The following is a 144,179-nucleotide window of genomic DNA, read 5'->3' as shown; positions in this document are numbered from 1 at the left end:
CAGCAGTTAAAAAAGACAAAGAGGGACATTATATAATGATAAAAGGCCTTGTCCAACAGAAAAATATCACAATCCTAAACATATATGCACCTGACACTGGAGCTCCCAAATTTATGAAATAATTACTAATAGACCTAAGAAATGAGATAAACAGCAACACACTAATAGTGGAGGACTTCAAAAATCCACTGGCAGCAATAGACAGGTTATCAAGACAGAAAGGCAACAAAGAAACAGTGGATTTAAACTATACCTTGGAACAAATACAGATATATACAGAACATTCCATCCAATAACCACAGAATATATATTCTATTCAACAGTGCATGGAACTTTCTCCAAGATAGACCACATGATAGGCCACAAAATGAGCCTCAATAAATTTTTAAAAATTGAAATTATATCAAGCAATCTCTTGGACCACAGTGGAATAAAATTGGAAATCAACTCCAAAAGGAACCTTCAAAACCATGCAAATACATAAAAATTAAATAACCTGCTACTGAATGATTATTGGGTCAAAAATGAAATCAAAATAAAAATTAAAAAATTCTCCAAACTTAACAATAGTGACACAACCTATCAAAACCTCTGAGATAAAGCAAAGGCAGTGCTAAGAGGAAAGGTCATAGCCCTAAACACCTATATCAAAAAGTCTGAAAGAGCACAAACAGACAATCTAAGGTCACACCTCAAGGACTAGAGAAACAAGAACAAACCAAACCCAAACCCAGCAGAAGAAAGGAAATAATTAAGATCAGAATAGAACTAAATGAAATTGAAACAAAATAAAACAATACAAAAGATAAATAAAAGAAAAAGCTGGTTCTTTGAAAAGATAAATAAAACTGATAGATCATAAGCAAAATTAACAAAGAAAAGAAGAGAGAAAATCCAAGTAACCTTAATACGAAATGAAATGGGAGATATTACAACTGACACCATAGAAATACAAAAGATCATTCAAGGCTGCTATGAACACCTTTATGCACATAAACTAGAAAACCTAGAAGAGATGGATAAATTCTTGGAAAGATACAACCCTCCTAGCTTAAATCAGGAAGAATTAGAAACCTTGAAGAGACCAAGGTTTGAAATGGTAATTTAAAAATTACCAACAACAAAAAATGTCTAGGACCAGAAGTATGCACACCAGAATTCTACCAAACATTCAAAGAATAATTGGTACCAATGCTATTGACACTATTCCACAAGATAGAGAAAGAGGGAACCCTCCGTATCATTCTATGAAGTCAGTATCAACCTAATGCCAAAACTAGGAAAGGACATAACCAAAAAAGAAAACTATAAACCAACATCCCTGATGAATATAGATGCTAAAATTTTTAACAAAATTCTAGCTAACCGTATCTAACAACATATCAAATGTATAATCCACCACGATCAAGTGGGTTTCATACCAGGGAAGCAGGGATGGTTTAACTTGAGTAAGTCAATAAATGTGATACACCACAGAAACAGAATGTTTTTAAAATTACATGATCATTTTAATAGTTGCAGAGAAAGCATTTGACAAAATCCAGCATTGCTTTATGATTAAAACTCTCAGCAAAATCGACATACAAGGGATATACTTCAATGTAATAAAAGCCATCTATGACAAACCCACAGAAAAGATGATAATGATGGGGAAAGATTGAAAGCATTTCCTCTGAGAACTGGAACAAGACAAGGATGCCCACTCTCACCACTCCTCTTCAACATAGTACTGGAAGTCCTAGCCAGAGCAATCAGACAAAAGAAAGAAAAAAATGGCATCCAAATCAGTAAAGAGGAAGTCAAACTGTTCCTGTTTGCTGAAGATATGATTGATTACCTAGAAAACCCTAAAGAATTCTCCAGAAAGCTCCTAGAACTGATCAAAGAATTCAGCAGTTTCCCAATACAAAATTAATGTACACAAATCAGTAGCTCTTCTATACACCAACAGTGACCAAGCAGAGAATCACATCAAGAACTCAACCCCTTTTACAATAGCTGTAAAACAAATAAAATACTTAGGAATATACCCAACTAAGGAGTTGAAAGTTCTCTGCAAGGAAAACTACAAAACACTGCTGAAAGAAATCACAAACAGACTGGGCACAGTGGTTCACGCCTGTAATCTCAACACTTTGGGAGGCCGAGGTGAGTGGATCACCTGTGGTCAGGAGTTCAAGACCAGCCTAACCAAAATTATGAAACCCCTTCTTTACTAAAAATACAAAAAATTAGCCAGGAGTGGTGGCAGGTGCCTGTAATCCCAGCTACTTGGGAGGCCGAGGCAGGAGAATCCCTTGAGCCTGGGAGGCGGATGTTGCAGTGAGCTGAGGTCAGGCCACTGCACTCCAGCCTGGGCAACAAGAGTGAAACTCCATCTCAAAAAAAAAAAAAAAAAAAAGAAAAAAGAAATCTCAAACAAATGGAAACACATCCCATGTGCATGAATGGATAGAATCAATATCATGAAAATGACCACGCTGCCAAAAGCAGTCTACAAATTCAATGCAATTCCCCTCAATATACCACCATCATTCTTCAAACAATTCTAAAATTCATATGGAAACAAAATAGAGCCAAAGCAAGACTAAGCAAAAAGAACAAATCTGAAGGCATTACATTACCTGATTTTAAACTATACTATAGGGCTATAGACACCAAAACAGTATGGTACTGGCATAAAAATAGGCACATAGCCCAACAAAACAGAACAGAGAACTCAGAAATAAACCCAAATACAGCCAGCTGGTCTTTGACAAAGCAAACAAAAATATAAAGTGGGGAAAGGACACCCTTTTCAACAAATGGTGCTGGGATAATTGGCTAGCCACATGTAAGATAATGAAACTGAGTCCTCTTCTCTAACTTTATACTCTTTCAACTCAAGATGGATTTAGGACTTAAATCTAAGACCTGAAACTATAAAAATTCTAGAAGATAACATTGGAAAAAACCTTATAAACATTGGCTTAGGCAAGGATTTTATGACCAAGAACCCAAAAGCAAATGCAATAAAAACAAAGATAAATAACTAGGACTTTATTAAACTAAAGTGCTTTTGTGTGGCAAAAGGAGCAGTCAGCAGAGTACACAGACAACCCACAGAGTGGGAGTCTTCACAATCTATACATCTGACAAAGTACTAATATCCAGAATCTACAATGAACTCAAACAAATCAGCAAGAAAAAACAAACAAATAATACCATCAAAAATGGGTTAAGGACATAAATAGAAAATTCTCAAAAGAAGATATACAAATAGCCAACAAACATATGAAAAAATGCTCAAAATCACTAATAATCAGGGAAATGCAAATCAAAACCACAATGTGATACTACCTTACTCTTGCAAGAATGGCCATAATAAAAAAATAAAAAAAAATAGATGTTGGCATGAATGCGGTGAACAGGGAACACTTCTACACTGCTGGTGGGAATGTAAACTAGTACAACCACCATGAAATATAATGTGGAGATTCCTTAAAGAACTAAAAGTAGAACTACCACTCAATCCAGCAATCCCACTACTGGGTATCTTCCCAGAGGAAAAAATGTCATTATATGAAAAGATACTTGTACATACATGTTTATAGCAGCACAATTTGCAATTGCAAAAACGTGGAACCAACCCAAATGCTCATCAATCAGCGAGTGAATAAAGAAACTGTGATATATATATATATATATATCACAGTATTCCATGTATATATATATATATATATATATATATATATATATATATATACATGGAATACTGTGATTTATATGTAATGGAATACTATATATATAATGGAATACTAATACTATATATATAATGGAATACTACTATATATATATAATGGAATACTATATATATATATATCTATATATATAATGGAATACTACATATATATATATGTATATGAGATGGAATACTACTCAGCCATAAAAAAGAATGAATTAATGGCATTTACAGCAACCTGGATGAGACTGGAGACTATTATTCTAAGTGAAGTAACTCAGGAATGGAAAACCAAACATCATATGTTCTCACTCATATGTGGGATCTAAGCTATGAGGATGCAAAAGCATAAAAATGACACAATGGATTTTGACGACTTTGGGGGAAAGGGTGGGAAGGGGGTGAGGGATAAAAGACTACAAATAGGGTACAGTATATACTGTTCGTGTGATGAGTGCACCAGAATCTCACAAATCACCACGAAAGATCTTACTTATGTAACCAAACACCATCTGTTCCTCAATAACCTATGGAAATTAAAAAAAAAAATGTAACTTCTTTGAGAAATCGCCAAACTGCTTTCCACAGTGGCTAAGCTAATTTACATTCCCACAAATAGTGCATAAGCATTCTTTTCTCTCCACAGCGTCACAAAGGCAAAATTTAAATGGTTAAACCATTTCACAATAATTCCTGTGAGAAAAGGTTATAACCTATAATTTACCTTAGAGGAGATAAGCATGCATTTGTTCTAACAAATGTTCATTAATATTCAAATTAAACTTGGGCTCGCCTGCCAATCTTTCAATGAAGTACAAATGTATTTTTAATTTTATGAGTTCTCTTTTGTAATTGACTTAACAAATTAAACTTTTCACATCCACAAGGAATAAAAGAGAGAGAGGGTGAAGTAGAAAGAAGTATTTTTCTTGAATTTTCATCAACATTGAATATAAGCCAAGATTTTCATTGACATTGACCATGAGCCAACCCTTCATGTTAATTCTGGACATCAGTCTGTTGTTGAATGTTAACCATTACATACATAGATATCATGTGGTTAATGATGCTCCAGTGGGTTCTGGTTGGTTTTATAGGTAAATCAGACCAAAAACTTTGTTAATAGCAAACTAGATGGCCTTCAGAGTTTCCTTCTAGCCAAATATTGGTGATACTTTCCCACTGTGGAATTTGGATTATATTAGATCATACTTAAAGTTAATTCTATATATGAAGTTTGTAGTTTATTAATCTGATACAAGATGTCTCTTTCCATGTCCTTCAAAGGAAGTATAGATATGTTAGTTTGATATACACCCACTGGCCTAGAGACTTAGTTGTTCTGTCAGCCTTCTATGAAGTATTTTTCTACCCCTTTGATTGTTAGTAAGGAATCTGCATTTGTATTATCTTGGTTTGCAAAGATTCTTATACTCTAAAGTTTAGAAGACTATTAGTCTGTATTTCCAAAATGTTACCGTGATACCTGTATGGACTATTGACTGATGGAAAGATTAAAAGGAGTTAAATTTTAAGTTTGGAATAATCAGAGTAATGGGATAATTCTTATGAAGAAAATTAAAAATGTTAACTCATAGAGGTCAATATATTATTAGATGTGTCTTCAAAATTCTACAGACATCTTTCTGTCTTGCTTCATTTTGACAATATGTAAATGTTGCTGGGAATATGCAACCTTAGCCTTGAAATAACAAACCTAAGACAAAAGTACTGCAAGCAACAGCAGCTATTAACATAGGTGCCAGTTCAGTCTTTCGAAGAGTTTTTATTCTTTCTTTTCTGTAAATTATTAATTATAGCTATTCTATAACATTCTTGGCTAGATATAAAATGATTATAATATATAGTCCCATGAAGGTCAAAAGAAAAATGTATTAATTATCATTGTGCTTAGTTGTATCTCTTATAACATTCCTCTTTATTGGTTTCCTTAAATACTGAGCATGATGTCCTTATTAAAGTGTTCTCTATGATTTGTTAGATTCTCCAGTTTGTATTGAGTTTGACAAGTGGAAATTATGTAGTAGACATGAATAGAAAAAGATGTATTTATTGATTCCGCGTATTTTCTGGCATATAGATGCCCCATCTATGCTCATGTCCCATAATTGTTCTCTTTCCAAGTTTATTCTTATCTTTTAGGTCAGAGCAGTTAGACAGCATGTATAAATTGTGTGTCAGAATAAAAAAGATAGCTGCCAAGGAAAGCCGAACATATCATCAGTTCAGTATATATTGTGTTTTCTTTTGTTTTTATACTTTTAAAATGATAACAGGCTAACTTGCTGTGGCACGATCATGATAGGTGCACCCTAGTTGCTGGCTGTTGGTTGCAGGTTACTTCTGTCTGTATCCTTAAGGTGGTTCCAGCGATGTCATTGAGAACTAATATAGGAAAAATACCAGTTATTCTAAGGCTCTAAGTAGCCTAATAGAACTTACACCTCCCCTGGGATTCTCCTAGAATAAATTGGAAGAAATCTCTCAGCTCCACCTTGCTAAAGCGCCATGGATCTTCCATAGAGGTTCTTTATGCAAAAGATTAGACTGGCCAGAGGGAACAAAACCATTTCACGTATGATTTCTGTTATAATTAGGAGCTCCCAGTTCCATCTTTACTGGCCTCTTGCAACTTAAGATTGTAGGGTTTTTGTTTTAAGTCCTTAGAAGACAGAATATCTTTTTTTTTTATTATACTTTAAGTTTTAGGGTACATGTGCACAATGTGCAGGTTAGTTACATATGTATACATGTGCCATGTTGGTGTGCTTCACCCAATAACTCGTTATTTAACATTAGGTATATCTCCTAATGCTATCCCTCCCCGCTCCCCCCACCCCACAACAGGCCCCGGTGTGTGATGTTCCCCTTCCTGTGTCCATGTGTTCTCATTGTTCAATTCCCACCTATGAGTGAAGAAGACAGAATATCTAATCATAAACAATTTTCTTGCAGGATGCTATCTAGGTATACCTCAGACAGGAACTCTTAAGTTATTGGCTTGACTCCTCAGACTTGATTAAACAACTTAGAACCAATAGATAATAATTAATGGCTGGTGTTTATTGAGTACTTACAATGTGCTGGATACTGTACTAAGTGCCTTACATGGATGATCTTATTTAATTTTCAGAAAGTATTTCTATTAGATAGGCTCTAATATTATTCTCATTTCACAAATGAGGGAGTTGAGTTACGGCAAGTTTAACTGTTTTGTACAAGGTCACATAGTTAATATATGATAGACTCAAAATTCAAACCCAGGTAGTAAAGTCATTGACTACAGAGCTTTGCCTCGCATTTGAGTCGGCCCTCCTTCCCACTTTTGATTTTTTTGTTAACTTTTAATTTTGATATAATTGAAATAGAACATTTATGAGAATTCTACAAAGGACTCCCATATAGCCTTTACCTAAATTCTCCAATTTTAACATTTATTTATCATTTTTTTCTCTCTCTCTCCATCCTCCGCTGACACATACAAACACTTCTTTATGAACTTTTTGAGAGTGAGTTGTAGACATGGTGCCTGTTTACCCCTAAATAGGTTAACGCGTGTTTTCTAATAACAATGACATATTCTTACATAACCACTGTACAATATCAAAATCAGGAAACTTAGCATTGACTTAATACTATGTCTTAATTCCTATTTCTAATCCCTATTTTCTAATTCCTAATCCACATTCAAATTTCAGCAATTTCAGCAATTGTCTCACTAATATTATAGCCACAACCACACCCTCTCCCCTGTTCTCAATCTAGGGTTCAAGTCAGGATCATACACAACATTTTGTTGTTATGTCTCTTAATTCTCTTTTAATATGGAAGAGTTCCTCAGCCTGTGTTTGTCTTCCATGACTGCAATATTTTTGAGGAGTACAGGCCAGTATGTTTTGTAGAGTGTTCCTCACTTTGAGTTTAGTGTGGTGTCATGGGTAGAATCAGACTGTATGTTTTTGACAGTAATATAAAGACATGATGCTGTGTTCTTGCTGCATAATATCAGAGGCACCCGATGTCAGTTTGTCTTATTACTGGTGATGTTAACTTTGATCATTTGTTTAAGGTGATGTATTCATAAGATATACTTATGGAATAAGATATATTCCAAGTTTATCCACTCTTACTATTTTTTCTTTGTAATTAATAATAGTAGGGAGATACTTTTGAGTCCATATAAATTACTCAAAATTTTACCCATTAATTTTAGTATGTATTGAGGACTCTTAACTGAATCATGTATTACTGTGATGGTTGTACAACAGTAATTTTCTAGTTACATCATTCTTCTGTGTTTTTATTTTGCGTTCTATTACAAGGAAGAGCTTTTCATTCTTCCCTGTTTATTTATTTATATCAGCATGGAATCATTGATTCTTATTTAACTCAAAGGGTTATAATTCATTACTAGACTGTACCCATTGATAGATATATCCTCATTATTTTGAGCATTTACTTTTGTCATAATAGGATGTTTCAGGCTCAATTTGTACTTTGCCTGCCCAGCCCTGGAATCAGGCATTATTCCCAAGAGGTTGGTTTTCCCATTTGCTCTTCAGTTTTATCTGACCCAGTGTATACTTGAAACACCAAGCTTTTAGAATGTCTTAATGTAGATACTCAGAAGCTAAAACATAGGGACAATTCCAACTTGTCACTAATTCTTCTAAACCTCCCATTTAAATGCACTGGGTCTTTTTCTTTTTCCACTTTGATGTTGAGCTCCTAAAATATTTATGTTTAGTGAAAACCTTTCTGACAAAGGATAATTAAATTTGGTTTTGTTTTTTACAACAAAGTTTTTTGGCCATTGCAACACTCAGGTAGCTAATGACAATAAAATGTGTGTCTCATTGCAGGTCATTACCAGTCACATCTGGGGCTTCAGCTTTCAAATGTGCTCATCAATATTTCCATATTCCAGCGGAGGAGATGCTGTAACATTCTGAGATAATATGGTGGAGGATGGGTAAAAAAAAAATTTACCATGCTTGTTGCTATTATTTCTCATACCATTGTTAAATATTCTCAATAGGAATCACATCAAATATGATCTGAGAAAGACCAGATGTATGAACAGGTACATAATCAAGTATCATTTCCTCTAACACTCCTATTTAGATGGAAATATTTAAAAATGATCATGCACTTGTTGAAGACAAAAATGAAAGTCTCCTTGACAGTGTCTTACCTATTTGAAAGATGAATCCAAAAACTTAGTTTCATCTATGAACCCAGAAGATGGAGACGATGGGTAAGCAGTCTTGTCGGCAATGTGTTGGTAATTTAATAGGGGTTACAGCTATGTTAAAATGTGAGGGCATGTCTTATTTTTAACTAAACAAATAATGCTTTCCTTCAATTACAAAAATAAATTTATTGGTACTCTGCCAGTATATTATGCATTTGAGTTTTTTTCTTAGTGGTGGCAATGCTACTGCTCTCTATATTCTTGTTCAGTTCCCTTTATGACCACCAAAACACACTTGCAAAATAACTAGTCTGACCTGTTATTTTGTGGCTAAAGAATAGAACGATGACAACCAGCCCATTAAAAATATATTCAGTAGTATGATGATTGAAGAAATAAGATATTGAAACAAAGCTTACTTAATATAAAATATATGTATAAAATTAACACTTTTGCAATAAACAATGACTAGTTAAAATTCTAGTGAAAATTCCTTTCCCCCAAACAACAAAAGTTTAAATTAGCAAATACTATAAATGTAATAAGAAATATAGAGTAACTATTTGGGGAAAAACGTTGGTCTGCAAATTTGAGATTTTCTATAATTGTTAAAGGAAATAGGAGAATAAACATGTATATCATTTTCAAGTGTATTTTATGGATGGCAGATATTTGGGTATCTTCTGAGGAGAGTTACCTGTTTAGACGTCTATGTCTCAGTGATGCCTATTTGGGTAGAAGGAAGGGCCAAGTGAAGAATCATTAAGTCTGGTCAGGGAGGTGGAAGTTTTAGAAGAGGAAATCTGAGAAGGAAATGGCTGGAGAAGACTTCCAGTGGAAGATCATTTAGGAGGCAGAATATTCTGAAATATATTTTGAGGGTATAAAGAGGAAACCTGAAGAGCTAGAATCTTTTGGGAGAGTTAATGTGTTTGAGGGAATGGTAATTACAGATGTAAGCAGGGATATCCTAAAGCCTGGGTACTATAAAGAGAACTAAGCCATTAAATCAATTGTATCTGGGAGCTGAGGTGTTTAAGAAGCAAGACAATGGGAAGGACATATTATTGGAGAAGGAGGTATGAATGGTAAACTTCTGTTCATGAATTAAATGTTTACAGGTATTGGCTGCTAAAGCCAACAGCATAAACGCCATCTACCTGGGTGTTGGCCCAGAAGAGTGGCATACATGTGTTGTCTTCATCACATCCATCAACTGAACAGAGGTGCAGAATGCTAGCAATAGGCACATCTGAAAAACAGTGCACCAGAAAAGCTTTCCTAAAGACACCAGAAAGAAGTTTGAGGATCTCAGACTTCATGACATCTAGAATGTTGTAATAAGTGTTATTTGTTTTTTAATTTTATTTTTATTGATACATCATAGAGGTATATATTTTTGGAGTACCTGTGGTAATTTAATAAACTCATATAACTTGTAAAGATCAAATCAGTGTAATTGGGATATCCATTATTTTAAATAGTTTTCTTTATGCTAAGAACATTTGAATTATTCTCTTCTATGTATTTTTTATTGTCATTCTTAGACAGAATTTTTTTTTTTTTTTTGAGACAGGGTCTCATTCTGTCACCCAGGCTGAAGTGCAGTGGCATGATCATAGCTCACTCTAGACTCAAACTCCTGGGCTCAAGTGATCCTCCCACCTCTGCTTCTCAAGTAGCTGGGAGTACAGGCGTGACCAACCCACCTCAGCCTCTTCCAGGTATTTTGAGATACACAAGGCCAGGTACAGTGGCTCACAATTGTAAGTACTCCCAGAGCTTTGGGAGGCTGAGGTGAGTGAATAACCTGAGCCCAGGAATTTGAGACCAGCCCAGGAAACATAGGTGAACCCCCAACTCTACAAAACATTTTTTCTTTAATTAGCCAGACACGGAGTACCTGTGGTCCCAGATACTCAGGATGCTGACGTAGGAGGATCGCTTAAACCTGGGAGGTTGAGGATACAGTGAGCCATGATTGTACCATTGCACTCCAGCCTGAGCTACAGAGCAAGACCCTGTATCTGGAAAATATAAAAGAAATACACAATAGATTATTGTAAACTACAGTAATAAATGATAATTAAACAACTACACATTAAATCTTAGAATCTAAATTAACAATTCAACTGTTAGAGAAGCTGTCCAGTTACATGTGTTTGACAGTTTTCTAAAATATAAATTCAAAAAGAATGTGGAAAAATGTGGTTATCTAAATTAATTATCCTATTGAAAACGAAAATTTATTTATTTATTTATTTTATTATACTTTAAGTTTTAGGGTACATGTGCACATTGTGCAGGTTAGTTACATATGTATACATGTGCCATGCTGGTGCGCTGCACCCACTAACTCGTCATCTAGCATTAGGTATATCTCCCAATGCTATCCCTCCCCCCTCCCCCCACCCCACCACAGTCCCCAGAGTGTGATATTCCCCTTCCTGTGTCCATGTGATCTCATTGTTCAATTCCCACCTATGAGTGAGAATATGCGGTGTTTGGTTTTTTGTTCTTGCGATAGTTTACTGAGAATGATGGTTTCCAATTTCATCCATGTCCCTACAAAGGACATGAACTCATCATTTTTTATGGCTGCATAGTATTCCATGGTGTATATGTGCCACATTTTCTTAATCCAGTCTATCGTTGTTGGACATTTGGGTTGGTTCCAAATCTTTGCTATTGTGAATAATGCCGCAATAAACATACGTGTGCATGTGTCTTTATAGCAGCATGATTTATAGTCGTTTGGGTATATACCCAGTAATGGGATGGCTGGGTCAAATGGTATTTCTAGTTCTAGATCCCTGAGGAATCGCCACACTGACTTCCACAATGGTTGAACTAGTTTACAGTCCCACCAACAGTGTAAAAGTGTTCCTATTTCTCCACATCCTCTCCAGCACCTGTTGTTTCCTGACTTTTTAATGATTGCCATTCTAACTGGTGTGAGATGATATCTCATAGTGGTTTTGATTTGCATTTCTCTGATGGCCAGTGATGATGAGCATTTTTTCATGTGTTTTTTGGCTGCATAAATGTCTTCTTTTGAGAAGTGTCTGTTCATGTCCTTCGCCCACTTTTTGATGGGGTTGTTTGAAAAACGAAAATTTAATCCTATGATAAAATTAACCTCTGCTGTATCTGTATGCTATTTCAGTGGAAATTTTAAGCTACAGTTTAGCTTTTTTATTCTTCTTTTTTACAGAGCCCTCACACAATTTAAGTTCGTCAAAAATATGAGAAACAATCTGGGAATTATTTGAGTTCTCTTAAGACTTCCTCCTTTACCTGAAAAGCAAATCATTGTCCAATTCTACTTCTTTCCCAGTCGAAACTGAGGTGTCTGTTTAATCCCTGCACCACAGAATGGAAACATGGCCTGTGAGCTGTAAATCCTGACCCTTGAGGTACTATTACATTGCTGTGTTATTTGCTACATGCTATACAATCTCTCTAAATGATACATATATATTGATAAAAAGTCATGTATGTATATTTACATATATACACACATTATATATAGCTAAAATTTATATGTGTATATATAAACAACTTTATAGAGATAATAATTTATAGGCCGGGCAGGGTGGCTCACACCTGTAATCCCAGCACTTTGGGAGGCCAAGGCGGGCAGATCATTTGAGGTCAGGAGTTTGAGACTGGCCTGGCCAACACAGTGAAACCCCGTCTCTACTAAAAATACAAAAATTAGCCAAGTGTGGTGGCACATACCTGTAATTCCTGCTACTACAGAGTTTGAGGCAGGAAAATAGTTTGAACCCGGGAGGTGGAGGTTGCAGTGAGCCAAGAAGACACAACTGCACTCCAGCCTGGGCGACAGAGTAAAACTCTACATCCAAAAAAAAAAAAAAAAAAAAGGAGAGAAAGATAATTTATATATCATAAAATTTGTCCGATTTTAAGGGTAGAATTCAATTTGTAGTGGATTTACTGAATTGTGTCACCATCACCATAATCCCATCTTAGAAGATTTTCATCAATCTAATAAGACCCCTCAGGGCCATTTACTAATCTACTTGCTGTCTCTATAGATTTTACTCTTCTGGCCATTTCATATGAATGGAATAATACAAGTGGTCTTTTGTGTCTGGCGTATTTCACATAGCATAGTGTTTTCATCTATGCTGTGGCATAGATCATTACTTCAACTCTTTGTATTGCTGAATAATATTTCATTATATAGATATACTACATTTCACTTAACACATTAATCAGTTAATGGACACTTCTGTTATTTTCCAATTCTTTGCTATTATAAATGATGCTGCTATGAACATTCACAGGAAAATCTTTATGTGGAAATGTGTTTGCAATTATTTTGCATAGATACCAAAAATGGAATTGCTGGAAGTAATTGGAATTGAGTGGAAAACATTATGCTTAACTTTTTAAGAAATAGCTAAACTATTTTCCAAAGTGGATATACCATTTCACATTTATTTATTTCAGCAACGTATAGGGGTTCCTATTTTTTTCACATCCTCACCAACACTTGTCTGTCTCTTTTGTAATAGCTATTCCAGGTGTGATGTCTTTTTTTTTCATTAAATTGAAGTGATAGAATTGTTGTCCTGTGAGAATGTTTGGATGTTGTATTATATAATATTCAAATAAAATGAAAGGAGAATTTGTGGGCACACTATTCGTTAGTTGACCTAAACACTGCAAATCATCTGTTGATATTATGTAACTAATAGATATGCTACAGCCCATATAATTTGAGCTCTTGCAACATGTAGGATTAATATTTTCCTGTGTTGATTATTTCTCAGGAAATACCCCAAAATATCAATTCAGGATGTACCTATGAGTGAAGATTCACTGGCCATTGGTTTGGATTTAGTGGTACCAGATTTCCAAGAACTAATGATCCAGGAATTATTTGGAGAGGCAACTATAAATATTTCTTTGGAGTTGGTGTTTTCTCCTTTCCATGTCAATGCTCCAATCTTGATTGAAGACAAACCAGATACTCAATGTAATGTTATAATGAACAGGTACAAAATCTCTTTCTTCTTTAAACTAGGGGGTTCTCCACATGTTTTTAAAGAGAATGCTTACTTTGTAATTTTTTTCATAATCTGGAAATCACTTTGGATAGAGTGGAAGAAAGGCAGGAATATATCAACAGAAGCTTGCAGAGACTTTGAAGGGTACCTCTGCACACTCTTTCACTTTCCTTTCTGATAAACCAAGAAACACTATTTACGATGGTGATTGGGATTTGGAAATCCAAGTATATAGCTAGTGAACCTCAAATCTAGCTGAGAAGTAGCATAATTCTATCATACATCCCTGATTGTACATTTGAATATTGATTCAATGTTTACTTTGAAACCTTAACCAATCAGACATTTTTTAGGAGAAAACTAAATTATGATCAATATCTTATACCGGGTCTTAGGTCTGATGTATGATTTGTGTTTCTGAAGAAATCTGTATATTTTCAGGCATATTCTTCTGAGGTTAGAAAATTACTTGTGGCCAGGTGCAGTAGCTCATGCCTGTTATCCCAGCAGTTTGGGAGGCCAAGGCAGGAGGATTGCTTGAGTTCAGGAGTTTGAGACCAGCCTGAGCATAACAAAATGCTGTCTCTACTAAAAACACAAAAATTAGCTGGTCATGGTGGTGTGCATGTGTAGTCCCAGCTACCCAGGAGGCTGAGGTGGGAGGATTGCTTGAGCCCAGGGAGGTAAAGGCTGCAGTGAGCTGTGATTGTGCCACTGCACTCCAGCCTGGATGACAGAGTGAGACCCTATTGGGAAGGGAAGGGAAGGGGAGGGGAGGGGAGGGGAGAGAAGGAGAGAAGGGAAGGAGGGAAGGGAAGGAGGGGAGGGAAGGAGGGAAGGGAAGGAGGGAGGGGAAGGAGGGAAGGGAAGGAGGGAAGGGAAGGGAAGAATGGAAGGGAAGGAGGGGAGGGAAGGGAAGAAGGGAAAAGAAGGGGAGGGAAGGGAAGAAGGGAAGGGAAGAAGGGAAGGGAAGAAGGGAAGGGAAGGGAAGAAGGGAAGGGAAGGGAAGAAGGGAAGGGAAGGGAAGGGAAGAAGGGAAGGGAAGGGAAGAAGGGAAGGAAAGGGAAGAAGGGAAGGAAAGAAGGGAAGGGAAGGAAGGGAAAAAGGGAAGGGAAGAGAAAAAGGGAAGGGAAGGGTTCTTCTTAGTCCAAAGTATAATATAATATTATAGTGAGGGGAACAAAACATAATTAAGGAAACATTTTCCCTGTACTTGCACTCCCACGTATTATCATTGGTTCTCATATACCACAGATGCACTCTTTGACAATATATTTGGTATTTGTTCTTTTGCGATCTTCTAAAAATGAAAGCCAGGCATTGGTAGTGTAAAATCCCCCCCTCCCCATCTTATATCTGAAATTAACTCTGTAAGTAGGGTGAAACCTCTTGCTTGGCACAAAACTATAGGAAGAAAAAAAAAGTCTTCATTTCCCGAAACTAGGAGGTTGTGGGTGCTTCAGCAGAAATACTACTAAATTGGAGCCACAAAGTCACTATTGTCAGCAAATCTCTACCCATGAAAACCTTGAGTACCATGTGGAGGAAGGGAGTCTGCCTGAATTTCACCTTCATCAGCAGTGCTTACATTTGTCTGTTTACATGCTTTATCATTTTATATTTGTGTTATTCCCTGCTACTGACCCTCATTTATTGCCCAACCCCAGTGAGAAAAGCTTCCTGAGAAACACACCCAAAACTCTTTCCCTCTCCCAACATGGTGGCCTCAGCAAAAAAGAAGAAGAAGGAGAAGACTCTCCCTAACATACTTTCTGGCTGAGGATGGGAGGATTGGTGGAGGAAGCACCTATGTTTCCAAACCAGTACCCTGGGCTGATGAAACAGATGACCTGGAAGGAGATGTTTCAACAACTTGGCACAGTAATGATGATGAAGTGTATAGGGTGCCTCCAATTGACCGTTCCATCCTTCCCACTGCTCCACGGGCTGCTCGGGAACCCAATATCGACCGTCTTCCCAAATCACCACCCTACACTGCTTTTCTAGGGAACCTATCCTATGATATGACAGAAGAGTCAATTAAGGAACTCTTTCGAGGATTAAATATCAGTGCAGTGCGTTTGTCACGTAAACCCAGCAATCCAGAGAGGTTGAAAGGTTTTGATTATGCTGAAATTGAGGACCTAGATTTCCTGCTCAGTTCCATGAGTCTCAATGAAGAGTCTCTAGGTAACAGGAAAATTCAAGTGGACGTTGCTGATCAAGCACAGGGGAAAGACAGGGAGGATCGTTCTTTTGGCCATGATAGAAATCGGGATTCTGACAAAACAGATACAGACTGGAGGGCTCGTCCTGCCACAGACAGCTTTGATGACTAAGAAGTGATGATAGCTTTGGAGACAAGTATCGAGATAGTTATGATTCAGACCGGTATCACGATGGGTATCAGGATGGGTATTGGGATGGCCCACACTGGGATATGGATTGATGTGGCAGCCGGGATCGCTATGATGACCAAGGCAGCAGAGACTATGATAGACGCTATGATTCCCGGATAGGCAGTGGCAGAAGGGCATTTGGCAGTGGGTGCCACAGGGATGATGACTATAGAGGAGGCGGGACTGGCTATGAAGACCAATAAGACAGACAGGATGATCGGTCATGGAGCTCCAGAGATGATTACTCTCGGGATGATTATATGGGTGATGATAGAGGTCCCTCCCAAAGACCCAAACTGAATCTAAAGCCTCGGAGTGCTCCTAAGGAGATGATTCCACTGCTAGTACCTCCCAGTCCAGTAGAGATGCTTCTGTCTTTGGAGGGGCAAAGCCCGTTGACACAGCTGCTAGAGAAAGAGAAGTAGAAGAACAGCTACAGAAGGAACACGAGAAGTTGCAGCTTCAGCTGGATGAGCCAAAACTAGAACGACGGCCTCGGGAGAGACACCCAAGCTGACAAAGTGAAGAAACTCAGGAACGGGAACAGTTGAGGACAGGAAGTGAGTCATTGCAGACTGGGACCTCCGCCACATCCGGCAGAAATGCACGAAGGAGAGTGAGTGAGAAGTCACTAGAAAATGAAACACTCAATAAGGAGGAAGACTGTCACTCTCCAACTTCTAAACCTCCCAAACCTGATCAGTCCCTAAAGGTAATGCCAGCCCCTCCACCAAAGGAGAATGGTTGGGTGAAGTGAAGTTCTAACCCTCCTGCTCAATCTCAGAGCTCAGACACAGAGCAGCAATCCCCTACAATTGGTGGGGTAAAGTAGCTCCAGCTCAACCATCTGAGTAAGGACTAGCAAGGAAAGACGAAAATGAAGGAGATGGGATGAATATCCCAAAAGGCCAAACTGGGAACTCTAGCCATGGTCCAGGAGAGGGAGGGAACAAAGACCACTGGAAGGAGTCAGATAGGAAAGATGACAAAAAGGATAAAGACTCCAGATCTGCACCTGAGCCAAAGAAACCTGAGGAAAATCCAGCTTCCAAGTTCAGTTCTGCAAGGAAGTATGCTGCTCTCTCCATTGATGGTGAAGATGAAAATGAGGGAGAAGATTAAGCCACAGAGACCTCAACATCCTGTGCTTTCTCCTAGTTTCTCTCCACCCTGGAACATTCGAGAGCAAATCAAACCTCTATCCAGACAAGACAAAATAAAACTCACCATCTCCTGGAGACCTTTCTTACCTAATTTTTTTTAAAGGAAATTCTTATTCATGCTGCTGCAGCCTTTAAAGTACTGAAGTAACTGGAGAATCACCAATATAGCCAGAGAGAAAGAGACTAGAGATTTTTAGTGGAAAAGTTGTGGTGCATTATGTCACCATGCAGTTGCCAGTGTGATTAGTGCCTAGGGGCCTCAATTTAGCAGAAATGGTAAAGACAGTGATATAACATTTGGAGTCTGATTGGGCAGTAGAGGAGGGAGGTATAAGGGAAAGTGTGAGATTTCTACTGTTTCGTTTCTATCCTATTGTGGCATATATGAATTCTCAAACATTATCTGAATAAATTTTCCACTCTTGGAAAGGTAGATTTAGCCTCAAGTTGTTTTAGTCTCCAGCAGGCTGCCAGCAGCTCCTCCTATTTAATCCTGACTTTGGAGGCCAGCCTAGGGGGAATTCCCTCATTTTTTTTTTTTTTTTTTTTTTTTTTTTTACCACCCAGGAGTTGGGAGTGAGTCTATAGGCCATAACGAATAGGACTGCATTCGACCAAAATAAATGGGAAAATCGTGGTTTGAAAAGAAGCTTTTGGGAGGTGATGAGTCATTTTGCACCAGGTAATAGGGAAAAATTGTGTGACCTCCAGCAAACACATGAATGGTTATTTCCTGGAGCCAGAAGCACTTGGGAGTCATAGTAATTCCCAATGTTTTGTGTGTCCTGGTTTTCCCTTTCTAAACACTCTGCTTTTTGAAAGTTCAAATATATCTACGTTCTGTTGAAACCTTGAAACTTTAAAAATTTAGGCTCTTGTCATCATCTTAAGTTCTTCATGCGACTCTTAACCTCCCAAAAAGCAGTCTCTAAGTCACAGAGATGATCTCTTGGGCATTCTCTCTCTCAGCCATGGAGAGCTGTGAAAGGAAGAATCTCTGCTTTTCTCAAGCAAATCAGTTTCTTGCCTTTTGGTTCTCACACCCTGCCTGCTCCTGATGCTTTGACCCCTTTTATAGATCAGAGTGCTCTAGAATAATGGATGGTCTTGGGTGGTGAATAAAGGTGGATAAATAGGGACAGGGACAGTTAAATTGGGAGCCTTTCTTACAACCTTGATGGGGTTTTTTCCCCCAAGTTTTCTTCTCCACTGAAATGCCACACCAATGCTTGTTGGATTTATGAGGTGGTCAGACTAATGTGTTGTTCTTTCTTTTTCTTTTTCTTTTTTTTTTTTTAAGCTTCCCTTGAGAGAATAAATGGTAATGGAGAGAACTATTTAACAAGTTCCTGGTTTCTCTTGCAACACAGTAGCTAAACTTGCCTGCTTTTATGTGAATTTTTGTAGGGATCAGCTTGGTAGACAGTATCACCAGAGAAAAGACATCTTGATCTTTGTTTACAAGCCCTTCTCCCATCAGTCCTAGATTAGGCCCTGTTCAGCCATGCAGGGGTGTTGGTTTATGCATGCTTCAGCAGTGGGCATAATGAATATAATTTAGCCAGCACACAAAGGTGTCTACCAAGTGAATTTAAATAATTGGTGTGGATTGGCTAGTAGCTAAGAAGTGGGCTTTTAAAGATATACTGAAGATTGGAAGGTTTTTAAAAGAAAAAAAACATTGATTTTAGGTAATGAAAAGCTAGAATTTGCCATCTTCATGTCTACTCTCCTTCCAAATAGTTGTATCCAAAACTTTTTCCCTCTCCTCTACCTTGCCTCCCTGTTAAAAAAGAAATGGGAATTAATTAATGGCCTGCTCCTGAATACATGCAAAATTTGTAGAAAAATATCTTCTATGAAAATAATTTGTAATCTGTAGACTTATTACCTGGGAGATGCCTTGAGATGTAAAATCCCATCTTTTGTGTTGTGGGTTTTTTGTTTTCTCCAAATAAATATGATCTTTCAAGTTCAAAAGAGAGAGAGAGAAACAAACAAACAAACAAACAAACAAACACACCCAAAAGGGGGCCATGTGAGCTTCCTTAGCCTAATGTCAAACTTAAGTGTGGACCAGCCCCTCGAACCTGTGCCAAAATGTACTACTTTAAGCAGCAAAATAATCGTCACTCTTCAGGGCACTGAGTTGCCTCAGAAGGCAACTAGTTTGGGATGATTATTAGTTGGCCATCAAAGCTGAGTTCAAGTTCTACTAGACTGAGAAAGCTACAGGGAAGACCAAAGGCTCCTGACCTATTAGAATTTACTGGCATTTTGAGCTCTTTAAATCAGGTTAAATAATAGTTGATAATAATACCATAAATGGTCCTCACAGCACCTCCTTTTAATAATGAATGGCACTATAAAATGAAGTCAAGATCTATATCATGGGGTAAGGTAAAAATATGCAAATTTTTTACACTCTGACAATTGATGTAGGTCCCACTCCCCAAGTCTTGTGGCTCTCATCTACTGATGAGATTCAGACTGAGTGCTGTTCACTAGGAGGAATACAGTCATTTCAAAGCCTAGGTTGCATATATACAGAATCTCATAGATAGAAGGACCCTAGAGGTCATTTGGACTAGCCAGTTACGTTGTTGCAATATCTCACATTTCATTTCTGATTAGGGACAGTGAAGTGATTTATCATCTTTACCTGGCACCACATAGGCAAAAAGGCATCTTGTGGGCTGAAAGTTTTCCCAGGTTGAAGAGTGCTTCCTATTCAGGATTCCTAGGGAACAGAGTAATCTGGTTTTGCCTTTATCCTTCTTTTCTGGACCTCTTCAATTTGAAAACTCTGGTATTTTACTCGACTGTGGTCCACTCTGGCTAAACTATAACAAGTTAATTACATACTGAAATCTTCTGAATAGCAGTAAGCTTTATAGTCTGGAAGTGAAATATCTATAACTGGAAAATACTATATGGTTTGTGTTTTCTTGGTCAAGGACCTGCCATAATCTAAGAAATGTATTGTCTGTGGTATTTTTTCAAAGATTGTCTCCTGGCTGCTAGATTACCATTTTTTCAATTCACCTTCATCCTGCTGGCAGCAGTGCTTGTTGATTTCCCACCCCTTTGCTTTTCATTTACAGGATGAGATGCACAGGCTCTGTATTGGAAGCTAATCTGGCAGAGCTAGTCATTGCTGTCTAGGAAGAAAGTGAATTATGATTCTTACCATGTCAGTGAGGTAAGCTTATTTCTGAGACTTTACTGTACTTGTGTGTATTACTCCAAAAGAAGAATGGTATATGACCACTGACACTGAGGATATTATTCATCCTGGAATTCAAGAATACTTGAATTCTTACCTCAGCTTTTCTACTGATTTCGTGTATATGGTGTCTCTGTCTTGGCTTTCTGAACTAAAATGGAAGAAGTTATTATATCCCTCTTTCCCATAGTAATATCACAATTTATTTGTTATGTGGCGTTTTCCTTTGCTCCACTTAAAATTTGCCAAAATGAAATGAGCCATTGTGTAGAATTGTAATGCTTTTGCTAATAGTTCTTCATGTATCCAAAGTTCCTCTTCTTGTTGTATTATCCCTCAATATTGTGTACAAAGCCTTTTCTCCCTAAGTAACCTAAGGCTTAGAATTTAAGTTGTGGTATTTAGAGGATTTTGTTTATAATTCTTTCTCTTTTTTTTTCTTTTTAGCCAGTCAGTTCTGAACTTCCAAGTTTGATGACAAAGGAAGCTGAAACTTTACTCAATATGAATGTCATGACAGAAATAGATGTGTAAGATCCATTTTTCTACTTTTCTTTATTGCTTTTTTATATATCACCTAGTTGTAAGGCCCTGTATTGTACCTGTACAATGAAGATTGAGGTAATGGCAGGTTATTCGTCGGATAACTTTTCAGTTAAGTGAATGAAGTCAGATGACTTATGGTATGCCATCCATATCTTCTTATTGCTTTACTCATGCTTTTTCTCCTCTGCCTTAAGATTGACCAATTAAAGTCGTCTCAATTAGTAAAAATTTTTTTCAATATTTAATTGTTTTGCTATGCATACAAGATATGTCAGAGACCTGTTTGGTGAAGTAGAAATTCTTTGTTCACACATTTGCAAATGGCTACTGATGAAGTAGTTAAAATATTCTTCTCTTAAGTAAACTGTTGTTTTTTTTGGCAGTTGCTTTCTTTATAAACTATACAAAGATGAATCTTATTCTATCTCTGACTATAAGATCACAAACTGGAATATATGTCTGATTCACTGGGCTTTTACTTTAGTTACTGTGTTGAATAAGAGAACTTTCTTAAAACATGTGGCCAAGGAGACTGTAGAGAGTACTTAAGGAAATATTTTAAGGGACTTGTCAGTCAAAAAAAATATGAATGGATTAATCATTAGCATTACCACATTATTCATCTGCTTGATTTTCTCTAATATTACTTTATATCCTAGGGTATCTTTATATACCATAATTTTTACCATCTTTTCATACCATAATTTTATGGCTATGGGTTACATTTAAATGAAAATATTTGATAAATGGAGAATCTTTACATTTTAGACTGTGACATGGATAAGTGTCTAAACATTAAATGTACTACTGTCTAAATATTGGATAGGTAACCAAATTTTAGCCATATGAAGAAATCATGCATTCTGACTGGACTGAGTCAGATAGTAAATAGCCATAATTATGACTGGAAATTGTAAGAGTATCAAAAAGAATAGGGCATCTGCTTTGTAAAACTGTCTTTATTAAGCTCTTCCTCCACCTCCTGAAATAGAAAGGCACTCTAATTCATAGCAGATAATTGTCTTTAATACTGTTCTTACAAATCTCTTTCTTAGCTTAGTGAGGTATTATTATTGGTGTTGCTATTTTAAGACAAAGAATAAAACCCTTCTACTTCCCCACAACTGTTTTCTCCGGTTATAAAAGATCTCCAGATGGAATCTTTTTTTTTTTTTTGTCATTGACCAATAAGTAATGGGACTAGACCCTGATAGGCATTGATTCTTGTTAAATTGTTTAGCCAAGATGACTTGAAAGAAGTGTTCTTTTCTTTCTGCCAGACAGACTAGGCATGTTTGATGAGTCACATCATTCAGATTCAAACACTTGTGTTTAAATCCAATATTTACTACATTTGCTTCAGTCTTGGAAGAAAATATTGGTCAATATTAGTTCAAGCTAAATGACAACTGGATCCATATTGTAAAGTTGGCTCTCGCTGTACTATTAATTGATTTTCTGCCTCTTGTCTAAAGATCAGTTAGCAAAGACAGCTACAGCCTGTACAAAATTTTAAAAAGTATAAACATCCTTTTCTCAATTTTGTTAATCTTTCAAGATATACGTTTTTTTTTTTACCTAAAGTGTTTAACTTAATCTCTAAGAATGATTGGCTGAAAAAGACATCAGTGTTTTCTCTTCCTATCTAGAGTCTAAGTTTAAAGAAAAATGAAGGAGAGAAAACTCCACTTGAAGCCAAAGGAAAAAGAGGTACAAAAGCATACTTGTGGAGGAATCAGAAGACTTATGTCTTAGTCCCAACTGCATGGTTTACTATCCAGATGACCCTGGGCAAGTCACTAAACTATCTGAACCCAAATCTACTCTTGTGTAAACCAATGATAATACTAACTGCTTTTCTTGCTTTGTGAGCTTTTGTGAATATTAAGTAAAGTAGAATATGAAAAGGCCTGAAAACTACTATATAAACTTAAAAGATAACATATTATCATGTCTCTGATTTTAAGACAAAAATTAGAAAAATAAAATAATCAAACAGATGTACTGTAAAATGATGTTGGGTTTTTCACATGACATCCAAAGAAGTTCTGTCTCAGAAAATAGTTCCTTTGTTATTTACTAAGCCTAGTCCTCCACAGTCAGCTTTAGATTTTTATAAGAAGTGCATCCTGCAAAGATCTATATTCTAAGATGTTAATGCTATTCCTAAATCCAAAACAAGATTTTGACATAACTATATCACAGATCTTTATTCTTCTCCTATAGAAGCATCAAAAGAGTTGAAATAGTAGATATATTAAGGAAGGCTGATAGTAGCATCTAAGACCAGAGGCAAGAGTGCATTATTCATAGTTAAAATGTCCTTCCAGATAGGGAGAGATTTTGTAAGGGATACAAGGTAGCTAGATAGGAGGAATAAGTTCTAGTGTTCTATACCACTGTAGGATGACTACAGTTAACAATAACACATTGTTTAGTTTCAAATAGCTAGAAGGAGGATCTTGAACTTTCCCAACACAAATAAATGATAAATGTTTGAGATGATAGATATGCTAATTACCCTGATCTGATCACAATACATTATATGTATCAAAACATCACTATGTACCCCACAAATATGTACAATTATTATTTTTCAAAAAATGTATTAGCCTCTGACATACTTGGGGAAAAAAGAAAGTAAAATAAGGTTTTAAAAAGACATTCCTCCATAATGCTGTGATGTATTTAACAGTGTAAGACTTGTGAATTATACTTTGTCTTATTCCCTGTCCTTCCACATCATGTATAACACAACACTGCCTCCACAGACAAGCAGATGGTACAAAACATGAAAACTCTCCTGCCTTCCCTGTTAGATGAGGTGCTAATAAGAAACTCTGGATAAAAACTTTGAAACTCTAATGACCTTCTTTTGGATGATCTGAAGAACCCATAAGATGTCTCATCAGATTTAGGTGACCATGATTATACAGGCCTAAATATTTCTTGCCAAACATTTAGGCCTGTATAATCATGGTCACCTAACATTTTCTTTTTTTTTTTTTATTATACTTTAAGTTTTAGGGTACATGTGCACATTGTGCAGGTTAGTTACATATGTATACATGTGCCATGCTGGTGTGCTGCACCCACTAACTCATCATCTAGCATTAGGTATATCTCCCAATGCTATCCCTCCCCCCTCCCCCCACCCCACCACAGTCCCCAGAGTGTGATATTCCCCTTCCTGTGTCCATGTGATCTCATTGTTCAATTCCCACCCATGAGTGAGAATATGCGGTGTTTGGTTTTTTGTTCTTGTGATAGTTTACTGAGAGTGATGGTTTCCAATTTCATCCATGTCCCTACAAAGGACATGAACTCATCATTTTTTATGGCTGCATAGTATTCCATGGTGTATATGTGCCACATTTTCTTAATCCAGTCTATCATTGTTGGACATTTGGGTTGGTTCCAAGTCTTTGCTATTGTGAATAATGCCGCAATAAACATACGTGTGCATGTGTCTTTATAGCAGCATGATTTATAGTCATTTGGGTATATACCCAGTAATGGGATGGCTGGGTCAAATGGTATTTCTAGTTCTAGATCCCTGAGGAATCGCCACACTGACTTCCACAATGGTTGAACTAGTTTACAGTCCCACCAACAGTGTAAAAGTGTTCCTATTTCTCCACATCCTCTCCAGCACCTGTTGTTTCCTGACTTTTTAATGATTGCCATTCTAACTGGTGTGAGATGATATCTCATAGTGGTTTTGATTTGCATTTCTCTGATGGCCAGTGATGATGAGCATTTTTTCATGTATTTTTTGGCTGCATAAATGTCTTCTTTTGAGAAGTGTCTGTTCATGTCCTTCGCCCACTTTTTGATGGGGTTGTTTGTTTTTTTCTTGTAAATTTGTTTGAGTTCATTGTAGATTCTGGATATTAGCTCTTTGTCAGATGAGTGGGTTGCGAAAATTTTCTCCCACTTTGTAGGTTGCCTGTTCACTCTGATGGTAGTTTCTTTTGCTGTGCAGAAGCTCTTGAGTTTAATTAGATCCCATTTGTCAATTTTGGCTTTTGTTGCCATTGCTTTTGGTGTTTTGGACATGAAGTCCTTGCCCACGCCTATGTCCTGAATGGTAATGCCTAGGTTTTCTTCTAGGGTTTTTATGGTTTTAGGTCTAACGTTTAAATCTTTAATCCATCTTGAATTGATTTTTGTATAAGGTGTAAGGAAGGGATCCATTTTCAGCTTTCTACATCTGGCTAGCCAGTTTTCCCAGCACCATTTATTAAATAGGGAATCCTTTCCCCATTGCTTGTTTTTGTCAGGTTTGTCAAAGATCAGATAGTTGTAGGTATGCGGCGTTATTTCTGAGGGCTCTGTGCTGTTCCATTGATCTATATCTCTGTTTTGGTACCAGTACCATGCTGTTTTGGTTACTGTAGCCTTGTAGTGTAGTTTGAAGTCAGGTAGTGTGATGACTCCAGCTTTGTTCTTTTGGCTTAGGATTGACTTGGCGATGCGGGCTCTTTTTTGGTTCCATATGAACTTTAAAGTAGTTTTTTCCAATTCTGTGAAGAAAGTCATTGGTAGCTTTGCCCAAGGTAATTTACAGATTCAATAACATTTTCAACACTAGGTGTTGCAAATCCTATTGAAAGCTTCAAGCCCCAATTAGCCACAGAAACCAGCTATTCCCTTTGCTCTTTCTCAACCCTCTTGCCAACTTTATTGAGGAGTCTACTAAAATTGACCCATCTGTTTGAATTTATTTTTAGATCCTCCTCCCAATCCAGCTTCCTTCTGGAAAATACACAGGACTCAACTATCTTTGAGTGTCTAATGTATTTCCCTCCATTTCTTAACCTCTGTACTTTAAAAATTGTAGTTAAAATTGTTACCTCCTGGTACCACAACAAGTTTTCATGGCTGGGATGAAATTCAGACCATATATAGAAGGTTAGGAATACCTCAAAGTTGGAGGGGATTTAAAAAACGTTTTAAATCAACATTCTTCCAATACCTTATTTGAGTCTAGAACCAAAATTTCTGTTAAATACCATATGTTATAGCAGTTTTCTAAATAATTGGCAAATCCATGTAGCTTGATTTTGCTTCTAGCAAATGAGCTATATCATTCCAAGGTTTCTTGGGACAGTTAGATCTGTTTTTGGAAAGCAGTAGTGGCTCACACTTGCAATCCAAGCTACTTAAGAGGCTGAAGCAGGAGGATCACTTGAGTCCAGGAGCTCAAGAGGAACCTGGGCAACATAAGAAGACGCCTACCTCAAAAAAAACAAAAAGCAAAAAAGAAAGAAAGAAAAGAAAGGAAAGAAAGAAAGAAAGAAAGAGAAGGAAAGAAAGAATGAAGGAAGGAAGGAAAGAAAGTTTTTTGTTAATAGTCACGTGTCACTTAACAACAGGGATACATTCTGAGAAATCCATTGTTAAGCTATTTTGTCATTGTTTGAACATCATAGAATACACTTATTTAGTATAGGGAATACTTGCAAATGTGCAAGATTTTAAGTTTTGAAAATGAATACAAGGTATAGATCATCATGGCAGATGGGAGGAAGGACTAGATTGCAGTTCAGACTCTGACGGACAGAGCAGTGTGCAAAGGCTCGCATTGTGAATTTTAGCTCCAGATTGACTGAAAGAATAAAACAGCAATCCCAAAGGAGCCACAGATCTGCTGAAGGAAGCAGACTGTTCCTGCAGGACCTGGGAGACACCCCAAATATTGTGAGTCCCCCAAAGGCAGAAGTGGGAAAGGGGGAACCTCCTCTCCCAAACACACACCCCTGGAGAAATGGAATGTCTGTTTTCGAAAGAAGTTTCTGACCTTACCTGGAGCTGAGTCAATTTAGAGATCCAAGCAAAATACAGGGGTAGAGGAAGCAGCACAAAGGCTCTGGGAGCTTGCTGGGTCCCCAAGCAGGCCATTCCTGCCTGGGACCACAGGGATCCATCGGGAGGGTGGCCAGAGGAGCGGGACCAGATGGTGAGGAAAACACCACAAGGAGAAGGAAATCTCCAGCTGAACTTCATAACAATTTGGATAGGGCGAGAAACCTCCTGGCCAGAACTCAGGGAAGGGTGTGAATCCGGTGTGCAGACTCCACAGGTGGAGGAAGAACCAAGCCCTTTTCTTTTGTAGCTGGGAGGTGGGTAGCCTGGGGCAAGTGCCTGGCTCACCCACCGCCTGGAAACAGACTTGGGGTTGCTAGAGGGGGCACGGTGGGAGTGAGACCAGCCCTTTGGTTTGCATGGGAGCTGGGTGAGGACTGTGACTATGAGCTTTCCCCCACTTCTGTGTCAACTTGCATGAGTCAGCAGAAGCAGCCATAATCCTCCTATGTACACAACTCCATTGACCTGGGAGCCTCATCCCCATCGCCCACAGGGCCACAGTAAGACCAGCCCAAGGAGAGTCTGAGCTCAGAAGTGCCTAACCCTGCCCCCATCTAATCGTCTTTCCCTACACACCCTGGTAGCTAAAGACAAAGGGCATATAATCTTCGGAATTCTAGGCTCCCCCCTCGAGGCTGGTTCCCTTGCTGATGCTCTCTGGAAAGTGCCACCTCCCGGCTGAAGGACAACCAGCACAATAATAGAGCATTAAACCACCAAACCTAAGAACGTTCATGGAGTCCATTGCACCCCCCTGCCACCTCCACCAGAGCAGGCACTGGTATCCATGGCTGAGAGACCCATAGATGGTTCACATCACAGGACTCTATGCAGACAACCCCCAGTACCAGCCCAGAGCCAGGTAGACTTGCTGGGTTGAAAGACCCAGAAGACAGACAACAATCACTGTAGTTTGGCTCACAGAAAGCCACATCCATAGGAAAAGGGGGAGAGTACTACATCAAAAACACACTCCATGGAACAAAAGAATCTGAACAACAGCCTTAAGCCCTAGACCTTCCCTCTGACAAAGCCTACCCAAATGAGAAGGAACCAGAAAACCAACTCTGGTAATATGACAAAACAAGACTCTTCAACACCCCCCAAAAAATCACACTAGTTTACCAGCAATGGATCCAAACCAAGAAGAAATCCCTGATTTACCAGAAAAAAAAAATTCGGGAGGTTAGTTATTAGGCTAATCAGAGAGGCAGCAGAGAAAGGCAAAGCCCAATGCAAGGAAATACAAAAAAAATAGCACAAGAATTAAAGGGAGAAATGTTCAAGGAAATAGACAGCTTAAAGAAAAACAAAAAATTCAGAAAACATTGAACACACTAACAGAAATGCAAAATGGTCTGGAAAGTCTCAGCAATAGAATTGTACAACTAGAAGAAAGGAATTCAGAGTTCGAAGACAAGGTCTTCAAATTAACACAATCCAACAAAGACAAAGAAAAAAGAATAAGAAAATATGAACAAAGCCTCCAAAAAGTCTGGGATTTTGCTAAACAATCAAAACTAAGAATGCTCAGTGTTCCTGAGGAAGAAGAGAATTCTAAAAGCTTGGAAAACATATTTGGGAGAATAATTGAGGAAAGATTCCCTGGCCTTGCTAGAGACCTAGACATCCAAAAACAAGAAGCACAAAGAACACCTGGAAAATTCATTGCAAAAATATCATCACCTAGGCACATTGTCATCAGGTTAGCTAAAGTTAAGACAAAGAAGGAAAGAATCTTAAGAGCTGTGAGACAGAAGCACCAGGTAACTTGTGAAGGAAAACCTATCAGATTAACAGCAGATTTCTACAAGCTAGAAGGGATTGGGACCCTGTCTTCAGCCTCCTCAAACAAAACAATTATCAGCCAAGAATTTTGTACACAGTGAAACTAAGCATCATATATGAAGGAAAGATACAGCCTTTTTCAGACAAACAAATGCTGAGAGAATTTGCCACTACCAAGCCACCACTACAAGAGCTGCTAAAAGGAGCTCTAAATCTTCAAACCAATCTTGGAAACACATCAAAACAGAACCTCTTTAAAGCATAAATCACATAAGACCTATTAAGCAAAAATACAAGTTAAAAAGCAAAAACAATGAACAAAAAACCAAAGTACACAGGCAACAAATAGCATGATGAATGCAATGGTACCTTGCATCTCAATACTAACATTGAATGTAAATGGCCTAAATGATCCACTTAAAAAAATACAGAACTGCTGAATGGATAAGAACTCACCAGCCAACTATTTGCTGGCTTCTAGAGACACACCTAACACATAAGGACTCACATAAACTTAAAATAAAGGGGTGGAAAAAGGCATTTCATGAAAATGGGCACCAAAAGTGAGCAGGGGTAGCTATTCTTATATCAGACAAAACAAACTTTTAAGTAACAGCAGTTAAGAGAGACAAAGAGAGACATTGTATAATGATAAAAGGCCTTGACCAAAAGAAAAAATACCACAATCCTAAACATCTATGCACCTAACACTGGAGCTCCCAAATTTATGAAACAATTACTAATAGACCTAAGAAATGAGATAGATAGCAACACCATAATGGTGGGGGACTTTAATACTGCACTGACAGCACTAAACAGGTCATCAAGACAGAAAGTCAACAAAGAAACAATGGATTTAAACTATACCTTGGAACAAATAGAATTAACAGATATATACAGAACATTTCATTCAACAACCACAGATTACACATTCTATTCAACAGTGCATGGAACTTTCTCCAAGATAGACCATATGATAGGCCATAAAACAAGGCTTAATAAATTTAAGAAAATTCAAATTATATCAAGCAGTCTCTCAGATCACAGTGGAATAAAACTGCAAATCAACTCCAAAAGGAACCTTCAAAACTATGGAAATTAAATAATCTGATCCTGAATGAGCATTGGTTCAAAGACGAAATGAAGATGAAAATTAAAAAATTCTTCAAGCTGAATGACAATAATGACACAACCTATCAAAATTTCTGGGATACATCAAAGTTGGTGCTAAGAGGAAAGTTTATCGCCCTAAATGCCTGTATCAAAAAGACCAAAAGAGCACAAACTGACATTCTAAGGTCACACCTCAAGGAACTAGAGAAACAAGAACAAACCAAACCCAAACCCAGCAGAAGAAAGGAAATAAGCAAGTTCAGAGCTGAACTAAAGGAAATTGAAACAAAAAAAAATACAAAAGATAAATGAAACAAAAAAGCTGGTTCTTTGAAAAGATAAATAAAATTGATAGACCATTAGCAAGATTAACCAAGAAAAGTAGAGAGAAAATCCAAATAACCTCATTAAGAAACGAAACAGGAGATATTACAGCTGACAATACAAAAGATTGTTCAAGGCTACTATGAACACCTTTATGCACATAAACTAGAAAACTCAGAACAGGTGGATAAATTCCTGTAAAAATACAACCATACTACCTTAAATCAGGAAGAATTAGATACCCTGAACAGACCAATAACAAGCAAAGAGATTGAAATGGTAATTTAAAAATTACCAACAAACAGAAATCCAGGACCAGACAGACTCACAGCAGAATTCTACCAGACATTCAAATAATTGGTACCAAATCTTTTGACACTATTTCACAAGATAGAGAAAGAAGGAACTCTCCTTAATTCGTTCTATGAAGCCAGCATCACCCTAATACCAAAACCAGGAAGGGACATAACCAAAAAAGAAAACTACAGACCGATATTCTTGATGAACATAGATGCTAAAATCCTTAACAAAATACTAGCTGACCGAATCCAGCAACATATCCAAAAGATAATCCACCATGATCAATGTATACTGCTCAGGTGATGGGTGCACCAAAATCTCACAAATCACCACTAAAGAACTTACTCATGTAACCAAATACCACCTGTACCCCAATAACTTATGGAAAAAAAACTTTAAAAGATAAGAATTAAAATTAAATAACATAAAATGAATACAAAACTTCAAGCTGTTTTCAAAGAGATCAGTTTGTACTGCTTCCCCACTCTTTTACTTCCACCTGCTAAACTCCCCTTACATGTTTACTCATTTTATTCTCCTTTTATTTCACGAAGTTCTACATGTGCTTCCATAGCCTCTCCAATAAACTTCAAAGGAAAGGAAGGATTTTGTCATTGCTTTCAGTCAGTATATCTTATAAAAAACACATTCACTTAAATATAATGTTTACACAATGTTTAAAATTCTCAAGAAAGTCCAGGCTTCAATTTACCCAGGACTGAGCTTTTGATATGCAGGAATGAACCTAGCATACTTCAAAAATTGAAAGAACTATGTTGTCACTACAGTGTTGCTTCAACATGTTACATAAAGTTAACAAAGAACTTAGCATGCATTTCATAGGGTCCTCTTCTTTTGGATAGACTGGACCCTGTGAAAAAAAAGGAATACAGCTTCTAGATCACATGTTCATGTAGGTATAGAGACTGTAAAACAGACATATGTATGAACTTGTGTTTTAATTATTTTTTGCACTTCAGAAAAAATCTCCTAGACTGAGTGCCCTGTGGTTTTATGGTAAAAACATCACAGAGTCATATGTATCACAAAGTAGCATGAGCAAAAGTGATCTGGATTTATAGGTAGTTCTATGATAACCAGAGAAGTAGACATTAAACTTAGCCTTTAAAGGCTGTGGAGAGTTTTAAAGACATAACAGAGAAAGCACTAAAGGTGAGAATAGCATAGCTGGAGCAGGAGCTACAAATAGGATCAAAGAGGTGGATGAATTAGGCCAACTAAGGTGGTATCTCTAAGTCCATAGTTCAGGAGGACTTGATATAGCAAATGAGTTACATCATTCCAGGGTTTCTTGGGACAGTTAGTTAGATCTGTATCAGTAGAAAGCAGTCAAGAAGATCTGAGGAGTAAAATGATATCAAACTGCCATGCTATATAAATAATCAGACTGTAGTTTGGATAGCTTTAAGAATCAAACATTTATAAGTCTACCAAATGTTCTGTGTTTTCCTAGGGCCCACAGCCCATACTAAAAAGGTAATGAAATAATCAGCATAATTTGCTACTAGCCTCAAACCAAATGACTGAGGAGTCTTAATGTTTACCAAGTGAATATTAAACCTTGGCTTTTCCTTGTTTGGGAAATATTTTTTTCCAAATCCTATCACTACATTGCTTTAGACAGCCTATAGAAGAAAAAGCAATCACGGTGCTGAATGGTATGACCACCACAAAGTAATCTGGGTAAATCGTCCTGGTGCCAGATCACTAAGTAAGTTTCAATAATGTAGGCCTTGCTTCTCTTCTCCCCTGAAGAGCCATGGTCCCTTCTCCTAAGCCAAGCAAGTACCAACGTCTTTCATGGACGTTCTTATCTGGGCATATGTCTGAGAAAAGGTAAAATAATCCATTGGACAAAAACTCAGTTATGCAGTGGGCTGTAACTTCCCCCAAATTAGAAACACTATGTACATTCTGAAAAGTATAAATAAAATATATTATTAACCAACTTTCTTAGTGAAGACTAGGAAGCTACTAACAGCTGCCCCTATAATTCAGAATTATGAAAGAATTCATCTCATAAAATGGAAAGCTTTCAAACAAATGCTTTAGCTCATTTTACTTTGCCTGTGCTCATGGCACTGCCCTTCAGAAATGAGTACTGGTAGATGTGATTTTAGAACAATGGAGGAAGATCTCCATGCCTTTTCCAAGACACAAGCTCTTTAGGCAAAAATTAGTCTTTGCTGACTGCTTGACTGTTGAGCTATTGTCCAAGACAGAGTACAATGAAGAAAGTAGTAAAACTCAAGAACTCAAAATGTAACAAACCACCATTTGCTTTTCTATTGCTCTGAGTTCTTTCATTTAACAAATATTTGTTGAGTGCCTACTCTGCACCAAGAACTGGAAATATAGTGGTGAACATAACAGGGTCCCATACCTCATGAATTTTAGTCTCTAAAAGGAGTCAACACAAATATATAATTGTTTTAAGTGCAAAGAGAAAAGGTGAAAAAGGAGATTTACTTATTCATTGTCAGTTCTTAACCAGACTGTAAGTTCAAAGAGCAAGTATTTTGTCGTGTTCCCTTTTCTACTTTTGTATCATCAGTGCCTAGAACATAGTAGTCAGTCCCTCAATATATGTTTATTGAATGAAAAAATGGATAAATGATCAATCAACTATCTGTTGAGTAGAGGGAAACATTTCATAGTGGTTGGATAAAACTACCAATTTTTTTTTTTTTTTTTTTTTTTTGAGACCGAGTCTTGCTCTGTCACCCAGGCTAGAGTGCAGTGGCGTGATCTCGGCTTGCTGCAGCCTCTGCCTCCCAGGAGTCTCCTGCCTCAGCCTCCTGGGTAGCTGGGATTACAGGCACATGCCACCATGCATGGCTAATTTTTGTATTCTTAGTAGAGACAGGGTTTCACCATGTTTGCCAGGCTGGTCTCAAACTCCTGATCCCAGGTGATCTGCCCACTTCGGCCTCCCAAAGTGCTGGGATTACAGGCGTGAGCCACCATGCCCAGCCAACTACAAAATCTTGAGACAAAGAAATGCCTCTCCATCAATGAAATTTCTAAGACAGATGCTCATTTTGGATTATTCCACTTAGAACCAAGAAATATGCCTAAGGCAAGTGCCTGAAATAAAGCAAGAGTCTATTGTACTTCTTCTAGAGAGCCTGAACCTATCCTTTTGGAGAGCCTGAACCTATTTTATTTTGGAAGCCATGTGCAGGCTAGACAAAACAGTCTACCTTTGTTTGTATAACTGAAATTCTATTAACAATTTCATATTTTTTCCAGTCTTCCAATACTAATTTCTTTCTTTAAATATATATACATATTTGTTCCACACTGCTGTGCTGACCTGCAAAAGTGACAACTCAATCGGAATATTGCCAGACATTTCCCATTCTAATGTTTTTTTATCTTAGCCTAATAAATATATTTATTGCTTGTTTTATGAGATGTATAGATTCCAACAAAGTTGCCTATAACATTAAATTTATTAAAATAAAACTTTAGGTAACATTGGTTCCCATTAAAAAAATAAATAACAGAAGGAATTCATAGGGTAGGAAACTTATCAAAGAATCAAGTAATATGATGGTTTCCCTTTGAATACTGGATAGTATTACGTCCAAATAATAGGGCCTGCTGGGGTGGGAGGGTATTTTGTATCTGTTATCTAATTTCAGGCTCTCTCCTTACCCTTTATCCCATTTAGGCACTGTTTCAAATCATAAGAATTCTTCCTATGCCTGGCGAGTCCCTGACCCTACATTTGATCACACACTCATCAAGGATAGTATTTAAGTTTGATTTCCCAGAATAATATTACGTATGCCCATACCAACAAGTGGAAAGGAAGAAGAAATGGTAATTTCTGCAAATGTTGCTAGTTATATCTCTCATCACAGTAACTCAAATGGCATCTAGGTGGTTCTTAACCTTGGCTGCACATTGAAATCAGATGGCGGGCTTGATATGGTTTGGCTCTGTGTCCCCACCCAAATCTCACCTCGAATTGTAATAATCCCCAAGCGTTGTGGGAGGTAATTGAATCATGGGGGCAGGTCTGTACTGTCCTCCTGATAGTGAATAAGTCTCATGAGGTCTGATGGTTTTATAAAAGGGAATTCCCCTGCATATGCCCTCTTGCCTGCTGCTGTGTAAGACGTGCCTTTGCTTCTCCTTTGCCTTCCACCATGATTGTGAGGCCTCCCCAGCCATGTGGAACTGTGAGTTAATTAAACCCGTTTCCTTTATAAAGTACCCAGTCTCAGGTAGGTCTTTGTTAGCAGCATGAGAACAGACTAATACAGAGCTCTAAGAATACTGATGTCCGGGACCTACTCCTAAAGACTTTGATTTAATTTGTCTGAGGTAATATCTGGATATTTGAACTTTTAAAAGTTTTCCAGGTGACTCTAAAGTGTAGCCAAGATGGCCCAGAGGACTGTGCGGGGACGGGGTAGGTGAGGAGGAGGCGGTGATTGGATAAGAAGGGAGGGGAAGAGGCCATGGCTGCCCGGTGAGGTGGTGAGGCAGAAAGGAGGCCAAACCCCCAGCTGGGCCTCGGGCCCCAGGGAGAGGTGAGAATGGACCAAAGGACATAGGGTTCTTGAGCAGCCACCCCCAGAGAATGCTTCCCTGAGAGGCTACCTGACCACCCCTCTCCTTCTCCCCACTCCCCATCCCTCCTTCACCCCCCACCCCCGCCCGCCTGCTGTGCTATCAACAGTCAGAGCGCCCTCTCCACAAGAGTTTACAAAAGAAAATGGAGGAAATGTCTTTGTCTGGCCTGAATAACAGCAAACTAGAGGCCATAGCTCGGGAGATATAAGCGGACCTAGTCTAGAATTCTTGTTCGGGATTCTGCTTTGAGGTACACCAGGCTGTCATGTGTGGCTACCTCTTTCTGGATGACACAGACCCTAATAGCATGAAGGATATTGGTTTTCAACCAGTGGAAGAGCAAAGAGTGTGTTTGCCCCAACTGCAACTGTAGCATTCCTGCCTCCCGTTTTGCTCCCCATCTGGATAGGTGCCTGGGAATGGGTGGGAATAGCGGCCGAATCGCCATCCACTGGATTGCCAATAGCAACAATATGGGCAAGTCTGAGAGTGACCAAGAGGATAATGATGACATCAATGACAATGACTGGTCCTATGGCTCAGAGAATAAAGCCAAGAAGAGAAAATCAGGCAAGAACCCCGATTCCCCTCGAAGATCTGAGTCTTTGAAACACAAAAATGGGGAACTTTGTGATTTGATTTTTTGTAAGTATAACAACTCAACTGGGATCAGCTACGAAACCTGGGGCCAGAGGAGCTTCATATCCTGCTAAGCATGCAATGTAGGATGATTTCTGAAGATACCAAGAAGATGTGCACAAAGTCCCTGCACTGCCCACAGCACACAGTTGAGCAGAAGTGAACCTTGCAGATGTATTTCTTCAGGGCCTCAGCTGTCCATCCAGAGGTGGAGAGCTCCCAGGATAATGACAGCTTTGACATGACTGACAGCCAGGCCCTGATCAGCCAGCTTCAGTGGGTCTGCTCCTCTGATCTCTCACCCTGTGATTCAGGCTCCCCCAAGACGAGCGAAAATCAGGGATGGGGTCTAGGTACCAACAGCTCTGAGACACAGAAAACCAAGAAAAAGAAATCCCATCTGAGCCTGGTAGGGACTTCCTCCGACCTGGGCTCCAACAGGAAGAAGCCAAAGCTACCGATACCCCCGACGGCCAGCATCTATGATGACATCAACTGACTTCAGTGCAAGAGATAGCCTTTGGCTGAGCAGAGCCCTCTCTCCTGATCCCCACCCAGGTGCCATAGCCTGGCAAATGGATGGCTGCTGGGGGTTGGGGCTTGGGAAACTCGGTGGGCCAGGCAGGCAGAGGATCTGATTATGTGCCCCTGGGGGATGTCAAGGTCCTCTACAATGGAGCACAACTCCTCGGCATGCAGGACTCAGACCTGGACATATGATGCTTTGGACATAAGTGTGGTGGGGAGGCGGTTTTTCTATTTATTCTGTGAGTTACTGAATGTCCAGCTAGGCCAGGGGCCTGAACTGGGCACTGTGCCAGGGCACTGCCTATCTCCCACCATAGGAACTGGACTAAGCCCTGCTGAGGAGCAATGTAGTGGCCCGGGAGGCTGTGGGTTGGAAGCTGAGCCTGGAGGGGGCCTGCCCTCGTTGCCCTCAGCAATGTGAATGGATCCAGTACTTGGAGCTGAGGGGCAAGGATGGGCATGCCCTGTCTGTGAGAAGAGTCCTATCAAATGTCCCCAGTCCCAGGGGTGGGCAGGCACAGAGTACTCTCTGCTGAGGTGAGCATCCGGAATTGCCACCACCTTACCCTCCCTTCACAGGGACAGCCCTTTCCCCTTAGTCCCCATGGGCTTCCTTGGCAGCAGGAGCTGTCCTTTTGTTGTTGGGTGTCAAGAAAGGGCCTCCAGCCTCTACAGCTTCAAGGAATGGGAAACAGAGGATATGAAGAGGGAGCTGTGTCAGAATTATTCCCCATGACTCTCCTCCCTGACCCAGGGCTGGTGAGGAGTGCTGCCCCAAGGTGAGAGGGAACTGTGTTGCTTTATTTGCAATGTTTTCTTACCTCATTCCCTGCCCCAGGAAGGGGCCCAGCCTCACTCTCCTGGGGTGGCCCTGTGTTCCTCCTACCCACCCTGCCCCACTGCCCTACCAGGGCAGCCCAAGTCCCCAACTGCTGCTTGCCAACCCGCTTCACCTTGACTGGCTTGTCTTCCTATCTCAGTGCTCCTGCCTCGAAAGCCCCCCATTTCTCTTCCTTAGTGCTTTTAAGTTGTTTATTCTGTACTTGTGGTTTGAGACTCTGAGGGAAATCTTAATCTCGTGCCTCTTCCCCCTTTGCTAGGAGTTATGTGGGAAGAGAGGGTGGCCTCTGTGTTCTGGGTTGTCAGTGGAGGGGAAGGGGTATCATTGCCCTTCTGTGGGACTGTCAAATGCCAGTGTGCCCACCTGCCTTGTCTACATCCTGAAGAGATATTCCATCCCCCCTCTATGCGGGCACCACTACTCCCAGGAGCCAAGCTGGAGGACCACAACCTGGGCTGAGAGCAGAGCTGACTGACATGGGTAGAGGTGATCCTGAGCCAAGTTCTCTGGCACTTGCTGGACATGTCCCCTGCCCTCTTCCCAAGAGGAGTCATCCTACATTTGGGTAGTTAGTACCCAGGATTGGTTGGACTGATCAGGTTAGGGATCCTAGAGGGTTAAGGGAACAACAGAGATGGGGCTACAGCGCCCTGTTTGGAACCCCACTGTCCCCCTAGGGTGATTCTGATGGTGTCTGATGCCTGGTTACAAATCAGTTTTTTACCCACAAATTGTGATTATTTTTTAAAAAACAGATTTTAGCGGAAGTTAGAATAAATCCTGGGGCCTGGGCTCCTCTGTTCTTGGCCCCATAGCCTTCTACCTCCGAGGGAGGCCAGAGATAGAGGAGAATCTCACCAGCCCTCCAGCCTCCTTCCAGATGCAGTCTTGGGAGTAGGCTGAAGGTGAAGGGAGGAAGGCTATGGGTTACTCTCCCTTCTGAAAGGCAGCTGCAACTCAGGCCATAATACACCCTTTTCTCTCCTCTTTCCTCTTTTTCCCCCTTCTGGTTAGAGGAGGGAGAAGTGGGAAGTAGTTTGGGAACTGGTTTGTCCACATAAACTTCCCCATTGTTTCTTGGCCCACCCTCAGGGCAGAGTCCCCTGCCTAGGCTGGGTAAGAAATGGGCTTGCTCCAGCAGGGACCCTGAGGGAACAAACCCTTTTCCTTCGGAAAAAAGAATTCCCCCTTACCATGTAGTTGAACAGTGGCTAGGAGCTTCCCACTCCCCTCCCTCTTACAGCAGGCTGTGTAGACTTCAATTCCTATCCTTCCCATCCCAGCTAGGTGTCATCTGCCCTTTGTCTGTATCCTATCATGTGTCTGAGTGTGTGTGTGGGGGGGGGCGGGGGAGGGGTTGGGGGTATGATTATGTGCTAATTTCCATGGCCAGTGGCTTTTCCTTCCAGGCATCACTCCCACCCCCCCACCCCCACATACTCAGGGGCCACCGGCCTGGCATTACCACATGCTGGGGTGATTGAGGGAGGGGAGTGGAGCTTACGCTGTCCTGTCATCTTGAGACTTTTATTTTTGCATATGTAATTCATTCTGTACAGGTAGCTAACTCTGTAAATGCTATGTATTCCCTCTGCCCCCATGGCTGCTTTTGTAAATAAACTGCATCTCCTGTTGGTAAAAAATAAAATAAAATAAAATAAAATAAAATAAAATAAAATAAAATAAAATAAAATAAAATAAAAAATAAAGTGTAGCCAAGACTGAGAGACACTGTTTTACACCTTTGATTAATTTGACACCATCAGAATTGATAATGGTGACTGCTTGGATCCATAAATTTGAGAACCTACCCTGAAGTAGTAGGAACCAAACCAACCCTTAAAGCTCCATCAACCAGCAGCAGCATGGACATGTGCCCAACATAGCATGAGAAGTACACATTTCTTCCAAGTACCAGAAAGATATAAAGTGTTTATCAGGCCTTTGGAAAAATGAAGTGCTCTTGAAAATGTCACATATATATATGTAACATATATGTTTTACATATCAGTGATATATAACTCTCACTTCAAGAGATTATAGCAAAGGAAGACAGCCAGATGAAAATACTATTAACTGAATTTTTCCTTGGAATAGCTTCCAAAATGGAGATGAGCAGCAGCTGCATTTGAGTTAAGTGATTCATGTATATTGAAAAGGTAGCATCTACTGTTTGACACTTTGCACCTCCTCACATGGCTCAGCATCAGTACAGTTCCATTAAGCCAGTTTGCCCCAGGTATCTCGGCCTTTAGATCTGCATGCCTGTTTAGATCTGCTGGCACAACCTCAGTAGTGCCAGCCAGGAACAGTCTTACAAAGTCTTACAAAGAATCATATTAATTAAATTTAATATTTAATGTCAACACTCTTCATCTAGGTGACAGTGACCAAGTCAATGAACGATGTGCAAATGGTGGTGACCTCTGCAACTCTGGCACTTTGGTGACTCCTTGTAAGTCTGTCTTGTTTATTTCCACATGTCTTCTCTGTTCCACAGTTACACACATTGCTACACCACCCTAGTTGCTCCATGGGAGTGAAGGGCTGATTTCACTATTAGGTTATTCAGGACATTTTTCCACCTAAGTCAGCACACCCTCAGTGAGTGCTTGAATTTCCCAACTCCGCAGTCATGGGGTTGACTATAACAGCTTACTAGAATAGTTAGTACTTAGGAAGAAAACCTAGTAAGTACTCTCAAAAAGTGTTCTGGGCCATGAGACCACGATCTGTAAAATAAGGCTAATGGAACTGGGATTATATACTACAGAGAAGAAGGACTTGGGGAGGGAGTACTTGGGGAAGGGGATATCTTTGCAGTCTGTAATATTGGAAGCTATGCCAAACAACACCTTATTTGGCACCTGCTAAGACTATAATGGGCTTAGTTGCCATGGATAGATGACCTACACTGGGAGGCTTTTTTTTTTTTTTTGAGTTGGAGTCTTGCTCTGTTGCCCAGGCTGGAGTGCAGTGGCACGATCTCGGCTCACTGCAACCTCTGCCTCCCAGGTTCAGCCTCCAGAGTAGCTAGGACTACAGGCACATGCAAACATGCCCGGCTAATTTTTTTTTTTTTTTTTTTTTGTATTTTAGTAGAGATGAGGTTTCATCATGTTGCCCAGGCTGGTCTTGAACTCCTGAGCTCAGGCAATCAGCCTGCCTAGGCCTTCCAAATTTCTAGGATTACAGGTGTGAGCCACCACGCCCAGCGGGATTTTTCTGATTCCAAAATTGAAGGTGATCTCTCTCCTTTCTACCCCTGGACTATTTAGTATATATTACAGGGCACTTACTATGTGTGGCCTAAAATTCTAGTTAGTTGTCATGTGTCTGTGTTTTACTCTGGATTTTGGGTTTCCTGAAAGCAGTAATGTTTTGTACTCATTTTTGTATTTCCAGTGCCAGCTCAGGGTCAGGCACAGAGTAGGCATGTGGGAACTAAATGAATAACATGAACAAAAGAATACATTCCCTAGCAGTGAGCAGTTTTATAAATTGGACAGTGCTTTCAAGAAAACTTGTAGAGTCTTATTCCTTGGAATATATGACCTCTAAATTTTACATGGCAGATTTGACTCCTATTTGAGTACTACAAAGGAAGAAAATTAACTACAAGATCTTAGAATGTTTATACATTCACCCATTCAATAAATATTTGTTGAGCTCCCAAGGTTTCAAGCCTATTTCTAGGCACTTGCAACATACCAGTAAATGAAATACACAAAATCTCTACCTCATAAAGCTTATATTCTAGCAGATAGTAAAAATTAGAAGTAAATTATATTTATGTTTCCTACTTTTATCTGCCCGTCTACTGCATAAGTCCAGGTTTAAGTCCCCAGATAATAAAGCCAGATCATGAGGAGGAGTTGATGAAGCATTTTGAGGACTGAGAAAAGATAATCAAAATAGAGTGTTTGGGACACATTTAAACATAAATTTGAGATAGGTAGGCCCAAGAGAAGACATTTGTAGTAGTCCAGCTGTGAGCTACACAGACCCTCAATGAGAAATTTGACTATGAAGATGAAGAGGAGAATAGCACAATTAGGCACCTGAAAGATGGGGCAAAAGAGAAGGGAAGAGTATCTAGTACCTCCAAGATTAGCTACAAGGTAACAGAAAGTATAAGCATAGGAGCAGAAGTAAATTTAGAACATTTATATTGATTGTGTCCACAGGGTATGTTTATTTGTGTCCATTTCAACATTCCTGCTCCAGCTGGGTTTTGTCAGCTTTTGCCACTTCTGCTTTGCTCCCAAACCAGTAAGATATAAGAATTTAGTTTGCTCAAGGGTTCTCAACTTCTGTGGTCAGTGAAAGTCCATGACCTAGCAGGACACACAGCTACTCTTGGCTCACCCCGGAAATATCCCAGGACAGAACATAGGGGGTTCCACTTCCACTTTCCAGTCCCTAAAGCAAAGAAACAGTCTGGGTGTGTGAAAGGCAATGGCTGTGCAAGAGACTAAGGGATGTACCAGAAAAAGTTCACTCTCCACTTGAATTAATCTGGACAGTGTTGTGCAATATGAAAGAGCACAAATTTGGAGTCACACAGAACCTGGTAAGATTCATGGTTCCACGATGTGTGACTTTGGGGAAGTTAGTTAACTTCAGAGACTCTGCTTTATCTATAGAGTAATAATAACTGACAGATTTGGGATAATGCATGTAAAAATGCTTCAGTTTCCAGTAAATTTTAAGAATAGAGATCTAAGGCTTTCCCTATCTGGGGAGCTCCTTTGTAGGTTACCAGATATTCTGTTCCTCATGGGGAGGTTTAATACAGTTTCTGCTCATCTTACTTGCTACTCTGACAAAGTCACCAAACCATTATTTGAACGTGGATTGTCAATCTTCTTACCTTCTCTTCTGATTTTAGAAACAATGTGTAAAAATTATTAAAAATTGTAGTATAAAGCAAAATAACTGATATTTATTGCTTACATTTTAAATAACTGATATTTATTAGTTACATTAGTTATCTTCAAGGTAACTTTATGAAATACATACAAATTTTAGCCCCATTACATATGAGAAAATGGAAACCAACTTATATAAGGCCTCATGCCTTAGTAATTAGAAAATCTAGGATTAAAACTCAGTTTTCCTTTTTTGTTGAAACTGAAAGTCCCCCATAAACCTACCCCACAGAAAACAATTTGTTGTCTGCCCTTCACAGAATTTTTCTATGCATATATTAACCTATATTTTTCAACAAAAATGGACTCATACATTCTTGTTTAAATTTTACTTTCTTCATCTATAATATGTTGTAGGCATCTTTCTGTATGTGTACATATAAAACTACCCCCATTCTTTTTAATAGCTTTGTAGTATTCTTCAGTATATTGATGAACTAACATTTATTTAAGCGATCTTTTATTGATAGGCATTTAAGTTGCTTCTAAGTTTTCCATATTACCATCGATGATGCAATAAACATCTTGTATTTCATCATACACTAGTGTAAATGTTTCTGTTGAATAACATCCTAAAACTTTAATTGCTCAGTAAAATTTTTTTATCTTAATAGGTATTATCAAATTACTTTCTAGAGTGGTGGCAACAGTCTAAACTCCAACCATCCCTGTATGAAAGTGTCTTTTTCCCTACACCTTCAACAAAAATGGGCAGCATCAATTGTTTTTATACTTTGGCTATTATAAGTGAGGTTTAGCATATTTCTATGTGTTCACTAGCCAAACATATTACTTCTGGTGCAAATTGTCTCCTGAGTGTTCATTCTTTCATTAGTTGACTTAAATTATTCTTACTTATTTGTAGATGCTATAATGTATAATGGATATTTTATGGTATTTTCAAATGCATTCGTTTTGTCTGATTATTAAAATTGTACATTTTAATTGTAGAAAATCAGAAAATGGAACAAAGTAAAAAGTACAAAAGAAAAATTATTTTAGGTCTACCAATTAAAATATATATCTGATGCATACTTGAAGAAAATTATAAAAATAAATTATTAAAGAAAATATATGATTATTAGAAAAATTTGAAAATACAAAAAATTATAAGAAAAAAATTAAACATTATCTGCAAGCTCGTCATACTTTTAACCTAGTTTGGATTATGGCTTATGTACAATTTCATATTCTGCTTTATTACTTAACAGTTTATTACTTAAAAGTTTATTACTTAAACTTTTTCCCAAGCCATTAAAACTTTTTCCAAAACTGTAATGAATTTTTCAACAGCTTCATTGAGATATAATTTATAGAACATAAACTTTACCCACTTAAAGTGTACAGTTCAGTGGTTTTTAGTATATTCACAGAGCTGTGTAACCTTTGCCATAATCAATTTTAGAATATTTTCACAACTCCAGAAAGAAATCTTATACCCATTAGCAGTCACTTCCCATTTTTTCACTGGCCCTAAGCAGAAATTTATCCTAACCCCATGCAGCAATAAACCTACTTTATGACTCTAGATTAATTTGCCTATTTTTTGGAGAACTTTTAATGCTGGCTTATTTGTTTCCACCTACTAATATGGGCATGGATGCCTTGAAATCCTCCAGATAGTATGTGCTTAGGGAAAGCAAACATAAGATTAGTACAGCAGAAATGTTATTACATTTTTTGTATTACATGCATTTGGGTATAGCATAGGTCAAATCCTGTCCTGAAGAAAACAGCTGCCTCACATCTGGGGTCTGCAGTCTAGCAAACTAGTCAAGGCTAGAGATGCTAAAAATGAAGTTATTCAACTGTACAAAAGTCGTCCTGCTTCACCCTGAACTTCCATTTGGAACAACCTCCTTATTTGCTCTTAATTCTTCCTATAAAAGACCTACACTGATGGTGTGCATAGTCCCAGGTACTCAGGAGGCTGAGGGAGGAGGATTGCTGAGCCTAGGAGTTTGAGGCTGGAGTGAGCGGTGGTCATGACACTGCACTCCAGCCTGGGAAAAAGAGGGAGGTTCTGTCTCAAAAAAAAAAAAATGGAAAAGGAAAAAGACCTACCCAATCCTCAAAGTATACTGGAAATGCCATGACCTACCCCCTCAAAGCCTTTCCTGACTCTGAGGGGAATTTGGATCTTTGTTTCCTTGTAGTTTTATATTAGTTTAACCTCCTAGGATAGTACCTTCTACATTCAATTTGGTTATACCTAACAGACGGAACCTGACACATATGAGTCCCTTGGCTGGGCCTAGAGTTACAGAGATAAAACTCATAGTACAAGAGTCAGTATTGGATAGTGGTAGCCAGAACATGGACTCTATCCTTAAACCGTATAGGTTCAATTCCCAGCTCCATTTCAAATTAAATTTGGAGCCCAGGCCTTGAGCCTTACACGCTTTGTAAAATGTGAATAAATTAGTACCTTTCTCATAAAGCTACTATGAAGGAATGAAGGAGAAAATTTTTGTAAGGTCCCTAACACAAGCCTGACATACACAGTAAGTACTCGAGTCTTTTGATGAAATTAATTGGATTTAAATTGAAAGTCCATTTAAGAGGAACCAGGAAAAAGGCTTGCAGGCTTAGCCTACCAGGGATCTTCCTAGGCTGTTGTTTGTTGAACTCTCCAAGTCAGTAGGTAGAGTGGGTGGAAGTAGGAAAATGACAAAATTTTTTCAGTTTATGTATCACATCCACCCACTCACAGCCACAACTGTCTCACTTCCTCTTTTTCTGTCACCTTAAAAACCAGAGCTCAAAAAACACTGCTTCTTATTGTTCAATCAAAAATAAGGGCGGTGGCATATAGTTTATTTTTTGTTTGTTTTCCATTCTGCATGCATGCATGTAACCAATGGATCCCAGCTTGATTTTCAAGTACACTCTTGGTTGTTTTAGTTGACTGATTAATACTATTAGCTTTTCACTTCAGAGAGAGCAACTAGGGCTCAGTAAGGACAAAGCAGCTCCACTCTGTCCAGTCTAGAAATGGCCTCTCCCAAATGCATTTTTGAGGGTAATTTCTTAGAACCTGCATAATTAGAGGATGTAGCAGCACGAGTGGCAGTGTGATGTAAATAAAGGTAGTCTGGGTTCTAGTCCTACCTCTGCCACTGATCTTCACTGTGTATCATTAAACACATTCTATTCCATCACTAAGCTTCATGTTTTTCCCCTGTGAAGTCAAGGCGAAGGAGGAGGACTCATTGTGGTCTCAAAGGGTCCTGTAGGCTCTGACTTTCTGTGATTTTAAGTATGGATCTAGAATTGGTGGTGAAGGAGAGAGTTGAGTGCCACATAGAACTCTCAGCTCTCCATCCTTAGATACCTGCTTCTTTCTGCACTTTCCTATACTGAGGGATATGACAATCTCCCATGGCTTCACCATCACATGTCTTTGAATGATTGTCAAAGTTCTCCCTCTAGGCATGATCTCCCCTGAACTCCAGTCCTACCTTCTTCACCCTATGAGGACATCTCACTGCAGGAGTCCCATCATCTCTGTTTCCACATGGCTAATCCCAAACTGTCTTCTGCTAAAAATAACCCCTCCCCTTGAACACTTTCTGAGCTCTGTTTATGGCCTTATTGTTGCCCAGGACAGCCATATCTACAACATGAGTAGTATTTATGCTTTCCACTTAGCCATGATTCACTCTGCCACATAACCAAAACCTAGTCACTCTTCTTTCCACAGTCTCTGGCATCCACCCCTTATACTCTGATTTCACTGTCACTGTCCTGCATTTACTCATTTGTTGCAAATCCAGACTGGTACCCCTGCTTCTACTCTTGCTCATCTATATTCTACAATAGAGAAGTAAGGGCAATCCTTTTAAAACACAAATAAGATTGTCTCATCCTCCTGTTCAGATCCCTCCAATTGTTCCTTATCTCAGAATAAAAGTTAAAATCATTTAAATGCCCTACAAGAACCTGCATAATATACTCTCCCTCACCCTTTTCCGTTCCCATCTTATCTTCTCCCAATTTTCTCCTTCACTCCCTCTGCTCCAAACCCACCTCTTTGAACATTCTAGGCATGTTCTTGCCTCAAAGTCTTTGCGCTTGCAGTCCTCCATGCCTGGAATTATCTTTCCTCAGATATCTGCTAAGCCTACTCTCATATTTCATTCAGGTTTGTTCAAATATTATTTCCTCTGAGAATACATGCTATCTCGTTACTCTCTGTATTAGTGTTACATCACTGTCATAACAAATTAGAACAACTTTACTGGCTTAAAGCAACATAAATTAACCATCATACAGTCCTGGAGGTCAGAAGTCTGCCATGAATCATATTGAGCTACAATGAAGATGTCAGAGGACTGCATTCCTTTCTCTAGGGTCTAGGGCAGAATCCATTTATTTGTTCTCTCAAGCTTCTAGAGGCCACCCCTTTTCCTTGACACATGTTTTCCCTTCCTCCATCTTCAAAGTTAGCAGTGTTACACCTATTTGTGCCTTTCTCCCATAGTCACATTTCCCCCTACCTAACTGACTCCTCTGCCTCCCTTTTCCACTTTTAAGGACTCTTGTGATTGCAGTGGACCCACCTGGGTAATCCAAAATAATCTCCCTATGTTAAGGTCAATTGATTTGCAACCTTAACTCCATCTGCAAATTTAATTCTCCTTTGCCATGTAACCTAACTTATTCACAGGTTCTGGGGATTAGTATACGGACATCTTTGGGGGTTTAGTACTCTGCCTATCACACTCTTACACTGTCTATCCCATAGCTCTGCTTTATTTTACTTCATGGTACTCATCAACATTTGACATATTATATACAATATACATATTTGTTAGCTAGATAGACATAATCAAGAAAATCAAATCTTTCTATGAAGCTTGTTAAAATATTTCCCCTTCCCCAAGACAATCATTTTCAACTTTGTTAGCTGTTTTTTTTTTTTTTTTTTGGCCAGTGTTTGACTTCATATCTCTGAATAACATGCTCATATTGCTATTGTTATTCTTAAAAATCTAGCTCTAATTCACTCCCTCACCTCTATTCACCCAAGTCCTGCACATACATATATGAGTATTTCCTGTCTTCATATTCCACAACTTATTATTAATAAATAAATTATTTATAGACAATGTTGGTGGTGAGAGCAAGATTCAGTGTTTATGTTACTGGTATATCATGGCTGAGCCATATAATATATAATTATATAATGATTGATTTTCCTTTTGATATTTGCTTGGTTGTTTTTTAAACTTTTTTCTTTCTATTAAAATTTAAGTTTCATGTCTGTTTCTTTATTACTATATCCCCCAGGACCTAGAACAGTGTCAGAAACATCAAAAGTGCATTATATGCATTTATTCAATACCTATTATATGCCTGGTCTTACGTCTAGGGTCTTGTAAATATCTTCATCATGGCTTCTTTCAAACTACCAACACAATGTCACTAAACACAGAGTTAGGAATAAATTCACACAATCAGCTCTTAGAATTTAAGTTGTCTCTAGTACACCATTGGTTGAAATCCAGTCACCTAAATTTCTGTCTATTCCCTTCCTCTTCCCTGCTACAGAACTCCTAGGGATCCCCAGAACATAGGTTGAAAATCCATGGGTGAATATGACACCTTTAGAGTATAGATGGGAACACTGAGGCCTAGAGAGGTGAATGAACCCGGGTCTCCTAATGCCCATTCCCATGCTCTTTCCACTGCATTATACAACCAATAGTCTAATTAGTCTCTCAGTTTTCTGCTTCCAATTTCCCCATCCTATTCCATTGATATTCTGCAAACAGATTTGGTCCTAAGAAGCTGCTTTCAACCGCAGCAGGCCCCCGTTTCACCATAGAAGTTTCTACGGCTCCCATAGAAGTCTTTAAGATCAAGTCTAGGCATTTTGGCCTTATTTTCAATACCCTCCACAATCTGGCTTAGCTTTTTCTTCTCCTGCCTTTCTAAATATACACCAAGCTAAAGTCCAACTGACTCTCCCTGTTCATCAGAATCATTCTTGCCTTTGATTGCCTCTGGACTTTGGCTCTTTCTCTACCACTTACCTGGAATTTTTCCCCATCCTCTTTGCCTATCCAATGCTAACCAAATCTCACATCCCAGCCCACACTCCAGCTCCTCTAGAAAGCTTTCCTAAACCACTGAAGTCCATAGGGATTGCTACCACTTCTCAACTCCCATTGTACAAAACAGTTTCTGCCATTCCTTTGTCCCTTAATATGTAAGGCCTGTTATTGTTAGTTTTCTTCTAAACCCTCATGTTTATCTTTCTATGTATTTTTAGGTTGATGTTTATATGTGTATTTCTCTGTATATGTATGTTATATCTGTGTTTTTATTTAAGTGTTCATATGTTTATATGCATGTATTATCTACCTATGTCCTGCTTAAGTGTATGAATCTGTGTTTCATTGCTTGTTTTCTCATGTCTATGTGCAGGTCTATGTGTATTTGTGTGTTTGCATGCATATTTTGTGTGTCTGTGCTTACATGTCTCTGTGTGTATATTTTGTGTGTTGTACATCAATGTGCTCACGTTTGTGCTTAAGGCCATATTATATACATATGTATAGCTATACACAAATGTGTGACCATATGTATCTGTGCATTTATGTTTATTTGTAGTACTTATAGGGGTGTGTGTGTGTGTGTGTGTGTGTGTGTGTGTGTGTGTCCTTGAGCAGGGCCTGTGTGGATTTACTCTTTGTACCACTGCTTCCCTCCAACTCAGTAAGCCCAAGGTGCACATACACACAGGAGGGTCTCAGATAATGTTTACACATTGATAAATTTCTCCAACCTGACCTTTCAACCTTTGTCTAGAAAGGTGGGCTATGGGGGTAGAAATAGACACAGAGCCACAGTGACCTCTGAATATTGGGCCTCAAAGGGTGTGAGTCATTTTCTCTGCTGCTCACCCACATTCTGTGAACTCCTACCACATGCACAGTATCATCTCATGAAGCACTGAGCTTGAAAATAAGAAAAACGTGGACCCCTTGAATTAAAGTAACTATCCATCTCTCTCCTCTTCAACCACTTCATCTTTTCTGGCTCATGCCCTGGTGCATGGAGTATCAAAGGTACAATTTTTTGAAACACCAACTTGGATGGTAAATTACACTTCTGTCATTTATCAGTTGTGTGACCATGGGCAGGTTCCACGGTACCTCCAGACCTCAGTTCTCTCAATAAGGAAAGGTTATTCATAATGTCTTCCTTGTGAGGTAAGGCCTAGGGATAATGTGCACAGCACAGAGCAGGAGTTCTACAAATGGTAGTTTTAGTATCACTTTACCTGGGAAGCCTTCCCACGCTACTATTTCCTTCACTAAATACTGCCCAAACCACAAGTTTTACAGCTCAGTTAATAATTCACCTTGTATTAGTGGTTCATATGTGTTTGTCTTTCCTTTACACTAAAATCTCACTTATACAGGGACCATACCTAACATTTCTTTTCTCTCCCTCACAACATCCAGAAAAGACCTGGAACTATTGTAGAAGTGGTCATTAAAGGTGTGAATGAAGCAGAATAGTGTGTTACTTAACAGTATCATTTCTGGAGGCATATAGCTAGGAGTTTGAATCTTGTCTAGGCACCCTCTATAAAAGTAAGTGATTTCACCATTCTGGGTTTTAGACACATTTGTAAAATGGGGATATATTGAATTCATTCATTCAACAAATATGTGGGCTCTACAATGAAAAAGAAAAGTAGTGTAAGGGAGTATAGAGTGGTAGGGAGAGATACAAGAGTATGTGCAATAATACCCACCTGAGGGGTTGTAAGAACCAAGGGAAATAACCCATGCAAGGTGCTTAATTCAGTGACTGGAAGAGTAAAAGATTTTAAATAGCAACTATCATTATATAGTTGTTATTGTATGTATAGTATAGTTTGATTTTTATAAATCTGAAAAGATACAAGCATCAAGTATAATTATGTTCATGTTACAATTAGGGAAGCTGAGGTTCAGAGAGATTTGACTTGTTCAAGATCTCAGAATGAAGTAGACACAGAGCCAGGCTTATCTCCAGGTTTCTGACTTCTCATCCAATTCTTTTACTAATCAAGAGGGCTACTGAGCCTACTGCAAGACTGGAAGTCTTTCCCAGCCTTGAAGTAATGTTGTGCATACTCCCCAGGACATTTATTTATCTTCAGATCCAGGAGGTCCTAATAAAATGCAAGAGGTAGCACAAAACACACAATCACCTGGCCAGGCAGAAATTTACATCTGTCCAGTGGGCTTTTTAGCGGGGAAGGGGAGGGGTGTGTGTGTGTGTATGTGTGTGCGTGTGTGTGTGTGTGTGTGTGTGTGTGTCTGTGCGGTGGTGGTGGTGTAGTGGTGATAGGGTGTTGGTTGAAAAATATCAAAGGAGGGTTCTGTGAAGTTCAGGGTTTCCTGAGTGAGGACCCGGTGGGAAAAAATGGCTGAAATTTCCAGTGAGATGGAATGAGTGCAGTACTCAAAAAACAAGGAACAACCAGCCAAGGGGGATTGGGCCCTAGAGGCAGAGGTGATTGATAGAATTCCATGTAATAATGTGTCCTGAAATGCTGGAATGTCTCCTTAGCCCGTGCACAGCTCCAAATCATCTGCATGCAGCCACCCCTTGGCAAGTATGTTTCTTTATATTCCCACTCCCCATCTCTGCACAAACTCCTCCCTCCCCTGACCAAGTCCTTTCCTATCCCTCCAATCAAAGAGTAAACTAAGCTTAGCTGTTACTTACAGTGCAGTATGAATTTTTGGGATGTATTTGTGCTTTTGAAAGTGCTTATTGTTTCAAAGCTTAGTAGACAAAGCGCAGTGCCAAACCTAGTTAGACTGCTGATGAAATTACAGTCACTCTGGGGCCTGTGAAGAGGAGCAATTTCTGGAGCAGTTGAGCTTTGCTAGGAGGCATAATATTACTCTCTTGTAGGTCAAGGGCCTGTACCAATTGGAAGTCAATGAAAAATTCAACCTAATACAGCATACCACTAATGGGCTGCTGCACTGGAGGCTAGGCTTAAATTTCCCTTAAAAGAAGTAAAAAATAAATTCCTTATGAAAAAGCATGGAGAACATTAATGAAAATGAATTCTCCCTTACCATCAGAGAGGTGGAGCCATTGTAGAAAGTGATTCAAAGAGCTTCCCCAATATGAGATATGAGGCATATTCACCCATAACAGCCTTATCCATTGGCTTGTCAATTATTCAAGCTTTGATGTGTAGAAAGCCCTTTAATACACTAAACTCTTGTACTCTTAAGCCCAAAAGCACCCCGGGCCCAACACCCTGTCCAGTTGCATAGGCTGCACAGGCAAGGGTTAACAGTACAACTAATGAAAATTGGGTAGGTCAGCAAAGTTGATCTCTTCTCCCTGGGCTCACCACAAAGGAAAACACCGCCATACTGGAGTGGGAAGACTCATCCCAAAGGTCGCCCCCACAACCTCTGAATCTTGTGGAGGAGACTCAAAATAAATACAGCCTAGGAGATCAAAGACCAGAAAGCCCCATTGGCTCCAAGGAAAGTCAAGTCAATACCCTAGCAGGGGGAAGAATTGCTTCACTCATCCTGGAACCTCCAACCCCAAGGAGGTGGGGGAAGGGGGGCACCCCACATGACCTGTACTGAAATAGGGAAGGAAGGGGAATGTGTGATGGGACTAGGAGTTTGAGTGAGAGATATAGGGAAGGAAGGGAAGTAAGCAGTCACAGACGCTGGCGGCCACCAGAAGTTTGAGCCTCTTTGGTAGCAGGAGGCTGGAAGAAAGGACAGAAGTAGCTCTGGCTGTGATGGGGATCTTACTGGGCCTGCTACTCCTGGGGCACCTAACAGTGGACACTTATGGTAAGGCAGAAAGGGGGGCCTGGCTGCCATTGCTGGCTTAGGCAAAAGGCTAGAGGGTTGGTGTTTAATGTCTACTATGGAAAGCCTATTCCTACTGGGCAGGTGAGTCTTCTCAGCCAAACTCTGCAGGCTCTCTCAGCCTTGAGCAAAACGGATGGATGTAGTTGAAGGCTGCTGAAGAAGCCAGAAGGCAAGTTTGGGCAGAAATTGAAAAAGGATTTTTCTCTTGGAAAACATCTGCATTATTTTCTAGGGCTTGTATCTCAGGGGCATCAAGAAGGTTCCCAATGACATCCGAATCTTTCCTCCATCTGCTGTCTCTCATCTAAAATTCTACAATTGGACTTAACCACTCTGCTTCCAAGCTTTGGTCTCTGTTAAAATATACAGCCCCCGAAGAAGGAGTGTTTTCTAAGAGTTGGATAGGACTATAGAAGTAACCTATACCACCCTTCATTGTCATGAATAAGTGCTCAGAAACATCCAGTAGTGATTGAGATTTCACTGTTCACTACCTCCCCAGACCATCTAGTCCATCCAGGAGCAGCTCCAACTGTTAGAAAGTTCTTATTTGTGTTGAACTAAATCCAGTTCCCTCTGACTTCCATCCAAAAACCCCAGCTTTGCTTCTTGGGGCTACACAGAACATAGATGCTTCCTTGCCCTGTGATAGCCCTTCAAAGCCCTGAGGACAAGTACTATGTCTCCTTGACTCTTCTCTCCTCCAAGCTGAACAGCCCCAGCTTTTTCAACTGGTCTTCATAGGACTTGGTTTCTTACCCATTCCTGGGATAACTCACTTCCCTATAGACATGGCTCAATTTGTCTGGGCTATTTATGGGCTGGATACAAATCCCAAAGGAGGATGGACTATTCCATAGTGGCATTATTTCCTTGGAGCTTGGGAAGCTCTATCCTCATCTACACTCCTGAGAAGTGAGATGGATTTTCAGGAAACTCAACCTGGGTAACAGCTAAGTGAGATCCAATATAGGGTAAAGGGGGATTTTGCTGCTTCCCTATCATCCCTAGAGAAAAAGGCTGGATAGGTGTTAGCTTGGTGTCACTTGTTAGGTCAGAAAGAATCCAGCTTTCCGTAGCTGACTCTGATTAGGTTACCCTATCCTGGGGCTCTGTGACCCATCACACTCTGGAACCTCAGAGTTAGAAAAGACTCTGAATTAAGTCAACCAAGAGAAAAAATAATTTGCCCCCAAGCCAAAGAGCATTAGTGGCAGAGTTAATGCTCCTGAAAAAACATTTTTCTTTCTATAACTACCACATTTCCATTCTCTAGCAGGTTTTATAATGTATCTCTCTACCTTCTCCAAGTCTGTTGGTTTGAGCTAGGGCTTAAGCCTGGGGCTTGAGGGAGCATTTTAGAAATGTTAAATTTAAATCCTTTGTTTGTGTGTGTGTATGTGTGTGTGCATTCATGTGTGTGTGTGTGTGTGTGTGTGTGAGAGAGAGAGAGAGCACTCATGTGTCTTGTTCCTTCCCCAGCCTATGAGCTTTTCCAGACCTGGAAGCAGGCCTTCCATTTGTACACAGGATCTTATACTATAGACCTCAGGCTCAGGTTATGCTGAGCTGCAAATAATACCTTCCCTCTCCCTGGACCTCATTGTTCCTAGCCCATCTGTACAGTGAGGAGGTTGACTTGACTGGTCTTAAAGGGGTTTCTCAGCTGGACAACTCTGTGGGACTGCAGCTTCACTGCTAAAAACCCTGTAGCGGCCAGAGTAAGCTGCTAGCCTCTTCCTGTGGGGCTAAGAGATATGTCAAGATAATCAAAATTTAAAAAATTTCTAATATTCACATTTTATATACATTTTAAACATTTCAGAAACATTTTATAAACATCTATTATATAAGTTAATCCTCCATCCAGGAGGCATTCCAGGAAAGGGAGAGAAGCCAGTCATGTGGGGGAATGGGATAGAGATATGGAAAATGTCAACCTCTTTGTGATGATGGGAGGAAGGGGATTCAGAAAGAGACCTAGAATGGGTCTTATAAAGGAGCACACACCTAGTAAATTCAACCTTTCTTTTCTTCAGTGCCATTACACAGGCATCAGACATTTGCTTTTATAAGGCTGGGTCTCAGGACCACATTAAGCTCAATACTGTATATATACTTATCAGCAATAAGTATATATACTTATCAGCAATAAGTATATATACGTATCAGTAATAAGTTTATATACTTAGTAATAAGTATATATACTTATCAGTAATAAGTATAATATAATATAATGTTATATATTATATATAAGTAATTATCAGTAATAATTATATAATTATTATATATTATATATAAGTAATTATCAGTAAAGTGGAAGTAATAATAAAGGAAGTAATATAATATAATAAGTATATAAATATATAATATAATATAATATATTATGAATATATTATATTATATTATTATTATATAATATATATTATATATTGTATTATATAATTATTATATATATTATATTATTATATAATTATATTATATATTATATTATTATATGATATATATTATATATTAATATTATTACATAATATATATTATATATTATATTATATTATTATATAATATATATTATATATTATATTATATTATTATATAATATATATTATATATTATATTATTATATAATATATATTATATATTATATTATATTATTATATAATATATATTATATATTATATTATATTATTATATAATATATATTATATATTATATTATATTATTATATATTATATATTATATATTATATTATATTATTATATAATATATATTATATATTATATTATATTATTATATAATATTTTATATTATATTATATTATTATATAATATATATTATATGATATATTATATTATTATATAATATATATTATATGATATATTATATTACATTATATATTATATTATATGATATATTATATGATATATTATATTATATGATATATTATATTATATATTATATAATATAATATAATATATCATATAATATATCATATAATATAATATATCATATAATATATTATATAATAAAATATATAATATAATATATAATATAATATATTATTATATATATAATATATTATATAACATATTATATATATAATAATATATAATATTATATAATATATTATATTATATATAATATAATATAATATATATTATATTATATTATATATTATTAATATATTATAATTATATAATATATATATTATATAATTATAATATATTAATAATATATCGTATTATATATATTATATTATATTATATATTATATTATTAAAATATTATCTATATTATAAATATATTATATTATATTTTTATTATATTATAATATTACTTCCTTTATTATTACTTCCACTTTACTGATAGTGACTCAAAGTTCAGATAGGTTTAGTAATTTACCCAAGGTCACACAGAGAGATATGTGGTAAGGCAGACCTTGCGCTTAGATCAGTGTTATTCCTACTACATCATACAGTCCTTCATTACCCTCCTGCTCTCATTAGGGGCTCCTACTTGATTCTAGGGGAACTACAAGGAAAGGTAGAAGGTACAAGTCAGTGGTATTGTGGTTTACTTCACTTTGGAGATCAGAAAACATGAGGAATAGTACAATGTCATTTTTCTTGTGATGTCCTGTACCTATAATCCAGTCTCTTTATGCAACTAATGAAGCAGGAGGAGGAAGAGGAGATAAGAATAAGAAAAAGAAGAAGGAAGAAAAAAGGAACGGAAGCATAATGGAACAATGAGTGGAAGAAATAAAGGAGGAAGAAGGGAGAGGAAAAAAAAAGTAAAAGGGGAAAAAACATGCCATTTTGGGAAGTCTAGTTACCAACTCTGTCCTATTCATTCTGGGATGGAGGAGTTAAGCCTGACCTACTTCCAGAAGTGATTTTCAAAACTGAGAAATTGAGACTATCTAGCAATTTTCTTGATAGGCCAGACTGAGCTTTGTGAGAATTTCCAGCAAATTCCCAGGGAGGAAAAACACAACCCAGGCCTTTCAGCTCCCCTAAGGTCAGAAGGAAGACCTGCATATGCATAGACAAAGGCATTTTCAACTCACAGCAGAATGCTGCTTTGTTGCCCAAGAGGGGAATGTGAGAATGCTTTTCAGAGAAGAGGAGGGACATTGGGAAAGTCCAGAGGAAGATTAATGGGAAATAGCCTATTAAACCAAGAGGCTCAGATAGTTTTCATGGGGTTTAAGCATGGTATGTTTGTGCTTGCATGTGGCCAAAAATATGTATGGGCATGTGAGTCCATGATAATGAAAAGCTGTATCTGCAATCACATGGAGGTGTGAACTATCTATGGCACAGTGAAACCCACTACCTGGTGAAAATTCACCACCAGCTGGAACCTATAATTACATAACTTCTATTTCTATTATAGCCTATTAACACTTGACCACCTAAGATTAGAAGGGACCTTAAAGAGCAAGGCTAAGACCCAAACAAAGCCTAGAACTTCCCCCAGACAGTTTAATCCATCCATAGACAGCTCTGATTAATCACAAAGTTCGTTCTAAGGCAAACCATCTGTTCTGCGATGTGAAAAGCAGACAAGAATAACATAAAAAGAAATAGAATTAGGAAAATAGAGCAAACCAAAATCTGCCCCTCTTGTATTCCCATTCGTAGGTCTGAGTTCTGCTCTCTGCCAAATTCGAAGCATTCCAGAGAGTATGTAGTGGATCTAGCAACATGGACTTATGTTATTTATTCTTTTCTACTCAAGGGCTTTTTCTTGACTAAAATATGCTATTGATGTTCTAAGGGTCCCTGGTGAGGGCACAGGCTAGAGGCTTGATTTTATATCTCTATTAACAGAAGTCCTGATGCTGGACAGTATATTCTGGGAGTTAGAACGCATACACTCAACCCATCCAAAAGATGTCATCTTCCATCCGCTTGACTGAATACTGGGATTTCTAGGCTCAATAAAAGACTTTTATTCAGGAATACCTCATATCTTTGAAACCACCTCTCTTAGGAGAGACATGAATATATTGCCTAAATATACCCACCCCACACTCCTGGCCCCAGCTAAATAAAACAAAAAATCTTCTAAATAAGAGCTTATGGATGGAAAATTCTGATGGGAGGCAATGGCTGTTTCAACATCCCCACCTCCTTCCCCACCCCCACCCCCATCCCCAAGGGTTTCCTTCTCAAACACGCCAAGGAGCAATCTCCCATTGCTTCTATCACCACCCCTACTACAGCCAGCTTCAGGATTTCACTCAGAACCTTTTCCTCTCTAGACCAAAAATGGATGCAATCTTTTCCCCCTCAAGATGAAATTTTCCTATGTATCCTTGCTAAGAACTAAGAGAAACCAAAAGGAAAATAAACAAAAGAAATCAGAAAAAAAGTCAGGTTTACAAAGTGCAGGTTTTGAATTTAACAATAGCTAATGATTTTGTTAAACAGGAATGTGTATCCAGACTTCTTCCTCACACTTGGTTCCACCCTCAGTATTTCCTTTTGCCTGTCTTCCAGAGAACATCTTAGGGTTGGGACCCCACTCACTGAGGATTTCTAAGGGAACAAGAGAAGATAACAGGGCAGAGGGCCCTTTCTTGCTGATCTCAAAAGCCTCCACCTTTCTCCAGGTGCAAATTTACACAAAATGAAATAGTCCAGACCCAAATGCTTAGCATTTTTGCTTCCACATCTCTTTTGGAAAATGTGAAAAGAAAATTTTTTCATGGATTTGCAGAATGACAGATTTGATAGAATATCTAGAGCACCTACCACCCAAACTCTCCACATTATAGATGAAGTAAATGAATCTTCCACGGTAAGAAGGTGACTTACCTAGGATCACCTTCATAGCAAGACAGTAACATAAAAAGGACTTGAAACTCACAAGATCTAAACAATGTTAAAGGCTTTCATTCTGAAGACTGGTTCTGATTGATGAGAAGGCTGGCAAAGAGCAAAAGGGCACAGGTACACAAAAGTGTGATAGAAAGAAAGTTGAGTGGCATTTCTCAGAAACCTTTTGAGGTTTGTCACTGTCACCTTAGTTGCCAAGTAGGTATGCCATCTACGTTTGCTTCTTTCCTCTGTTCCGCCTCTTCAGGCCGTCCCATCCTGGAAGTGCCAGAGAGTGTAACAGGACCTTGGAAAGGGGATGTGAATCTTCCCTGCACCTATGACCCCCTGCAAGGCTACACCCAAGTCTTGGTGAAGTGGCTGGTACAACGTGGCTCAGACCCTGTCACCATCTTTCTACGTGACTCTTCTGGAGACCATATCCAGCAGGCAAAGTACCAGGGCCGCCTGCATGTGAGCCACAAGGTTCCAGGAGATGTATCCCTCCAATTGAGCACCCTGGAGATGGATGACCGGAGCCACTACACGTGTGAAGTCACCTGGCAGACTCCTGATGGCAACCAAGTCGTGAGAGATAAGATTACTGAGCTCCGTGTCCAGAAACGTGAGTCACTATGGGGGTAGGAAAGCACTGATAATCAATGAATCAATAGTGGATGTAATTCTAGAAAAGCCTGAAAAATCCAGAGGCCTTCGTTTATACAGAGGCTCTCCACAGGTATATGTGCTTATCAGAGGAAGTGGACAGGCAGAGGATTCTTAGGGTCAGCATTCCCATAGTTAAATTTAGGAAGTGCTGGGAAGGGTTCCTGACCTGCAAATCTCTATCCCTTCGAGTGTCCCAGAAATGCCAGTATCCATGGACTAGTTACCCTCCTTGGGCTCTGGGCTTTACAACTCAAAAATGAGTACATTTAATTTGTAGATAGATGCTGATAGAGAAGCTCTGGGGAAAGGGAGGCAGAGGTTAGCCAGGATAAGTTTGCTTGCTGGACAATTTTACAAAAGTCTGGCCCTGATAATCCACAACTGCAGGTAATCAAAAGCTCTACTTGAGCCCCAGAACAAACTACATTAATTTTAAAGGTCAGTTGATTTTTACTTCCAAGTATTCCAAAACCCCGGGTAATACCAAAAAGTACCTACCTTCAAAGGAAGCCATTTTATTTGTATTGCCCTTTCCTTCTTATTTCCTCCAAAGTCAGAAGCCCCCTTTAGTTCCAGTTGCAGATATATGCATGCCCTTACGCCCAACAAGAATGATTCAGCCTTTTGGTCCCATATCCTTATGACTGCCCAGAGTTTCCTGTCTTGTCTTTTCTTTGCAGTCTCTGTCTCCAAGCCCACAGTGACAACTGGCAGCGGTTATGGCTTCACGGTGCCCCAGGGAATGAGGATTAGCCTTCAATGCCAGGCTCGGGGTTCTCCTCCCATCAGTTATATTTGGTATAAGCAACAGACTAATAACCAGGAACCCATCAAAGTAGCAACCCTAAGTACCTTACTCTTCAAGCCTGCGGTGATAGCCGACTCAGGCTCCTATTTCTGCACTGCCAAGGGCCAGGTTGGCTCTGAGCAGCACAGCGACATTGTGAAGTTTGTGGTCAAAGGTGAGCGGCCCTCTTTCCTGGTGAGCATCTTAACACACAAGCTTGAAACAAAGATACCTCAAAAGGTGCCCTTATGCAAAAGAAGAATTGGGAGAGGAGGATCCCAAGCAGGCAATGGTTGTACAATCACAAAGAAAAAAAACTTGGACTGGGGACAACAGGGATAGAGACATTGCCTATCATGCCATAGGTTAAGTAGATAAAGACGGTAAAGGAAAGAGAGATTTACTAGCACATTGTATTTGCCAGATACAAAGTACAATAACTTGACACACATTTTCTCATTGAATCCCCACAACTGTCCCATGAGATAGTTATCATTACTCTTACTTTACAGAAGAGGAAACAGAGTCAGAAAGGGGAATCTACTTGCCCATGGTCTCACAGCAAGGAAGTATAAATCTGGATTTGTACTCAGATTTCATGCTCTTCCTACTATGTCTGATTGTTTCTCATGGTTGAATCTATATCAGATCCTGGGCACCCTTTGAAAGCTGTTGTTTTTTGTTTGTGTGTTCTGTTTGTTTGGTTATTGTTTTGCTTGTTTGATTAGGCTTGATCTAATATATCTACATGCTTTCTTTTAACTTCCCTCCCCCACTTCATTGTAAACCCAAATACAAGTTCTGGTTGAAGTATCCTTTAAGATGGGCTCTTGTTAATCAAGATCTGACTATTTCTTACAGCACTGTCCTGGGAGCACTACAAACTATGCATATAAAGACTGTAAGCTGAGGCTTAAATGAAGAGTCCAGCAGTGATATGTCCAGATGAGTTTTCTTAGCTTTCAAGAGATCTCCTTGGAAAGAAAGACACCCCAACAAGGTTACCATTGCCCAAAACATGTTGGAAACTAACTGATTTTAGGGAATTGCCCTCAGAACCATCTGAAAATTATTGTCTTCTGAGGATAGTTCTGTGTAAGGAGAGGGCGTAAACCTAGCCCAAATGGCTTATTACCATTTGGGCTAGGAGACTGATGTTGGTTTGAGACTCTTGTGTTTGCCTGGAGGAATTTGTTTCCCAAAGTTAAGCTGTAGTGAGGATGTGTGTGCTGTAGATCATGGTTTGTTAGTTTTGGGAGGAACAAGAGTGGTCCGCCCTGAAAGTTATATGAACAGTGTCCCAGTTCTCTAAGAGCTGACAGTCTGGTCAAGCAGAGAGGGCAGGGCGTGACCAGAAAGCCCAAGAATGTATACTTCATAAAGAGACTAATTGAACATTCTTGCCTTTCTGTGAGTTACTTCTCAGACCACCTAGGCAAGAACTTGCTCACAGTAAACCCTCCTGTTTATTCCTTCTCACAGTCAATGCTTATTACAGTGCTGTTAAGCAGTGCTCGCCATTGCCCCCTACTGACAGATAGGAAAACTGAGGCTCAGGGAAGTTATTCTCAGCCTTCCACTCTTCCCTGCTCTGTGAGCCAACGTAATCTTTCCTGGCTACCTCTACCTGCCTCCCTGTCCACCCAACCTTGTCCCCTGAGTCTGACCCCCTATTTCACCTCTGCCCTACGGAACTCTCAGCCCTTTCACCCTTCCACCTCACTCTGCACTGTTCTTTAGTTCTAGAATGACTCTGGAGGCCCTGCTTTTGCTCATGTTCTTGGACTGCTGAGCTTTGCTGACGAACAAAACAAAACACAGATATGAATTGACTCCACTTGAATTTTATGCTCTGCGATATGTACTGCCTGACCCCATGCCGTGTGTCTATTTGCTTATCTTTGTCTCATTCCTCATAGCAGCTTTTCAGCACATTTCTACCTTATTTCAGGCCCCCAGCCTTGCTCCTAAAAGATAAGGTAACTTCCTTCCTCTGTAAGAAGGTCCAGACCCTCTTCATATGTGAATTTTATCAACTACCCTCCTCTCTGCCTTGATATTTCCCTATCCATTTCCTCTTGGCTCAGAGTAAGGTATGCTTTGCTCCTCTCCACAACAAGCCCCTCCTCCTGAACTCTTAACATCAGCTACTCCAATGCCCTGCAATACCCTTTATCCTCTACCTAAGCCAAATAGATATGCATGTATAATATATGTATATATGTCAGTATGCAAGCCTAATACATACATATATATATGTTATTTTTCAAAAATCTTTCTCTCCATCTGCCACCTCATCTCTCCTATGTTCACTACCAACCTTCTCACGAAGGTAGCTTCCACCAGCTGAACCTCTCAATTCATTCACCACAACATAACTTTGTAATTTGGGGTCATCATTAACCTCCATATCACCAAATCCCAAGACCTCTCCATTCATACTTTTCCTCCTCAACATCTGTGTAGCAGTGGATCCTGTTGGCCATTTCTTCCACCTCAATATTCTTTTAATCACTGCTATTGATGACACCAACTTATCTTGGTTCTTCTAAGACCTTCCTGAATGATCCTTCTGAGACACCTTTGTTGGCTCTTTTTTCATTCACTCCTTAATTGTAAATGTTCTCAAAGACTCAATTCTTATTCATCTCTGCATGTATTTCTATATTATCAGGAGATTTTATTTACTTCTGTGGCTTCAAATATCACCTGTAGTCTGATGACTCTCCAACCATAATATTATCTGTATTTATTTTTTCCTGACTGCTAGATCCCAGTGTCTAGTTACCTTCTGGACAGCTTCATTTCTAATTTCAGCGTGTTCAAAACTGATCGTACCTTTTACTCACCAAACCTGTTCCTCAAACCTGTTAGAAAACATAGCAGTACCTTTGACTCCTCCTTCTCTTTTACCTCGCATCGTCAAATAATCATCAATATTACCAAGTGCTGTGAATTCACCTACTGAATCAGATACCTTATTAGGCTCTTTCTTTCTCTTCCTATACCCTCATGGTCTCATATTCTTTTTTAAAAAACAATTTCAATCATCTTCTAAATGTTCTCCCCATGTTCATACATTCTTACGAAGTCATCAACTTATTCAATATTTATTGAGTATATATTTTATGTCACTAGATTATAAAATTCAAGAGTGCAGAATTCTACCTGTCTACTTCATTGCTGTTTTTCAGAGCCCAGCAAAGTATCTGGCACAAAGAAGACACTAGACACTAGATGAATACTGTATTTGTTAATGAATGGGGAAAATATGCTATTGCCTTACCTTTGAAAATCCTACCACACTGTTGTCAGAATTATTTCCAAAAAAAATAGACTGAACAATTTTTGCTTCCTTTCTCAAAAGGAAGTAAACCTTTCTCAAAAGGTGTAACCTTCTGTTACACCCCATGGATCTTTCCAACTAAAGAACAAAGCCCAAACCCTTTTAGTCTGTTTTCAGCCTACCTATCCAGACTTATCTACTAATATGTTTCGCCACATCTAAAACGGAGCATGCTGTTTCCTCTGCTAGCAAGAGGGAGAAGCTTATGGTTTTCTCATGTCTTTTCTGAGCAGGTACATGGCCCTGTGCTTGTGTGTGGCCTCCTAGTTTCCCAGAACTGTGTCAGAACTCTTCAAAATCCCTATGGAAATCTTATTCCTCAACCATTTTTAAGGCTATTTTGGTTAGTTTTTTTTGTTTTCTCGCCTATTATCCATTGCCTCAGGCAGCTGTGTGACAAATGCTACCCCATCCCTGGGGAGAGGCTCTTAGCACTGGGTGACCAATAAAACAAGTCTTTTGAGTCAGGTCTTTCAGGGAACCACCAGACAGGCCAAATAATGGCAATTATTCAAAAATGAAGTTTGTTGGGCTCACTCCAGCACCTGGAATGGGGTTGTATGTTCAAGATTACCTCTGAGGTAGAAGGGGTAAGGGGACTAGGAGAAGTTAAAACAGCACAAAGCTTGCTGTTCTTACCAAAACTGGGATATTTTTCTTCCATAAATCCTGTCTAAGGTGCTGCAAACCTTTGGCTATTTTGCAAAATTCTAAAAAAAAAAAAAAAAAAAAAAAAAAGTTGATTACGTCAAATTTTGCATTATTTCACTGATGTTGTTAAAGGGTAAATTTCTGGAGGTTATTATGTCACCATTTTCACTGATGTCACCCATTGCCACTTTCTTTATGATACTTCCCAAGTTTCTCTCAAGAGAATTAATTACTAGGTCTCAGTTAGAAGTTAGTAAAAATAAAATATATTTTCCCATCCAAGTTGACTGACTCTCTGAACTCTAGCTACAGGTTCCTTCGAGATCTATTAATCCTGGGTTAAAAACTCTGTCCTTGATTGATGTATGAAAGATGAACAAGCAACACAGGACTTACCAGCATCATGACAGAAGTGTTGAGGCAGGTCCAAGTATGGACCTGAATGGCCTTTACTTACTTCCTATTTCCCTAGGGCATTAAACTATTCACCAAAGGGTACCAGGTCCCTTCAATCGGTTCCCTTTTCCTTGCAGACTCCTCAAAGCTACTCAAGACCAAGACTGAGGCACCTACAACCATGACATACCCCTTGAAAGGTGAGTTTTGCTAGAGTCTGAGGAAGTAGTAGAGGTTCAAAATGGTGTCATCGTAGCCAAGAAAGGAATCACAATGCCATGGAATGGCTAATAAACAGTCACTTGGTTCCTCAGAGAGAACATAGCAGTAAAGGAATGGAAACAAAAGAAAGGTAACAATGATGAATATATACTCTTTTTTTGTGAAAACTTCTGAGGCAAAAGGAAAGAGAGGGTTAGAATTACTCCCATTGGAAATACAAAAAACAAGAACACTAAATTCTATTCTGCTCCTAGTTTGACTTGCTGTGTGACTTTGGGTACATTACCTCCCCTCGATGGGAATTCTTCTCACTGCCCACACCTAACAGTAAGAAATGAAGATGCCTTATCTCATGGTACTAGTGGTTGATAACATGGTCAGGTACCCTGGAAAGTACAGCACAAATGGCCAGGGAAGGACTCCAACCTTTGCAACCATCTCCTATCTCTCAACTTTTTGAAAGAAGAGAGACATCTCTGACCCTATTCTCTATATTCATAGCAACATCTACAGTGAAGCAGTCCTGGGACTGGACCACTGACATGGATGGCTACCTTGGAGAGACCAGTGCTGGGCCAGGTAGGAATATTGTCAGGATTTCTATCTTTTCTTCTTGACTCTAAGCTTTGTGACCAAAACTTTCCCTTATGCACACTGTTCTACAGCATTGAAATCTGCAAATCATTACCTGCTATGTGCCAAGCAATGGTCAAGGGCACTGAGGATGGGTAAAGTGGGTAGGATGTAGAGAGAGAGATACAGATCCAGAGATGAGCAAAGTCAGAGTGAGGTTAAGGGGAGTGATAAATGTGCCCTTTATTTAGTTCTCTGTTGTCATAGTAATATGCTTTCCAAACATTCTGAGCAAGAATATGGATAGGGACATTATGACATCATGACCTCAACCAGGTAAGGATAATGGCTGAGTGTCATTGCTTGAGCTCTTAACCAGGGCTCTTCAAGCCGCTTGAAGCTGATTTCTGATTCCTCCAAAGCCTTGAAAATTCCCAAGTCAGGGTCTCAGAGATTCAAATCCCAAATAAATCTTTTGTGTTTCACCTGCATCTGATAGTCAGTTGGTATGCCTTCACATGACTACATTGACTGTTGAAATAATAGAACACTCTCACACCAATTGATAATTAGCTGCTCCCCTTAACCCCTGAGCCCTCCATTATTACCTGGGGCTGCCTTGTCCCATTCCTCAGAACTCTCTAGACCACCCCCATGGTCATGCAACAAAAGGTATACCAAGGAATCTCTAAGACTCCAAGTCTACAGTAGGCATCTGTTGTGACTGGTTGGAATTAAATAGTTTGATAACTATCACTCCTGGTACTCATTCTCTGCCTGTGTATAATTGAGAGAGTGGACTTCCAAATGCTCTTTGTAACTCTCCATTCCTGATTGCAGAGTTTTTTGGCTATCCCTTGGCAGCACTCAAACCTGTTTTATGTTCCACATTTGCATTGCCATCTTTGGCTTCAAGATTTCCATAGCTCCGTTCCTCTCCGAGAAGAACATCTACTGGGAGAAGAGAAGTTAGAAATTGCCTCATAGGGAGTTGGTTTGGAAAAATGAGAAAATAACCTTGGGCAAAGTTATTAGATGTTGGGTCTGCGCCCTATTTTCTCTACCAAGTTTTTTAGTACTTGACTCTCTTCAAAAGAGAATATTTCTTCGATTTGTACCAGCTTATAACTTGAGCTCTCTCAGTCCCAACAAGACACTCTGAGGACCACAAATACTGGATTCCTAGGACACGATATCTTAGAGTCTCATGAAAACAAGCCAGTTGCAGCAACAAATCCTAAGTACACTGAGGTTCCTTTCCTCACGCCTCTCTATCCCCCCTGACCTAGCATCTTAGATTCAGAATATTATAGCTAAAAGTGCTTTAGACATCATCCAATCTTTTCATTGAACTTATGGGGTAACTAAGGCCTAGTGACAGTCAAAGTTTTGTCTAAGGTCACTGTATTCATTTTTCCATGGCTGCTGTAAAAACTTACCCCAAACCTAGTATCTTAAAACAGCATAAATATATTATCTTCCACTTCTGGAAATAAGTCTGACACAATTATCACTGAGCTAAAATCAAAATGTCAGTCAGCAAGGCTATGTTCCCTTTGGAGGGTTTGGAGAAGAATTAATTTCCTTGTCTTTCTTTTCTGGCTTCTAGAAGCTACCCACGTTCTTTGGCTCATGGCCCCCTTCCTCCATTTTCAAAACTAACAATGTAGCATTCTCAAATCTCTGTTCCTTTTTACTATGTAAACTAACATACTGACAGGTTCCAGGAATTTGGATGTGAATATCTTTAGAGGACCATTATTCTGCCTACCATAGTCATACAGAAAGTAAATAACAGATCTAGGACTGGAAGCCAAGTCCAGTTGATTCTTTCAGCTTTTAGGCATAATGGGAATATGTGTCTCAAGTGGCTCAGTGGAAATATGTTTTGAGAAAGAAGGAAGCTGGGGACTTGACCAGAGCGTGTGATGGGAAGAATCTTTGTGGCTAGAAGTAACTGACCAGAATCTTAATAAGGTATGTAGCATTTTTGGTGAAGCTGGAAAGTCAGGATATTATTTTCTTTTTTCTAAGGGAAGGTGAAAACCTTCTGTCTTGGCCCTATAGAAAGCATAGACAACTAGCTCAAATGCCCAGGCCAATCAGCCCACCAGTGAGTCTGGAAGAACCTGTTTACACATGGCATCTCTTTCTCAAGTCTTTCTCATGGGACTGGAGTTTTTTCTCTCTGGCTAGCTAAGAAGGTTAGGAGAATATGGAAAATGAAAAAGAAAAAGGCCTGGCTTAGTCTAGGCTGTTTCTTAGAGTTTTTGTTTCTGGCCTTATTTTCAATCAAATACCACTTGATCTTGTTTTACCCTCTAGGAAAGAGCCTGCCTGTCTTTGCCATCATCCTCATCATCTCCTTGTGCTGTATGGTGGTTTTTACCATGGCCTATATCATGCTCTGTCGGAAGACATCCCAACAAGGTTAGTGATGAATATGAGAAGGTGGCTTTGGCTCATTTGTTCTTTCTGTCAGTATACTTGAGCCTAAATTCTGTATCAGGCATTGTGTTAGGCACTTCAAGAAGCTCCCAGCCTAGTTTGGGAGTTAAGGTTGGGGTGCAGGGAGGCAGATGTTCGAGCAAACAATGGCATAAGACTTACAGAACTAAATGCACTAGGCTTTGGTACTCAGTGAAGTACAGCCATCTTTCTAACGAGTCATCTTGTAATGATGCAAGAGAAGGAGAAGTCACAATCCCTGGCCTCAAGTTGCTCACAATTTATTTAGGAGATTCAAGGTAGAAACATGGAATTTATCAATGACAATACATAGCAATAGAGGCTATGAGCTCAAAAACTAGAGAAGACAATTAATGCTAAAGGGATCCAGAGGAGAAGAGAGTAATTTAAGGCTTGGGTAATTAGCAAGGGATTTCAGAAGGAAGAATATCTTAGACCACATTTTGGAGGATGAAAACAAGTTGTAAGGAGACAGTATTTCAGGAAGAGAGAACTACATCAGCATAGTTGTTAGGGCCTAAAAGACAACTGAGAGTGGGGTCATCAATAAAGAAAATTTCTGTAGATGGGCAACAGGGAAGTACAGTGGGAAATGAAAGCTTATTCCTGATTATAGAAGGCCTTAAATGCCAGGTTAAATAATTTGGACTTTCTTCACTAGGCCTTGCAAGGGCACTAAATTTACCAAATTTTTCAAGCATGGAAGTGGCATAATGACAGCACAGTTGTCAGAGCCATTTAAAAACTATGAACCAACCGAGGAGGAAAAAAATTGGGATGCTTGTTTCTAAAAGAAAAAAATACTAGCTGTCTCTCAATGCCCAGTGCACTAGTCATGTTGCCTAGCATCAATTTGTCTTATTCTCTGTAGTATCTCTTACTCCCAAATAGCCTGGTTACTACCATGGATCTGATGGATTTCCATCACCAGAAGGGAGCCTTGAGTATCTCCTTCTCCCAGGTTTCAATTATAAGCTCTGGCTTTTGCCAGTTAGCATGTTTATCACCATGAGGCTGAACTTGATAGCACATGACTACAAACCCCAGGGGCACTAAAATGAAAGCATTTGCATATAGCCTTGATGAGGCTGGGCATAAGCGGTAACCACATTAAATTGTTTCTCTCTCAAAAACCTTCCATGGCTTCTTATGGCCCAGGGGATAAAGGTCAAAATGTAGCATTCTATTCAAGGCTCTCTGTGATGTGGGTCTAGCCAATTTTCTCAACCCACCACTTCCTTATACCTAGTCTCATTTCCAAAAATTCCTCTTTCCTATCTCTGTATAAGGGAGACAGCCTCAGAGCATCAATTTAATTTAACATAATTACTGAGCACCTATTGTGTGACAGGTGCTGAGCATATTAAGATGAAAAAGACACGACCCTTGCGGTACAGGTGCTCATAGGCCAATGGGCGAGTAAGACACAGAAATGCAGGGCTCTACCATAAGGCAGAAGTCCTGTGGCTTCCCTTGTTTACTTTGTTGTCATTTAATGCTTGCATTTCCAGTTGCATCCCTGAAAAATTATAAGCACCTAGAGGGCAGTACAAAGAAATATCTGTCTTTGCACCAACCTAAGCCTTTGAGCCTGTACGGAATATAGGACACTCCTCCTCCACAGACACTAGGGGGCAATGGTAACCAATACCATGGTTTTTCCTGGGTATATAGTGGGGGTGAGTGCATTTGGGAATGTCTTGGGTCACGGCCATCAGCATCAGGCTAATCCAGTCCCTTCTTCCTGGTATGTGGCCTGACAGTCAAGTTTCCCACAAGGACTCTCTGGGGATCCTTGGGGGAGATTCCTGGGTAAAGAGCAAGTCCAGTTCTAGTGCCCTCCCCCAACCCATACCGAGAAACTGCTCCAGCCCAATATCCTGAGTCCAAGATGACAAAAAGGATAGTGACCAAATGTGCTTCCCCTTCTTTTACCTGATAAATTTGCATCTCTGTGTTTCAATTCACCTCCCCAATACCTCCCAGTTGTTGGAAAGCTAAGACATATTAAAATCCCCTCCTCTGTACCCTTCCCTCATCTTTTGACTGGTACCCAGGATCCATGATTGACCTTTGTCCACTTGCCATGAAAACTTCTGACATGATTCCTCCTTTTTTTCTAGAGCATGTCTACGAAGCAGCCAGGTAAGAAAGTCTCTCCTCTTCCATTTTTGACCCCGTCCCTGCCCTCAATTTTGATTACTGGCAGGAAATGTGGAGGAAGGGGGGTGTGGCACAGACCCAATCCTAAGGCCGGAGGCCTTCAGGGTCAGGACATAGCTGCCTTCCCTCTCTCAGGCACCTTCTGAGGTTGTTTTGGCCCTCTGAACACAAAGGATAATTTAGATCCATCTGCCTTCTGCTTCCAGAATCCCTGGGTGGTAGGATCCTGATAATTAATTGGCAAGAATTGAGGCAGAAGGGTGGGAAACCAGGACCACAGCCCCAAGTCCCTTCTTATGGGTGGTGGGCTCTTGGGCCATAGGGCACATGCCAGAGAGGCCAACGACTCTGGAGAAACCATGAGGGTGGCCATCTTCGCAAGTGGCTGCTCCAGTGATGAGCCAACTTCCCAGAATCTGGGCAACAACTACTCTGATGAGCCCTGCATAGGACAGGAGTACCAGATCATCGCCCAGATCAATGGCAACTACGCCCGCCTGCTGGACACAGTTCCTCTGGATTATGAGTTTCTGGCCACTGAGGGCAAAAGTGTCTGTTAAAAATGCCCCATTAGGCCAGGATCTGCTGACATAATTGCCTAGTCAGTCCTTGCCTTCTGCATGGCCTTCTTCCCTGCTACCTCTCTTCCTGGATAGCCCAAAGTGTCCGCCTACCAACACTGGAGCCGCTGGGAGTCACTGGCTTTGCCCTGGAATTTGCCAGATGCATCTCAAGTAAGCCAGCTGCTGGATTTGGCTCTGGGCCCTTCTAGTATCTCTGCCGGGGGCTTCTGGTACTCCTCTCTAAATACCAGAGGGAAGATGCCCATAGCACTAGGACTTGGTCATCATGCCTACAGACACTATTCAACTTTGGCATCTTGCCACCAGAAGACCCGAGGGAGGCTCAGCTCTGCCAGCTCAGAGGACCAGCTATATCCAGGATCATTTCTCTTTCTTCAGGGCCAGACAGCTTTTAATTGAAATTGTTATTTCACAGGCCAGGGTTCAGTTCTGCTCCTCCACTATAAGTCTAATGTTCTGACTCTCTCCTGGTGCTCAATAAATATCTAATCATAACAGCAACTTCAGTTGTGTTGGTCTTCTCTCACAGTATGGTAGGACCTACTAAAAGTAATTAAAGTGAGACTAGTTAAGATGGCTGGGGCCCGAGAATATGGATGTCACTTTTGCTTTTTTGGTCTTTCCCCTTCCCACACATGCCACTCCTACTTCACTCCACTGGTAAGCCCAGCTGGAGAACAGTGAATACTTGATTAAACAGTACTCCCCTGGCTTCCATTACCCAACCTGTCATCCTGCCAGGTCCACCTGGATGATTCTTCCCACATCAACTGGAAGCCTAAGAAAGAAAAAGTCTTTCTGTCTCAGGGGACTATGAATGCAGAGATGAAGGGATTTCCTTCTTTCCCAAGTATGGATGCACCACTCCCAAGGATTTCCACTTCTTTGAATCTTAAAATCCTGGGGGTAGTTGCATTTTTCATATGTTATCTTCTTTAGCTCCTGGCCCCTTCTTACAATGTGAGGTGGGGATAAGAGCAAGAAAGCCTTTCTCTTCAAGGAGGAATAGGGCTAGGAGTGTGTGTGTGTGTGTGTGTGTGTGTGTGCGCACGACAGAGAGAGAGAGAGAGAGTTTGTATGTGTACATAAGTTCCTACACCTTTAAATCAGGCTCCGCTGTGAGGACCTGTTCTGACCCAGGTTGACACAGTTTTATTTTCTCGATGTAATTAATGTCAAATCAACTTCTGCACTCTTCAAGGAAGCTGCCATGTTGCTATTTCTGGTTCCCATGCAGCCCCTAGGTCAGCTCATGTTTCACAAGGAGCTGCTCCCCTTTTGCAATGATTACAGAAGTCAAAATAGTACACGAAAGTAACAAAAAGGAGTCCTCCACTTCACCGCCACCCAACATGCCAAATCCAGGGTAAAAACCTCAACATTTTCCTCATTCCAGACGCTAGCTTCTCCTAGTTGGCGAAAGGAACAACTCTTTCTTCCCCATCGTGCTTACAAGCCTCTGAAATAGGGCCTCCACCCAGTGGAAACCCCAACTTCCTTCATGAAACAACTCTGCGTCCAGACCCTACAGCCTTTGAAAATACCCATTATCTTTCCCTACTACCCATAGAAAAAGTGAGTTTTAGGTGTTGGGAAGAGAATCCTGGTTGCATTTTCACTGGTAAAAGGAGCCACACATCCAGGGACGCTGCTCCATAAGAGCTAAGGACTCCCAGGGATATCTCAAAGTCATTAATCTTAAAGAGCCTAGAGATCACTGATTCTAATACTTCCGTATTGGAGATGAGAAAATGAAGCTCAGAGAGGAACAAAAACACAGTTAGTGGTAGAAAGGAGACCAAAAGTCAGGCCTGTGAACTCCTCAGTGCATATATTTATTGCAGCATCTGGATCTTCTTTGCCTCAAAACTTAGAATATTTTTAAATACAGGACAAGCTAGTAAAGAATTCCTATGTAATAAAGATAGTCCACAGCTGCAGAGGCTAAACAAAAATGAGATGATAACATGTGACCTTTCTTAGGCAGATGGCTGGTTGGGGAAAGTAGATGAATGAAAAGAGGAAAAGATCTCCAGAAGAGCGGGAAGGTATAAAGTTTCTCTAGGACAGTTTCCCAAATCGTGCTTCATTGGACATTGACACAGGAGAAGGCTGTGGGGGAAAAGAAAATTCATGATCAGATAGGTATGGCAAATGCCTCATTCTATGGTTTCCTCTTTGAGATTCTCAATGCAACATTAGACTATTAAAGGCTCTGAAAAATCCTACAAGAAAACACCTGTATAACCTTGTGTGACCAAGTAATACCAAAATTTATTTGCCCTCTGAGTCTGCTATTTTGCCCTCTTCCTCCAGCCCTTGACACTGTTTCTCAGGAAGAAAACATCCTTCATGCTGGCTACTACCTCATATGCTCTATAACATTGTGGTGTTCACAGTTTGAATTTTTCAAAATCCAGGGTAGAATTTGGCCCCCAAACCTAAAGCTAGTGGACAAGAGGAAAGTCAATCAATCAGTAAATATTTATTATTTTCTGTAACTAAAGTACTGGGCTGTGGTAGGGGAGACAACAATCAAAGACATAGCCTTGTCTTCCAGAAGCTCACAATCTAGTTGGGAATTCAAGAATACCCCTTAGAAAAGTTCATTGACAATTTACGAGGTGCTATTAGACAGTAGGAGAGAAAGGCATACATACCAGGGCCCAGGGAAGAAGAGCTTTGTGAATGAAGAAGGAAAAAGTGTAAGTTGACTTTCAAAAGTCTCTGGAAACACTGGACTTTAGCTGGTCCAGGAAATATAGGGAAGAATTGGATAGGCAGGAATAAATGGAGAAAGTGTTCCTACAGGAAAAGACATGTGGAAAAGGGGAGAGGTAGGCAAGATCAAGGAGTGTTTAGAAGGCAAGACTGAGTATCAAGAAAGTGAATTTCTAAGCCCTGCTTACTCAGATAAGCCATTAGGCTTGTGTGAGAATGCTGATGTCCTAGATAGGAGACTCTGGGAGGGGAATATGAAGGAAGAAAATAATAATGAATCAAAGAGCACTTCCATTCCTGGACACTTTATACATTTTCAAGACTATTGCGCCCCCATCAGCACTCTCATGGTGTGTGTAGACACAGCCCAGGGCTGTATTTCCCTGAGATGCCACACTTTTCCCCTGGTGTCCTCAGATATAATGCCTCAGTTCCTGCAAAGTCACATAAAATAACTTGTGAGAACTTGGTGCTTGGTGAGCATCCTTGTATCCAGCTGGCAGTCCATTCGTCATATCCCATCTGCCCTGGCCTAGAGCTGGTAAGCATGTGCCGCACTTGGGGTATTTGACAAACTGACACTCTACCACATGGAGTGTCCAACTCAGCTTGTCAAATACACGGAGCGTGGCACTGCAGGAGGCCAGGCCAAGAGCTTCTGTGGGGAAGTGAGATCTTCCTGGGAGATGTGACCCTAGAGGGAAAGAGAGAGAAAGGAATGATGAAGTCACACCCTTAGCCCCGGGGATCTTGCTCAAAGGACCAACCAAAGCACCAGAATAGGGAAGTGAGCAAAATAGGCATAGGGTTCCTAACCAGAAGAGAGATCCTGAAGATAAGCAGGTAAAGCCCGAGTGACACCCAGTGCTCAGCTGGAAGCTCATCAGGCCTGAGTCCTGTAGCTATGGCATTTCTAGGGGTCCCAAGCTTCAGTGGGTTCCTCTATGCAGCAGAGAGGGGAAAATTTGGTCATCATCCTGCCTCCCTGACTTGAGGAAAGTACCAGACCCTAGAGTCAGCATCCTTGCTCCCTCTTCTCAATTCTCCCAAGCTGTGTTTTCAGTGTTGTGGTTATGCACATAGGCTTTGAGGTTAAACATGAGCTTAAATCCTAGTTCTTCCATTAGCTAGTTAGGCAACCTTGGATACATCATTTCACCTCTCTGAGCTCAAGTTTTCTACACCCACAAAATGTATGTAAGTATAATACCTACCTCATAAGGTTATTGTGAGAATGACAGGAGATAATGCATGTAAAGCCTTTGGTTCAGTATTCAATACATAACAAATGCTCAAAAAGTAGTGGTTGTGTGACCAAAATGAAAGAAAGAGCTATTGGCAATTGATTTAGCAGGATCTGGACAGGTGTGACATTGATTTCTTGTGGTCTCAGCCTTGCCTAACATGATCCTCTTGTCCCATAGGGACTCAAGAATGGCAGCTATTAAAGTGCCCTTAAAGATCATCTAGTCTCACTCACTTAGGTTATAAATGAGATAACAAAGGCTCCTGTTGGGGAGGAGACTTGTAAAGTTTATACAATAAATTTTTTACAGTTCAGCAGTATGCCTTATACAGCTTTCCTCATTGGTTATTTTGCCTCCCTTCTCTGTATATCCCTCTGGGAAAGGGAAGACACATCAACAAAGAGGGCAAAAACAGGCAATAGCTTTGTAATGCAACATTTGGGATCACTGAACCCACAAGCCACCAGGGCAATAAGGAAGCTGCCAGGAGCAGGGTCAGGTCTGAAACTTCTGGGAGAATTCCCTTGGCAACAATCAGATCCTGTTGCTAAAAATCCCAGGTTGCTGGTGTCAAATTACTGCCCTTACCAGCTGTGGCAGTTGATCTGTGAGCAGGTAGCTGGTCTACATTAAATATTGTCATGAAAAGTGGCAAACATCACAAGGTTACCAGAAATGGTAAACTGCCCCCATGAGGCCGGAAAGCCCTGTCCCAGCCCAGGTAAGACAGAGGGATTCAGCCTTGTCTTTCAGCAAGAAAACAATCAGTGTCTTTTCTTGCTCTATTCTTTTAATTGAATGTTAAGAAGGTAACATACTCCTTCAATTTAAGTTCTGGCAGTCATCTCAAAACTAAAGCTCTTTCACTCCCTCACTTCCTTTTCTACCTACCCAATTCAGCCTAATCCACCCAGCAGCAAAAGCAGCAGTCATGGTCACCAAATATGGCATGACAGAATCGACAAACTTGTGTTCTAATGCTGTCTTGGCCATCAACTAGCCAATCATGGCTTGGGCAAGTCTTTCTTTGGGTTTCAGTTGTCTTCTCTGGAAATGAGAACAAGGAGACTTACCTACTTACCTGGCAAAGTTGTTGGAAAGTGTTGCTAAGCTTTCCAGAGCCTCCCACATAGGAGCTCAAAAGGACCTTGTCTCAGCCCCTGGACCTATGGTTGGAGGCCAGCCAAGCAAGCTGATTAACAGAGTCTGAGTTGGGGATGGCAGGAGAAAAAGAAATGGATTGTTACCTTTTTTGTATCATTACACTCATTGGCTGTCAGCTCCAGTAAGAAGACCTAGATAAGCTGGAGGTGTTCACAGCCTTTTGAATGCACTTTCTGACTTTATTCACCTCCAGAAAGGCTGGAAAGGAGGCATGAAAGGGGCTAAAAATTATTAGTACTTTGAAATTTGTGGAGCCTTATAGACAACATTGCTTCAGTATTAATGGAAGGAGTTAGTGGTTGAGCTGAAACTAGACTGGTATGCCTCTCCAATGGAGTGTATGTAAGAAAATCACATTCAGTTGAGAAATGTTCACCAGACCCATAGAAAGAAGACATAAATATCTATATGGGATGATATTAAGGGAATTTGAAAGCTCTTCTCTTGGTCTGTTATATTACTTAGAATAACATCATTTTTCCCCATATGAAATGCAAAATCCTCTACTGAAGAGCGTCATCAAGCCACTATTGTTGATGCAAAGGATGGGTCAGTTTTTATGGAGGGAATTGGAGGGAATAGACCAGAAGAATTAGGGGTAAGTAGGTGTCTAGGAATCTCTGAACACTCAGAGTGAGCCAAGTACCTGAAAGAAAAATAGAAGAAAAGAAGAAGTCCTCAGGACCATGCCTAAAAATCCCAGACTGCCTCTAGTATGAGCAGGACCTGTCCTGGGTCAGTTACAGGACAGGTCCTGCTGCTTGATGTCTCAGTCCTCCTAGGATAGAGCAAAAAGAGGACTGACCTGGGAGCCCAGACCCAGCTGTGCTACAGATTCTCTGTATGACTTTGGGCAAGTCCCTTTCTTCCTCTTTCTGGACCTCAGTTTCTTCCATATGTACCTAGTCTCTAAGAGTCTTTCAATTTTGAATCTCTAGGAGTCAAAGATTGGACTAGAAAAGAGGCTTTCATCTTTGAGTCATGCCTCTCAGAGAGTGCTATATGGATTACCACCAGCACTCTCCTCTTGAATGTGTTCAGCCCCACCCACAGTTACATATGCAAAGATTACTCTCATCTTCTTTCTTGACAGAGGGCTGACAATCATGAAAATTAGGAATCTAATAACCATGGGTCTCTAGACAGCATCTATCTAATCATTCTTTTCCTCTTTTTACTTTTTTATTTTGCAAAAGGGGTGAAAAAACTGTGTCCTAGATTGGAGAAAGGACTTACCCAAAGATACACATTGGGTAAATGGTAAAACCAGGACTGCTACTCAGGTTTCCTGACTCCTGGGTCCAAAGGCCATTCCACTTCCATGTGACTATCTCCTAAACATCCTGATTGGATAGAAAATATCCTATCCCCTTTTCCCCTCCATTAGAACCTCTAGGATAAAAGGCCAATGGAAGCCTTCTTCCTCCCACCTTTGACCTTAATCCCTGAGGAGGGTCTGAAGAGAATGGGATGGGCAGATCCAAGCCACCCTTGGCTGCCATGGACTCTGCCCCAGCTTGAGAATCCAAGAAGAGAGGGCAAATGGATACCATACCTGTCAGTGGAGTGGTGCCTTGGTCATGGAGGGGACTCTGATTCCCCAGTGCTGAGCCAACCTGCAGGGGCCAGATGGAATTGGGCTTTCTGCCGTGAGCAAGAAGCTTCTGTGTTTTGAAGGGCCCTTGGTGTCTTCAACAGGAAACAGAAATGAGGAAGATAAGACTGAGGTTAGCCAACGGAAATCTGGATGCAAAATGACAAAACAATGCTGTTGTGAAAGGGTCTGCTACTGCAGCAATAGTAGCAGGCCACTGCCCTGCCTCCACCAACTCCCAGCTGACCTTCAACAGACACTAACTTTCCAAGCTGCAGAGAGAGAGAGAGTAGAAAGCACCTGGCTGCCCTAGGCTCTGCCTGTGGGTCAAGGAGGTTTTCCCAGAATAATTGAGGGAAACCTGGAATACCAGAACTGAGACATTATCTAATGAAAAAACCCGTAGTCAAAATTGAGAAACAGAGCCTCTGAGGGATAAAAGGAAATACTCAGTATCACAAAGCAAATTAGTGGAAAGCTGAAATTTAAACCCATCCCCATGGACTCCAAATCACATGTTCTTTCACTCTGCCAGAATGCCTCCTGGTCCTGGAATACCATTTTACTTCCAACTTCTCTCCTGGCATACAGAACCAGCTACATAATTTGCAAGGCCCAGTAAAAAATGAAAACGATAGGCCCTTTATTTAAAAATTAAGAATATCAAGATGATGACAGCAGAACATTAAACTAAGTGTGGGGTCCTTCTAAGCATGGAGCCCTGTGAAGCTGTACAAGTCATATGCCTATGAAGCTGGCTCTGGGGCACAGTTATGACCACAAGCCACATTCTGTCATCTTGGGGCTTGCTGAAGGAAATAAATAAGGAAATTCACATTTATTGGAGTACTTATGATATTCTTTCATGTGTATTATCTAATTTATTCAACAACTCTCTGGTATGGTATTATTATTCTTATTTATAGGTGAGGAAACTGAGGCACACAGAAATAAAGTGACCTGTCTAAGGAAACAAAACTAGAAAATAATAGAGAAGGCAGATTTTTCACTCAGGTCTAACTCCAAATGTTGAGGTTTTCGTCTACTTTCCCACATTGGCTACAAGGAAGGGAGAAGAAAGTAGTTGACTTTGAGAAAGAAAAATTAGTGCCAGACCCCTAAGTTCAACTGTGACCTTCAGGCTAATGAGGGACATGAAAGGTGTGAAAAGAAGGTGGATGGTTTCTTAATGCCTCATGTTTGCAGTCTCCTGGAAGTCCCCACTAACAGCCAGGAAGATGATGAATTCCCATCATGCAGTGCCCTCCACCATGAATTCTGATGGCATGAAGGATGGGAGGGGCAATGCTTTCAGGTTATACTTTGATAGCTTTCAATGACTGCAGTGCCCAAGTCACAGTCCTCTGTCTACACTAGTGGAAGTATGGCCCTGAGTGATAGTCAAGCCGTGGTAAATAATCTTTTCAAGCTATGTACATTCTTATATACTCAGGCTCAAAAGAAAGACCACATTCTGCGAGCCAAGAGCCCTGGGCCCTAGTCCCCACTCTACTACCTCCCTGGGCATTAGTTTCTCCTTTAATCAACAGAGGTTGGACTAAATGGTCTTGGAGACCACTCCAACTCAAACATTCCCTGGTTCCTTTGTGGCTCTTCGTTACTCACTGTGGGCTTCCCCATGGTTGCAGGACCTGAGGCTCTGTGAAAGCCTGAAATAGGGATTCACTTGCACTAACATCACTCTGTAGAAAACTTCCTTCTACCAGAATAATTTATTGGCTCAGGCCTCAAGACCCCAGATCTAGCTTCTAGAAAGATTCAGTTCTTGTTTCTTTTGGTTTCTGACTAAAGCTTGGAGCGGAAGTAGGGTAGTCCTGCGGGCACTTTGCTAAAATGGGACCCCCTTCTTCCTACGCATACCATAGAGATTAAGTTTAGCTACACACGTTTTTTTCTTCCCTATCAATTAGGGTACTCTACTGGCCTTTTAACAGGGGTTTCTGGAGACAATGTGTTTACCTAAAGTAGTAATTAATGGTATCTATTTTGAGTCCAAAGACAGGGCAATAAAAGAGAGCATTAGGAAACAGAAGGCTCTGAAAATCATACTACCTATGCATATGGCCTGAATGCGAGAAAAGGGAACTGTGCTCAGAGTTCCTCTTTAGCCCACAAACACAAAGTATGCTGGGAAGGGCCAAGTTTCCAATAACAGCACAAAGGGGCTTCTTCTTTTTGATCTGTTGTCCAGGCTTCTGCAGAGAGCAACCAAAAGTCACAAAGTTTTCCCATTTTGTATGATTTCTGCCTTGCCTGTGCTTGTGAAGGGAGATGAGAAAGAAGGGAAAATAGTTGACAAGCGGAGCAAGCAGGCAGTGCTGGGGTCCCACACTGCAGACACACTCATTTGTTTCCGCAGTACTGGAATGGAAAGAACACTGAATCAGAGTCCCTGCATCTTAGACCCTGGGTTATAGACCAAGCTCTGTAACTTATTGATTATGTGACCTTGAACAATCACACACAGCCTGTCTGAGCCTTAGTCCTCACATCAGATTGAAGGATTCTCAGGCTAAAGGGAAATGGAAGACAGGTGTGCACCCCAAGAGCTATGTCACCCTACAGAATATGATAAGTAATTTGACAAAGTCATGAAGTGCCGTCAGATACGTATATAAGATTCTCCCAGGGCAGAAGATGAGAAGGTGATGGTAACTGGAAAGGTTCTCAGAAGAATAAGATTTTGGCTACATCTTAAGGGATAGAGAGGAAAAAAATGATGCTCACTGTCTCTGGAAAGCCTTCTCTGACAACCACCTGCAAAATTAGTTGCTTCCCACCTTGCCCTCCTCTACTCTTGAAAAACATCCACACAGCACTTAGGTGTCAGTCTCTCCCAGAAGACCAAGCACTGCCCAAAGTAGGAACTATGTTTGATCTTTACTGTCTTCTTAGGCCTAGGAATAAACTAGTTATCCCAGAACTGTGAGGTGAATAAGTGAATGAGTCAATGCATAAGCAAAAGAAAGAGACCTCATAGCCCAATGTCCCCACATTGCTTAGCTTACCCAACCTCCATGAAGGAGCTGAGAAGCCCCCACCCTTCACTTTGAGTTTATCTTCCTGTTCACTCACCCCCACCTCCTTTCAGAAGACTTTCAAGAAGAGGCCCCAGGGAAAATTGCAAAGCTAAGGCCACTTCCTGTGCAAGTGGCTTGTGTCCACACACTCTACCTCAACCCTAGTGATTGCTATGCATAGGATTGCATTGGGGTTTCCTCTGAAAGGAAATACAAAGGCTGATGCAATGTGTAGGGCACCCGCAGGCCAGGACTAAAGAACTTTTTGTACACCTGGGCCTAGGGACAGAGGTTTCACTGTGAGGCTGCCACAAAACAGTGACACTGACAAGATAAATGGCAGCAATTAACCCAATAACTACAGCTTAAGTATATTCAGCAAGGGTGTGTTGAGCACCTACTGGCTACAAAGCTCTATGCTTGGCAAAAGGGGAAAAAATAAACATACAACAGAACAGAAATATACAACAATCTAATACAAATGTAATGCGAGCCACAATTATTATAATAACCACATGAAAAATTTTTAAGTGAAACTAATTTTAATAATATATTTTGTTTAGCTCAATACATCCACAATGTTATTTCAACCTGTAAACAATGTAAGTATTTGTTAATAAGATATTTTACATTATTCAAAATGTAGTATGTATTTTATGCAAACAGTACATCTCAATTTGAACTTGCCATATTTCTAGTGTTAAATTGCCATCTGTGGCTAGTGGCTACTGTATTGACCAGAACAGGTATAAGACATGGTCCCTACCCTCTAGGAATTCACAATCTAGTCCAGAAAACAGAGTGCTACATAAGCATGTTCAAAAAATGAGTACAATAGTGGAGGTGCATGTATGGAAAAGAGAACTGTACTGAGGGTCAGGAGATCTGGGCTACAGTCTTTTCTCTGCCACTAATTCTCTGTGTGACCTTGAGCAAATCCCTCTCCCTTTCTGGGCCTCCAAATTTCCATCTCTACAATAAGTCTGATTAAATTTATTCACAAAACAAATACAAGTTGAATGTGTTCTAAGTGTCAGGCATGGTGCAAGGTACTCAAGATGCAGAAGTGAAAAAGACATATAAAACGCTTGCCTTCTTGACATATACCGTGTGGTGGAAAATAGCCATTAAACAAATTTTTTAAATATGTCAAGAAAGGGGGAAGATCAGAGAGCAGGGAGAACACGTAACAGGATAACATAATCCACCAGACTTGGATAGGTCAAGAAAACTTCTCTAAGGAAGTAACTTTTAAAGTGAGACGGAAAAATGAAAAGTAGTGAGCCAAGTGGATAATGGGTGCAAGGCAATTCCAAGCAGAAGAAGCAACATGTATAAAGGTTCTGAGATGGAGAATAATGTGGCATATTCCAAGAAGATAAAAGGCTGGTATGGCTTGAAAAAGAGTGAGCAAAGGAAAAAATAGCACAAAGCAAATAGAAGAGTTAAGCCGGGGGCCAAACTAAGAAAGGACTTGTATGCTATGTTGGGCGTTTGAGACATGAGAAGCCAGAAAGTGTATATATGTGATGCAGTGCCCTTCTATATTCAAGCCTAGGATTTTAGGGGTCCAGACTATGGCAACAAACAGGAAAAAAAAGTTAATTTCAACTGGTTGGATTAGAGACTTCACAGAAGAGGCCGAATTTTAAAAGAGCCTTGAAGGATAACAGGATCAATAATCAGAGAAAGGCATTTCAGGCAGAGGAAAGAACCCAAGTAAAGGTGCAGAGATAGGAAAGAATATGGTGAGCTTGTGTGAATAGGGAGACTACCGATACAAAATGGCAAATATAAGCCTGAGAGCATTTTTAAGTATCTATAGATATCGTAGAATAATAGTAGCCCAAAGGCCTATCCAACACACCAAATGTGCTCTGGAGGAAACCTGGCAAAGAGGTTCGACCTATCAGGAGATCCATTTTGTACTGGAATAACAATAATTAACAAGTATTGTGAGCTTACTAAGTGCCAGGCACTGTTTGAAGCCCTTTACATATGTTAGTTTATGTAATCCTAACAACAACCTTATGAGGGAGATACTATAATTACCTATTAAATGGCAGATGTAGGATATAAATATCATGCAACAATTTATGAAAGGTAGAAATTTTGGAGCAATCTACAAAAAAATATACAATATGTCTCTGGCTGGAAAATGTCAAATTCAAGTCAGTTATCATCTCAGTCTTTAAGGGCAGTTTTTTCCAAGAAAACCTCATTAATTTCCAATTTATGATTGTTAGATAAGTCTGAGCTGAAGCTTTTGTTTAGCTTCTTAGAAAGACAAAATAAATGAAGTAAATAAAATAGGAGTTCCAGGGAGTTGTTTAAAGACAGAAAACCAAACTGGTTCTACTTACTACCCATACCTCACTCCCACTTAGAGTCCTTCAGAACCTTCCATCTATGGCAGAAATAACTGAAGTGACCCTAATCAACCATTTTAATCTATTTCCTATAATGGCCCACCTAAAGGTTTTTACTAAGCAGTAGCTGTTTTTGTTTTGTTTGTTTGTTTTTTTCTTAAAATGAGTAAAGAGTTTATCTGGGCCAAGCTTGAGAGCTGCAACTCAGGAGCATAGATTCGAGTTGCCCTAAATATACACTCCCTTGGGAAAAATTTTAAATGGACAATGAAGAAATGAATGAGGAATCAACTTTCAATAGCCTATTGTAAATAGTATATTTGGAAGGAACAAACATGTATTTATTTAAAATATATATTCTCACTCTAGTCTGTCTCTCACTCCCACTATTCACATCACACCTGTAGTCCCAGCTACTGGGGAGGCTGAAGCAGGAGGATCACTTGAGCCCAGGAGTTCAAGGCTGTAGTGCACTATGGTCACCTGTGAATAGCCACTGCACTCCAGCCTAGGCAACAGAGGAAAACCTTGTCTCAAAAAATAAATAAATAAGAGGAAATTCTGTCATTTTCAACAACATAAATGGAATTGGAGATTACGTGAAGTGAAATAAGCCAGGCACAGGAAGACAAATGCCACATAATCTCACTTACAGGTGGATTCTAAGATAATGAAAGTTATAGAAGCGGAGAGTAGAATGACGGTTACAGAGGCTTGGGGGTGGGTGGAATGGGGAGATAATTTTCAAAGGGTACAAAGTTTCAGACAGAAGGAATAGGGTTTTTTTGAGATCTATTGCACAGCATGGTGAATACAGTTAATAATAGTATATTGCATGTTTCAGAATTGCTAAGAGAGTACATTTCAAATTATTCAACAAATTATAAGTATTTGAGACAATGGATATATTAAATTTAATTACTCCACATTGTATTCATAAATCATAACATCACTTTGTATCCCACAAATACAATTATAAATTTACAATAAAAAATTAAATGAATATATCTATATATCTGTATGTATCTATATATCAGTATAGAGATATTTCCTAATTCAGACTGGGGTAGTTGCCCGTGATATCATTGACTTGGCACACACAGACTATTTTCATCTTCTTAGTTTGTCTTCTGAGTAAAGGAAGGGCAAGAATTGTGCCTTTTGGGAAACAAAAAGAAAATTTAGAACAGACCCTTGAGCTTTCACCACAGCTAAACATTTGCTAGAACTAGATTTGGCACTGATTCAGGAATCAGTCAATCCCTAAAAAATTGATACCTCATGGGGTTACAAAGTGGAATCCTGAGAGCTCCTGTAAAGGCCAGATAATGCAAGGTAAGAAGCAGAAAAGCTTCATATTGGCATCAGAAGGGACACTGCCTTCTATTATCGGTTCTAGGCAGAATAGGAAGTGGGAATTGGAAGAAAAACACTTTTGTTGAGTACTTATTATGTACCACCTACTCTCACTCTCTATTACATCACTTATTACTCTCAATAACCTTATAAAATAGGAAGTGGGAATTGGAAGAAAAACACTTTTGTTGAGTACTTATTATGTACCACCTACTCTCACTCTCTATTATATCACTTATTACTCTCAATAACCTTATAAAATAGGAATCATTTCTATTTCGCAAATGTAGGCATTGAAGCATGAAGAAATTAAGCAACTTCCTTCAACGTCACATATTTAGTAAGTGGCAAAGCTGAGATTTATAATTTTGTCAGAATTTAGAATTCCAAATTCTAAAATTAAGAAGTTTATTGCTAAGATGGCATAAGAGAGGCTACTCAATGACTCACCATATCCTTTGGCCCCCTCAAACCCTGCTGCCTAGCTGTTTCCCGTAGCCTTAAAGAAAAAAGGGGTTTATTCCACTCAATTGCAAACTCCATGAGAGCAGGAACCATGTCTGTCATACCCAGTTTTCAATTAGACTGCTGATTTCTTTTTCTTAATTGATTTTGGGTGTACTTTGTATGTTAGAGAAATTTTTCCTTTGTATGTAATGAGAATTGTAATTATTTCCACTAGTTTGTCATTTGCCTTTTGACTTTGCTTCTACCATGTTATAGTTTTGTTTATTGTTTATGTCCCCTACTAGAGTGTAAGCTCCATGAGGGTAGTTATTTTATTTTATTCTTAACTATATCCCTAGTGCTAGAGCTGTCTTGTTTATAATAGTAGGTTCTCAGCAAATATTTGTTCATGAAAAAAAAATCTTCCTGTTCTGCAAGACCAGAAAATGAGGTAATATCTGAATACTGAAAGCTTTGACCTTCCTTGGACTCTGGTTCCTGATGACCTGGTTCCTGGAAGCCATCAGGTTTGAAGGTTCATTGAAAATAGCTCTAGGCAGAGTGTCAGGAGACCTGAGTTCCAGGCCCAGCTGTGTCATGGCTTATAACATGACCTTGGGAAGTTTTCTTTTTGCTCTGGGTATTGGTCTCCCTGTATCAGTTCATTCTCATATTGCTGTAAAGAAATACCTGAGACTGGGCAATTTATATATTTTTAAAAAGTTTAATTGGCACATAGTTCTGCAGGCTGTACAGGAAGCATAGCAGCATCTGCTTCTGGGGAGGCCTCAGGAAGCTTCCCATGGTGGAAGACAAAGGGGTGCAGGCACATCACATGGTAAGAGAGATCAAGGAGAAAGGAGGGAGGTGTTACACACTTTTAAACAACCAGATCTCATGAGAACTTAATCACTTTTGCAACAACAGTACCAAGGGGGATGGAGTTAAACCATTCATGAGAAACCACCCCCATGATCCAATTATGTCCCACCAGGCCCCACCTCCAACATTGGGGATTACATTTCAACATGAGATTTGGGTGGGGACACATATCCAAACTATATCACTCCCTCACTCTCCATTTCTAAATAGGGTGAACTGTATGGTCTTTGAAGGGCCCTCTTCTCTCTCCCATTCACAGATTGGTCAAGTGGTCTAGGTAACAAGGGTGTCAAAGATAGCAAGACTGACCAAGGCCCTGCCTTCCTGGAACTCATATTCAAATGAGGGACACAGGCACTTGCCAAAGTATGTCAGGATGAAAATATAAGTATTATACAGGATAAATATAGAGTATTATAAGAGCAAATAATAGTAAACCTAATCTGGTATGAGAGTTTAGGGAAGACTTTCTTCAAAAAATATTTAAGACCTAAAGAATGATCTAGACTAAGTAAAGTTCTCAGGCCTTGTATATATGTGTACATACATAATATTAATATTAATTATACTATATTTATATTACTAGTTACCTAATTTTTCATTATTATAATGAATATGATTATTTGTTGTACATAACATAGTGATACTATGTAATATATAATATATATATCACTATATACTATAATTTATAGTGATATTATAAACATTATTTATATTATATATATATATACATATATATATATATATATACATATATATATATATATATATATATATACTCACCTAACATGTGAAAAAAGCTTTCTAAACTGCAAAGTGATAATACAACTGTGAGGGATGAATTTTCTCATTTGTCTAGGGATTTCTTTTGACCTGTTTTGGACCTCCATGGGTGGCCCTCAATGAAGGTTTCTTTGAGACTGGACCTGAACCTGAATCTGAGTCCCCTTGGGATTTGTAGGGCGACCTGCTGGTGCACTTATTGGTACAAAGTAGATATAATCTATCGCTGACAAGGAAAGATATATTTTGGAGCCTGGAACTACCTCTAACCATATATTAAGCTCATTTGCCTCAGCCACTAGTGATAAAAGATGTCTTAGAAGCTGCCTGGCTTATCTGCAAATCTTGGCACTGGAGGCCGACAGAAAAGGGGAAGAAGCTCTATGGGTCTCTCTAGCAACCTTGACTATCCAGGAGATGATCAGTTCTTGGACATTGTGGCATAAATTCCCAGCATACACAAACTTTCCCATCTTCTCATTATCTCATTATCTCCAGCAGGACTGGAGACTCCAGTACACTGTGTTGATAGGGCTAGGGAACCAGAGGAAGTGGGGGAAGAGAGACAACAGTTGAAGAAAGGCTACTCTGTCCCAAGCTAGATGCTTTATGTACATCCGCTTATGTAATCTTCATAACAACTCTACAAGGTGAGAATTGTCGTATCTTTCACTGATAAGGAAATTGAATCTCAGAGTGCTCAAATGACTTACTTCAAGTAATTTATTAATCAGCTAAGCTGGAGTTCAAACCAATTATTTTTCTACTGTCTTCCATACCACATGCCACTTGGAAGGTCCATTTTAATGTCTTTCGCTGTCTTCAGGCTGGAACATATCAATTTTTACTCCAAAGCAGGAGAATTATATCTAAGTTTTGGGGATCACAAATAAGGAAATTCTCTCACTTCTCTTCACATGAACTGGTGCTCCTCTGGCAGGAAGTTGAACCTCCCATCTAATCTGAACCAGGCCTATTGTGGTTTAAGTCAACTTCCTCTTCCTTTATCCTACTTTTCTTCTGAACATTCTTCTCTGAGCTGCAAGCTGCAGCCTGAAACCTCTCAGGAACCTCTCATTTTACCCCTAAGCTAAGCAAAGGGGTTTTAGAACTGGAATCTACTACTCCACTTCACTTGCTTCTTACTACTCCATTGGCTCTGTTCTCACAAAGATCATCAACCAAATAGCCTGTTCTCAGACACTGTCCTGTTTTGTCCCTCATCTGTTGATCTCTGAGCCTGTACATATAATCACATCTTAACCAAATTTAAAAAAAAAATCTTTCTAGTGACCACCACATCATTCTTCAGATCACTCTAAAAAGTAGGTTCCATAGATTACCTCACTGTTTAACCTCCTAATCTACCATAATTTAGCTTTTTGTCTTTATTCTCATTTCTGCACTAACCTTGGTAACTGTTGTCACAAAATTACCATGAACTCTTAATCAACAAAACCAAAAGCCTCTCTACTAGCCCTCACTCCCTTCAATGTCTCTGCAACAGGTGACTGTCAGCCATTTCTTCTTTCCTAAAACCTGTCATCAAATGGTTTAGAGAATACCCTCCCTCTCCAGACTGAATTTGATCACCAGAACCACAGAAGTATGGTTCAGATGAGATGTAAAGATCAAATTCATGCCAGAGGATCATAGCCAATTGCAGAGACTGTCTTCTCCATTTGTGTCCCTGATACCTAGCAGAACACCTGATCCCAATAGTGCTCAGTGAGAATTGTTGAATTTACCTATACTCCTCTGATTCACCTATCTTCCTAACCATTCTCTTTGGTTCTCTTAACGACGTCTCTTTCTTTCCTGTTCTTTATTAAATGTGTTTCCAAATACTCTGTACTTTTGTCTTTTTGTTGTGTCTCTGCACACTTCCTTACTCTCTTTCTATCTTCCCTACCTCCAGATCAGTAGATTCAATCTAATATTGAACATATCTCCCTGAATGTCTAAGTCCTCATGCCCTAGACCCTACACCTCAAACAAACTTGGTCATAATACTGTGTTTCTTATCTCCATGGAGAAAATCCAAGTTAGAAATATCAATCATCGTTGATCATCATTATATATTTTTACTAATATTCTGATTATAACACTTATGACCTTAAAGTGTGATATTTTTTGTCCATGCCTTTTTCTCATGAGTAGCCTGTAGTTCCCTCAAGAAAAAGTATCTCTGTTTAAATTGATTTCTGTATCACCAGTGTTTGGCACATAGTAAGGGGCCTTAGTGTTAGCAATTGTTAGCTAAATTAATAAAGGGTGATGAGGTCAGCTCCCAGAGTGCTTGTATTTGAGGAAGAGAATGATTTTGTTCCTAATGATGAAGAAGAATATAGAAAAAAAAAGATGAAAATGATGTTCATTTTCATCCAGGAATGTTTTTATCCTTAAAGTTTGATATTTATTGCCAGGATGATCTTTTAATAACACAACTCTAGTGGTGTTATTGCACTGCTCAGAAAAGATGAGTGGCTCTTCATTGTTTTAAGCTTAAAGTTCAAAATTTGTCAGCTAAGTGATCAGGATCTTTCACAATCTGTACACAGCCTATGTCTTCACTGTTCTCTTCCCATCCTATATTCTGACTACTGCATGCCCTATATTCTAGTATACCTCCAGCCTTTACACATGCCTCTCTGTGGACCTGGAAAGCTTCCTATTCCCTTCACATCTATTCTGTCAGGAGACCTTGTGTTTCTTCTTCAGACCCAGCTCAATTGTCATCTCCTCTGGGAAACCTCTTTTAATTGTCCTAGACAAATTCTTCTGTGCGTTGTATGCACCTAAATTACAGCCTGATTACATTGTATTTAGAATACCTGTTTACATAGTTACAAAGTGTGCTCTACCAGGCACTGGCTTTAACTTAATAATTTTTGGATTCCCAGATCCTAGGTTAAGTTCTAACATGAAGTAGCTTTTCTGTAAATGTTGGTTAAATCTGACTAAAATGCCTGCTGAAATAAATATTAATATTTGTGCTATATAATCTGACTCCATCTTGACTTATGGATACTTTCCACACATGTTAAGTCCACAACTCCAATTCTGCCCGAGTTAAAATCTCTTCAGATGGCAGGGGTGAGTCATTTCTTAGGCTCCATACCTAGAACACAGTAGGCTTTTAGTGAACCATTTGAAATCAAGATGTGTTTGGAGGTGAACATAGGCCAGCACAGCAATCGGGTTGATGAGTAATGTCTTCTTTTTTTTTTTTTTTTTTTGAGGTGGAGTCTTGCTCTGTTGCCCAGGCTGGAGTGCCATGGTGCAATCTCAGCTAACTGCAACCTCTGTCTCCTGGGTTCAAGCAATTCTCCTGCCTCAGCCTCCCCAGTAGCTGGGATTACAGATGTGTGCCACCATGCCGGCTAATTTCTGTATTTTTAGTACAGACGGGATTTCACCATGTTGGCCACGCTGGTCTCGAACTCCTGACCTCATGATCTGCCCACCTCGGCCTCCCAAAGTGCTAGGATTACAGGTGTTAGCCACCCCGCCCAGCCAGTAATGTCTTCTAAACCTCTGTTTTCTTCCTATGGACATAATGAGACAAAATTTGAATAGAGAAAAACACAATTGCAACCAGGGTTGCATTCCTGTCACCTTAGGTAAGGAAGAAGAGGAAATGAAAATCAGAGAGGCGACAAAGCTGCGTGGGCTGGAGGGAGGAAATCTGTTGTAAATATCAAAAAGCGAAGCTGAAAATAAACCTCAGCCCTTTAGAGAATTACTAGTGAAGTTAAGTTCAATTGATTTAAAGATTGCTTTTCAGAGAGTTCATAAAACTCATGATCCTGAATTGAGGGTTGTTTGGGAAAAACCCCAAACCATTTTTTTCCTCTGCTTTCACATCAACACAACAATCAACATGGAAGATTTCTGCAGCCAAATGTGTGGGATAGTTTCCCCCACACACAAAGCAGCAGACACCAGCTGAGTGTCCTCTAATTCAATTCCAACACCATCTACCTAAAGATAGCCTCAGGTCTCACAAGTTGAGGGCTTATTTCCCAAGACTTCCCTTCACCAAAGACATCAGTCCCAAGTCCAGGCCTCCAGAACTTCTGACTGGGCAGTATCAAGCTGGGGTACCCATAACTCTCTTTTTGAGTTCAATTAATTTGCTAGAGTGGCTCACAGAACTCAGGGAAACACATTTACAGTTTTACTATAGAGAATATTACAAAGGGTACAGATAAAGAGATGCATATGGTGGGGTATGGAGGAAGTGGTGTGGAGCTTCCATACTCTCCCAGGGCACACCACTCTGCAGGAACCTTCACATCTTCAGCTATCCAGAAGCTCTCCAAACTCTGTCCTTTTGGGTTTTTATGGAGGCTTCATTACCTAAGCATGATTGACACTCATGTATAAATGTGATTGGATAAAAAGGGTATTATATCATACTAACAGACTGGGTCAGGGAAGCCAGCAAGGTTTATCTATTCAGATTCTTCTTGGCCTCTCTACACAGCATTCTTTCCTCCTAGGTATGAGTCAGGACCCTCTCTGGAATGAGGGTCTTAGGATCCACAATCAGATTAGAATGCTGCCTTGGACAAGTGAAAGGAGAGCAGGACAATATCAGAGAGAGAGAGATTCTGTTTTCTGAGGCCTGCTTCTGAGGCCTAAAGGAACTGTGGATGAAAACCTACACACACACACACACACACACATCTCTCACAGAGAGAGATTCTGTTTTCTGAGGCCTGCTTCTGAGGCCTAAAGGAACTGTGGATGAAAACCTACACACACACACACACACACACACACACACACACATCTCTCACAGAGGCCAAGAAAGAGACTACAAAATCTAGACATAGAATGTTGTAGGACAAGAGCCTGTGTAGGACCAGGTTATGACCTACACTTAGATCCTGGCTTTACCACTGATCCACTATGGAAAATTAGACAAGTTTCTTCCCTTCTCTGGGCTTCTCTGGGCTTCAGTGTCCCCATGTGCAAAATAAAGGACTAAGCTTCTTTGCATAACAAAAGGAGTGAGATAGAAATGCCCTTCAAGGATATGGCTTACTTCTCAAGCAGAGACCTCTTACTATGGACCACACGGTTTAGTTTTACAGAACCCATGCAGTTCAGTTTTGAGAAGACACCTGGAGTTGACCTGATCATACTCCATGAACTGACCCATGCAAGTCAAACTCACAGAAAGCAGATATAACACAGAGAGGCTTTTTTGTTTGGTTTTGTTTTAATTCCAGAGCTAATATAACCCAAAAACAGCTGGGAATGCTCATGTTGGCTGAATAACAATCTCTGTCTTGCTTGGAAAAATATATTCTAAAAGCCAAATTAATCAGAAAGTTGCTTGATGAAAACATGGACAAGACAAAACAGATTAAATGAGCTTAACAAACTCTTCTTTTCCCCAAACCTCATCAACTAAGATGGGATGAAAGGAGGGGTCAGGGGCACCTCTTTCTTTTATCTGTCCTTTAGACACACCATGAACACAATGACCACTTTCAGTTCTTGTCACTGTTTTTTTTTCCAGTCTTCATGCAGAATCCCCACCTGCACTTCTGCGTTGTCTCTGCAGCTGAGTTAATCCTTTTGATGAGGCTTCTACAACTTATTTAACATTCAGTCAGATCTCTTGAAATTCCACCTTAATTAGATTTCTGATTTCTTCAAGGCCCTGTTCTTTCCTGCTTTGATTAGTGAGAGCTCTCGTTCCATTAAGAACTTCTCAGGATGCCTAATCTATTATATGGTGATTTTACTGGTTGAAATCTCAGGAGAAACTTCTGCTTCGGGTTGTGGGGAAAGGGGGAGGAGAATCTTACTTTGCTCCTACCCATATATACAAAGAGCTCTGCTTTCTCCCCTGGTAGAAATAGCACTGGGCTTGGGGGACTCTGGAAGTTTCAGAGGATTTCCAGATACACTTTCTTCCTTTTGAGGGAATCAATTTAAGGAGGTTGGTAACCAATGTGCTAGGTTCTTATCAAGATAAAATACTATTTCATGGGAAAAGCCTTTGGTCCTACTGAAATCCCTTCCATGGTAAAGAAGAGTTGGTGAGCCTACTAGTCAAAGAGGACAGGTTATCCTTTTTCCTTGCTTTTCCTTTCCTTTCCTTCTTCTACTTGTCCCTCTATCTTCTTTTCCTTCTTTCTTCTCTGTTTTTTTCTCTTCTTCCCTTCTTCACTTTCTCCTATCTTCTCCAACAATCTGGAATAGATATTAGAACCAGTGCTAGGATGAGCCTGAGCATGGAACTGGGTTTTTAACTGTATCTAGCCACCATGTGCATTCTAAGTTGCAAAAGCCAGAAGAAAAAGAGAAGGAAGAAGGAAAAAAAGGACGAGAAAGAGGAGGAGGAGGAGGAACAGAACAAACAGCAGCAGCAGCAGCAGCAGCAGCAGCAGCAAAAAAGGGCTATTGGAAACAAATGAAAATGGATTTGATCTCTCTCCAGTTCTTGCAGCAATAAAAAAAAAATTCTAAAAATGGATTTAAAACACCAGGTCCCCTCCCAGGAAAGCATATAGATTTTGGGCTCACCCCCTTCCAGGACCTCTCTCCCCACCAGGGTAAGCCTTATCTACCCAAAACACTGTGGTGCAGTTTCTGCTCTTCCTGAAAATATCTGCAGCTAGGAGAAGCTTTGCTCATATTCAAAGGCACAACCATACCGTAAAAGAGCTCCCAGATAACTTTTATCCTCTGCATTCAAGAAGGAGTAGTCCTCCCATCCATATCTTCTTCCTGGGCAGTGCCAAGGGACTGGCTTACCCACTTGGGTTATAGTTCAGATGAGACTCTTTCAGCTTTACCTTGGTCAATCAGGCATAGAGTTAAAAAGTAATGTACTTATCCATTGGGCAACCTGAGATAAAAGCACTTTGTCTTCCAGGACCTCAGCTTCCTAACTGGAGGATGGGGTCATAGATTAGATCAACTAATCTCTCCAAGTTATAAAAGCTTTTAGAGGCCAAAAAGTCTCACTTCCTTGTTACACCTATAAGAATGCTGAGGCTCAGGGAAATAATAAAAAAAAAATCCATGTGAGAAAGGGACTAGCTTGTGCCTGGCTGGACATGATACATAGTAGGCTAGGTACAGTGACTGTAATCCCAGTACTTCAGGAGCCTGAAGTGGGAAGATTACTTGAGCCCAGGAGTTCAAGACTACCCTGGGCAACATGGTAAAACCCTGTCGCTACAAAAAAATACAAAAATTAGCCTGGCATGGTAGTGTGCACCTGTAGTTCCAGCTACTCAGGAGGCTGAGGTAATAGAATCTTTTGAGCATGGGAGGTCGAGACTGCAGTGGGCTGTTACAATGCCACTGTACTCCAGCCTAGACAACAGAGCGAGAACCTGCCAAAAAAAAAAAAAAAAAAGACACACAGTACATGCCAGTTCCCTTCTGACCTCTTAGCAGGGATGGGTCAAAAATACAAGGGGATTCCTAAGGTTGCATTCAATGCCTTTCACCTTTCCTGTATACCACACTGCCTTAAGATGGCTATGAATCCTAGTTGGCTTGACTATGTGCACCATTGGCACTTTCTTATCTCAGGGTCTTTGAAATTCCCTTCAACCCATGGCTGACTCCTTCTCCTTCTCATTCATTCTTCAGGTCTTAGCTTAAAATATTCTCTCTATGGAATGTCTTCCCTGCCAAACCAAGATAAAATAGCTCTTCTTACCCCTTTTCCCTCATATGCTTGGAACCCTACTGATTTTCTTAATAGCACACCTTACCATTCGGAATAATTGGTTTTTTGATCAATTTATATGTTTACTGCTGATCACCTCCCTGGCTCTAAACACTGCATTTTTGTGATTGGTAGCTCTGTGACATAAACAGAGACTGTTTGTTCACTGCTGTATTGGATATTGCTTAGCTTAGTACTTGGCACGTGGTAGGAGGTATTAAATAATATTCAGTGAGTAAATGGTGCCTCTGACACAACATAAGTTAGGATGGGAGGAGTTCGCATCACTAGGTCAATGTTATGATTGAGTTGAAATTAAGAAGTTGAAGGCATGGAAAGGCTTATGAGCTATTAAGTTGAATGAATATAAGACTAGTCAGGGCAAGGCTCACACTCTATACATGGAGGGGCCACTAGGTAAGGGCAACTGAGCAGTTGAGTTTGGAAAGAGACTGCCTCATGGTTTACTTTTCTGGAACTTGACATACTTGAGTGTAAAACAGAGGTCATAATCTTTGCCCTGCCTATATCATGGGGCTATTGTCATATCTGATGTAAGAAAGATGTGAAAAAGGAAAGTAGGATGGGGAGGGAACTCATGGGTGGGTGGCTTATCTGCCACCACCTCTACCCCAGGCTTGGCCTGAAGTGGCCTCTGTAACTGCCTCCCCAGCTTCTGGACTGCAGAGTCATTGTGGAAGGGAAGTCCCAGCAGCAACAGTCTGGACTTCTAGCCCATACCTCCTCAGTTGCTCAAGAATGACGGTTGGTTTTTGCATCAGCCTCTCTGTGTCATTCTGTCCCCTACCCCATTCCCATACTGCCTCCCCAAAGACTATGTGTGGCAATTTTCAGGCTGACATTTCTCCATCAATGTGGCAATATTCTGGTCTCCCATAGTTTGCTCAGGGACCCTAGGGTGGTGTCCTCCTATGTGGGAGGAACCAGGTTCTCTGGGCACCTCAACATGATAACTGGTCTGCCAGGAACATGTCTGTCAGGTCATCCTGCCCTCCCACAACTACTTATACCTTCGAGGGTTTATGTTAATCTGACAAGTGGGATTAGTCTTTTTGGGGCCCAGCACTGGAAATTTAGTTTAGATCAGATCAGGTCCCAAAACCTGTAAACAAAGTAGAAGACTAGTCTGAGCTATATAAACCAGATGCTAGCCCTACCTCACTCTCATCTCATCCTCTTAATCATAAGAAATTCCACCCTGGACAACATGGTGAAACCCCATCTCTATAAAACTAAAAAAATTAGCCAGACATGGTGGTGCATACCTGTAGTCCCAGCTACTCGGGAGGCTGAAATAGGAGGATCACTTGAACCTAGAAGGTCAAAGCTGCAGTGAGCTGAGATCACACAACTGAACTCTGGCCTGGGCAACAGAATGAAATGCTGCCTCAAAAATAATAAAGAAAGAAATTGAGTTAATTATGTTAGAAGATGGAGAGATGCAGATGCTCATCCTTGGCAATGTCCTTTTCCTATTATTTCTTTCATTCATTTAACAAACACATGGGTACTTATTATAAGTCAGGTCCCTGTCTACTGGGGAAGATAGCCAAATAAAATGGTGTTCCAGTTAGCCCAATATGTTCACCATTATAACATGTTCAAGTATAATATATAATATAGTATATATAAGCTACAGTGGCAAAACAGAAGGAGTGATTGACTTTCTAGGGATGTCAGGAACAGTTTCACAGAGATTTGAACTGAAACTTGAAGGATTAACAGAATATTAGGCAGTTTACAGGTAACAGTGGCAAAATCATCATAGGTATTCTAGAAGCGTGTCCTAACACAGCATGTGCAAAAGCATGAATATATAAAATGGACAGGCAAGTTTGGTGACTAAAATTCTGTATGGTTTGAGTACATGACTTATCTTGAATAGTGGTAGGAGATGAAGCTGGCTAGATGTGGAAGTCTGCATTACTGAGGACTTTTAATTCTATGGTGAGTTTAGAATTTGTCTCCAAAACAATGGAAAGTAATTGATGGGAATACTTAAACCCATTCAGCACACTCCAAAGTATGTTTTCTGGACCCACATTAGAACAACCAGTCTAACAAATGTGCATGTGGTTACAGAAGCAATAAGACCAAATATTTGAACCTGGACTATGCTGGGAAATCTGATATCTATATTCACCATATTTATTACCACCACTGCTTAAAGACAAAACTTGTCCATTTTTGGATCAAAGATCTGTAGATACAGTCAGAATTCCCATTTTGCATACTTGCCTCTAGAATGTCAAGAGCCCAAACTTTTCTAAAAAGAACAGATATTAGCCATAAAGAAGGAAAGTGCCAGTTTAGCAGAAAACCAAAGATTCTGCTAGCAAGCAGACAATGGGTGTTTACCAAGAAACCGTGAAACTCTAGACTTGCCATGGATGAGGGAGCTGACACAGCATGGGGTGTGGATAGAGAAGAGATGCAAGTACTAGATGGCAATTAATATTATACGCAATCACCTTCATCTCAAAAGTATCTCATTTATTTGTCTCTTTATCCAGCTGTTCTCTATTTATTTAGGCCTAAAAAGTTAACTAGTTTCAGCCCATGTGCTAAGAAACAAAGGACAGTGTTCCGCTGCCCAAATTCATATGTTGAAACCCTAACCCCTAGTACATCAGAATGTAACTGTATTTGGAGGCAGGGCCTTTAAAGAGGTTATTAAGTTAAAATGAGGTTGTTAGGGTAGTCCCTAATGCAATCTGACTGTTATCTTTATAACAAGAAAAAATTGGGGCACAAAAAGAAGCCAAGGATGCACAGGCACAGAGCAGACCATTTGAGAACACAATGAGAAGGTGGCCATCTGCAAGCCAACAAGAGAGGTATCAGAAAAAAACAAACTGGCTGACACCTAATCTTGGACTTCTGGCCTCCAGAACTGTGAGAAAATAAATTTCTATTGTTTAAGCCACCCAGTGTGTGGCATTTTGTTATTGTAGCCCTAGAAAAGTAGTACACACAAAGGCCATTTTTTAAGTTCTCTGTCCACTGATGCCCTTCTTAGGCCTGCCCTTCCTGGCAAAGGGAGGTCTTCTTAGTGTCTAGTATGGTCTTTCTCCTCCTCTTTAACCACTATGACCGGGTCACTTCATGGGCAGCAGAGCTTGAGCAGTGAAGCCAGCTTCCTGTATCTTCTACTTTATGTCTGGGAAAGGTGGCAAGTGATTTTGTCACTGGCAGGTTTCTCCCCTCTGTGAGGTCACCAGAAATGGTCAGAAACAGGAAAGCCCTGGCAAGAGTAGCATTGATGGGAGTTCCTACCAATTTTTAGGTAAAGACACAGGAAAAAGCAGAAAAGTTCTGGATTCTTAATTAAGAGACCTGGATTCAGCTCTGCTCATAATTAGTCATGTAACTTAAACAAAGTCCTTTCTCTCTCTGAACATTGGTTTTATTATTATTCACAAACAGGGAGACAATATATATCTCATTGATATCTTATGGTGACTACATTAAATGATATGTAAGAGCTGATTATTATCAGTTCTGAGTTGAGCCTTGGATAGTTATTGTGATAATGTGCCAAATCCCACAAGAGGCACACCCTCCATCCAACCCCACCTCCTCTAGTTGCTCACGGAGAGGTCAAGTTAGACCACACGGCTCTTGCAAACTGACCAAATCCAAATCAACAAGGAACCTATGAGCTCAGCCCTTTGCAGAAAGAGTTGAGCCTGAGAAAGAATTTGGACACATATTACTAATGAGATGGGAATTGGATGTGTCTCAAGTCTCCATCAAGGCACCACGTTGTGTCCCAAGTCCAATCTTTAGTAAGATATAGGAGGAATAGAATTTGGTGTACAGAAAACAGAAACCTACTCAATTATGTTGTGACTTGGCTGAGGTTACTGTTGTGTTGTCATAACAGAAGAGTGATTGGCTGGCTGGTGGGTGGAGGTGTCTCCATGGAGGTTAGAGAAAGAGGAGACAAAAACAAAAGAATATGTTAATGTTCCTCTGACACTCTTCAAAGAGAGGGGCCACTGAGTCTATGGATCAACCTGCTCCACAGAGACAGAAGTCTCCTAAAAGCTAATTCATCCAGCTACCCTAGCTTTAAGAAAATGTTCCAGAATGCCATCCAAGCCATTTTGCCTTACTTTTCCATTCTTCAAACACCCCTGTGCTCTCAAGTCTGACATCTGAGCAGACTCACCCTAGGACAGGGCAGCTTGGATGAATAACAGGTGTGGGTAATTCAACTTTGTTTCTGGAGAATGGAAATTAGTTTCCCTGTGCCTGACCAATTCTAGATGAGGTGATAATTAAGTTTCTGGTCTCACCAAGTTGAATTCAGACCTTGAACTTATGGTGATCTCCCTCTGAGGCCTACTCCCTGCCTGTAGTCATCTATTGGTAAAAACACTTGATTAATTTGTTTGAACCCCTCTGGATCAGAAGTTCTTACTCAGTTCTGAATTCTTCCCGGTTCTCTCCTTCTTGCTACACACACACACACACACACACACACACACATACACATCCAGGATGGAGAAGATGTGGCTTAGAAGCAGCAAGTGTAGTACAGTCTAGGGATTTGGGAGGACAGTGAGCTCAATATGTGTCAGTTATGAGGTAGGGTGGCAAAAACCTAATGCTATCTTTAACAGTAATCATAAAAATGCAGTGTTCAGAACCAGGGAGGTGACAATCCTGCTCTACTTAGCATTGGCCAGATCACAAATAGAATACTTTCCCTTCTAGGCAACACACTCCGAGAAGAACACTGACAAAGTGAGACAGCCCCCGCCCCCACATTTCCCTACAGATGGCTGTGTGTTCAAACCTCCCTCTGGAGCAGCCCTAGCCTCCAGAGTCATCACAGCCCAACCCTGTTTGTCACCCAGTCTTGAGCCATATCAGGAGCCATGAATTCTAAATAATTGAGGATCTTATGTTCTCATGCCTCTCTAGCTTTGGGAGCTTAAAATAACTAGTCAATTCAAGTAAAGGCCATTCTGTTTTGTTATAAAGCATTGTAAGTAGCAACCCGCAGTCCAAACCCTTTTTGGCCTTAGAAAGGCTTTCCTGGGTTCCAAGCCTAGGTGGGGATCTCATAGTCAATCATGAAAAGGGTGGAAACATTGGGGTACAAAATAGATTAACTGGACCACTTCCCCAAATTCTGTGGATCTGTCCTTATATAATTATTTCAAGCAGTTCTTGCTCAGTATTGTGATATTTTTCATGGTGAATGATGTCTCTCCAGTGAATCAATTGGAATGTGATAGATCACACTCTGAGACCACACTTTATTCTCCATTCTATTAATACATTTCTTGAGGTTGAAGGTGGTTTCTGAAGAATTCTGAGGTGGTGAGTTTTCTTGAGCATAGTGTTACTGTCTTCTTGAAAGAGTAGGTACAAAAAGTCTGAGGTGCTGTCTGTATCATCCTCTCTTCTGATACGGCCTGTTGATGTGGTTCATGTTATTTTCACTCTTGTTTATGTTGTTGCTTTTGTTCTTCTGGACCTTGATATTCTTTCCATTGCTCTGGTTTTGATGTTGCTAATGTTTCTTTTGCTGCTCTTGCCGGGGTTGATAGTGCTCTAATGGAGTGCACAGTCCCACTAGATTTCCCCAAGTCATAGCTTTCCATGTTTCTTTAGAAGACACTTGGCCTATCCATCACGTTTCTTGTGGTTTTCCTAGAGCAATTGTGGCACTGGGATTACAAGCCATTGGGGATACAGAGGATAGTCTCTACCTCTGCATTTTTGGCCAGAGATTAATATTGAAGTGTTTGGCCAGTGTTTTTATAGCTTACTCCATTTCATAAAAGATTATCTTTCAAGCAGATTGTGATCCCAAAGCTAATATTCCTTAGGGAAGGAGTATCAGAGATGAGACCCTTTCTTATTGGCTATGGCCCTTTGAATAAGAGCATCTGCTACTCACCCTTTCTCTAGTCCAGTATACCCAACGATCCAGCGGCCCGGCTACCTCAAGCTTTTTGTTCAAGGTACTTTTCTTTCACAACACTTATAACTATTTGTAATAGTGTATTTATATGTGTGATTGTTTAATCAATGTTCATCTTGCCGACTTGGCTGATTATCAGTTTCAACGGGAAAGGAACTATCTCTCTTTTGCTCAACATTGTATCCTCAGGAGTTTGGCAGGTACCAGGCATTCAACAAATATATGAATAAAATGGATGCCAAGTAAAGCCCACTTTCCTAATAACATTCAGAATGTTAACACAAGCTAACACTGTGCATATTTACTTAGTGGCATTTCATTTATAAACATCTAATGTGATTAAAAAACAACAAGGTAGAAAAGTGGGCGAAAAGGATAACCAAAGTGGAAAAATGGGCAAAGGATTTGAACAGGCAGTTTGCAGAAGGAGAAATACAAATATTTGTTAAGGATCTGAAAAGATGCCCAATTTTGCTAATAGTCAGAGAAATGCAAATTGAAAAAATAAAATGCTCTTTCTGATTAGCAAAAAATTTAAATAGTTTTAAGTTTGGCAAAGGCATGGAAAATAGGTAATCTGAAACACTGCTGATGAAAGTATAAATTGGAACAATCATTCTGGAGACACTTTTTCAAGATATACTAAATTTTAAAATGTGCATCCAAATGATATGACTTGCTTCAGGGTAATCCAATGTATTCCAGGGGGAGTGTAAATAGAGTATAAATGAAACAAGATTGGCCGTGTATTGATAATTGTTGAATCTAATTTTTAGTATGTATGTGGGTTCATTATAAAATTTTGTACTTTTAAAACATGTATTTGAAAATTTCCACATTTATTACAAAAAATGTATTTCATTTTTATATTATCAGTTGAAACAGTATTCTGAATATGTTGGTCTAAATCAAATACATCTTTAAAGATTTTTTAAAGCAATATAATAAAAAATATACATCCTATGACCTACTAATTTTTCTCCTTGCTGTCTATACTAAAGGAACATTCTCACACATATGCACAAGGAGTCATGACAAAAATATTTACTCCAATGCTATTTGTAATAGTGAAAAATTGGATATGACTTAAATCTACATCAATAGTGACATGATTGAATAAACAATGATGTATCTATACTACACAATACTATGCATTGGTTAAATAGAATGAGATATATCTAGATATTCATGTTATTGAATAAAAAAGCAAGTTTCAGATTAATATGTACAGTATGATACCATTTATACAGAAGATAAACACCATACCTACCACCCAAAATAATGTCATACATCTCCTATGAATACATGTATGTGTATGGAAATCTTTAGAGAACCACATATAAGAATACATGACAGATAATAATAGTGGTTATTTCTCATAAGTGGGGAGGGGACCAGGATTGAGGTAGGGGTATGACAGGTGATCAAAAGTGACATTAATCTTATCTGTAAGTTTTGTATATTTCAAATTTTACAAGGATAATGTATTATTTGAGTACCTAAAAGTGACTTTTAAAATATCCAAAAATAAAAATATTAAATAACCTGGAAAGATGTTTATATTAAATTGCTAAGTGAAAAGAAATAGCTTACAAAACAGCATGATCATATTATAAGAATAAATATACACATTTCAAGAGTAAAAAACTTGGTAGAAAAATTTTCTAAAAAAGAATAAATATACACACAGAAAAATGTCTGAAGGAATGTACACCAAAATGTTTGCAGGTTTATCTTTGGGTCGTGATGGTGGTAGAATTGTAGATAATTTTATTTTTAAAATTTACTTACCTGCATTTTTGCATTTTTCTATAATAAATATGTAATGTCTTTATAATAAAAATAATAAGTTTAAACAGTATGATAGTCACTGAGTTTGCCTAAATAAGGAAATAGCACTCCCCACCCCTACCCTCCCTTAACACACACACACAAAGTGAAGCAGAGGAAAATCCTAGATGGCTAGATGGAAATCTCTGCTCTGGGTAGAAGGGCCTTTGTCTCTGTGCTACTCAAAGTTCTGGTCAGCAAACACTGAACAGCTTATTCTGTCAGGTCCTGTACAGAGCATGGGGACTGGAGTGGGAGTGGCAGAACTACATCCAAATCCCTGCCCTAAAGTTGAACTTGTGCTTGAGGCTCCTTCAGTGTACTTCCCACTGCAATCACCTTACCCAGACACCCATTCCCTCTCTCCTCAGCCCCCACTGTTAACAGAACATACAAATACAGAAAAATAATTTCCAACACATCCATTACAGGTTCTAAATTCCTTCTGAAAAGCAACAAAGAAGCTCTGAGTCTTCTAAATAGCTACTTCTAACTTTCAGTGAGCTACTCTAACCTATTCCTTCTCTTTCAGCTCCCTGTTTCCTAGCCCCAGGAATAATCCTATTTTCTTTATCCACTCTTGGTATTTTTCTACCCTTACTCCCAGGCAAACGTACACACACAAACCTTTCTTTTTTAAAAAATACTTATATTTTCCCTTGCTATTACAGAATTAAAACTTGCTGGGAGCAGAAAACTTTGAAAGGATAGGGAGCAAAATATATGTAAAGAAAAACAATCCATCATAATCCTATAACCCAGAGGCAATCACAGTTAATATTTTTGATGCTTTTCTTTCTAGACCTTTTTTTGAGTGTGCGTGTGTATTTTGTTTCATCCTAATTGAGATCTTACTTTTCATACTATTTTGTGTTCTCCTTTATTCACTTAACACCATAAAATTGACGTTTCCCCATGTTGCTAAATATTCTTTGAAGCCATGGCTTTTAATGGCTGCATAATATCTCTTACCACACTTATTTAGTTATACCACACTTATTTAGCCACTCATCAGAACATTTTAATGTGATCCATTAAAATATCTATCATCTATCTATCATTTATCTGTCTAGATAATTCTTAAATAATTTCCTTTATAAAGAGTCTTTAAATAAGTTAAATTACACCTTCCTATCTATCCTTCTCTTTATCTCTCCTTCTCTAAAGCACTTAATAAAAAACAAACAAACAAACAAACAAAAAACCCCTCAGGCCCTTTTGCTAGTTTAATGATTCCACTAAAAGTCCTCTTCCAACCTTAGTTCTAATTTATAATAAGGCACCAGCTTAGTCTGCAACTGTTTAGAAGGAGATGAGCTTAGAATTCTTACCCTTCCATACTAAGAGAATTCAACTCTTCTGCTTTGGAGAACTCCCATTAAAGATTGACCCTGGTGAGACCTGTTGCCATGGAAAGTGTCCTGACATGTAACAGTGCTTTTGCATGCAAGTCATAAAAATTATCTAATTCTGTAAGTGGGAATTCATTCTCAGGGATGGTGTGAGGGTTTTTTATAAAAAGGATTTTTAATATTGCCCAGTGCAGTGCTTGGCATGTAGTAAACACTTAATATTGTAGTTCAATCTGCTGATAACATTCTGGTAAGCTTGAGATGATTAACTGATAAGGCAAATAATTATTTAATTGAGCCAGTGTTTGTTACACAAGCCAAAGTCTACCCTGTGGACTGGGACCATTTATTCCAGATTCAGATAATGTGACCTATTGTCAAACCCGTATTTATTTACATTTGGAAAATAGATTCATTTGAAATATGTGCCTAGATATTGCACTAAAGGTATGTGAGTGTCACCAAAGAAGTGTCTCTGCTCTTGAAACAGTGAAAATAGAATTGAAAAGATATTTATCCCTGAATAAAAAGAGACAATGAAAAGGCATTCGAGTATTCCGTGCTAACCATGATAAAAATGTAGGTGTTTTGGAGTATTAAGAAAAGGCTTTGTGGAGAACTTTGAATTAAACCTCCAAATCGCTGCACAGGTGAGGGTGGGGTGGGGGTTGCGGCTTAAGCAAAGATATAAGGAATGGAATAAACCTAGTTCCCTAGGGTAACTGACTGGGGCAAGATGTAAGGAGTGAAAGGCCCTGAATGCTGAAATTAAAAGCAAGACAAAATGAATGGCACCTTAGTATACTGGCTCTAAAATCAGACTGTCTGGGTTCAGATCTGCCACTTACAAACCATATGATGCTGTGCAAGCAATTTAACCTTTTTGGGCCTCAGTTTCCTCATCTGTTAAAAAGGATAATAATGCTACACACCTAACTCATAGTGTTTTGTGAAGATTTAAAGGAAAATTATATATATAAATAAATATGTGTGTGTGTATATATATATATATATATATATAAAATTGAGGTTCATCCCCTGTCATCAGACAAAGAGAAAGTCAGTTATCAAAGAAAAGCAGCTAATGGCAGAAGAAGCTGCAAGGACTGTTTTATCTGGTAAGAAAAACTACATTAATTATTTGGTATATTTCCAGTTCCTGAATCCATAAGCATAAATGTTGTTCAACTTGCCATGCATTTCCGAGGGTTCTCTTTATTCCCGAATAACCCTATTTTGTAGAGTAAGAATGACCTTTGACTGGGTGCAGTGGCTTATGCCTATAATCCCAGCACTTTGGGAGGCTGAGGCGGGAAGATCACTTGAGGTCAAGAGTTTGAGTCCAGCCTGGCTAATATGGCGAAACCTTGTCTCTACTGAAAATACAAAAATTAGCCAGGCATGGTGGTGCATGCCTGTAGTCCCAGCTACTTGGGAGCCAGAGGCAGGAGAATTGCTTAAACCCAGGAGGCAGAGGTTGCAATGAGCCCAGATCGCACCACTGCACTTCAACCTAGGTGAGGGAATGAGACTCTGTCTGGAAAAAAAAAAAAAAAAAAAAAAAAAAAAAGAGGACCTTTATTGAAAATTTGGCTCAGAATGGAAACATGTCACACTGACCAGAACAATGGCTCAGTGTGACTCCTCTAGCTCTCAGGACCCTGAGTCTGGAGAAATTGTGCAGGAAATGGAAATTAACCATGAAGTATGCTAATGAAAGTGTTGTTAATGAGCCTTCACTAAGCTTGTGGCTTTAGTGCTTCTTTAAGTACACTTCCTAACAGGAACTGGTAGCAAAAGCACTGAACTTGGAATCCTACTCTGCCTCCTTCCCCTAGTTGGGGGCAAGTTCATCTCTGAACCTTTGTTTCTTCTTCTGAAAAATGAGGACCTGATTTCACCTCCTTACTTCTCTCCTAGGGTTGCCGAAGAACCCAACGCTCGTGAGAAGTCTTTGTTCAAGGGAAGCCTTATACATGTGAGGAAGTAAAGTTAGGAGGCTGATAATTATTAATACATGCACCCAAATAAGATGTGGGGAAAGAAGGAGCACTATTTGGAAGTATTATGAGAATACCTGTGTGATTTGAGGCCAATGTATTGTGACCTGCATGTTTTTCATGGAACAGCAACCATCCCTGAAAATATTCTGGAGGTCAGTGGATAAATATACTTTGATAAACAAACATTTGCTTCCTACCCAATCTCTAGGCCTGTAAGTAAAGAGGAAGGCAGAGCAAACAGGACATAGTCTGCATGTTGATTTGTTTGAGGCTGGTCCAGATGTCTGGAATCTATCCCATTATTTTTCAGTTAATTTCTCCACCTTTCTCCCCCTCCTCATTTTTATCATCCGAAGGCCTAGAAGGCAGGAGACCAGGGTTTCATTCCCATTTGGTCTTGGACTCATATTATACCCCTGGACAGGCTTAAAAATAGTTTATTTTGTTATTTTTTGGCCTGCTTGACAAATAAACTAAACAACTTAGTATGTGGGGGTATGGTAATAGCCTAGAAAATGTATTTACTTATAAGCTTCAGAAATTGTGTAAAAAGAGAGAATGAGGCTAAAGTCCAGAATACTCTGCCTGGCACACAAAGGCTGCCACAATCTGGCTCCAGGCCCCACTCCCCCAACTCCTTCATCCCCTTACTCTTTATCTGAAAATGTCTTATTATTTCCCCATACCTATACCTTAGTGCTGACTGGTTCCTTGTCCTGAAATAATCTTCCCTTCTCCCTCTTCTATAACAGGTAAATTACCCTATATCCTTGATGATCCAGCACATCCAACATGACTCTATCAACAATATAATCACATTGGGTTATAATTATTTTTGTCTCTCTGTCATAAGAGACTGGGAGTTCCCTCAAAGACAGTATCTATTTATTTCTATGTCTTAACACTATTCCTACCACAGAATTGTCAACTGGCATTTATGGAAGGGAGGGTGAATGAAAAGGGAGAGATGGAATGAGGGAGAACAGAAAGGAAGAAGGGAGGAAAGTGAATTGGATAAAAACCAGAATTCCAAGTTCAGATATATGGTTTGAATTCTAATCCAGTCACTTTGTAGTTAAGATGCTTTGTAGCTGAATGTGTAGAGCAAATTAACTTCACATTTCTAAGCCTCAGTTTCCTTATCTGTAACACTGGGCTAATTCTCTCTAGGCCTGTCTGCTTCACTCACTCCACTGCATGGAATAAGGGAGGGAGAAATAAGAGAAGGTAGAGATGAAAGAGAAAACAAAGAGACAGAAAAGAAAACTGCAATCTCTGAGAAAGGGAAAAGTTTAAGGTTGGGGTAAGTGTACCTCCGGTTGTAGGAAACAAAAACCACTAGAGGGCAATGTTAACGCAGGGAAATTTTCCCTAGTAACAAAGGGAACAACCCACAACTGGATGGGCCAGGTCACACAGGAGCCAGTCCTGATGGAGCTCAGTCAGAACTGTGAATCCCCTGTTAGGTTTGGTATGTCGCACCCCAGATGACTGACATATATAAGAGCCACAGCTGCCTAGTATTCACAAATGGTAAGAGTGAGTCATTATTTGTTAGAATAAGGCTGCTTGAGATTGTTAGCGTCTATCACTAAGTTACAATGTGTTTGAGTTCTCATAAACATGCTGGAATGCCACACTTCTTCCTCCTCACAGCAGGGTCTAGAGTCTGTCTTCTTGCCTGTCAGGCTGTCTTGCATCACTACACAAACTCTAAGACCCTCCCGGGCACCATGTTTTTACTCCTTTCCATCAAGCACACATTGGATTACAGTGTTTACCTGCTCAGAAGCCACCTGGTGCTCTTCATTGCCTCCTAAAGAAAATTCAAAACTTTCAGCCTGGTTCTAAAGGTTTATTATAATCTGGTACCAACAAACTTTACCAGTGTCCCTCTTTGCCCTTTCATCAACCTCCGTGGAGCAGCCAGGCTGGACTGTTCCCTAGTCTCTGAACATATCCTCTGCATAGTTCTATTGACTTGACTTGGCTCCGTCCATTGGAATCTTCCATGAGATGAAACCTTAATTATCTTTAATGACATTGTCACACAACATTATTCCCATAGAAGCTTTCCTAATTCTACTAGTCACAAATTATCAGATGCTTGAGACTCGTCTGTGCTTTATCTATGCCTTTCACTTATGGCATTGATCACATTCTACCTTATGTTAGATTTGTTTAATTTATTTACTTATTTATTCTTTTGCTTAACATATATTGGTTGTATATTTTATATCAGTTCCCATGTGAAGGACTCATAAAAGATTAAGGCTTAATTCTGGCTCTCCAGGATCTAAGTGTCAAACTAGAGAATGACAGATATATAACACCACATTAGTTTTGCGCATGTTACGTGATAACAAAGGCACATCAAAGGATTGAGGAAGCTAGATTGGAGCCATACTGGAATGCCAAAAAAAAAAGAGATAGATAAGAAGACAGAGAGTGTATCTTCAGATAACTGCTCTATCAAATACTTAGCATGTCAATAAGTATTGACTCTATCCAGTAGAAAATGCGGCATTATAAGGGAGTTTTTAATTGGAGAGTGGGCCAAGGATTTGTGAATTGGGCCAAGGATTCCAGAGGAGATAAGAGGGGCAATTACAATACATGTCTATTTTCCCTACTAAATGTGAAGTTGCTTGGGAGCAAGAATTTTGTCTTACCAAATTATGCCCCCATGTCATCTGGAACAGGGCCTTTGTTATTGAAAGTTTATGCATTTGCGGAGTTTCCAGATTGGAAGAGACTTTAAGGATTATCTAGTCTTTGTTCTACAAATGAGAAAGGGAAACTATGAGAAATGAAGTGGGTTTTTTTCAGTCAACCAGTTTCTTTTTCTTCTTTTTAAAAAAATTATTATATTTTAAATTTCAGGAAACATGTGCAGAACGTGCAGGTTTGTTACATAGGTAAACGTGTGCCATGGTGGTTTGCTGTACCTATCAACTCATCACCTAAGTATTAAGCTCAGCATGCATTAGCTATTTATCCTGATGCCGTCTCTCCCCACCCTCCTGACAGGACCCCGTGTGTGTTGTTTCCCTCCCTGTGTCCATGTGTTTTCACTGTTCAGCTCCCACATATGAGTGAGAACATTCTGTGTTTGGTTTTCTGTTCCTGTGTTAGTTTGCTGAGGATGATGGCTTCCAGGTTGATCCATGTTACTGCAAAGGACATTATCTCATGTTTTGTTTTGTTTTGTTTTGTTTTGTTTTGTTTGGGCTGCATAGTATTCCATGGTATATATGTACCTCATTTTCTTTATCCAGGCTACCATTGATGGGCATTTGGGTTGATTTCATGTATTTGCTATTGTGAATAGTGCTGCAATAAACATATGTGAGCATGTATCATTAAAACAGAATGATTTCTGTTCCTTTGGGTATATACCCAGTAATGGGATTGTTGGGCCAAATGGTATTTCTGGTTTCAGATCCTTGAGGAATCACCACACTGTCTTCCACAATGGTTTAACTAATTTACATTCCCACCAATGGTGTAAAAACATTCCTATTTCTCCACAGCCTTGCCAGCATATGTTGTTTCTTGACTTTTTAATAATCGTGATTCTGACTGGTGTGAGATGGTATCTCATTGTGGTTTCGATTTGCAATTCTCTAATGATCAATGATGTTGAGATTTTTTTCATATGTTTTTTGGCCGCATAAATGTCTTCTTTTGAGAAGTGTCTGTTCATGTCCTTTGCCCACTTTTAATGGGGTTGTTTATTTTCTTCTAAATTTATTTAAGTTCCTTGTAAATTCTGGATATTAGACCTTTGTCAGATGGGCAGATTGCAAAAATTTTCTCCCATTCTGTAGGTTGCCTTCTCACTGTGATGATAGTTTATTTTGATGTGCAGAAGCTCTTTAGTTTAATTAGATCCCATTTGTCAATTTTGGCTTTTGTTGAAATTGCTTTTGGAGTTTTCGTCATGATGTCTTTGCCCATGCCTATGTCCTGAATGGTATTGCTTACATTTTTTTCTATGGTTTTGGGTTTTACATTTAAGTCTTTGATCCATCTTGAGTTAATTTTTGTGTAAGGTATAAGAAAGGGGTCCAGTTTCAGTTTTCCGCATATGGCTAGTCAGTTTTCCCAGCACCATTTATTAAATACGGAATCCTTTCCTGATTGCTTGTTTTTGTCAGGTTCATTGAAGATCAGATGGTTGTACATGTGTGGTCTTATTTCTGAGATCTCTATTCTGTTCCATTGGTCTATGTGTCTCTTTTGGTACCAGCACCATGATGTTTTGGTTACTGTAGCCTTGTCGTATAGTGTGAAGTCAGGTAGTGTGATGCCTCCAGCTTTGTTCTTTTTGTTTAGGATCGTCTTGGCTATAAGGGCACTTTTTTGGTTCCATATGAATTTTAAAGTAGATTTTTCTAATTCTGTGAAGAATGCCAATGGGAGTTTCATGGGAATAGCATTGAATCTATAAATTACTTTGGGCAGTATGGCCACTTTCACAATATTGATTTTTCCTATCCACGAGGGTGGAATGTTTTTCCATTTGTTTGTGTCCTCTCTTATTTCCTTGAGCAGTGGTTTGTATTTCATTAGGAGGTCCTTCACATCTCTTGTTAGCTGTCTTCGCTGGTATTGTATTCTTCTTGTAGCAATTGCAGTCACCCAGTTTCTATTGTAAGAACTAAGACCAGGTACTTAAAGTTCCATGTTCTTTTAACTCCTCTACATCTCATATCTCAAAACTGTCAACAGTCTTCATTGTGGCTGAGACTTCTAACAGTAGAGATCTGACATATGTCTCTGGCATGTTGGTTTGAAAAGGAACACTAAGGAAGATCCAGATCTCACTGTATACCTGAGGAGACTGAGACTCAAAGAGGAAAAGTGACTGGTCCATGATCATAGATCTGGAGCCAGACCTGGGCCTAAACTCATAAGATATTTGGTGAGAATTGAATACATTCTCTGTAATCAAGACATCATGCCTTGCATTAGCTAACAAGTGATTATTCTTCACTTTAGAGAATAAACAGGCCTCCATCTGACATCATTTGTTGTTTAATCTTCATCTCCAACATGTATGCTTTTGCATAAGTCTTTTCATAGCCTGGAACGTTTGTCTTAGCAACAAGAATAATAACCAATGAGCTTCTCTGAAACCTCTAAGCAATTTGTAACTACCCAGAGAAAAGTTTCTCCACTCCCTCCATTTGTCTCTTCCCCTTCTTCCCTACTGCTGTCAAAGGGTAAAAGAAAGAAGAAAATAAAACATATATAATAATTTCCAGACAGTGGTTTTCTTTGTGGAAGTTGAAAGGCCATCTTTCAGAAGCTCTGAGATCAGAGGGCATTGAGGCTGAGCTGGGCAGAGGAAAAGCAGCTGGGTACCAGAAACTACCAGGCCTCGATGTTAAGACATTGGTTTGGAGTAGAAATGGAGCTGTTTGGAAGAGCAGGGATAGAGACGATTGGGGCTGTGAAATACTATACAAGGGCTTGAACTGACAGATATGTTTTTGTTTTTTAAGCAAATCTAAGCCAAATTCTCATCACAGTTTAACAAGAGCACCAGAGACTGAGTTATTCTAGCCAAGATAAAAATTCCCTACGTTCCCTGAACCTGGATCCCATACAATTGTGAGCAAAATTTTTAAACAGGTTCTTCCTCATATGGAACTTTGGAAATCAGTTGTTCTTCCCCATTTTATAGGGAGAAAATTGAAGTTCAGAGTAGTGACAAGATGTACCCCAGTTCACTCGTTTGTTACAGAGAAGATAGGAACATTTGAGTTCTGATTCCAAATTGATTGCTCCTTCCATGACACCAAATGCTGTTCAACATTCTTGCTTATTCCCCAAGCCTTCTGGGAAAGGAAACACTTGTGAATCTGAAGATCCCTTATTCTAGCACATTTCTCCTGTTTCTCTCTTTCTTCTTCCAGAATTCCATGTTTATCTGGTGCAGGTGACCATCTTGGTGACTTCCTTGACTTCTCCCACAATAAACAAATGTAGACACACACACACACACACAAACACACACACACACACATAATTATATGTGTGGTGATCTGAAAGACAGTTTCTAGGGTCATTTTCAAAAACAAAATAAGATCTTATGGTCCCCGGATAAAATTCACGTCCTAAATCTGTTATTTCACTAGCACCATGGATAAGTATGCCTGAATCATACACCTCTTAGTGCTTGGGCCAAGGAAGTCAGAGAGAATGAAATGAGTATGATAGCAAATTAATGGAGTTTTTGGGATATCTTATCAAGGTCTTGAACCCAGACAGGTGAGCTTCCTTCTAACAGCAGGCTAAAAATTAGATAAGTTCTAAGAATGGACGTAGGGGTATGAAATCCCTACTGTTTATCCTGTGATGTCAGGCAAGTCATTTAGGCTCTCTGAACTTCAGTTTCCTCATGTATAAAATGGGGCAGATAAAGCCCTGTTGCATAGGGTTAGTTAAAAAAAAAAAGGACAAAATCCCAAGTAAGTGATAGACTCTCAATAAATGTTCATTTCCCTGTCATTCACCAATTTTTCTGACTGCACCTTTTATCTTTTACTGGTGCATTCCCTTTTTGAAAACGTAGGCACATCTCAAAGTTCTCTCCTTGGCCCCCATCTTTTCTCTAAACCTATTTCCTGGCCCTCCCATTATTCCTATTGTATTAGTTTTTACTTATTTTCAAAGGAGTCCCATGTCTCTTCCTTTAGCTTTGTATCACTCCAGAGTCTCTTCTCTATTTCCAAATATCTATTGGTTAACTGCATTTAGATAACTCACCAAAGACTAAAAAGTCAATAAAGACAATTTGTTTAAATGTGTATGCTCACTGAGAAATTATCAGTTCCTTAGATCCTATAACTTTTTTCTTTTTTATTTCTTCATTCTTTCTCCATCCAGTTCCTACCACAGTTCATGAAAGTTAATAGATGATCAATAAGTCTATGTTGAAGAAATGAATAAATGAGTGTTCAAATAAATAAATGAAAGGTGGATACTGTGTTGGCTAAGGATTTATATAAACAATGAAGGTCCTCGTTTAGTCTGAATTTTCCAAAGCAATCCTAATTTTATATGTTCTGTTTGTTTTTATTTCAGTTCAAGTGTTAGTCTCCATGTCAGATTCTGTGGCTAGGTAGATTTTCAATTAGGAAAATGCAGTTCCTATAACAATAGGCTAGGTGAGAGAAGATAAAAATCTGAACTACAACAGTGGTGGTGGAGTTGGATTGGGGGGATCATGATGAGACACACAGAGGTAAAATCATATATAACATCATCTTTGTATAGCAAGAAGAGCAGAGTTGTGTGAGAGGCAGCACACAATTTCTATTAGCATCTCACTGAGATAATATGAGCCTCTCTTTGAATCTGCTTTGTTGCCTGAGCCCTGTCTGGTACCCAGATGAGCTTCCATCTGAGTCTCCGTGTAGGTCTCAGTAAATAAGGACCAGCCTCTTGCCCCAACACTACACAGAGACATCTAAGCCCTTTCAGAATTTTTTGGCTTGAAGTTTGCTGGTTCTAGTAGGATGCGCGATGCATCCTTATTACTCTAACCTATCATAAGTGCTTGCCCAAAACCTAATCCAGCACCATTTAATTATTGTGGCAATCTGACCCTTCCTCTATTTCTCAAGTGTGTCTTTCCCTGGGAGACTGGACACTTCCAATTACCTCTCTTATGTCCTGCCTCTTCCTATCACCAGCTTCACTTATGCTTTGCTGCTCACCACTCCCTTGGCATGGTTTTCTTCATTCATTATCTCTTCCATTCATTTATCCATCCAAAAACCATTTCAATCCAAATTAGTTCATCAAACATTACCGACTATGAATGCATGCCAGGCCTTTCACTAGGCATCAAAGTTACAGAGATGACAGTCACTGAATACAAGGATCCCTCAGGTTAGTGGAGAAGGTATTTATCTATTGCCGCTTAACAAACCACCTCAAAACTAGAGAGATATAAAGCAACCATTTTATCATGCTCATGGTTTCTGTGGGCAAAGAATTGGAATAGGGTACAGTGGAGATGGCTTGTCTCTGTTTCACAGTGTCTTGAGAATTTGAAGGACTCTAAGACTGGAGGTAATTTAACAGCTGGACGATATCACTGTGGAGGAATTAACTTAAATGTTGGCTTGAACCTCAGCTGGATTTATACTCAGAAGCTGGCAGAACAGAAACAGGGAGGCATCATTACCAGGTACTTCACAAAAAAACTGGCAGGGACACCAGTTCTCAATTCTTTTGGTTTGTAAAAACCTTACTCAAGCACTTAATATGCACAAGGATTTGCTGCTCACATGTCTTTCTATCTCATATCCCAGTTTTTCAGGTGTTTCCCCAACTATTATCTCAAAAGATTTTACCAACCATGCTTAAAGGTCAGTGTGACAAAAGTGAGGTTTGAAGTCCCCCACTGATCCTTATACAGAGTTGAGCATCAAGCAAGTCCAAAAGGAAATATTTATCCTGTTGATTTATATCAAAATCCAAAGGAATTTGGCTGGGCAACTGTGTGTGTGTGTGTGTGTGTGTGTGTGTGGTGTCAGGCGTCTGCTTCCATATGTGGCTGAGTGTGAGGCCAGCCAGGGTGAATGGTGTGGAAGGTTGATATACTTGGCTCCAGTGGTCTGAGATTTTTCAACTTTAGATATTTCACCTTGCTGTGTTTAGCACATCTTTCAGCCACTCATTACCCAGAGTGAGAGTACAGGTGGTTTTCAGAGCTGTAAACAAAAGGGCAGGATGGATGAAACACCCGTGAGTGGCCTGAAACTCCAACCAAAAATAATAAGGCCTCTCCAGATTAATTCTCCATAGATTACCCCATCTATCCCACTACCCCTTAGACATTTCAGGAAGAGATAGAAAACAGCTCGAAGTGGTAGAATGAGCCCTGGGCAAGGAGAGACCAGGGCACATATCAAAAGCCCATATTTTCACCAACAACAGTCAAGCTGAGAGCCAAATCAGGAATGATCTCCCATTCACAATTGCCACAAAAAGAATAAAATATCTAGAAATACAGCTTACAATGGAGGTGAAAGATCTCTACAAGGAGAGCTACAAATCACTGCTCAAAGAAATCAGAGATGACACAAACAAATGGAAAAACATTCCTTGCGCATGGGTAGACAGAACCAATATCATTAAAATGGCCATACTGCCCAAACACATTTATACACCCAATGCTATTCCTATTAAACTACCATTGAGATTCTTCACAGAACTAGAAAAAACTATTTTAAAATTCTTATGGAACAAAAAAAGAAACCAAATAGCTGAGACAATCCTAAGCAAAAAGAACAAAACTGGAGGCATCGCTCTACCCGACTTCAAAGTATACTACAGGGCTACAATAACCAAAACAGCATACTGGCACAAAAATAGACACATAGACCAATGGAGCAGAATAGAGAAACCAGAAATAAAATCACACACCTACAGCCATCTGATCTTCGACAAACCTGACAAAAACAATCAATAGAGAAAGGATTCCCTATTCAATAAATGATGCTTTGATAACTGGCTAGCCATATGCAGAAGATTGAAACTGGACCCCTTCCTTATACCATACATAAAAATTAACTCGAAATGGATTAAAGACTTAAATGTAAAACCAAAAACTATGAAAACCCTGGGAGACAACCTAGGCTATATCATTCAGGACATAGACACAGGCAAAGATTTCATGATGAAGATGCCAAAAGCAATTGTAAGAAAAGCAAAAATTGACAAATGGAATCTAATTAAACTAAAGAGCTTCTGCACAGAAAAAAAAACTATCAATAAACAAACAACATACAGCATGGAAGAAAATTTTTGCAAAATATTCATCTGACAAAGTTCTAATATCCAGCATCTATAAGGAACTTAAACAGATTTACAAGCAAAAAAGCAAACAATCCCATTAAAAAATGGGCAAAGTACATGAACACACTTCTCAGAAGACATACATACAGCCATCAACCATATGAAAACAGCTCAACATCACTGACCGTTAGAGAAATGCAAATCAAAATCACAATGAGATACCATCTTACACCCGTCAGAATGGCTACTAAAAAGTCAAAAAATAACAGATGCTGGTGAGGTTACAGAGAAAAAGGAAGGCTTATACACTGTTGGTGGGAATGTAAATTAGTTCAGCCATCGTGGAAGACAGTGTAGCAATTCCTTAAAGACCTAAAGACAGACATACCACTCGACCCAGCAATCTCATTACTGGGTATATACCCAAAGAAATATAAATCATTCTATTATAAAAACTCATGCATGCTTATGTTTGTTGCCACACTATTCACAGTAGCAAAGACATGGAATCAACCTAAATGCCCATCAATGGTAGAGTGGATTAAAAAAAAAAGTGGTACATATACACCATGGAATACTATGCAGCCTTAAAAAAGAACAAGATTGTGTCCTTTTCCGGGACATGGATGGAGCTGGAGGTCATTATCCTTAGCAAACTAATACAGGAACAGAAAACCAAATACTCAATACTGCATATTCTCATTTACAAGTGGAAGATAAATGATGAGAACACATGGACACATAGAGGGAAACAACACACACTGGGACCTATTAGAGGTTGGAGGGTGGGAGGAGGGAGAGTATCAGGAAAAATAACTAATGGATACTAGGCTTAATACCTAGGTGATAAAATAATCTGTACAACAAACCCCCAAGACACAAGTTTACCTATATAACACATCTGTATATGTACTCCTGAACCTAAAAACATCGAGGCAAGGCCCTCCACTGCAAAAAGATTATAACTTGCTGAAGGCTCTGATGATTGTTAGCATTTTTAGCAATAACGTGTTTTTAATTTAAAAAAAAAGCCCATATTTTGCTTACCACTTAAAGACTATGCTTGCATTTTTGTTTGAATTCCAACCCCTAAAAAGGGCATTTTGTTTATTTTCTTCTGAAGTTCTAAAATACCTATATGGTAAGTAAATTGCATTAATTTCAACTGTACATTTGATGAGTTTTGATTAAAATATACACCTGGGGGTCAACATCCAGGTCAAGATATAGAATATTTCCATCGTTCCCAGATGCTCCCTTAATGCCCCTTCCATTTGATAACTTCCTAGAGGTAATCCTTTTTCTGAGTTTTATCACTTTGGATTAGTTTTGCCTGTTGTTCATATAATGTATAAATATATAATGCCTGAACTTCATATAAATGTAATCACACAATATGTGTACTTTTGGGTCTGGTCTCTTTCACTAAGCATGTTTTTGAAATCCATTTATATTGTTCCATTTTATTAGTCATCTATTTCTGTGTAACAATATTACCAGAAACTTAGCACATTAAAATAACAGACATCTATTATCTCATAGTTTCTGTGGGTCAGGAGTCTGTTCATGGCTTGGCTGGGTCTTCTGCTTCAGGATATAAAGCTGAAATCAAGATATTGGCAAGGGCTGTGGTCTCAACTGGGAACAGGAAAATATCCACTTCCAAACTCATGTAGTTAATAGCAACATTCAGTTACATGCAGGCTGCTGACTGAGGACCTCACTTTCCTGCTGCCTATTGAAAATGTATTATCAATGGAGCTATAAACACTCACTTGAATTGAGTGCATCCCCAGGACTACTCCTGGGGATCTCTGGGTCATAGATAGCATGTATATTTAGCTTTATCTCCCTCTCCCTCTCCCTCTCCCTCTCCCTGTCCCTCTCCCTCTCCCTCTCCACGGTCTCCCTCTCCCTCTCCCTCTCTCTCCACGGTCTCCCTCTGATGCCCAGCTGAGGCTGGACTGTACTGCCGCCATCTCGGCTCACTGCAACCTCCCTGCCTGATTCTCCTGCCTCAGCCTGCCGAGTGCCTGGGATTGCAGGCGCATACCACCACGCCTGACTGTTTTTTGTATTTTTTGGTGGAGACGGGGTTTTGCTGTGTTGGCCAGGCTGGTCTCCAGCTCCTGACCGCGAGTGATCTGCCCGCCTCGGCCTCCCGAGGTGCTGGGATTGCAGACGGAGTCTCACTCACTCAGTGCTCAATGTTGCCCAGGCTGGAGTGCAATGGCGTGATCTCGGCTCGCCACAACCTCCACCTCCCAGCCGCCTGCCTTGGCCTCCCAAAGTGCCGAGATTGCAGCCTCTGCCTGGCCGCCACCCCGTCTGGGAAGTGAGGAGCGTCTCAGCCCGGCCGCCCATCGTCTGGGATGTGAGGAGCGCCTCTGCCTGGTGGCGACCCTGTCTGGGAACTGAAGAGTGTCTCTGCCCGACAGCCGCCCCATCTGGGAGGTGAGGAGCGTCTCTGCCCAGCCGCCCCATCTGAGAAGTGAGGAGTCCCTCCGCCCGGCAGCCGCCCCGTCTGGGAAGTGAGGAGCCCCTCCGCCCGGCAGCCGCCCCATCAGGGAGGTGGGGGGCAGACCCCGCCCGGCCAGCCAACCCATCCGGGAGGGAGGTGGGGGGCAGCCCCCGCCCGGCCGCTGCCCCGTCCGGGAGGTGGGGGGCACCTCTGCCCAGCCACCCCGTCTGGGAAGTGAGGAGCCCCTCTGCCCCGCCGCCACCCCGTCTGGGAGGTGAGGTGTACCCAACAGCTCATTGAGAACAGGCCATGATGACGATGGTGGTTTTGTCGAATAGAAAAGGGGGAAATGTGGGGAAAAGAAAGAGAAATCAGATTGTTACTGTGTCTGTGTAGAAAGAACTAGACATAGGAGAGTCCATTTTGTTCTGTGCTGGGAAAAATTCTTCTGCCTTGGGATGCTGTTAATCTATAACCTTACCCCCAACCCCGTGCTCTCTGAAACATGTGCTGTGTCCACTCAGGGTTAAATAGATTAAGGGCGGTGCAAGATGTGCTTTGTTAAACAGATGCTTGAAGGCAGCATGCTCGTTAAGAGTCATCACAACTCCCTAATCTCAAGTACCCAGGGACACAAACACTGGGGAAGGCCGCAGGGTCCTCTGCCTAGGAAAACCAGAGACCCTTGTTCACATGTTTATCTGCTGACCTTCCCTCCACTATTGTCCTATGACCCTGCCAAATCCCCCTCTCCGAGAACACCCAAGAATGATCAATAAATACTAAAAAAAATAAAAATAAAAATAAAAAATAAAAAAAGATATTTAACTTTAGTAGGTATTTGTACATGCTTATTCTTAATCCTCACAGTTACCTTAGAGGTAGCTATGAGTATCTCTATTTTATAGATGAGGAATCGGAAGCTTAGAGAGAGAAGAAAACTTGACCAAGAATCCATGATAGTAGGAAGCATCTGAGTTAGGTTCAAACCCAGGCTTTGCTGGCCCCAAGACCCTTTATACCACCACAGTGTTTCACCAACCACAACTATTAGTATACTACCTTCATGATTTCTACCATATCTTAAACAATACTATCCATGAAATCATTGCTCTGATCTGCTAGTGAGTTTTTCTAAATACATTACAAATAGATATACATAACTATCAAAATTAAAAAGTCATCTATGTACCACCTAAAATTGTCTTGCTTATCACAGACCAGTGGTGCTGGTACAACAATTTAGGAAACACTGTTGGGCTACATATTGTAGTCAGGGTTTGGATTCTTCCTGTCTCGGCCCTGCCACTGATTCTCTGTTTCCTTAGGCAAATCCTTTTCCCTCTCTGGACTCCAGTTGCCCCATATGTACAATGAGATGCTTGCAGTCAACCACTTAGAGACCCTTCCAGGTTTATCTTCTGTTCTGGATCAGAGATAGGAATGAAAAGAATCAGATGACAGTTGCACATTGGCACCAGGATCGGGACGTTTCGGCCAATCAGCTTCCCTCTCTTGTGCAGTGGCAAAGTCCCTGCTTTCTGTCATCTACATCTATGTGCACATCTATTTCTTTGAAATAGGGCAGTACATATGTGCATACATACATGTCTCTCTGTTGAGGTGGAGACGGGGACTATGTACATATATGGTTGGGTGGGGACACCTATGTTTCACGGAATTTCTCCCACAATCCCTCATGTCCTCCAGAGTGCAACATGACTTCAGCCCTACAACTATTTATACTCAAAGAGTAGAAAACCTACCTGTGTAATTATTGCTGTTGCTATTTGTTTTTTTCCAGCACAACTCCTTTTGAATCCAGTAGCTCGGGGAGCAAAACATGGCCACAGGGTCATATCCCCTTCTCAATGGGATGTTATAGTTGTATGAAATTGCTGCCATTATTTAAAAAAATATCACAAAGGGTCGTACTTTCGGTTCCAGGTTATATGAATTTCAATTAGTTGTTATGATCATCTTTCTCCTGCTAGCAAGAACTCCCAGTCTCTGCTAAGCCATGAGCAACAGCAGGGAATTTGTTTATGTGATGAATTGATTAATTTGATGAATTAATGTTATGGTACTGGGAGGACATTTACACTCTGAACCACACAACCACTTACCAGTTCAAAAACATTTTAGGTACCTCCAGAGGCTTGACTGCAGACTCAGCAATCAAACTGAATTACGAACAAACCAGCATTGACAGACAGCTTGCTAGGTGCCCCCTGTATCAGCATAAACCATGGAGCAGAGAAGCTCAGGAAAGGAGCAAGGAAGAGAAAAACCGCATTTGGGCATCTACTCTAGGTGATAGGTTAAGTACCACCATTTATAAATTTACTCTCAGAAACCCTCTCAAGGAGTTATTATTACTATACTGCTTTTATAGAAAATAATCTGAAAAGTCACATAATAGTGGCAGAGCCAGTATTTCTCTCCAGGCCCAACTCCAAATCTATGTTTTTGCCATGACAGTATACTGTTATTATAAGTGTCCCTGCCCTTCAGCTCTAGGAATTGGAAAATAATCTATGAAAGACACACCTAGCTTTCTACCAGGTCCTGTTCATGTTTTACCTCCTTCAAGATGTCTTTCTTGACCATCCCAGCCAATAGGGTTATTCTCCTGCTTATAATCTATGTAGCATTCACTGCATCTGTATCCCTTTTTCAGGAAATTGTATAACAGGGTGGGAAGTGTCCTTGGAGACTAATCCAAGCCCTTTTTTGTACTGATGAGGAAAAGTGGAGCCAAAAGAGGGGAAAAGGGATTGCCCAGGGTCACATAGCAGATTAGATTAATAACTGGGACTAGATCATTGGCCTTCTGATTCTTGGTCTAGTACTTTTGTTCCTACATCCAGGTTGGGGCAAGAGACGCAGAAGAGAGATGACTAGTAACCTGGTATAGGGGAACAATCAAATCTGATATTCAGAAACCAAATGGAAAAATATAATGTATGTAAAATTGCACAGCATGTTCCCAGGTATATAATAGTTTCTCAATATGTTTTGGTTGTCTGAATCAAAGAACCCACTTCTACCACCTGCTCAGGGTCTACACAGCCAGGGATTAGAGCAACCAAAGCAATCTGGGACTATAATTTAGTTCTTTAGACAGACAGTCTCTACTCTTCTCATTTATCTGTTTTCATGTATTTATCATTTATGTACTTATTTCTTTTTTTCTTTAATTTTTAACAAAATTTCCTTTCACAATTTCAACTTCCTATTAATCCTCTACATTTCTGTTCATGTCACTTTTCTGATAAAAATTTAACAATTCCCAATCAACAGGGTGAGACCAACTTCTCAGTGTAGCATCAAAACTAGATCCCAAACTTCCTTTCTCTTCTTACTCTTTATATCCTGATGCCTCTTCCCTTGGATACATGCCCTAACCTGAAGCAATTACAAATTACTATCAATTTGCTATCTCCTTTCATTCACCTGTCTCTTTGCACATGATGTTTGTTCCCTCAGTATACCAGCATGTTGTATCCCTACTTCTGTGCTTAGCAAGCTCAATTTAAAAAACCCACTGCGAATATCATATTAAGTGTTAAATCTTCCCCAACTTTCCCAGCGTAAATTAGCTGCCTCCTCCTAAATGGCAGTTCATCCATCTTTAAGAAGATTGATTATACTGTATTCTAATTGATTAGTGTGCATATCTGTTATTCCCTCAGTCCCGCTATCCTTTGCTGTGAAATGTTTGAAAAAATAAATGAAGTCTTCCTTATCTCTCTCTTGTTTTATGTGCTCCCTAAATGTTTGTGACTGGTAGCACAACTCAAGCAGAGAAAGTACAGAAGCAAATGTATAATTGTTTCTCCCTAACTTAGAGCTGCTTCCTGCACCCTCTTCCCATTTTAACCAGGGTATTCTGAGCCAGGGTGAGAAAGCAGAGTTGCTTCCCTATCTCTCCTCCTCCTCTTTTTAACAAGAACAATACAAGAGGAAGGAGAGGCGCTAAGCTAACAGGACTCAGTGGGGAGGAAGAGTTGGGGATTCACCTACCATGGGTGAGCCCACCCTAGAGGCATAGCACTCTGCGGCTGGTCGCTGGTGCTCAGGGACAGCCCCTGCCGTCCGCCCCGCAGACAAGAAAGAGACTGCAGCCCGGCAGAAGCCTCAGGGCCCCTAGGACCTAACCAGGAAGCGCTGCTGGGCGAGGGGGTGATGCCGTGGCACATTCGGGGCTCTGCGACAGACGCATGCACGATGCCGCCACCACTTTCTGTTTCCAGAGGCTGGTCCTGAGGGAAGGAGGCAGGCAAAAGGCACATAATATAGGCATGCCGCTCTCTGGTTTCAGAGTCACTTTTTCTACCCAAGTTAGGTCTTGGACTCCACAAGAAAAACAGTTGATGTACTACTTCCTCAGTCATGGGTATTGGAAGCATCAGAGGATTGGGTCTGGCTCTGTGCATCTGAATTCTGAGAAATACCTAGAATCTAAACTGGAGGCTGGAATCCAGGTCTCAGGTAAAAGGGTCTGAGGAGAGGGACTATTTATCTTGAATCCAAGAAGCCACAGGAGAATGGGTTTCTGTCTTCAGAGTTATGAAGGGATCAGGTGGAGCAGACCTGAAAGCAAATTCCAGTTCAGTATAATGTAGAACTTTCTAAAATCGGAGTCCCCTGAATGAAGAACAGGCTGCCTTGAAAGAAAATGAATTCTCCAAACCTGGTGTTGTTCAAGTAGGAGCAGAGTGATTGACTTGTGAAGATTCAAAATAATTGAACTTAGTTGCCCTTGGAGCCCAGCCTTATGGTGCTCCTACCATCCATCAAGGAAAATTCAAACTCTTAACACCTTTTGTAGTTGAAGGAGGGAGTAGTGGACGCCTCTACTGTATTAGCATCAACCTCTAGAATTTTAAGCTCCCTACATTTTGTTAATTTCTCCTGCTAACCCAGGAGACAAAGCTACCTCACTTTGATGCACAGGCATAGAGTAGCACTCATTAAATAGATGATAATATTTGTGTGCTCAGCATGTGAGACTTCCATACTTTATGCCTAGAAAGGACTTACTACTTTTCAAACTGAGCTTCTCAACTACCCTGAAGGAAATATGGGGGTTAACACTCTCACTCTACAGATGAAGAAAATAATGTTAAGAGTTGTTAACTTTCCTAAAATAGCTATAAAGCATATAGCTATTTATTCTTTATAAAATGTCCGATTATGCTCTTCTGCAGTACAGTGTCACCCACAACCAGATCTGCCTGGCAGACTTCCTCCTCAACAGTATTTATTGACCATCTATCATATACCAAACACTGTAGAATGCAATTTACAGGTCCTTCCCCTTCACTTCCCAGATTTTAATTCTGGAAATCTTCAAGCTTACAGATAAGTTGAAAAAATAGCACACATTCTAAAAAGAAAGTGCAATGAATACTTCTTTTCCATCCATCTATCTACACACACACACACACACACACGATTGTTGTTAAACCATTTAAAGAGTTAATTGCAGACATCATAAAATTTCACTCACGGACACTTCAGCCTGTATCTCCAAAACATGAATAGTCTCCTATATAATCACAGTGGTATTATCAAACTTTAAAAAGTAAGTGTTGATTCAATGTTAACTAATATGCATTCTACCTTCTAATTTCCTCAGTTGTTTAAAAAATTTGCTTTTTAGATTTACTCTTTGTTCTCTATCTGGAAACCCATTGATGTCTATAAATTTTGTGTCATGTCTCTTCAGTCCTTTTAAATCTAGAATGTCCCCACACACACCCTTTTTTGTTTTTCACAACTGATATTTTTGAAGACTCCAGGACAACTGGCTTACAGAATGTTGTAGGTCTCTTTTAATGTAGAAGATAGGCCACATTGCTTCCCTGCTTTAAATGTTCCAATTCTTTCCCATTGTGATTAGAGTAAAATCCAAACTCCTCACTTATAATGTGGCTTCTGCTTACCTCTCCAGTTTCGTGTTCTATGACTCTTCCCTTTACACGCTATGCTTTAACAACATTGTCCTCCTTATGTCTCTTGAATATTTCAACCTTGCTCCTATCTCAGGGCCTTAGCAGCCTGCTTTTTCTATCTGCAGTGCTTTTTGCCCAGAACCTGGTATTGTTGGCTCCTTTGCACCATTCAGGTCTCAGCTCAAATATTACTTCCTCTGGTAGCTAGTCTTCAAAGGTGAGACTCCCCAAGGAATCATACCACCATTATTCACATCCTTATGTAGTTTATATTCTTGAATCTGAGCTGGTCCTCTAACTCCCTTTTAACCAGTAGAAAGTGGCAGAAGTAATGCTGTAAAGCTTCAGAGGCTAAATCAGAAGAGCACTTGTAACAAGAACCTGGGAACAGTGCCTGGCACAGAGTAGGCCTTCATTTTCTGTTGGACTAATGAGTTTCCTCATTGGTCTCTTGAAATGCTTGTCCTGAGGAAAGCCAACCACTTTGTAACAAGTGTGACTACCCTAAGAACATCATGCTATGAAGAAGCCCATGCTACCCATGTAGAGAAGTCACATGAAGAGAGAGATGTCCAGCGAGTTTCCAGAGTATCTAGCCATCCCAGTTTAGGTTCTCCTAGTTCATCTGTGGGCCCAGCTTAAGCACCATCCATGTGAGTGAAGAAGCCATCCTGCGCATTTTATTTTCTTCACAGTACTTATCACCATCTAAAATTGTCTTGTTTATCAGATTACAGGTCTATTGTATTGTCTCTTTCCACTACAATGTAAGCTCTGTGAGAAAGAGAGGCCTTGGCTGCCTTGTTCACTACTGTATCCCCCGCACCTAAGCAGTGCTTCTCAGAGTTTATTGTGCATACAAACAACCTCAAGCTCTTGTTTAAATACAGATTCTAATTCAGAAGGTCTGGAATGCAGCCTGAGATTCAGCATTTCAAACAGCTCCTAGATGATGCAGATGCTGCTAGCCTAGACCACAAATTGATAGCACAACAGTAGAGGTCTCTAGATAGGAGTGAAAGAATTTGGTATCTGTCTGAGTGAAGCACATCCCCTTCTCCATGATCTTCTGCATTTCCAGCTTCTCTTGAAAAAATCAGAAGGTCTGGCAGTCCTGGGCTGGCATTCACATACTGCAACAATCAGCTGGAGCTGGGTGCAGGTATTAGAGGCACAGCCCCTGCCTAACGTATCCTTCCTTTCCTGGGCAGGCATTCAAATAGTGGCCCCTGCTCTTCAGAGTTCTCTATCATTTTTTTACCACTTCACAGATTCAGGAGACAAAACCCAAAATGTCCATGCCCTCAAACAGGTTTTTATTTTTTCTCTTGGAATGGTCACATTCATATTCAATAAATGTGGCCTGTCTAGAAGAGTGCTTCTCAAATGTTAACGTCAATTGATTTTCTTGTTAAAATGTAGATTCTAAGTATACTAAGACTCCACATTTCCCATAAGCTCCCAGGTGATGCCAATGTTGCTAGTACATAGAACACACTTTGAGGAACAAATATCTAGAAGAGTGCCTGGCACAGAGAAGACACTCAATATTTGTTGGGCTAATAAATTTATTTCATATAACAACCTTGTTATGGTGGCATTATCTCAATTTTATAGACAAGAAAACAGACTCAGAGAATTAAGTGACTTGCCTAAGGTCACATAATTGATATATAACAGAGTCTACCCTCAAACTTAAGTCCATCTGATGACAAAGCTAACCTATTATACCCTAAAATCTCAGCTTGGTTTAACACTTGGGTGGCCTTATATATAGGTGTAGTATGATTTCAAAGACAGCAATAGACACTCACCATCTTAAGCCCCTCCCACCTGCCTGGAATTCCTTATACAGGCTACAAAACCTTTCTTTTATATATATACTTTAACTTCTAGGGTACTTGTGCACAACGTGCAGGTTTGTTACATACGTGTACATGTGCCATGTTGGTGTGCTGCACTCATTAACTCGTCATTTACATTAGGTGTATCTCCTAATGCTATCACTCCCCTCTCCCCCACCCCACAACAGGCCCCGGTGTGTGATATTCCCCACCCTATGTCCAAGTGTTCTCATTGTTCGATTCCCACCTATGAGTGAGAACCCATGGTGTTTGGATTTTTGTCCTTGTGATAGTTTGCTGAGAATGGTGGTTTGCAGCTTCATCCATGTCCCTACAAAGGACATGAACTCATCCTTTTTTATGGCTGCATAGTATTCCATGGTGTATATGTGCCACATTTTCTTCATCCAGTCTATCATTGATGGACATTTGGGTTGGCTCCAAGTCTTTGCTATTGTGAATAGTGCCTCAATAAACATACGTGTGCATGTGTCTTTATAGCAGCATGATTTATAATCCTTAGGGTATATAGCCAGTAATGGGATAGCTGGGTCAAATGGTATTTCTAGTTCTAGATCCTTGAGGAATCGCCACACTGTCTTCCACAATGGTTGAACTAGTTTACAGTCCCACCAACAGTGTAAAAGTGTTCCTATTTCTCCACATCCTCTCCAGCACCTGTTGTTTCCTGACTTTTTAATGATTGCCATTCTAACTGGTGTGAGATGGTATCTCATTCTGGTTTTGATTTACATTTCTCTGATGGCCAGTGATGATGAGCATTTTCTCATGTGTCTGTTGGCTGCATAAATGTCTCCTTTTGAGAAGTGTCTGTTCACATCCTTCGCCCACATTTGATGGGGTTGTTTGTTTTTTTGTGTGAATTTGTTGGAGTTCATTGTAGATTCTGGATATTAGGCCTTTGTCAGATGAGTAGATTGCAAAAATTTTTTCCCATTCTGTAGGTTGCCTGTTCACTCTGATGGTAGTTTCTTTTGCTGTGCAGAAGCTCTTTAGTTTAATTAGATCCCATTTGTCAATTTTGGCTTTTGTTGCCATTGCTTTTAGTGTTTTAGACATGAAGTCCTTGCCTATGCCTATGTCCTGAATGGTATTGCCTAGGTTTTCTTCTAGGATTTTTATGGTTTTAGGTCTAACATTTAAGTTGCTAATCCATCTTGAATTAATTTTTGTATAAGGTGTAAGGAAGGGATCCAGTTTCAGCTTTCTACATATGGCTAGCCAGTTTTCCCAGCACCATTTATTAAATAGGGAATCCTTTCCCCATTTCTTGTTTTTGTCAGGTTTGTCAACGATCAAATGGTTGTAGATGTGTGGTATTATTTCTGAGGGCTCTGTTCCGTTCCATTGGTCTATATCTCTGTTTTGGTACCAGTACCATGCTGTTTTGGTTACTGTAGCCTTGTAGTATAATTTGAAGTCAGGTAGTGTGATGCCTCCAGCTTTGTTCTTTTGGCTTAGGATAGTCTTGGCAATGCAGGCTCTTTTTTGGTTCCTTATGAACTTTAAAGTAGTTTTTTCCAATTCTGTGAAGAAAGTCATTGGTAGCTTGATGGGGATGGCATTGAATCTATAAATTACCTTGGGCAGTATGGCCATTTTCACGATATTGATTCTTCCTGTCCATGAGCATGGAATGTTATTCCATTTGTTTGTGTCCTCTTTTAATTCATTGAGCAATGGTTTGTAGTTCTCCTTGAAGAGGTCCTTCACATCCCCTGTCAGTTGGATTCCTAGATATTTTATTCTCTTTGAAGCAATTGTGAATGGGAGTTCACTCATGATTTGGCTCTCTGTTTGTCTGTTATTGGTGTATAAGAATGCTTGTGACTTTCGCACATTGATTTTGTATCCTGAGACTTTGCTGAAGTTGCTTATCAGCTTAAGGAGATTTTGGGATAAGACAATGGGGTTTTCTAAATATACAGTCATGTCATCTGCTAACAGGGACAATTTGACTTCCTCTTTTCCTAATTGAATACCCTTTATTTCTTTCTCCTGCCTGATTGCCCTGGCCAGAACTTCCAACACTATGTTGAATAGGAGTGGTGAGAATGGGCATCCCTGTCTTGTGCCAGTTTTCAAAGGGAATGCTTCCAGTTTTTGCCCATTCAGTATGATATTGGCTGTGGGTTTGTCATAAATAGCTCTTATTATTTTGAGATACATCCATCAATACCTAGTTTATTGAGAGTTTTTAGCATGAAGTGTTGTTGAATTTTGTCAAAGGCCTTTTCTGCATCTATTGAGATAATCATGTGGTTTTTGTCGTTGGTTCTGTTTATATGCTGGATTACATTTATTGATTTGCATATGTTGAAGCAGCCTTGCATCCCAGGGATGAAGCCCACTTGATCATGGTGGTTAAGCTCTTTGACGTGCTGCTGGATTTGGTTTGCCAGTATTTTATTGAGGATTTTTGCATTGATGTTCATCAGGGATATTGGTCTAAAATTCTCTTTTTTTGTTGTGTCTCTGCCAGGCTTTGGTATCAGGGTGATGCTGGCCTCATAAAATGAGTTAGGGAGGATTCCCTCTTTTTCTATTGATTGGAATAGTTTCAGAAGGTATGGTACCAGCTCCTCCTTGTACCTCTCGTAGAATTTGGCTTTGGATCCATCTGGTCCTGGACTTTTTTTGATTGGTAGGCTACTAATTATTGCCTCTATTTCAGAGCCTGTTATTGGTTTATTCAGGAATTCAACTTCTTCCTGGTTTAGTCTTGGGAGGGTGTATGTGTTCAAGAATTTATCCATTTCTTCTAGATTTTCTAGTTTATTTGCATAGAGGTATTTATAGTATTCTCTGATGGTAGTTTGTATTTCTGTGGGATAGGTGGTGATCTCCCTTTTATCATTTTTTATTGCATCTATTTGATTCTTCTCTCTTTTCTTCTTTATTAGTCTTGCTAGCAGTCTATCAATTTTGTCGATCTTTTCAAAAAACCAGCTCCTGGATTCATTGATTTTTTGAAGGGTTTTTTGTGTCTCTATCTCTTTCAGTTCTGCCCTGATCTTAGTTATTTCTTGCCTTCTGCTAGCTTTTGAATGTGTTTGCTCTTGCTTCTCTAGTTCTTTTCATTGTGATGTTAGGGTGTCAATTTTAGATCTTTCCTGCTTTCTCTTATGGGCATTTCGTGCTATAAATTTCTTCCTACTCACTGCTTAAATGTGTCCCAGAGATTCTGGTATGTTGTGTCTTTGTTCTCATTGGTTTCAAAGAACATCTTTATTTCTGGCTTCATTTCATTATCTACCCAGTAACTGGGCTGCTGCTGGCCTTTGAATGCAAACATCTGGAGAAGTTAAGATCAGACAGTGGAACTAACACCTGGGAGCAAATCAGGATCCCGAGTAGTCAGGAAAGATCTAAAAGATTGGGCAGAGGCCAGATGCAGTGGTTCACACCTGTAATCCCAGCACTTTGGGAGGCCAAGGTGGGCAGATCACCTGAGGTCAGGAATTCAAGAACAGCCTGGCCAATATGGTGAAACTCTGTCTCTACAAAAATACAAAAATTAGCCGGGCATAATGGCGGGTGCCTGTAATTCCAGTTATGAGGGAGGCTGAAGTGGGGGAATTGCTTGTACCCAGGAAGTGGAGGTTGCAGTGAGTGGAGATTGTGCCATTGAACTCCAGCCTGGGCGACAAAGCAAGACTCTGTCTTGGAAAAAATAAAAAGATTGGGCACACATAGAAGTAATATTCAAAATACTTACTGTCCTGTATGATATAGTTTGGCTGTTTCCCCACCCAAATGTTATCTTGAATTGTAGCTCCCATAATTCCCACTGTTGTGGGAGGCAAGTGGTGGGAGGTAATTGAATCATGGTGGTGGGTCTTTCCTGTGCTGTTCTCTTGATAGTGAATAAGTCTCATGAGATCTGATGATTTTATTAAGGGGAGTTCCCCTGCATATTCTCTTTTGCCTGCCACCATGTAAGATGTGACTTTGCTCCACCTTCACCTTCTGCCATAATTGTGAGGCCTTACCAGCCATGTTGAACAGTGAGTCCATTAAACTTCTTTTTCTTTTTAAATTACCCAGTCTTGGGTATGTCTTTATTAGCAGCATGAGAACAGGCTAGTACACTGTATAATACTGCTGCAATCCATCTGAAGGGATATAGGCCTGTAATACTGGAGCAGAGTTCTGGAGGTATTACCCCTTTAGTTGCTGGATTCCAGGAAGGTATGGGAGTAGAAAGTGAGGGACTGGAACAATGGGGGGCACACAAGGGGCTTAGTGTAGTTACTATTTACCAACTGGTATGGAAGTATTTCAGTATTTAGGAACTGGCACTGCCATACAGGTGTAAACTGCCTGAATATTAGCCCTGAACATCAGGTTAAAGCAAGTCAAAAAATCTTCGGAGCCAAGTCCTAGATAAAGGTCAGCAGCAAACCCCAGACGTTGGACTGGCAGCTGATTATAGACTCAGAAATAATAAATGCCATGTGAATGATATCTATGGCAGCAGACCCCATCAGTCTGAGGCAGGACATTAGGAATATCTGGCTAGTAGGTGTCTGGGCAGACAGAACCTGATAAGCTGAAATGCATCCACATCAAGGTGTAATAAGCCAGTCAGATAACTCTTAAAGCAGATGTCACCTCTTGGCAAAATAATAGAGGTTGACTGTCTTTGGTAGTTCTCCAGATGTGGTCTCTGGACCACTTGTCTCAGAATCATCTGGTATGAGTGTTTAAAAATAAGTAATTTGAAGGCCTCACTTCAGGCCTATTAAGTCAGAATTTAGAGGAGAAGTATATATGCATTTTGTAACAGGCATTCCAAGAGATTCTGATATGTTCTCAAGTTTAAGACCCATTTGTCTGAAGTGTGTGTGAAGGACAAGAAAGTAGGTGCTATATGAGAATGGCTGTCTACTTTGCTCAGAGAGGTTGATGTCAGGTTACAAAAGAGCTTATATGGTCAGGCTGAGAAGGGTGGATGAATATGACATAATAGGGATCATCTGAAGGTTTATGATAAGAGGGAAAGTTAAGAGGTATTGGGGAAGACAATTCTGGTGGCAGTGTAGATGGATTAAATAGGAGAGATACTTGAGAGAGAAAGATAAGTTACGGGATTTTAGAGTAAATTGAAGTGTTTTCTACTTGCTACATTTTAGCAGTCATGGCTTGGAGCATCTCTATCATGTTGGTCAACCCAGGAAACCTTCTGCTGAAAAGGAATCTAGACTGACAATACCTGGTTCTCACTATTTCCTGTCTACAGACCCCAGTAATTTGGCTCCCATGGCTCCTCTTTTTTAAGTTGAAGTCATATTCTGCCTTCTACCTGGCACTTGGAAGTGCCAGTCATGGGCCCAGGCCCGCCCTGTGGTATAGCTAGAGATTTAGCAACCATTCATCCCATAATTGCCAAGATGTTAAATTTCCATAACTTTTGGCTTAGTTTGAATAAACATTTGTTGACTAACCACTTTGTTGCAGAAATTATGCTATGCCTTGGAAAAACAGAGATAATTAAAGTACAATTTTTTTTGAGACAGAGCCTCATAAAGGTAGACATGTAGACCAATGGAACAGAATAGGGGGCCCAGCAATAAATCCACAAAAATACAGTCAACTGATCTAGCCAAAATGTTTGCAGCCTGTCCAGCTGACAAGGTCTAATATTCAGAGTCTAAGAGGAATTTAAATAAATTTACAAGAAAAAAATAACCCTATTTAAGAATGGGCAAAGGACATGAACAGGAACTTCTCAAAAGACGACATTTATGCAACCAAAAAACATACGGAAAGAAGCTCAACATCACTGATAATTAGAGAAATGCAAATCAAAACCACAATGAGATACCATCTCATGCCAGTCAGAATGGCAATTGTTAAAAAGACAAAAACACAACAGATGCTTGTGAGGCTACAGAGAGATAGGAACACTTTTACTCTGTTGGTTGGAATGTGAATTAGTTCAACCATTGTGGAATACAGTGTGACGATTCCTCAAAGACCTAAAAACAAAACTGCCATTTGACCCAGCTTCTGTATCACTCTATTGCAGACTCTACCCTTTTAATTGCCACTCCATGCGGTGTTCTTCTCCTCTTTCTGCCTTGGTTCCTTGTTTTTTATGTTGTTTTTTCCCACCCAATAACAGGACAAGGGACATTCTGACACTTTCCCAAGGCTCTTAACATGAAATGGTTCCTGTTGAATATTCTAGGGGGTCTTCCATTTTTTCAATAATCCATGCCCATCCTCAGCTCCCACATGCCTCACACACCTTTTCTCTCATCTCTGCATCTTACCCTCTTACCCTCTCTCTAGACCAGTGGTTCTTGAGCTTGGTCACACATTAGAATCATCTAGGGAGCTTTAACAAAAACCAATGTCCAAGGCATACGCCAGCCCAATAAGGAGGGACTCTCGAAGGGTGTAGTCCAGGAATCCAAAATATTAAAACTCCCCAAATTATTCTAACGTTGAGTCAAGATTGAAAGCCATTGCTCTAGATGACTCTCCAATATAGTATTTCTTGGCCTTTTTTATTGTTTCTAAATTTTTTTTCCAAATTATCTCACCCATAAAATGTTAATATCACGCATTTAATATATAACTGTTTATATACTGTGGCCCTTTGGAGGTCCACAAACCAGGGTAATAGCTAAGATTCCTCCATCCCCACACCAAGAGTAAATTTGTACCCTTTGGGGGACTATATCATCCCAATTTAAAATTCATGCTAACGACTTGTTACCTTCACTTAGAATTTGATAGAAATGCAGAATCTCAGGCCCCATTCATGATCTACTGAATCTGAACCTACTTTTTAACAAGTATTTAGCATGCATTTTAAATTTGAGACACACTGCTTTACAAGTCTTCTTCTCCCCCAACAAAGCTGTTGGACCTATGGCTCTGAGTAAGGTGATTAGGAGCAGTAGCATTTATGGAGACCTAGAACATCAGGACTGAGATGGAGGTTAAAAGAATCTAGTGCAAGCCTCTGTCCCATGTTTGAACCTCTCAAATGACTACCTGCTAAGTAGTCATCCAGCCACTGATGGGATAACTCTGATAATGAGAATCGATCACTCCAGGCTGACCTTTCCAAGATCACTTTTAGAATGGGATTCTTTGGGTTGAGCTGAAATTATTCTTCCCATGATATTTACCCTTGTATCCTGCTTTGCACCCTGTCACCACCCAAAATGTACCTACTCACTCTGCCCCATGATTGCTCCAAGCTCTGAAAACAGAGGCCACAGTCCCCTCAGTCTTCTTTTCTTCTAAGATAATTCAGCCACTCTTCATAGGTCACATTTCCTCTTCTTTCTCCAGACTGCTCATTCTCTTCTGGATATACTTTGAACTGTTTGAGCCACAGTTAATCATCTGGACCTACAGCTTGTGTGGGCTGTGTCCCAGGTGCAGACTGATTTAAGAGAAATAAAGTAAGACTGTCGCCTCTCTTGTCCAAGATGCTAAACTTTTATTAATGCCCTCCTAAATTTAAATTAGCTTTATTGGCAACCATATCACACTGTTGGCTTATACTGAATTGACTGTCAACTAAAACCCTGAAAAGTTTCCACATAAGCTGCTTTACAGCCACATCTACAGCAGCCTGTTCTTCAGTCAGTTTTTGGTACCTGAGTGCAAATCTTGACATCCTCTGCACTGAGCTTCACTTTTTTTTTAAGAGACAGGGTCTTGCTCTGTTGCCCAGGCTGGAGTTCAGTGCACAGTCACAGCTCACTACAGCCTTGAACTCCTGGGCTCAAATGATCCTCCTGCCCCAGTCTCCCAAGTTGCTAGAGCTACAGGTTCATGCCACCACGCCCAGCTATTTTTTTAATTTTTTTGTCGAGATGGGGTCTGTGTATGTTGCCCAGGCTGGTCTTGAATTCCTGGCCTCAAGCAATCCTCCCTCCTAGGCCTCCCAAAATGTTGGGATTGCAGGTATGAGCCATGTTGTTAAACAATTTAAAATATGTTAGTAATCCAAAAAGTACAAATTAAAGTGATATATCATCTGGAGACAGAGATTATTAAATTAGTAAAGAATTCGTAAGTGCTAATACCCAGTGTTTGGGTGAGTATAGGAAAACAGATACTGAGTGGGAGTAAAAATTAAGTGTAACCTTTCTGAATGGCAATTTGGCAATATCATCAAAAAAAAATCTAAATGTGCATCCTTCTTACCCAACAATTTTACTTCTAAGAATTTACCCTAAGGAAATATTCAGAATCATTCAAGAAATATATGTACACAAATGTTTATTGCTGCATTTCTTATCATTGAACAATTGGGAACAACCTTAATACTCTACAAAAGAGGACTGGTTCAATAAAAATAAGTAAATAATTTGATTAAAATATGGCCATTAAAATCACACATAAAACCTTTACAGACATTGAAAAATGTTTAATTGTTAAATAATAAAAGTAGGTAACTATATGTGTATATATATATATATATGTGTATGTGTATATATATGTATATATATGTATATATATGTGTATATATGTGTGTATATATGTGGTATATATATGTGTATACATAAATACACATACACATATATATATACACATATATATGTGTGTGTGTATATATATATTTATATATACACAATTTGATCCCAATGTGTATACGGAAACAGTTGCATATAAATTTCTATTAAAGTGTATTCCCCAACATGGTTTGTTTTGTTTTTTGATTTTTCCTATGAGTACGTAGTATATATGTGGAATACCTGAAATATTTTTATAGAGGCATACAAAGTGTAATAATCACATCAGGGTAAATGAAGTATCCATCACCTCAAGCATTTATAATTAATTTTTGTGTTACAAACATTTCAATTGTATGTTTTTAGTTATTTTTCAATGTACAATAAATTGTTGTTGACTGTAGTCATCCTGTTGTGCTGTCAAATACTAGATATCATTTATTCTATCTAACTACATTTTTGTATCCATTAATTATCCCTAATCCTTCCTCCCCACTACCCTTCCCAGCTTCTGGTAGCCATCATTCTACTTGATATCTCCATGAGTTCAATTGTTTTAATTTTTAGCTAGTGTTTTTTATTTTACATTATGCTCCTGTTACTGATGATAAAATGTCAAAAGGATTGTATTACATAAGACTGAGCTCAAACTGACAATGAAATGCTAATTGAAAATCCATTTGTTAGAGAACTCACAGAAAACTGCTAGTGCTATATGTAAACTTGTTGAAAGTTCAATGTGATATGGCCCATGAGTAACCAACAAGAGTAATTCTAAAGCAAATGTTTTCATAATTTAATTTACTCAGAGATTTCTCTGACACCTGAGCAAGACCAAAACAAGAAGGAAAACACAATTCAGATAATACTTTAGCTACTATTCAGGTGAAATGAGACTTAAACTTCCCTCAGACTGGGACATAAGTCTCCCTAAAACATAGAAATATGTTCTGGAATATGACTCATTCTAGTCATTCATTAAGAGGAAATACAACTAATAATATATCAATTATTAAACACTCACTATGAACTAGGCAATATTTCTTGTTTTCTTATTTGTTTCTTTGTTTGTTTGTTTTTGAGACAGAGTCTTGCTCTGTCATCCAGGCTGGAGTACAGTGGCATGATTATGGCTCATTGTAGGCTCACTCTCCTGAACTCAAGTGATTCTCCTACTTCAGGCTCCCAAGTATCTGGGACTACAGGTGCACACCACCACACCCAACTATTTTTTTTTTTTTTTGTAGAGATGGAGGTCTCACTATGTTGCCCAGGCTAGTAGTCAATGCTCCTTCTACATATGTTCATTGGCTGATATAATCTTCCCAATTTGTTTATAATGTAGGTATCATCTTTACTTTTGAGATAAAGAAAGTGGAACATCAAAATATTAAGTATCTTGATCACATCTCACAGCTAATCAGTATCCAAGGTGTAATATGAACCCACACTACCTAACTCCAGATTATACACTCAAATCAATTTTTACATGAATTGAACTTCCCTCCAGGCAAGCTGGGGGTAGAATGGGCATTATGAATTTGGAAGGAAAGATGGGGAATTTTGGAAGGTGAAACTAGGAGAGCGTTTTAAAGAGAGCAGTGTGCAGAAGAGGAGACCAGTGACAGGCTGCTTGTGATCAACCTGAGAAATTGAGCTGCTCTAGACTGAAGAAAAAGAGCTAGGTCAGTGGAACTTAGTGAATAATCTGAATTGGCATAATGTTAAAATAAAATGCAATTTACAGCCAGCAATTTCTTTTCTAGGGATTTATCCTAAGGAAATAATGTGAGAAATGTGTGAAGGTGTATATATGTCCGTACCAGAATGTCCATTGAAATGTGAATTGAGGTTGCACAGTAGTGCTAGCAGCTTCGCGGTTCGGTCCTCGGACCCGGCAGCCACCACTGGTGCTGAGCTGCTAGGAAGCCCCTATCGGCGAGCTCTTTGGAGCTTGAACCCATTGTCACTCCTCCGACTCACCGGAAAAAACAAAAAATGGGTGAAGCAGATCGCCTAGGAAAGTTTTTCATTGGTGGGCTTAATACGGAAACAAATAAGAAAGCTCTTGAAGCAGTATTTGGCAAATATGGACAAATAGTGGAAGTACACTTGATGAAAGACTGTGAAACCAACAAATCAAGAGGATTTGCTTTTATCACCTTTGAAAGACCAGCAGACGCTAAGGATGCAGCCAGAGACATGAATGGAAAGTCATTAGATGGAAAAGCCATCAAGGTGGAACAAGCCACCAAACCGTCATTTGAAAGTGGTAGACGTGGACCGCCTCCACCTCCAAGAAGTAGAGGCCCTCCAAGAGTTCTTAGAGGTGGAAGAGGAGGAAGTGGAGGAACCAGGGAACCTCCCTCACGGGGAGGACACATGGATGACTGGTGGATATTCCATGAATTTTAACATGAGTTCTTCCAGGGGACCACTCCCAGTAAAAAGAGGACCACCACCAAGAAGTGGGGGTCTTCCTCCTAAGAGATCTGCACCTTCAGGACCAGTTCGCAGTAGCAGTGGAATGGGAGGAAGAGCTCCTGTATCACGTGGAAGAGATAGTTACCGAGGTCCACCTCGAAGGGAATCGCTGCCCTCTTGTAGAGAGCTCCACCTACACGAGGGCGCCCCCATCTTATGGTGGAAGCAGTCGCTATGATGATTACAGCAGCTCACGTGACGGATATGGTGGAAGTCGAGACAGTTACTCAAGCAGTCGAAGTGATCTCTACTCAAGTGGTCGTGATCAGGTTGGCAGACAAGAAAGAGGGCTTCCCCCTTCTATGGAAAGGGGGTACCCTCCTCCACGTGATTCCTACAGCAGTTCAAGCCGTGGAACACCAAGAGGTGGTGGCCGTGGAGGAAGCCGATCTGATAGAGGGGGAGGCAGAAGCAGATACTAGAAACAAACAAAACTTTGTACCAAAATCCCAGTTCAAAGAAACAAAAAGTGGAAACTATTCTATCATAACTACCCAAGAACTACTAAAAGGAAAAATTGTGTTACCTTTTTTAAAATTCCCTGTTAAGCTCCCCTCCATAATTTTTATGTTCTTGTGAGGAAAAAAAGTAAAACATGTTTAATTTTATTTGACTTTTGCATTGCTTTTCAACAAGCAAATGTTAAATGTGTTAAGACTTATACTAGTGTTGTAACTTTCCAAGTAAAAGTATCCCTAAAGGCCACTTCCTATCTGATTTTTCCCAGTAAATGAGGCAGGCAATTCTAAGATCTTCCACAAAACATCTAGCCATCTAAAATGGAGAGATGAATCATTCTACCTACACAAACAAGCTAGCTATTAGAGGGTGGTTGGGATATGCTACTCATAAGATTTCAGGGTGTCTTCCAACTGAAATCTCAATGTTCTTAGTATGAAAAACCTGAAATCGCATGCCTATTCACCCAGTAAACCCAAAAAAGCAAATGGATAATGCTGGCCATTCTGCCTTTCTGACATTTCCTTGGGAATCTGCAAGAACCTCCCCTTTCCCCTCCCCCAATAAGACCATTTAAGTGTGTGCTAAACAACTAAGAATACTAAATAAAATGTTTGGCCAAAACCAACAAAAACAAAAAAAAAAAAGAAAAAAATGTGAATTGTGACAGCAAAAAGTTGCGATAAGAAAACTCAAATGCACATCAGTAAGGAATTTGATTTAAAATTAGATTTTTACCTCTGGGATACAGCAAAGGCAATACTAAGAGGAAAGTTCATAGCCCTAAATGCCTACATCAAAAAATCTGAAAGAGCACAAAGAGGCATTCGCACCTCAAGGAACTAGAGAAACAAGAACAAACCATACCCAAACCCAGCAGAAGAAATGAAATAAGCAAGATCAAATCATAAGTAAGTAAACAAGATTGAAACAAAACAAAACAAAAAGATAAAGGAAACAAAAAACTGGTTCTTTGAATAAATAAGTAAAACTGATAAACTATTAGCAAGATTCACCAAGAAAAGAAGAGATAAAAATCCAAATAACCTCTATAAGAAACAAAATGGGGCTGGCCATGATGGCTGACACCTGTAATCCCAGCACTTTGAGTGGCTGAGGCAGGCGGATCACAAAGTCAGGAGTTTGAGAGCAGCCTGACCAACATGGTGAAACCCCATCTCTACTAAAAATATACAAATTAGTCGGGTGTGGTGGCGAGTATCTGTAATGCCAGCTACTTAGGAAGCAGAGGCAGAAGAATAGCTTGAACCCGGAAGGTGGAGGTTGCAGTGAGCCGAGATCGCACCACTGCACTCCAGCCTGGGTGAGAGAGCAAGACTCTGTCTCAAAAAAAAAAAAAAAAAAAAAAAATGAAACAAAACGGGAGATATTACAACTGACATCACAGAAATACAAAAGATCATTCAAGGCAACTACGAACACTTTTATGCATATAAACTAGAAAACCTAGAGGAGATGAATAAATTCCTGGAAAGATACAACCTTCCTAGCTTAAATCAGGAAGAATTACATACACTGGGTAGACCAATAACAAGCAGTGAGATTGAAATGGTAATAAAAAATTACAGCCGGGCGCAGTGGCTCACACCTGTAATCCCAGCACTTTGGGAGGCCAAGGCGGGCGGATCACGAGGTCAGGAGATCGAGACTATCCTGGGCTAACACAGTGAAACCCCGTCTGTATTAAAAAATACAAAAAATTAGCTGGGCATGGTGGCAGGTACCTGTAGTCTCAGCTACTTGGGAGGCTGAGGCAGGAGAATGGCATGAACCTGGGAGGCAGAGCTTGCAGTGAGTGGAGATAGTGCTACTGCACTCCAGCCTGGGTGACAGAGCGAGACTCCCTCTCAAAATAAATAAATAAATAAATAAATAAATAAATAAATAAATAACCAACAAAGAGAAGTCCAGGACCAGACAGATTCACAGCAGAATTCTACCAGACATTCAAAGAAGAATTGGTACCAATGCTTTTGACACCATTTCACAATATAGAGAAAGAGGAAACCCTCTGTAAATCATTCTATGAAGCCACTACCACCCTAATACCCAAACCAGGAAAGGACATAATCAAAAAAGAAAACTACAGACCAATATCCCTGATGAACATAGATGTAAAAAGTCCTTAACAAAATATTAGCTGACTTAATGCAACAACATATCAAAAAGATAATCCACCATGTTTAAGTGAGTTTCATACCAGGGATTCAGGGATGGTTTAACATACACAAGTCAATAAATGTGATACATCACATAAGAAGAATCCAAAACAAAAATCACAAGATCATCTCAATATATGCAGAAAAAGCATTCAACAAAATCCAGCATCGCTTTATGGTTAAAAACTCTCAACAAAATTAGTATAAAAGGAACATACCTCAATGCACTAAAAGTCATCAATGACAAACACAAAGCCAACATAATTCTGAATGGGAAAATGTGGAAAGCATTCCCTCTGAGAAGTGGAACAACACAAGAATTCCCACTCTCACCACCCCTCTTCTACATAGTACTGGAAGTCCTAGCCAGAGCTATCAGACAAGATAAAGAAATAAAGGGCATCCAAATCAGTAAAGAGGAAGTCAAACTGTTGCTGTTTGCTGATGATATGATTATTTACCTAGAAAACCCTAGAGACTTTTCCAGAAAGCTCCTAGAAATGATAAAAGAATTCCGCAGAGTTTCCGGATGCAAAATTAATGTACACAAATCAGTAGCTTTTTTATGCACTAACAGTGACCAAGCAGAGAATCAAATAAAGAACTCAATCCCTTTTACAATAGCTGCAAAACAAATAAAATACTTAGGAATATACCTAACCAAGGAGGTGAAAGACGTCTACAAGAAAAACTACAAAACACTGCTGAAAGAAATTATAGATGACGCAAAGAACTGAAACACATCGCTTGCTCATGAATGGGTAAAATCAATGTTGTGCAAATGACCATACTTAGCCAGGTGTGGTGGTTCACACCTGTAATCCCAGCACTTTGGGAGGCTAAGGTGGACAGATCACTTGAGATCAGGAGCACTCAAGACCAGCCTGGCCAACATGGTGAAATCCTGTCTCTACTAAAAATACAAAAGTTAGCTAGGCATGGTGGTGTATGCCTGTAGTCCCAGCTACTGGAGAGGCTGAGGCAGAAGAATCACTTGAATCTGGGAGGCGGAGGTTGCAGTAAGCCGAGACTGTGCCACTGCACTGCATTACAGCCTGGGCAACAATCCATCTCAAAAAAAAAAGGAAAAAGAAAAGAAAGAAAAAAGATAAAAAGAAAATGACCATACTTCCAGAAGCAATCTACAAATTGAACGCAATTCCCATCAAAATACCACCATCATTCTTCACAGAATTAGAAAAAAAATTCCTAAAATTCATATAGAACAAAAAAAAGAGCTCACATAGCCAAAGCAAGACTAAGCAAATAAAGCAAATCTGGAGGCATCACATTACCTGATTTCAAACTATACTATAAGTCCATAGTCACCAAAGCAGCATGGTACTTGTATAAAAATAGGCACATAGACAAATGGAACAGAATAGAGAACCCAGAAATAAACCCAAATACTTACAACCAACTGATCTTTGACAAAGCAAACAAAAACATAAAGTGGAGAAAGGACACCCTTTTCAACAAATTGTGCTGGTTTAATTGGCAAGCCACATATAGGAGAATGAAACTGGATCCCCATCTCTCACCTTATACAAAAATCAACTCAAGATGGATAAAGGTCTTAAAATCTAAGATCTGAAACTAAAAATTCTAGAAGATAACATTGGAAAAACCCTTCTAGACATTGGCTTAGGCAAAGATTTCATGACCAAGAACCCAAAAGCAAATGCAGTGAAAACAAAGATAAATAGCTGAGACTTAATTAAACCAAAGAACTTTTGCACAGCAAAAGGAACAGTCAGCAGAGTAAACAGAAAAACCACAGCATAGGAGAAAATCTTCAAAATCTATACATCTGACAAAGGACTAATACCCAGAATCTACAATGAACTCAAACAAATCAGCAAGAAGAAACAAACAATCTCATCAAAAAGTGGGCTAAGGACATGAATAGACAATTCTCAAAAGAAGATATACAAATGACACACAAACATATGAAAAAATGCTCAACATCACTTATGATCAGAGAAATGCAAATCAAAACCACAGTGCAATACCACCTTACTCCTACAAGAATGGCCATAATCAAAAAATGAAAAAAAAATTGTAGATGTTGGCATAGATGCGGTGAACAGGGAACACTTCTACACTGCTGGTGGGAATGTAAACTAGTACAACCACTGTGGAAAACAGTGTTTTCCTTAATTAACTAAAAATAAAACTACTGTTTGATTCAGCAATCCCAGCAACCGGTATCTACCCAGGAGAAAAGAAGTCATTATACAAAAAAGATACTTGCACACACATGTTTATAGCAGCACAATTCACAATTGCAAAAACGTGGAATCAACCCAAATGCCCATCAATCAATGAATGGATAAAGAAACTGTAATATATATGATATATATGGAATAACTCTCAGCCATAGGAAGGAAAGAATCAATGGCATTTGCAGCGACCTGGGTGAGATTGGAGACTATTATTCTAAGTGAAGTAACTCAAGAACGGAAAACCAAACATTATATGTTTTCAGTTATAAGTGAGAGCTAAGCTACGACGATGCAAAGACAAAAGAATGACACAATGGACTTTGGGGACTCTGAGGGAGTGGGAAGGAGATGAGGAATAAAAGACTACAAATATGATGCAGTGTGTACTGCTCGGGTGATGGGTGCACCAAAATATCACAAATCACCACTAAAGAACTTACTTATGTAACCAAACACCACCTTTCCCCAATAACCTATGGAAATAAAAATATGACAGACATTACAAATGTTGGTATAAATCTATATTTAGTGACATAAAATGATGATAGACTTATTTTTCAGTTAAAAATTGTATATAACAGGTTAAGGAGATTTACTTCCAGCATGACAGCATGAGGAGATCCACTGACTTGAAATAAACAAAACTGATGAAAATTATGAGAAAGCAACCATTTAAACCCTCTGAAAATGAAGTAACATCTGTTCAAGAAAATCTATGACTATTTGGTAAGAAAGGCAATAATTTGTGATACTTGAACTAAGACTACTCCTTCCCTTCCTCCTCCGAGCTTAACCAGGTAAAGACTCCACTCAAAACTACGGCACCCCAAAACACAGGACACTCTCTCTTACAGCTCTTAATAAGAGGGTTTTCTTTCTGGGAGAAGCAGGATGTCAGCATTTCTCATCCTTAATCTCAAGTGAGTGCAGTCAAGAAGTAGGGGCTCCCTTCTTCCACCCAGCTCCCTCTCATGGGATTGAGGCTCTAGCTTTCAGTTAACATTCTGATAATATTAGGGCCCTGATTGCCTTTGTCCTAGCTCATGAAGTGAGATTTTCATACCCAAGAGACAATCCGAGAAGACCTTAGGCTGCTGCCACCCACCACCATTAAGAGCTCAGCTACTGAAGAAGAAATCAGTGAATAGCTTTCCATTGTCTCCAAGCCCAGTTCCAGATCCCTAAATCAAAGGTTTTTCCTGGGGAGAGATTTAAGCTGTAAAATAAATAGCTCTTAATCTCTTTTCAAAGGAACTGACATAATTTGCAAAAGGTTGTGAATAAATTCAAGCTTTTGATCACTTTTAAGAACAGTGGAGGATATCAGGAAAGTGAATGAGGATGAGAATCAAGACACAGGCTAAACTTTAGGCCACTTAGTTTGCAGAGGAGAACCTGCTAATAAGACTGCTGAGCAGGCCAGGTGCGTAATCCCAGCACTCTGGGAGGCCAAGACAGGTGGGTCAAGAGGTCAGGAGTTCAAGACCAGCCTGGCCAAGATGGTGAAATCCCGTCTCTACTAATAATACAAAAATTAGCGGGGCGTGGTGGTGGGTGCCTGTAATTCCAGCTACTCAGGAGGCTGAGGCAGAGAATTGCTTGAACCCAGGAGGTGGAGGTTGCAGTGAGCCGAGATCACACCACTGCCCTCCAGCCTGGGTGACAGAGGGAGACTTCATAAAAAAAAAAAAATCTAGGAGGAATGCTTCTGGAGTCAGAACAAGTATCAAACACTAACCTCAGAAATCTCTCTTTCAAAACAACCCAAAATTTAACTAATTTGTAGAGCAATATATGTCCCAGAGCACCACTGAAAGCAATAGAGAAGTCTTTCTGCAATTAATAGAATTTAGGAGCTGTGTGGTCAGGGGGAGAAAGAGAGCCCTACCAAAACCACTGTTATTCTAGGATGACTGTGGAAGTGCCCAAAGCTGTGCCTCTATGAGGAGCGACATCAAATGCTTAACACTACGTGAGGAAGAGAGGGATAGACAACACTAAAGTAATCCAGTAAGTCACTAAACAAGCCAAAAGCATTAACAAACTCTAGAGGGTGGACCACCAGTACTCAGAGTTACTACAAAATATTACTTAAAACCCACGTGTCTAGCCTTTTGGCTTCCCTGGGCCACACTGGAAGAAGAAAAATTGTCTTTGCTAACATGAACACTAATGATTGCTCATGAGAAAAAGGAAAGTCAGTGCATAATTTGTGTGATCTACACCACCATAGATAAGCAAAAAATCCCCGAATTCAAAGGGCTGGACACCCGTGAAAATGATCTGGCTGAACACAGTGGCTCACACCTGTCATCCCAGCATATAGTGAGACCCTATCTCTATCTCTAAAAATAAAAATAAAAATATTCTGGTTTTTAACATAAAATTATGAGGAATACAAAGAAGAAATTATAATCTGTACACTAAAAAAGCAACTGCTAATGAGAAGAATCAGATGTTGGATTTATCAGAATGACTTTAAAGTAGCAATTATAAACATGCTCATAGAACTGAAGAAACCATGATTACAGAAGTAAAACAAGATATGATAATGTCATATCAAACTGAGAATATCAGCAGAAAGACAGAAATATTTTAAGATAACTTGCATGTTAATCATAGCACTATTTGCAATAACAAAGATATGATATCATTCTGTGTCCATCAGTCAATGCTTGGATTAAAAATGTGGTATATCTGCACAATCGAATACTGTTCAGCCATAAGAAGAATGAACTCATGTCTTTTGCAGCAGCATGCATAGAAGTGGAAGCCATTCTCCTGAGTGAAATAACTGAGATACAGAAAGACAAATACAATATGTTCGCATTTGAAAGTAAAAGCTAAATAAGGAGTACACATGGATGTACAGTGTGGGATAACAGACAATGGAAACTTGGAAAAATAGAAGTGGGGGGCTTGGAGTGGATAAGAAATTACTTAATGTTACAATGTACATTATTCAGGTGATGGATACCCTAAAAGCCCTAACTTCACTACTATGTAATCCCTCCATGTAATGAAACTATACTTGCATCCTGTAAATTTATACAAAAAAAAAGAAGAGCCTAATGAAAGCACTGAAGTTGAAAAGCAAAATAATTAAAATTTAAAATCCACTGGAGGAGACATTGATTGAACTGCCAGAAGAAGGAATAAGTGAACTTGAAGATAGAGTGATAGATATGCAAGCCAAAGAACAGAGAGAAAAAACAATAGAGAAAAATGAACACTGTCAGAGTAATGTGGGTCATCATTAAGTGCACCAACATATGTGTAATGTCAGTATCAGAAGAAGAAAAGGGGAAGAAGCAGAAAAACATATGTGAAGAAATAATGTCTTAAAACCTCACAAGGTTATCAAAAAACAGCATACACATTCAGGATGTTTAATGAACTTCAAATAGGATAAACACAAAGAGATCTACAAATAAATACATCATCATAGTAAAACTTCTGAAAGTCAAATTCAAGAAGAAAATTCTGAAAGCAACAAGAGAAAAACAGCTTATTATTTAGAAGGGAACTCTAATAGTATTAACAGCTGACTCCTCAGAAGAAACTATGGAGATCAATAAGGCAGTGGGAAAGCATTGAAATTATTCCGAAAAAAATTCTATCCACCAGGCATTCTATAGCCAACCAAACTATCATTCAAACATTAATAGAAATGGAAACTAGAAAAGCAAAAACTAGAAAAATTTGTTGCTAGCAAATCTGCCTTATAGAAAATAGTAAAGGAAATCTTCAGGATGAACACCAGTAATCCCATTTGGTAATTCAAATCCACACAAAAAAAGAAAGAGCACTGGTAAAGGAAATTTTGTAACTACAAAAGACAGTGTAAATGCATAGGTTTTGTATTTTTTTCTTCATTTGATTTAAAAAGCAATTGTGTACGATAATATGTATGTAATGTATTTTTGGGCCTTTAACTTATAGAAATGTAATATATATGTATTATATTTGTCACTAACAGCACAAAGGA

The 144,179-nt window shown here is 39.7% G+C and overlaps 1 protein-coding gene, 1 long non-coding RNA gene, 1 other non-coding gene and 3 pseudogenes across 7 annotated transcripts, besides 8 other annotated features; 4 read left to right on the top strand and 2 right to left on the bottom strand.

Annotated features, from left to right (window-relative positions):
- EIF4BP9 (eukaryotic translation initiation factor 4B pseudogene 9) lies at nt 15,675–17,694 on the top strand (annotated as a pseudogene).
- Nucleotides 27,437–27,731: an enhancer, noted in NCBI's record as "tiled region #4431; HepG2 Activating non-DNase unmatched - State 24:Quies, and K562 Activating DNase matched - State 5:Enh". NCBI's record gives its function as "activates a minimal TATA promoter and a strong SV40 promoter by Sharpr-MPRA in HepG2 and K562 cells {active_cell/tissue: HepG2 | K562}" and the evidence as "EXISTENCE:reporter gene assay evidence [ECO:0000049][PMID:27701403]".
- On the top strand, nt 35,398–36,648 carry ATXN7L3P1 (ATXN7L3 pseudogene 1; annotated as a pseudogene).
- Nucleotides 45,367–45,416: an enhancer, noted in NCBI's record as "active region_29721". NCBI's record gives its function as "activates an Ori minimal core promoter by ATAC-STARR-seq in GM12878 lymphoblastoid cells {active_cell/tissue: GM12878}" and the evidence as "EXISTENCE:reporter gene assay evidence [ECO:0000049][PMID:35858748]".
- On the top strand, nt 51,958–70,300 carry VSIG4 (V-set and immunoglobulin domain containing 4). 5 transcript variants are annotated; one of them, NM_001257403.2, is made up of 8 exons: nt 51,958–52,094; nt 58,208–58,564; nt 59,289–59,570; nt 63,926–63,988; nt 64,512–64,589; nt 66,909–67,013; nt 69,176–69,197; nt 69,872–70,300. In NM_001257403.2, exons 1-8 carry the CDS (start codon nt 52,040–52,042, stop codon nt 69,951–69,953), a joined length of 1,044 nt encoding a protein of 347 aa, NP_001244332.1. In that variant the 5' UTR covers nt 51,958–52,039; the 3' UTR covers nt 69,954–70,300. The 5 variants fall into 5 exon arrangements, with proteins under 5 accessions (NP_001244332.1, NP_009199.1, NP_001093901.1 ...); NM_007268.3 differs by having other exon boundaries at nt 69,538–70,300; NM_001100431.2 differs by lacking the exon at nt 59,289–59,570 and having other exon boundaries at nt 69,538–70,300.
- Nucleotides 58,314–59,513: an enhancer, noted in NCBI's record as "CDK7 strongly-dependent group 2 enhancer chrX:65252367-65253566 (GRCh37/hg19 assembly coordinates)". NCBI's record gives its function as "activates an origin of replication core promoter dependent on BRD2, BRD4, P300/CBP, MED14 and CDK7 cofactors, with strong dependence on CDK7, by STARR-seq in HCT116 cells {active_cell/tissue: HCT116}" and the evidence as "EXISTENCE:reporter gene assay evidence [ECO:0000049][PMID:35650434]".
- On the bottom strand, nt 71,612–76,577 carry MIR223HG (MIR223 host gene). The gene is made up of 3 exons (NR_170299.1): nt 76,487–76,577; nt 74,849–74,973; nt 71,612–73,214 (listed from the first exon to the last, which is right to left on the bottom strand). It is a non-coding gene; the product is annotated as an MIR223 host gene (long non-coding RNA).
- MIR223 (microRNA 223) lies at nt 73,059–73,168 on the bottom strand. Its single transcript, NR_029637.1, has one exon. It is a non-coding gene; the product is annotated as a microRNA 223 (primary transcript).
- Nucleotides 78,719–78,788: an enhancer, noted in NCBI's record as "active region_29720". NCBI's record gives its function as "activates an Ori minimal core promoter by ATAC-STARR-seq in GM12878 lymphoblastoid cells {active_cell/tissue: GM12878}" and the evidence as "EXISTENCE:reporter gene assay evidence [ECO:0000049][PMID:35858748]".
- Nucleotides 85,677–85,971: a silencer, noted in NCBI's record as "tiled region #12317; HepG2 Repressive non-DNase unmatched - State 24:Quies". NCBI's record gives its function as "represses a minimal TATA promoter and a strong SV40 promoter by Sharpr-MPRA in HepG2 cells {active_cell/tissue: HepG2}" and the evidence as "EXISTENCE:reporter gene assay evidence [ECO:0000049][PMID:27701403]".
- Nucleotides 97,057–97,116: an enhancer, noted in NCBI's record as "active region_29719". NCBI's record gives its function as "activates an Ori minimal core promoter by ATAC-STARR-seq in GM12878 lymphoblastoid cells {active_cell/tissue: GM12878}" and the evidence as "EXISTENCE:reporter gene assay evidence [ECO:0000049][PMID:35858748]".
- Nucleotides 120,212–120,711: an enhancer, noted in NCBI's record as "H3K4me1 hESC enhancer chrX:65191169-65191668 (GRCh37/hg19 assembly coordinates)". NCBI's record gives its function as "activates a minimal SCP1, AML or CMV promoter by ChIP-STARR-seq in naive H9 embryonic stem cells {active_cell/tissue: H9 hESC(naive)}" and the evidence as "EXISTENCE:reporter gene assay evidence [ECO:0000049][PMID:30033119]".
- Nucleotides 120,712–121,213: an enhancer, noted in NCBI's record as "H3K4me1 hESC enhancer chrX:65190667-65191168 (GRCh37/hg19 assembly coordinates)". NCBI's record gives its function as "activates a minimal SCP1, AML or CMV promoter by ChIP-STARR-seq in naive H9 embryonic stem cells {active_cell/tissue: H9 hESC(naive)}" and the evidence as "EXISTENCE:reporter gene assay evidence [ECO:0000049][PMID:30033119]".
- On the top strand, nt 134,695–136,414 carry RBMXP5 (RBMX pseudogene 5; annotated as a pseudogene).

Source organism: Homo sapiens, chromosome X, assembly GCF_000001405.40.
Source record: "Homo sapiens chromosome X, GRCh38.p14 Primary Assembly".
Classification (NCBI taxonomy): Eukaryota; Metazoa; Chordata; class Mammalia; order Primates; family Hominidae; genus Homo; species Homo sapiens.
This window is presented reverse-complemented; position numbering and strand designations above follow the sequence as displayed.

Excerpts from the sequence above, each read along its gene's own strand:
- VSIG4 (NM_007268.3), top strand. The coding sequence starts at position 52,040 with ATGGGGATCTTACTGGGCCTGCTACTCCTGGGGCACCTAACAGTGGAC. Across the intron at positions 63,989-64,511 it reads CATGACATACCCCTTGAAAG|CAACATCTACAGTGAAGCAG; the intron begins GTGAGTTTTGCT and ends CTATATTCATAG. Across the intron at positions 67,014-69,175 it reads TCGGAAGACATCCCAACAAG|AGCATGTCTACGAAGCAGCC; the intron begins GTTAGTGATGAA and ends CTTTTTTTCTAG.